Raw genomic sequence first — 144,179 nt, forward strand, 5'->3', positions numbered from 1 at the left:
CTATTGGATTTATGTAACCAGTAATGATTCACTGTGTATCTATTATCTATTGGATTTATGTACCAATAATCATTACTGTGTATCTATTCTCTATTTATGTAACCAATAATCATTACTGTGTATCTATTCTCTGTTTATGTAACCAGTAATCATTCACTGTGTATCTGTTGTCTGTTGGATTTATTTGTCATTCACTGTCTATCTATTTTAGATTGACTTTATAGAGGCTTATGCATAATACTTGATTTTCTACTTCTCTTTCAATTTCCCTTTTCAAATCTTTTTTATATACAGTCTGGTCTGGTTAATCCAATATCTGTTAATCCAACAGTTGCCTTAATACAAGGGTATAAAAGGGTATGATGCATTTTATTAATGGTTAATCAAAAATTTAAATCTCTTTATTGAACAATCTGGCCCACCCAAAGGGTTGATGTCAGCCTAATTAATGAGGTATGCCCAAGTATATCCAGAGATTTTGTACACTGTGATCTGAATGTCAGTTTTATTAATAATTTTTGTTGGATATGTTGTAGATGCTGAAAAGCTTGCACAGGCTTTTACTGATTTTTTAAAAATAGATTTCACAAATGATAACCATGTCAGATGGTCTTGTATATTTCTCAACCATAATCATGTAAATTGACCTTCTATATTTCATCAACCATAACCTTTTATATTTCATTCATTATAACCCTATAAAATGACCTTGTATATTTTTTCAATCAAAACTATGTACAGTGACCTTGTATATGTCATTAAATATTACTATGTAAAATGACCTTGTATATTTCAGTTATTAAAACTATGTAAAATGACCTTGTATATTTCATTAATCATAACCATGTAAAATGACCTTGTGTATTTCTTTAATCAAAACTATGTACAGTGACCTTGTATATGTCATTAAATATTACTATGTAAAATGACCTTGTATATTTCATTAATCATAACCATGTAAAATGACCTTGTATATTTCAATTATTATAACTATGTAAAATGACTGTATATTTCATTAATCATAACCATGTAAAATGATCTTGTACATTTCATTAATTATAACTGTGTTAAATGACCTTGTAAATTGTATTAATCAAAGTTGTAAATGACCTTGTAGATTTCATTAATCATAACCAGGTCAGATGATGTGTATCTTTACACTTGTTCATCCATTTTTGTACATTTAGTGACTGTTTCAGTACTTATGAACATATATGTTAATCTATTCTTAATTATTATGGAATTATTTGATTTTTGCCATAGTATTAGGATGCAAACTTCAGAAACTGTTTTTTTGATATGATTGGGATACACTGAATTTTACTGGCATAAAACATATGGCTTTTTATGGCCCCATGTTAATGATTTGCCCCAAAATTTGATTTTGAGAAATGTTTTTTTTTGTTGTTCCTATACTAAAGATTTGGCTTGACTGCTATTATTTTATATATATATATATATATATATATATATATATATATATATATATATATATATATATATATATATATATATATATGATTGATTTTGTTCAGTCAGAAATACAGTCTGATTTCATTTAAGTGTATATATGACAAAGGGAGATTCAGTCTCTGTGTTTAGTTGGGATTCTAGATGTGTTGAGGATACAAATTTCTCCAAACTTCTCTGACCCTTTCAGCTTTCATTAAATATGAAATATACGCTAAATAAGTGTCTGCATTACATATGAAGTAGGATAATCCATTTTCATTTTTAAAACTAAGAATAGATACCATTTCATAGCATAAAAAGTTATGGCCCTTAGCTCTTTTGACAAGGCTTTCATTAGATGACTGGAGTCATAACCTTGTATATATGCTACAGAAAGGTATCTGTTCTTAGTTTCATTGATTGCAAATGGCTGTAGTGGATAACATTTATTCATTCTTAAATAATATTCTTTTATTATTCCTCGTGTAATTGTAAAATATAATGATTGCTATATATAATCTATAATCAAATATAGTTTCTTATAGAATTTAACTCCGACATGATTTTCATGGCTATTATGGGTAGTTCTAACTTAGAAAATAAATCTTTATTGAGGGAGAAATCATCACAGCTCATTTCCTAAAGATGATAAACTATTATAATTTCTCTTATCTAACAATGACTAAATGACTAATTACAGGTATTTCAGTGGATGGGAAATAACCAAAAAAACATGTCAACATTGATTTCTGCATAGCTAAATTAACAATCTGGCATTAGCATCATGATAGCTGGAACTTTTTCTTCAGTAGACACACTAAATGGCATGGACCACAGTTGTGGGATTTTGAATCTGTTTTTGTTGGACTATTTATTGGTCCTAATGTGTCTTTTACTGCTTATATTTCTTCAGTTTCAATATTTAAACATTTTCATCTATTTGACTGTTCATTCATCCATCAATTATTCATACTTTTGTTTCCAGAGCGTAAATCAAAAACCATTCAGAATATCTCTATGGATCTTAGTATACATAACAGACTAATAGTCCAGATGTGACTATTGCTAATATTAAATGTACATAACAGACTAATAGTCCAGATGTGTCTATTGCTAATATTAAATGTACATAACAGACTAATAGTCCAGATGTGTCTATTGCTAATATTAAATGTACATAACAGACTAATAGTCCAGATGTGTCTATTGCTAATATTAAATGTACATAACAGACTAATAGTCCAGATGTGTCTATTGCTAATATTAAATGTACATAACAGACTAATAGTCCAGATGTAACTATTGCTAATATTAAATGTACATAACAGACTAATAGTCCAGATGTGTCTATTGCTAATATTAAATGTACATAACAGACTAATAGTCCAGATGTGTCTATTGCTAATATTAAATGTACATAACAGACTAATAGTCCAGATGTGTCTATTGCTAATATTAAATGTACATAACAGACTAATAGTCCAGATGTGTCTATTGCTAATATTAAATGTACATAACAGACTAATAGTCCAGATGTAACTATTGCTAATATTAAATGTACATAACAGACTAATAGTCCAGATGTGTCTATTGCTAATATTAAATGTACATAACAGACTAATAGTCCAGATGTTTCTATTGCTAATATTAAATGTACATAACAGACTAATAGTCCAGATGTGTCTATTGCTAATATTAAATTTACATAATAGACTCATGGTGCACTAATTGCTTAGATCATTACAAAATAAATAAAATGATGATGATTATAAAAATGTCAGAATTACCATTATTAATGCGGAATAGATGCAAAATTAGTTACCATGATTTTAATAAAAATTCATTGTAGAAAATTATAATTTGCTCACTTTAAGTTACACTTTTTCCATATAGTTTAAGGTACTCTTTGATACACCATCTCAGTTGTAGAGTAAGTAGCTATCCTCATATATAACACATTCTTGTATATAAAATAGAATTGTTGAGGTCGTGAGGTTATCCCTTTTTTTTAAAACAAGAAAGTTAATAAATACTTGTATTACATAAAAGTCAAAATTGTAACAATCAGAACCACATATTAACTGAGATTGACTGTAATATCTTCAATGCAAAAGTAGATATATCAAGCAATCAACCAGATACTTGAAATTTTTAATGATTTAGATTATCAGTCTTTCTTATCACTAGTTATCATACCTAATATTATACTTTTTTCCTTGTATCAGATATTAAGATATATGTATGATTACTTTTAGTTCTAGTTTAAGTTGTACACATAATTTATTATGTGATTAATAAAATGCATATTGCTAAAAAGAAAATCTAAGATTGTCTACAATATTGTAGTTGATACTGAAACTGCAAACTAAAATAAGATTTTTACTGATGTCCCAATTTATGTTGTCCATGTATAAAACATTGTATCCTAACAATAAATAATACATTTATGTTAATCATAGCATTTTAGCAAGCTCATTGTTTTAGACAATTTGCAAGGAATCTTCATTTGATGAAATGTTTTTGGCTAAAGTGGTACAGGATTATAGATCAAATGTTCACTAAAATTGTACATCATAAATATTTGGAGGTGAACCTATTCACAAAAATTAATAACAATAAATTATTATGATTTTCAGTAATTTGAAAAAGGTTAAATATAGAGAATGTAATCAAAATATCATTCATGTATTTTTAAAAAAATAAATATTGCTAATCCACAGTGAAATGTGTGCAAAGTATGTTAAGTTTATACTTTTTCTTGCTTTATTATAATCCTGTGTGAATTTTCTGATGCAGTATATAACATTTACTAAATACATGTATGCATGCAACTAAGTTGGGTCGAACTGCAACAAAAAAAAAAATATAGACTCTGATCTGCCATCAGATAAAATACCAACAGATCAGGGTCTCTGTTGTTTGATCTACTGATTACTCCTAAAGTATATGGCAATGAGGTCATGTAGGTCATATATTAATTGTTGCTTTAAAATATAATGCTAATATGGTTTAATCAAAGTCTATTCTATCTTGACTATTGAATGCTATGTACATTAACTATCTTCAAAAAGCTTCCAGTGGACTTTTCAATGGGTCAAGTGAAGAGGATGCTTGGTCTAATCATAACAAATGACAGGGTAGTACGAATTTTTCTCAACACCTGCAGCTTTCATTGTTGCATTACAGCATGATATTCAATCTAGTTTGTACTGTGTGCCACGTTTAGGTTCACCTTATCCAAAAAATTTTAATGCCCTTCTGAAAGAATATGGATATATATTTGGATCTAAATAATAAATGAAATAATCCATACAGAATACCTACATGACCTGTACGACTTAAACTTTAACAAACAGTACAGACCCAAGCAACGACATATCCGTTTGCAGTTAGATCATATTATAAGTACATGTATATTTCTATTTCAGATCTAGTAGAAAACCCATATATTTAGAATTTTAATTGATATATGTGTGTGGTTCAGTGCTCATGTAATAACCATGAATTGAATTGATGCTTAGGTTTTAATTATTTTTATACTACTGTTTTAAAGTATGTTATTATGTTTTCCATCTGTCTCTATGCCTTTGATTTCCATCTGTCTCAATGCCTTTGGTTTCCATCTGTCTCTATACCTTGGATTTGCACACACTGTTGATGCCTTTGATTTCCACAAACTAATTTTAGTTCTAGACCACATAGACTGAGAAAATTTTGTGGACAACCTGCACATGGAGTTGATAAAGTTAAACCTTTTGACATTGAGGACAAATGTGCTTAGACCAAGGTTTCAGCAACTGAGAGAAGAGAAATAGTTTACTTTTGAAAGTAGCTGTGTACTTGTAATTCATGTTGCTTGACCTGGCTTTATGGCACTAGGATAATGAAGAAACCTATCAATTTTGCATTCATATGGTTAAAGATCAAGGTTACATTAACAAAAACAAGGGAAATAAATTTAAAGATATGCATTCAATCATAATACATTCACCAAGCCTTGTTGATGGCTGGCTATTTTGTCAACCAAGTAGACTTTTCATGATCAACAACAATGCAAAGATGGAAAAATAGTTTCTTTTTTTAAAGCTTGTATTCTACACAATCTTCCTTCAGCAAACTTCATGGTTAGTCTCTACTTAAACATAAAAGAACTTTCTGCTTGAATGTTCATTTTTAAACACCCTAAGGTATAAGTTTGGTGCTGTCCATATGTCTCTATGTCTTTGGTTTTAACAACAAATTTAGTCATGAACTACAGATCTTAACTGTATGGTTGTCAAAGGTCAGGGTCAAAATCTTTGTATATGGCATTTATATAATGAATTTTGTATGGTACTATTGAAATTGGTGTGTATTTTGATGCACTGCGGTGAATGCCTTCAAATTAAGTTAATATTTATGATGTACCTTATATTTGTCCCCACCCACCTAATTCTTTATGTGTTTGTGTAACTACCAGGGAATCTTTAATCCTTACTAGAATGGAAGAAACCTATTGCTTTCAGGTTAAAAAGGTCAGTGGTCAAGGTCAATGCAGCTGAAAGAAGAAAAATGTTTTTCAAACAAAAACCACTATTTCATCACAATCAACAGTTCCCAAACTCTGTGGATGGTTTGCACATTTAGGATAAGAATCATATTTATTTCATTGCTCAAAGGTCAATAGTCAAGGTCATTTTGGCTAAAAGAAGAAAAACGGTTTTTGCAGACATATTTCAGTTATTGGACAGTTTGTGGATATCTTGAATGTTAGGTAATAATGAATCCTATTGATTTTGAGGCCAGAATCATTATTTATTTTGCTCTAGAACTAACTGCACTATAACTGTTGCAGCCAGTAGTCTCGTGTCTCTACTTAATCAAGATCAGTGTCACTAAGAGTGAACAAAGAAAAACGTTTGGGTTTTTTAAAATACAATTTTAATTCTAGAACATGTACCTTGACCAAAGATTGTCAAGGGCTTGTAAGTAAGGTATGAAAGAAACCTTCATGAATTTAGGTTGGTAAGGTCAAAGAAGTCATCTTGCTCAGAGAAAATTTGGTATTACAGAATAACTTTTGTTTTAGAGTAAATTCCTTGAAGAAACTTGGTGGATGAGACAACTTATAGATTATGTGGTCTAAAGGTCAGAGGTCACTGTCACGACAAGTCTAATAAAATATTGGTTTTTACCCATTTAGTTCAATGCCTCAAGTTTTGACCAAAGGTGAAGGACATTGTGACTTAGTTAATAATCTCTAGGTTTGACCATATCCTGCTTCTGTCTACATTGAGGACTGGAACATTGGGGTGGGTTTATAATGTGTCATTCTTGTTACTTTTTTGTTTTTCCATCCCTCACTTTGTAATATGAGGAATGTAGCTTTTTCTAGGTCCACTTGTTTGTCTGTAATGTGTCCAAAGTCTATTAATAGTTACAATTCCAGAGCCCTCACACCATTCAATGTGTTTCAATAAAATCTGGTACGCAAGCCAAGCAAGTTGCATTGAGGTGATTTTTAATACTTAGAATTCTATATATACAGTATTTTGGACTTGGAGGGATTTATCCCTCTCAAATCTATAGCATGTTGTCTTTTTGTTGTAATTTCTAATAATAAGCACTTCTCTATATTTAGTTATGTTGGCCCTTTGACTTTGATAAAGTGAATCTAAGTAAAGGAACTTGGAATTCTATTCCAAGAGGAAACGGGCATCCTTTGATATTGTTTGACAGTTTATATATTGAATTATTTCATTACACAATGCTTATAAAAAATAACTGCTTAAATATTTTGTCAAGAGACCTTTTCCCACAAAGTCGGTGTATGATTTGGAGTTGTCTATTTTTATCTCTACTGGTAATAGTCCAGAAGAGGTTAAAGGATGGTCTATCATCCGTCCATTAACACCATCTCTTAACTAAATGTATTTGGAGGATAGTCAGGAAACTTTGTGTTGACATTTATTTTATGCTGTAATTGCTTCTTATTAAAATGATGCAGCATGGACTTCTAGTATGGCCAACATAGTGGCCATCTTGAAAATGCTGTTTTGTTAATGCTACTCTTCCTGTGTGGATGGTCATATCAACATTGATATTGCACCAACAAAATTCCTATGATTGCCTACTTGGTCCTAAAAGAAACTGTGCCAATCAGACATCCAAAATAGCCACAATGGCAGTCATCTTAAAAATCTTATTATAGATATTCCGCCTGAATGGAAAGTCATATCGACATGTGGTTTTCACCAGGAGATTTCTTATGATGCCAAGTTGGTCTGATATGAAAATCTTGTTGTCACTATTCAGATATGTAGCATGTCCAACACAGTCGCCATCTTGAATATATTATCTCTACTTCTGCCAAATGGATGTCTACATCAACAAAGTTGAGAAGGATGGATGATATGATACATTCTATTGGAGTCTTTACTTACCAGTAAGCAGGAGATATGTCTCTCTAGATCACTCCTAGGGGGAAGGGGGAAGCAAGTTATTCAACAGACTGTACAAAACTTAAGAAGCAAGCAGTTCATCAGAAAGTTATTGAGACAAATGAGATTTAAATATTTACTATACTTTTTATGTAAGTGTTTAATATTAGACACAAACAAATTTGATTTTTGTATTTTATGGTGATTAGCTTATGAAGAGTTTTTTTCCCCATAAAGTGTGTGGGGGGTGTGTTTTTGAGATGTTTATTTTAAACTCTACTGGTAATAGACCTCAGAAGAGCTCATGTCAATCCATTAGCACAAGTTATTTCTATTTCTTAACTATTTGGAGGATTGCCAACAAAATTTATACATACATTTATCTCATGCTGTAGTTGCTCCTTATTAAAACGATGCTGCTAGTATGGCTTCCACAGTGGCAATCTTGAAAATGTTGTCATTGCTATTCCTTCTGAGTGGATGGTCATATCAACAATTTGCACCACGCAAATTCTTATGACTGTCTACTTGGTCCTAAAAGAAACTGTGGCTATCTGGCATCCAAAATGGACACCATGGCAGCCATCTTGAAAATCTTATTATAGCTACTCTTCCTGAATGGAAAGTTATATTGATATGGGGTTTTCACCAGAAAACTTTTTAGGGAGTCTTGTAGGCCTAATATGAAAATGTTGTTGTCACTGCTCGAACATGAAGTATGGCCACCATAGTGGCCCTCTTAAAAATATTATCTCTGCTCCTCCCAAATGTATAGCTACATTAACATGGGGTTTTGACCAGAAGACTTCTCATGATACCTAGTTGGTCCTCACTGAAAATGGTGTCAGTTGTACATCCAATATGACTGGCATGCCGACTGTTCTGGACACCTTATTGTCACTCATCTCCCTGAATGGATGGTCATGTTGATATAGACTTTTCCCCAAAAGACTTCTAATAATATATATTTAGAACTAAATGGAAATGGTGCCAATCTGATGTCCAGTATATTATCTTGAAAATATTGTCATCACCACTATTCCTGAATGTATGGCTAAAATATAATGAGTTTATCAATTGACTTCTTATGATACCTGGTTCATGATAATTGAAAATAGTGCCATTTGTACATCCAATATGCCTGCCATGATACCTGTCTGGAAAATTTTACTATCACTACTCCTCCTGTTTAGATGGTCATATTGATATGATGTCTTCACCAGAAGACTTCTAGTAATGTCTCCTTGTACCAAAAAGAAAATGGTGCCAATCAGACATCCATTATGTCCACCAGAGAAGCTAATTTGAAATTTTATTGCCACTGAAGAATATCAGAGATGGTTTCAACACTCATCAGTTAAAAGTAAGAAATAGTCTTGGCTTGAACTCCTTGGAAGCCTTTTACAACAGTAGAGTATCAATCCCTTTTATTCAAGAGACTGTTTATTATTGTTATGCTTTTTCAAATCCACTCTTTTAACAATTTAGTTGCAAAAATTGTTACATTTTACTTTTCAAGTGCCTGTAAATTGTGTTCTACTTGATTTTTAATTGTTTGGTACAAATAAAAGCACAACTTTGAGTGTGTGTGTGATTTTGATTTTTAACATAGCTTTTAACAATTTTTCAATCATATCACTACGATGTCTGCAATGTGTCAGTTTATAGTGATGTCTAGCACCCTGTCACATTATCCTTACACGAGGCCAACCAGTTCTAACACTAACCTCTTAATGTTGAGATGAGACAGCTGTTAGTACCATTTTATAAGTCATTGGTATTACTTGGCTGGAGTTCAAACCTGCGACCTCCCACATCCAAAGCAGATGCTCTAACCACTAGGCCACTGGAGTGGTCCACAACTTTTAAGTTTCTTTGCTGATATCCTCATCTAATGATTAACATGGTACTTACAGTTGCTACATCAAAGAGACAAGTATTCTTTGTCACAATATACTAGGTTATTTCAAAACAAATGACACATATTTTATCTTTATCCTTTTCATACCAGATTTACCAGTGAATAAAATCATTTATCATGAGGTGCAGAAGTTCCCTAATTCTCAGAGATGTATGTAGGTAGTTATATTTATAACCTGTTGCAAAAAGTTGTTCCATTTTAGTTTGCCTGGTTGTAAGGTGATGCAACCTTTTGGTTTTGCCCAGCAACTGGCTGTAAGGCTATGTGAGCCTTTGATATAGAACTGCATCTATCTGTAAGCCAACTGAGTTTTGTTATGGCCCTGCATATTGCTGTATGGTCATGCAAGCTTTTGGTATGACCCTACATATAGCTGTGAGCTCTTGGTATTGCCCTGCATCTGTCAGTAAGTTGTGGGAGTTTTTGGTATGGCCCTGCATCTTTCTGTAAGCCATGTGAGCCTTTGATATAGCCCTGCATCTGGCTGTAAGTTCTTGTGAGTTTTAGGCCTGGCCCTGCATCTGGCTGTAAGGTCATTTAAGCTTTAGGCATGGCCTTGCATCTGGCTGTAAGGTCATTTAAGCTTTAGGCATGGCCTTGCATCTGGCTTTTTTTCTTGGAATGCTCAACAGAACATGACACAAAGTAACTAACATAAAGGCCTTTTAAATTTTCACAAATGAAGGAAATCTGTTGTCCAATATGGCATCTGCTGCTCAAAAGAGTGCAACACAGAAATGACTTCTTAAAACAATGGTGTATAACATGCTTCCTTATATAACTCCGGTATAGTCATTAAAGCCATTTTTGTGATGCATACAGCTTTTATGTTATACCATCCTCACTACGTGGCACCCATGTGTAGCATGGTTCTTTATCAGTATAACAGTAGTATGGTCATGAATGCCATTTTTGTGATACATACAACTTTTATGTTAAACCTTCTGCCCTATATGGCACCACTATATAGCATGGTTCCTCATATAACATGGGAATGGATCCCGTTTTTGGGAAACTAGTTTTAATATAAAACCTACCTCAGTGTATGGCAACCTGATTTATACGGCACTGCAGTATTATGCCTCTCCAATAAAGTATTGTGGTAATGAACCGGTGTATAATTTTATTTTCCTTCTGAAGCCATATCTAGTCAAATGAAATGTTTTACTGCAAAAGACATCATATTCTACTAATGTCCCATCTCCCACAATGGTCATCTCCCTAAATAGCCATCTGCATTGATAAGACGAGTTTTGATATTTATTTCACTGAAGCTATACATTTGATCTGACTTTATTGGGAAACTCTGACACATGCAAAGATCATTCATCTCGTGATAGTTTGTTTAAAAAAACTAAGCAAATAAATGTTACTATTTTGTGGCCAACAAGACTAATTATTCTACATTAACACAAGACATAAAAACCTCTCTCTCAGAAATGTTCTCCATTAACAGACACACTTTCATAAGCAGCACTCCAAATGTTATTATTTTCACACAGTAAATATATCCACACATGCATTCTTTCTTTCTAAAGAAGGCATCACAAATACGCAAAAAATACTGGCATTAATCTCCACACAATGACACATGAGCACTTGCATACCTTGTAAAAGATACCAATAGAGAAACTGTATGATTGAAATAACTACCATATATACTTGCTTATAAGTCAAGTCCAACTGCATGCAACACAGAGTCTGATCTGCCACTGCATAAGGCACCAGCAGATTAGGATCTATGTTCTTTGTTTTGCTGATTACTCCTAAAAAAAAAAAATGATCATACTCTGATCTGCCTGCAAATTATGTGATTGCAGACCTGGGTATGTGCAGTACATAGTTTGACTTATAAGCATGTATATACAGTAACAATGAGTATCTACAAATATACCACTATGAAATAAGTGGACTAAATGATGGCCTGGCAGAAATTTTGGATTGTGCTGCTCTCTGTATTGCATCATCATAGGATTTCACAAAGAGATTAACCTTAGGTCCTGTATTCCACACTGTACCAGTTTCATCCACAATAGATGCAGTAATAGTGACTGAGTGAACTCCTAATACAGGAAATGCCAGGAGGAAACTGATACTAAAGTAGTCATTGTGTGGTTCTGCTGTCTGTGTGAGAGAGTTACTTGTTGGATCTGTTACCTGCAATTAAAAGTTACCCTTGTAAGAAAATATGTATCTAAAACTACAGAAATTCCATACAATGTGTTATTGCCTATGAATTCAGTACAGAAAAGATATCCAAGTATGTTATTCAGTTATTATAATGCTTCAGTTGAGTTCAGCAACTGATGTAGAAAGTTTGTCATTTGCATAAATTCTAATACATTTGTAGTATATTAACATTATTGATAACATATTCACCAACAAAACAAGTTTTACGTTCATAAGCAAATCAAGAAAAACTTTATCCTACATGGTGACTGAAGACAGACTGGAAAATATATAACCCTACAACAAATTTTGACCAATGATAGAGAGATGTCTGTGAGGTAAAGGAATTGACAATACAATATGCTTTGGATGGGATGGACAGAGGTAAGATTTTGTCCAGTTCACTAGAAAACCTAGATGATTTGAAAACATTTGATCATCCCTGCCGTTGACCAGAACAGAACTTACCATGTTTCTGGAGGAAGCCATCCAGATATGACGCTGTTGCTGTGGGTTAAGTTGACCAAAACAGGATGACACAACAGTTCATAATCTTGGTGAAAACCCATGGATGGATGTTTAGGTCATATAGGAGAGCTTCAAGTTGATAAATTGTTCTGTGGTAAGCTAAATGAAGGAATTTCCATTATGCCAAATGTATAGGGATGTGGAATTGGTCAAGAATGAAGGCAAATTATCTCTTCTAATGCAGAGTCAGATCAATTGAGCCATCTATATATTGAGCCATCTCCATTTGAAACTTTGGCAGGGATATATATTAACCCAGCTCAGGTCAATAATCAGGCTGATCTTTCTTTTAGATTTTCGTAGAAAGGAAGAGCCACTGCCGCATTGTTGATTAGTGACCAGATCTCCTGCTGCATGGTTTTGGCGTTGTCAGGCTGTGAAGTAACTTACATAACTAGTGGAGAGGTCATGGGTGGAAAATGTGTAGATAAATGAAATCTGAAATCCACTGCTCAACCATGTTGTGGAAATAGAGTGATCCACAAGAATTGAAATGCAGGAGTCTGGCACCTACCAGTAGGCTACCTGCAGGTGGTCATGGTGGCAAGTCAACAGCTAAACTGAGTGGGCTGTGTCTCCTGACACTGGACTTGGAACATGTCTGGTTCTCAGTTTGCCACAGAATATACTGTGTCTCTTTGAAACTGACTGTCTCTCCTTTGGTGATGAGACTGATTGGGTCTATATAGCTGTGGAGGCTAAGCTGCAGTTTGGAGGAGCAGTTCTTGGTCTGCCTGTCTCTTCCTAGCTGCCAACCCCAGAGTACAAAAATAATGACAGCTCATGACAAAAATACTGATTTTCAAAACTTTAATGCATATGTAACTATTCACAACATCTACAACCATCAGTAAAGTAGGACAGTAACTTAATTATTTCATGTCAAAGATGCATGTTTATAGAAGTCTTTTCCACACTTTGTTTTTTCAGTCATTATCAGTTCCAATGTACCATCTTTCATTAATAATCTAAACTCTTTGCAATATTTTTACTGAACACTGTTTTCATTCTAGCACATGAATAATCCTTTGCTGATGTAAACTGTGTCTGGTGGTCATCTGGGCTGCCACCAATGGATCCAACAGATTCAATTCTTGTCACAGTGATTCTAGATCTTGGAGATAAAAACTTCAGACTGTCCCCTGTGCATGCCAGCCAAAAGCTTCCATAATGTCTTGGAATGAAATGTTACATTCTAACATGATGCTCAAAGAAATTGCTTGAATCTCAATGTTTGCTGGGCATATGATCTGCTTCAACCAAGCTGCTAAGGCTTGAGGAGTATATCCTCTCTTCTGGCCTTCACCATAGTTGGGACTCCTGACTTTTCTCCAAGCATTTCAAGTAGTGCTAAAAAGCATAGACTGGGTCTTGCATCACTGCCTCTCTTGTTGTTGTTGTTGTTGTTGTCAGGCTATACAAGGCAGCCAGTATTAATGGTGGAGGAAGAACCCAGGAAAAACCAGGAAAGAATCACCGACCCACGAGAAGCTACCGGCAAGCTTTCTCACATATCCACATTGGCCAAACCCGAGACTCAAACCCACGCAGATAGAGGTGAGATAGCAGTGATCCGTGATGGAGAGCGCTTTAAACCACTCTGCCACTCGGGGCCCCCTGCCTCTCTTGGTATATTAATAAGGAGAGAGAATGGCTATCCACATTCTGATTACTCACAAACTAGTTCTTAGTTAATCTTCGCAGTGAGACAAGTCCAAGAGAAGTGCCTTGAGCAGAACATGATTTTGTTGTCCAGCGGTGTACCATGTCCCTCCTGCAACTGCCTATGTGCATCAAAATTTGGACTCTGGAGCCACATGCGCATCCACCATCAATGAGATCCCACAACTTGTCTTCCTTGGCTCAAGAGACTACCAAGAAGAGTTCTTAGTTAACTTACCTGGTTGTGTCATTGGGACCACAGAACCATTCGATCTGAACTAAAGGTAATTTAGGTCCAATGAATGGTTGAACTCATTCACCGTGCATGCTGATACAAAGGTCATCTGAACACATGCTTTATAACATAGAAGTTTCAGTGACATTCTGGACAAAGGCTAAAACTTACCGTATCTGAGCTGAGCTAAGTTAAAACTCATGAAAGCTCCTGCTTAGAAACAATGTGAGTGATCTAGGCCTATTTGTATCAAAAGATGGCCAACAAGTATGATCTTATATTATCTCAGTCAAAATCATAACATCATGATAAAGACAGCCAGATAAGGGGAACCAATTAGCCATTTGCTGAGGGTAAACGAAAAGGCAGCCAGATAAGGGGAACCAATTAGCCATTTACTGAGGGTAAACGAAAAGGCAGCCAGATAAGGGGAACCAATTAGCCATTTGCTGAGGGTAAACGAAAAGGCAGCCAAGAAAAATCAAATCCACTGCTTTATTTAGCAAACCTAGGAGTTGCAGCAACTTTCTTGTTGAAATCCACTCCTTGTGCTCAGTAATCCATATAATTCACAAATGAGGTAGATAGGGATAAAAATTATGTACCCAGATAGAGGAATTGCTGGGCTGGGATAAGATCTAACTTCTCCAAGTTTACTAAGGCCCAGGTGAGTGAAAATGGGCTAAGGCTGTTTATCTCCTTAAAAGAAATTGAACGTCTTTTAAAAGGATGTCAGCCAGATATGCTGTATACGATGAGGAAAACTGAAATAGGGTGATGATGCAGTCAACTGTTTTCATAATTGTCGGGGTCCTGATCCTGTGGTCAAATGGCAGAGCACAACATTGGTAAACTGTTTTATGGAAGGCAAATCAAAGGAACTTGCAGCTTGCAGGTCTTCCATCGATGGCTTAAAATATTCCAGAGCTGAAATCTGCTATGAGTTCTTAATTTTCCCAACCTCCATGTATTTTTTGCTTTCCAATGTGCTTCCTCACATCATCTCTGCCACCATGCCAAATGCTAACATTTGTGGTAAACTGTGCAAAAAGCATGATATATATCAGTGTTTGATTCTTTAAACCAAGACTCTTAAAAAATTCTAATGAATATTCCAGACACAGCAGTCAACTGTTGGCTTAGCGCTGGTCCTGGTGGCAGATATGTACACATACCTTTTATCAAAACCAGCAGCTAATACATATTTATCTTAAATAGTTAACTGTGTAATATCAACCACTACGTTTGAAAAATTTTAATTCTTTAAAAAATGTTTTTATATTTTGCATTATATTTTTGTTATTTCTATAGATTAAAGCACATAAATCTCATCAAGTCTTGGCAAGTGATTACAATTTTGGGACAAGTGAAAAGGTTGGACAAGTCAGTTTCCTGACACCACTTGTTCTGGACAAGTAGATAAAACAAAATTTGTTCAGCCCTGTGGGTGGAATTAAAGATGAGCTTGATGGACATCAAGCAGTGATGCAGCACAATGCTGATCATGCCACAATCAAAGTAGTAACATTCTGTATACAGCTAACCATCCTGTGTTAAAAAGGGGTGGCTATTTGGAGGAGTTTCATCCCTTTACATGTTACAGAGCTTTTAAAGATGAAATTAGTCTTTTCATCTTTTCCAAAATGGATGGAACTGAGAGGATTTGGAGTTTATTTCCCTAACATAAATGTGATCGGAGAATGTATTCAACAGAGAAAAGAATGTACTCTGTCTTGAAAGCTGTTTATCACTTGACAAACCTATTTATTAAAATCACATTACTGCATCATAAAAAACATACAACACAGTGTGACATAACACCAGCCATATCACTGGGCAATAGCATTAAGAAATACAAAGTCTGTATTGTAATGTGATATATATAAAAAAATCAACCAGAGTCCCTTTGTCAGACAAGAAACTACTGAAATGTTTTGAATATCATATGTCACATGGCATCAGCTGCTTATGGGACATTACTAGACTGACCACATGAATTTCAAATAAACTCGGATAAAATCACATAGGCTCCTCAGTGTCTGTCATATGTAAATTGAGAAAACGAAAAATCTCAGTAACAGCCTACTGAGAACTAACCATTTAGTGTCAAACTTAGTGTTCAACATGAAGTATCATGGCCATATATACCAACATGAAGTATCATGGTCATATATACCAACATGAAGTATCATGGCCATATATACCAACATGAAGTATCATGGTCATATATACCAACATGAAGTATCATGGCCATATATACCAACACATGGCCATATATACCAACATGAAGTATCATGGCCATATATACCAACATGAAGTATCATGGTCATATATACCAACATGAAGTATCATGGTCATATATACCAACACGAAGTATCATGGCCATATATACCAACACGAAGTATCATGGCCATATATACCAACACATGGCCATATATACCAACATGAAGTATCATGGCCATATATACCAACATGAAGTATCATGGCCATATATACCAACATGAAGTATCATGGTCATATATACCAACATGAAGTATCATGGTCATATATACCAACACGAAGTATCATGGCCATATATACCAACATGAAGTATCATGGTCATATATACCAACATGAAGTATCATGGCCATATATACCAACATGAAGTATCATGGCCATATATACCAACATGAAGTATCATGGCCATATATACCAACATGAAGTATCATGGCCATATATACCAACACGAAGTATCATGGCCATATATACCAACATGAAGTATCATGGTCATATATACCAACATGTAATTAAAACATGTACAAATCTCAGTGACAGTTATAATCAGAAAAAAGATACCTATGTCTCACCTATGCTCAGGTAGTGAGACAAAACTTTCTAATCGATACTTTTCTTTTCAAAACATCTTTCAGTTTCGTAGAAGAAACAAAATAGTCAAAGAGCATAATTACAAACACAAACAAATTTGTGGTTTGCCTAATGATTTTAATGCATATTTTGCACCTAAAATTCTATTAAATTGCTGAAATTTATGGAAAAAAATTTCATCTTTATTTTCAATAGAATATTGTGCAAATGAGGATGCGAGATATAAAAATTGACTAACCTTTGTGTCTGGACCTGTGGGATTCTTACTCTGCAGGTTAGAGGTCACTTCCAGTTTGACAACATGGACTTTTCTGAACAGACCTGGACATGAGCCATGCTGGACCACCCCCTCAACTTTAAGTGTTAGATGGGTGTCATATTGGATCGATACAGGGTCTAAACTGGAGTTCTGCTGTGGAGATACTGCCAACTGAAATATAAAAATATGTTATACAAGTGTCACACATTACTGATACTAGGCTGAGACTGGAGTATTGGTGCACAGATAATGCCAACTGGAATATTCCTACATGTAAAGTCTACTGTCAGAAGCTAGTGCTTGTTGAAAAGAGGCTGTGAAAAGAATTTCAGATTTTGATTGCTCATAAATACTTATACTATATGTCTATGTGCTACTGTGATAATATAGAGTTTTAACATAAAATATGTGTTGTTAATTATTAATTTCCTGTGTCATTTCCTAAAAAATTACATTCCAGGCTGATCAAAATGGGACGTTATTTACATACATAAAAAAAATTAAAATAGCTTTCTTTTATCATTCCAAGTAGATAAAACTATGGATGCTTGGTACCAACTTGTGTATTCTGATTTCTAACCTGTAAAATTGTCTTTCTGGTTGGAAAATAATGTTAACAAATTTAATTTTTATCACCCCACTGTTACATGTGATGCATCTGTCCAACCAGTTATGTGATGATCAATGACTTGCAGTGTCATAATCCTTTCAGTACATTAAGTAAAAAGCTGAGCATTGGGGAATAATTTTATACTGTGTCTGAATAAAGAAAACTTAAATACTTTTATATACTCAACATCTGACCAATTAAAAAAATTATAGACAAACCATCTGTGTCCATCTGCTTTGACCATTACCTAAGTAAAATGTTGGGTTCTATTTATACCAAAAACCCAAACAGTTGTACATGAGATTCAGTTTGCACATGGCACACATGCTATGCTGTTGTCAAAGACCATCATGGAACTAATCAGAGTCGTTGCAGTTGATCAGGATGCTTGCTAAGAATGTCCGTAAGAACATGACTGTTATGTGAACCAGTAAGTTACATGATATGTGACAAAATACGAGAATTCTTTAAACAGGTAGCAAAAAGACTTAACATAAATTGTTTATCTTTAATTACAAATATATGATGATCAATAAAATGAAAGAATGCAGAGAGGAAATACCAGTATTTTCTTGGCACTCTCAAGATGGTCATTTATGACTGACATCGAAATCAGCGAAATTTGAACTTAACCACATGCTCAAAATCACTTTAAAAAAGAATTGTCGCTTTTGGTAAACTTAAAACTGAAATTTCTAGTCATATTGTGAATGAATGCATACTGCAACAGCTTTTCCAGCTGGTCTGGAAAAAATTGATTTTTTTGTGTCAATTCTACTCAGTACTCACTTTATCATCTTTACTTTCAAATAGACGAAATAGTCATTCACAAATCTAATAAACTTAAACGTAAAGTCCACTACATGAGTGTACATTATTTGTTTACAAAGTAGTTCCTAATACACTATATTATTTCTGGACACAAGTATTGTGCACATGCATGCAATATAAAGGTGTTCAGTATCATAGAACACTGAATGATTTTGACAATGTAAAGTTAACTGATAAAAAAGGAGTATATAATAATGTTGCTTACAGCACCAACCTGTCAATTGCTGTCTCCCAAATATTTTATGAATTATAAATAGAGAAATAAAATTTTAGGATATCTCTAAGTGCCAGTTCAGGAATTATCTGAAACTCATTTGCCCACAGTGGTCCATATTTGTGAAACCAAGCTATTTATTTGATGAAGTATTCATTTTGCTTGGTTGCATTGCTATCTTTTAGCACAGTTATGAATGAGTTGGTTAATTTAAGGTAGTTTAATTATATTACATACACAATAACATTTATAACAGTGTTTGATTGATTAACTAAAGTGAGTTCACCCGACTTACGACTGGGACTGCTAGATTTTAAGTATGTAGGATTTGCATGACTTTTAACTTTTCTTTTATTCCACTGCCTTTATTTGATTCAAAATATGTAACTAACATGATAATACAAGGGAGGCCAACTTTTAATTCAGTGCAAAAAATACAACAAATGCTTCTGCAAGTCAGTTATCAAAACACAGTTGGCACATGCTTAATTAGGTTCTCAGAGAAATGGTTAAAAAAAACATAATTAACATAATAATATAAATAATAATATAAAGAAGGCTAGCTTTTAATTCAGTGCAACAATACAACATATACTTCTGTAACTCAGATATCAAAATACGGTCAGTACTTAATTAGGATCTCAGAGAAATGGTTGTGGACATAGCTGTTACGGTAGATTGACAAATTTTACACTTAAGTACACATTGCATTTATGATGACTACACTTAAAAGGAACTAAAAGATAGAACTAAAACACAAATTTCACTTAATAAATAATTATTTATTTGGCATTTAAATATTAATGTACTGCCTAATCTAGGCATAAGTGACATTTTCAATGACTGAAATTTCCTTGAATATGGCGTATTAAGAATATTGTTTGGAAAGAAAATGTAACAAATTATACGACTTCTTATTAAATGCTGATAATTTCATAATGTTGATTACAATTTCCAGGTCCTATCTACCATTTTCAGCCATAAAATGAGCTGTATATCAATGTTTCAGTTACCAATTTTGATCGTGATTTTCTTAAAGTTTAACAAATATGGATATATTTTGGGGTATTTTCTGGTAAAATAAATGGGATCCATGCCTGACCCCACGTTATAAGTGGGTTCATGAGTTATCAAGGGAGTGGTGTACATGATAAATGGATACATTTTATATCCATCTTAACCAAACAGATGCTGATTGATGTTACTTATTATACGGATAAATAAAAATAAATCATCAATTAAATACCCGAATTGTCTGAAATGTTACATGAGTTATAAGTTAATGACAGCTATGCACAGACAAGTAATATCTGGAAAGGAAAACTGACAGTTATCTTCCAGCTGTTATTGTATAGATGTTGGGATACTAGACTATTGACCCATAATAAATTTGATGTGAAAATGAAATCATCTCAAATTTGGGGTATTTGTCCCACAGGATTGGCTGAAGAGCATATTGTCAGTCAATATAACATGTCTTATTAAATACAGTTGTAAGGTTTGAAGAGAGTTACTGTACTGATCTGAGAAGAGACCACAGTTCTACTATGAGGGCAATGCTATCCGGCATTGGGACATTTGTCATGTCACAATCTACCTTCTTTATATTATTATTTTGACAATCAGTATCATAGCTATCTGGCATTGGGACATTTGTCATGTCTACTTTCTGTATATTATTATTTTGACAATCAGTATCATAGCTATCTGGCATTGGGACATTTGTCATGTCTACTTTCTGTATATTATTATTTTGACAATCAGTATCATAGCTATCTGGCATTGGGACATTTGTCATGTCACAATCTACCTTCTTTATATTATTATTTTGACAATCAGTATCATAGCTATCTGGCATTGGGACATTTGTCATGTCTACTTTCTGTGTATTATTATTTTGACAATAAGTATCATATTGTATTAGAACAGGATTTAGACAAAGAGTTCTTCAGAGATACTGCCAACTGAAATATTAGTGCTACATGAAATCTATACATGTATATCAGGGCCAGTGTGGCGCCACAGCAATGTTGCCAACTGACATACGGACATTTGTTGTATCAAAATATACTGCATACTAAAATATGGACATAGATGGGGGTATTAGTTTTGATGCTGTGTCTAGAATAAATTTCTACTAAGGAAATGGTGAAACTGGTATATATAAAAAATGTCATCTCAAACAGAATTGTTTACTTTATATGACTTATGTTTCTGTCCATCTTCTTTCAGAAATAGATATATATTTCGACCATCTCTCTCTCTCTGTCTTTCTCTCCATAAGCATATCAGCATGGTAACAATTTTCTGACTTTAATGCACTTCTTTCAGCAACTATATATATATTCAGCCTGTAGTTAGTATTCATATTTTAAATAATGAGGACTGCTCCAGTGGTCTACTGGTTAGAGCATCTACCTCGGATGCGGGAGGTCATGGGTTCAAACCCCGGTCGAGTCACATCAAAGACTTATAAAAATGGTACTAACAGCTGCCTCTCTAGGCACTCGGCATTAAGAGGTTAGTGTTAGGACTGGTTGGCCTGGTGTCAGGATAATGTGACTGGGTGGGACATCATGCTACATGTCTGCAGCACGATGTCCCATTAATAGACATCACTATAAGCTGCCACACTTCAGACATCATAGTGATATGACTGCAGAACTGTTAAAGTTATATTAAAAATCCAAATCACACACACATACAAATAATGAGAATATCTTTATCACTGGCATGTAGTAGACTATTGTATACACATATACAATATAAAAATTTGAATTCAACACAACTTCAATTAGTATATTACAATTGCTTGTGGCTATAGTGAGGGGACAAATCATGATACGTTGTGACACAAAACTAGATTCAAGTTCAACCTGTACACAAATAAAAGTCAAAAACTGAAACTCTAAATATTTTTTAAAATCATCTGAATAAATTTAAATTGAAAAATGCAACCTGCAATCAAACAAAGGTTTTTCATTTTACCCAATGTTGTGGGCCTTCCAATTTTGTAATCTATAAAAAAGATCATAGTGTAAATTATTTTTCCACATTCAACTAATTCCCTTACCAGCTAAATCATCCTTTCTTTTTCACAAAACAAAATAAAAAAAATGGAATTACACAACTTTTCTAAACAAAAATTCAAAGCACTCCGGTGGCAAAAGTGGTTATAGAGTCCACCTCGGACATGAGAGGTCACAGGTTGGAACTCTGGCCAAGTCCTACCAAAGACATAAAAATGGTACTAGCAGCTGCCTTGATTGGCACTCAGCACTAAGAGGTTAGCATTAGATCTGGTCAGCCAGGTGTCAGGATAATGTGACTGGGTGGGACATCATGCTACATGTCTGCAGTAAAACTCTCCCTTTTCATAATTTGGTAGTTCAAGTCCATAACTACCAACCACATTATATGCTAAAACCATAGTACTGTGAGCATGATCGATGATTTTATATATATACACATGTATATTGTGGGGTTAGGATGGGGCATTGATAAAAAAAATGCAAGTCAAGACTGCTGACTGAATTATATACTAAAGTATGCAAGCCAAAATGTGTGATGTGCATTTGTGTTTGGGAGAATAAAAAAATCACCAGTCATATTTATGATTTTTGTTTATTTAAATTAAAAATGTTTTTCCACTTCATAGTACTTGTGCATTTCAGGCTGTCAAATATTGTTTTAAGCATACATTTTCTCTAAACCCATTTTGTCATATAATCAAAAGACCAATTCAAGTACAGGGTCTTGGTAATAAGTGCTCAATGGATAGGCACCGCAAATTCCAAATGTTTTTTTATTGGTTTTTATTATTTTTTAGAAAGTTTTGGTCTTGGTCTTAAAAGTGTTACCTTATTATATACAAAAAAGCATAATAATCAGGAAGAGCTGTATTTTCTTACTGAGTCTTTTGGGGAAATATCATGATGACTTTACTCTGTAAGAATGTTTTACAACACTTTTATAAAAGTACAAGTAAAAGTCAAAAGCTGTATTATCTGTTAGGTCATGATTGCCTTCTATATTCACACCACTTCTAAATACACTAATCAACGCTCCCAGACCCGTTTAATCTGACTTTGCTCTTTGAACACTAATGAGCCCCAAATGTAGGATGTTCTACACTGAGAAAAATTTAAATTAATTTTATGCTAAAAAAGAAAATGACTCACTGTATGCATACTAAGACACTATGAGAAAAGGCAAAAATATTTAGATTTAAAAACGTATTTTTCATCAATAAAGAAACAAACTTAACATGCCTTTACAAAATACAAAGAAAAGAAAATATTCTGAAGATTAACCAAACAGTTTAGAATAATTGTCATGATATTTTTAGTACACATTCAAACTCAATACACATTACACTCTCATGGTTTCCTTCACAAATTTTCAATCAACATTACCTTAAGAGCAGTGGACTGTAGGCTCTGGAAGAAGAAACGAGGAAAACAGTTTGGAACCCGAGTAAGACTTTCTGCTGACTCACTCAAAAACTCTGTATGCTGCACATAAAAAAACAAAATACATTAATATATCTATTAACAAATATCATTATATAGAAATTCTGGATACTGTGCTGTACTGCAACAGACTTTGGTGACAAAAGTTATAAAAACTGTAAAAATATAAAATTTAAAATTTTCAACATCTATTAGCTGCAAAATTATGTTAAAACGTTATTCTAGAATTGGTTGAACAAATGTAAAACAATATATGTTGTAGAAAAACATACTTGAAATTTAATACATCTTATTTCCTTCTTAAAACATTATTTGACAAAAATAGATTCACAAATACTACCACAAAGTGAGATTATTTTTTTAAATCAACATAAGCAAAAATCGTTAGAGTGTCAGATGTTATTCCCAACAACCGTCCACATGCACCCTGACACACATACACAAAATAATAAAATTTTCAAGCTCATTGTACTGTGATTTAGTATTTAATTCAGTCAGAAATTCTGACAGGTGTACCCAAACTACAGTTCTATAATAAAGGAAAGCTGTATTATAAGTCTAGTCACCCTGCAAAAGCTTAATCCCAGACAGTGAAACTCCCTGAAGCTTGATGGAAGATTACCTACTGAATTTCATTTGCCTATGTCAAGCATGGGTTGAAAATAATGCATTAAAAACAAACACCAAAAAAGTAAATTTTAAAAAATCATTAAAATGACACAAAAATATAATCAAGTCATCCACATATGTACAAAAACATAACTACCAAATACCATTTGTCTATATCAAGTAGTTTTTATTAAACCTGCATACAAGTTTCCTGGCTCTAATAGAACAATGGAGATGACAAAAGCAAGATGCAAGTAGTGCAGGCACACAAAATGCATTAATTGGAAATCTAACTCATTCTATCAATATTATTCTATCACCACTATTATAACATTATTATTGTAATATTTATTTTCTTTGAAGCTATTCATGCTCTTGTCTTGTGAATAGACTTTTGCCATGTGTAAATGACCTAATTTCAAGATAGTCAAGTTTAACACAGGCTGAACTTCAACAGATTTGTCCACTAATCAGGTCATTCAGCTGAATATTGTTTAAAAATATTACTAGATGTGTTTTTTTAGCCCATGTCATGTATATTGTGTGTGACTAATGCTTATCTCCAGGTAAAAACCAGTGGCAAAAATAATGCACTATATTTGTAAGACAAGTCCAGCTGCAAACTGCACAGACCCAGATCTGACATTGTACAATGCACCAGCAGATCTGGGTCTGTGCAATTTGTTAGAACTAATCAGTAGAACAAACAACACAGACCATGATCTACCTGCACATTATGCAATGATCAGGGTCTATGCTGCCTGCAAATGAACTCAACTCATACAAATGTATATACAGAAGGACAAACAACTGCTATTCCCCTTGTATGTCTGGAGGAAGAAACATATACTGAACACTAAGAAGAATCATTTGTAACTTTTTTTGGAAGAAAATGATGCTGAGATATTAGTCACCTTGTGGGTTATTTTCTGTACCCCCTCTGTCTGTATGAGTGTGTCTAATGCTTTATGGATAATCTGCAGCTGCTGGGAGAACTTGTCGTCCCTGCCACGGCTTGCATCCCCTGAGTAGAACATCAGTTTATCAGCAAACATTGTTTGCCTACAGATATAAAAAGGTAACAAATTCAATTTAACTATATAATAAATACACAGGACAAATGAATTATGGTCTGCTTTTTTTCTTTGATGCTGCTGGTCAAGTTTTTTTTTAAAAATGGCATGATAGAAAGTCACTGTATTGTACATTAATAATAATCAACTGTATTTAGCCTCAATGGACTGTTAAGCCAAGGGCTTATTTTACACAGGGTTACATGTATTAAAATGTAGAGAGATGATATCATGTGTAGTAAATATTTATAAGATATTTATTATCATAGATTAGTGGCACCTTCATCAAAAAACACATACACTTTACATAATTATGTTTAAAAGCAGAATGGGTTAAAGATAATTTCAAATCATTAGGCCAAATATTCCAGATCAATCAACCACTATATGTGAAAGTCCATTTAAACATTCCATGTGATCAAATAAAATCAAAAAACATCACAAGTGTCTCACCAATATTCCATTATGCCCTTATGGATCATCCTTAATTTATACTCCAATCATAAAGAAAAGTTACTGTTTATAATTTCATATCATAATCTCTGTAATTTTCCATACACCACTATTCCAATATGTAACTATTATTCTCGTGCATCTTTTAATACACATAAATATTTTCTTCTTAAAAATTTGCAAATAGGAGTATAACTGATACTAATAAATCAATATTTTCATATATTATTATTCGCACATGCCCAAACATTATTCTTATAAAGCAGACAAAAAAAATTAAGGACAATACACTACATACATAAAGACTTGAAAATTTTGATATTAGTTGTAAGTAGATCTGCTCTTTCTCCATACAGCTTATGTCCTTTTTTTATATTTGCAATACAATGACCAGTTACTGAATGTGATTGTTACATTATTGACATCTCTTTATCAAATTTATCACTATTGTAATGTTGCAAAATTCAGTTCAATCAAATGCACCAAATTATTAGGTTGTCATGGATACAAAAATGTAACCCATCCTTACCCATCCTGTGCATCCTGAGTGATTGACAAGATGGCCAGCTTCATTAGCTCACAACTCATCTGCAATCTAGGTACTGCTAAGGAATAAATCTTAAACAAGTGATTCATTTTTCTACATTTGATTTTCATTTATTGGTTGAAAAATATTTTTGGAAAAAGAAAAGTTAGTGGCTATGGTATGAAGTCTGATCACTCTGTCATAAAGTTTTTCTAAACATTTCATGCAATAAATGATACTCCAAACTTGGCAATTATACTCAGTATACTATTGCAGGCAGAATAATTAATTGATTGGTCAGAATAATTAGGTTTGGAGTTCATTAATATTTTATTATAAATTGGGTACAGTGCTGACTAAGCAACATATGAATTTTTCTGCATTAAAGTTTTAATAGGAGTAAAATACTTATTTTGTAGAAAACAGAGAATGGAAATTGGATATAATCTATTCATAGAATAAAATTGGATATAATCTATTCACTGAATGGAAACTGCATATAGTCTACTGACTTAATGGAAATTGGATATAATCTACTGACTTAATAGAAACTGGATATAATCTACTGATAGAATGGATATTGGGTATAATCTATTTAAAGAATGGACACTGGATATAATCTACTGATAGAATGGATATTGGGTATAATCTATTTAAAGAATGGACACTGGATATAATCTATTGATAGAACTGAAATTGGATAAAATCTAATGATAGGATGGAAACTGGATATAATCTACTCATCTCAGTTTTTTTACAAACACAAATAAATAAAACAAACAGCTTTATCTTTTGTAACATCAAACAATCAACATGTCAGTCAAATGTATGAAGGATGATTCTTACTACAACATGAAAACACTGCAAGTGAAGGCAAATTGTTAGTATTAGAATTCTTATCCAATCACATTAACATTAGGAAATATGCTCCTCTACCTCTTGAATCCAGATCGACCAGAAAGATGGACACTTTGTCTTTCCAGTCTGCATAGACCCCCCCAAAAAACTCTTACCCATTACCTCCCCTTAAAAATCACAGTGGCTATTCATAAATCAGACATTCACAAGTTTAAAGGATGTTCATATTTGTGTGGAAGAATTTAACAGTAACGATATCAGGCAAATTTTCTCAGAGAAGTATAACTGGCTAAAAAATGGCCATCAAATACAATCCCCATGACATTAATATTAGGAGAATAGGTAATTGGTGGAGAAATGCATGAGAATCCATCCATGGATACTCTTGGAGGGATAAATGGATGGAGTCCACATATGAAGGATAAACAGCTCACCTAACATAAAGGCAGTACAACCAATGGTCATGTAACAAGTGACACCAATTCAAGGTAAAAATAAACAAATGATGGTTGTTTACTCAGAATTTTTTTTAGATGAATCCAGCAAAAGCATAACACCTCATGAAAAGGTTGTACAGACATTGACTAGCTCTAGCGGTCACTTATACCACAGCCACTGAACCGACCAGACTCAATACTTGTCTTTGTGATGCTAGATCTCTGAGATAGATTCACAAGATGGTTTACTGTACACGCCAGCCAACAGCTTCAATAATATTACAGATTGCAACAATGCATTAAAATACAAGGTGTAAAGAGATCACTCTAATCTCATGAGATGAAATTTAATAAGGCATGTGATTGTGATTACCCATATCAGCCCTGATGCCAGCATTTGAGAGGTTATATCATTGTTCCTGAGCTTCACTGGAAGAAGATATTGGTCCCACAGCTTTTCCCCATGCATTTAATGTAGTGCTTGTGAGCATGGACACATCTCGCAGTAGTGCCTCTCTCAACTTATCAACCCGGGGGGAGGGGGAGAGGGACAGATGAACACTTTCTGGAGGCACACTGATGGCAACCTATTCCCTGCTATGAAGCCTGATCATGGCATTAGGACCAAAATACCATCTGATCCAAACTGAAGATATTTTGGGTCCACTGAAAGGATATGCAACTTCCCCACCCTGAATGCTGAAACTTTGGCCATCAGAAAACACTTATTTATGATAGTAGCATCAGTGACATTCTGGCTAAAGGCCTCAGCTTATCTGAGTTGAGCCAATTCCACTTAGCCAAGCTGAGCCAATTCTACTTACTAGCCAATTCTACTTAAATTCACTCTCTTTTGGAAATCAGCTATGTGATCTTGATAATTCCAGCCATGAGCACAGGAGAAAGTGAGACTGCTAAATATTTCTACATACTTTGATGTACAAAATGCTGGGATGGGATGAGATCTTGCTTCTCCCACTTCATTAAAAAACCTAGCTTATAGAGATGGGAAAGGTTGTTCCTGCCCATCACCAAAGAAGAATTTAACATTTGTTTTTGAAATGATGTCATCCAAAGATGCTGCCATCAAGGTTAATGCAATAGACCTGAACTGATTTACAACACAGTTGGTGGTTTTCATGAACAATCAGGGATTGATAGCGAGACTGAATTGGAGTGCATGTAACTGGTATATAGTTTCTTGAAAGAAACAAATGGAATTAACTTGCATGAAGTCTGGTGAATAGGTACATAAAAAATTTGCATTGTTTAGATCAACACTAATTGCAAATTCATCCATTTGAACAGAAAGCATGAGTGACAATGTCATTTCCATTTTGAAGCTCTGAGTAATTATTTACTTGACAAGTCAGCTGAGATCTATTACTTACCTAAGCCAGCTTTGAGCACCTGGAATAGTGTAGAATAAAACTCCTAAGAATTCTGCTTGCAAAAGCTCTCTCTAACACCTACCTGTCCAATAGAAAGCAGATCTCCTGCAAAATATCTACCTTCCCTGGACTGGAAGCATGATGTCCCACCCAGTCACATTATCCTGACATCAGGCTGACAAGTCCTAACACTAACCTCTTAATGCTGAGCGCCAAGCGAGGCAGCTGTTAGTACCATTTTTGTAAGTCTTTGGTATGACTAGGCTGGGGATTGAACTTATGACCTCCCTCATTTGAGGCAGACACTCTAACCACTAGGCCACTGGAGCAGTCCAGGGATGAGTACATCTACTGGACTGCAAAGAAATAGAAGCACACTCTTCCAACAACTCCAAACCATAAACAGCAAAGAATACAGGCAGTGTGAGCAAACAACTGCCAACAACAAGCACCAACAACCCCATGTTGAGGTAAATGGCAAGAAATAAAATAACTACTAATTGCAAAAAAATCCATACAAATATGGATAAAAAATCAAAATACTTGATACCAACATGTGAAAAATACATCGATGAGCAACACTAGAACAACTTTCAAGAAGGGTAGGTACCAATGATGCTGATTTTCTTCAATATCAAGATGCAATACAAGACAACATTGATTATAATGAGTGAATGCTTAAACTGGTAAACACCAGCTTGATGGATAGTCATCTAGTCATTGAGAGGTACATAAAGACAATGCCTCTTCTCTTTCTCTGTATGATAAATATATAGGAAAGACAAGAGGTGACAACACTAGTTTCTTAATATGAATATAATCAGGGAATGTATATGATGGAGAAATATGGCAAATACAAATAAAGGAAAACAACAAGGATACTGATGTACATTTTTTAGAGACTCTGGATCAGCATCAAAAGATGTCTTGTACAAATCAGCAAATCTGGTACTCAGATCTTCATACTCTCTTACACACTTCATCAACTGAAATAGGAACACAATTTTAACTCCTGTCAGACAAGAGGCATGATTATTAATAAAGATAAGTTTGCTAGGAGATATAAATGAATTCAATAAACTTAAAGCCAATTACCTCTTTTTTTAACTTTATTTCTTTTACTGGAAAAACTGCACAAGTTCTCACAAATTATTCAACAATTTAGATGCTAGCTTAACATACTTTATAAGATGGATGAATAAAGGACCTGAAGCAGACCACCTATCTTAAATGAGTGACCACTTACCCTTTTATGCATCAAAACAAGGATTGAACCCAGGACCACAGAGGTACAAAATGAGTGTATTTCCACTCAACAAAGTTCTTTTCTTACTGCATGAGTTCAAAAATACCATGTATTACCTCCCTTTCTGACACTTCCTTTTGCATTAATTGGAAGCATAAAATTCCACTTTGTGAAAGGAACATAATTATCTCCAACAAGTCAATAATCACAATAACATAGCTGTTGTAAAGAGTTATATTCCAACAGAAATGTTATTTTTGAAGTCTTTATCGAAAAGGGCATTTACGAACTCCAAATAAATACAGTACTATTATAACTCTTCATTATAATTATTTTATCTAGTAAACATTAAGATCCTTCTAGAGGGTTTTATTTTCCATTGGTATTAGTTTTTTTAGAAAATGCTAATAATGACCCGAGATCAAGTAGATAACTATAATTTTGATTTCTAGAAATTATTCATTTATGCTTTAAGATCTTAGCAGAATCAATTGCTGTATTGTTTTGCCCAGTAAGTCATTTGGGCTGGAATTTTATTTATTCAAATTATTTGTTCACTGGAAATACAAAGTCCTCTTCAAAAATAATATTCTTGAAAATACAGACTTGAATTTATAGTGAAATTTCAAATAAGGATATATTCTTAAATTGTATTATTGTGATTCAACAAAAGACATTTGGCACATCACCACTATAAAGGCCATCACAGGCGAATCAACACTTTCAGCATTGGATTTATTCTGGATTTCCAATAAAGTTTATTCAGAACTTTAATCATTAAGACTTGAGTCAGTAAGTTTATGATTATTTGGGATTTAATTTGCAATACTGTAAGTTTCTTTTTTTAATAAACATTTTCGTGTATTCTAGGGAGAAAAAAAATAATTTTTAAATTTTACAAAGCTTGTTGCTTCTCACTTTTTTTATTCTAAGATCATGAGTAACATGCACTTCTCTGACAACAATTAAAAGGGGTTATAAGTAGAAGGGTAACACACTTATGAAATTTGTAAAACTTGTCTGCTAATATATCTGCTGGTTTATAAATCAATACTTTTTGACCAGGAAGTCTGGGCTTCCTCTTATACTCCAAATAGACTTATATTGATTATGTCATTCAAATTGCTATATTGCCTGTTATATGATTTTAATATGTAAAAAATATACTTTTTTCTCTCAAAAGAATTAAAAATGATGTGTAAAAAGTAATTATCATTATTCTGGAATAGCATGCATTGATACATTTAATATTCATTAAACTGGAAGTTAATAGTGAAAAAGATGAAGCCAAGGTATTGATCCAACCTCATCTTATACACCAAATCGACTTATATATCGACAAAGGAAAATTTTGTAAAATTAGAGAAACTGACTTGTACTCAGCATTGATTTATAAGCCAGCCAATACAGTAAATATATTCTTAAGGAAGAAACTGCTTCAGATCTTTTTTATAGTGGGTTTGTGGAAATCCATCCCTTTTTAAATAATAAAAACATGTGGTAAACAATAACATTTGGAATCTTAGAAAATAACAAGGTAAAAAATTATTTCCATTAAAATATTTTATTTTATGCTAAGACTTGAATTATTGGATTTACCAAGTAAAATAACTGCAATAGTTCACTTAAGTGAATTACAATAAATAATTTCACTACTGCATTGTGATAACAAGATAACCATGAAATGTGAAGTTATTATTAAATGCTATTTTGGCCAAATGGTAAATATGGCCACCTCCCATTAAATACAAATCTAGTTGAAATCCAGCAAGGTGTGAGGTTTTTTTCTTAATATACTATTTTACTTTGAATTGGGAAGTAGAATTATGTAACTGTTTTTAAAATTTTGTGTGAATAATCACAAAACACAGAACAAAAATAGTAAACTGCAGATGTGCACAGTGGATCCAGTAAGTAATCTGCTACTTCAATCTGTTATACAGTACATCTTACAACCAAGTTGTTTAAGCATAAAACAAAAAGAAAATTTGTTTGCAAGGAGTGAATAATGGATATATTTCATCTCATGGGTCAAAAACTTAAGAAGAAAAAAAGAATCAAACTATGCACATCTCTACCGAAAGGTGCATTTTACCTGACTAACAATTTGTCCACATCGTGTTATCTCCTGACCATTGGTGATGGCAAGTGCTGTGGCTATGGCTGGTGGTGGACATGTCCGAAATGTATTACAAGTGCGAATAAGCTGAGAATGTACCTGCATCGTATCAACTCGTAAATTCACATACTCACACTGGAACTGGAGAGGAAAGTTTGGGGTCGATGCTGCCTAAAATAATAATTGATTTTTTAAAAATATTGTTTACTTTTTAATCCAAATCAAATGCTATAGCTAGTCTCAAAGGAAAATGAAAAGGCGTCCATGATAGCTGCACTTTATAAAGTTAGGCTGACATGTAAAAAACAGCCACTATTATACCTACTACAGCTGTGCATATCAATGATTTTGCATAAAAATCCCCTGCAACAACACACTGATTATTTCAGCAGATACAAAATTTGGGTGAACTTAACTTCAAATATTTTGAAATTGTAACAGCAAATCCTGTCAAACATTTATCATCAAGTAAAATAAATATTAGTTACCTAGCAGTTTCAGAATTGTGACTAAAATCCTATCAAAAGTTATTATTCAGTGAAATAAATATTAGTGAATAAATATTTCAAAACATCATATTAATTATTTTTTCTTAATTTTAGTTTAATTTGTAAACTGTAACAGGAGTGAAAACTTTGAACAATAATAGTATAAGGGGACATAATTCAACTTTAATTTTGTAATATTCTAAAGAAAAAATATATACTGGTTTCACCATTTGGATACTAGAAGATATTACCTAAAAGGTTCGAAGTCTAAGTTTATTTATAATCTTCATTAATTTATAAATTCATAAATTTAATAAATAAAATTTAAAAAAATATTTAACAGGAAATAAAACTGCTTATGTTTATTTCTTCATATATCTTCTACTGTTATTGTTTTTAATAGAGATATATTTGATCCAGTTCATGTATCTTTAACTTGTCCTTTTTCACTGATTTTTATGCATTTAAGACTTTAGCTAGAATATTTCAGAATGATGCAAGCTATAATGTCACCTTCTTTATGTCATTTTTTTATTATAATGTTAATCTCCAAAAACCCAAATATATTCAAATGACATAATAATTTGAATTTAGTCTGAAGAAGCAATAAATTGTAAACTGGTCACAGATTTAATGTGTTAGTTTTACTTTATTTTTAACACAATAGATACTATAAATATAGAGTTCTAGAGACTGCAGTGCCAACTTCTAGGGATAATATTATGGACTCTTCGTATCGTGTACATTAACTTCCAAATGTAAACATACAGTAGCCAATCAAACTCTCAAAAGATCAGACTGATAGAATTCTTGTTATGAATCAACTGTTGTTGTTGTTGTAGGGTTTAACGCCATTTTTCAGGACACGATACACTATACATGGTGGCCAGTATTAATAGGGGAGGAAGAACCCTGGAAAACCCCGGAAAGAAACACTGACCCACGAGAAGCTACTGGCAAGCTTTCTCACATACCCACATTAGCCGAATCCGAGACTCGAACCCACGCAGACAGAGGTGAGATGGCAGTGATCCATAATGGAGAGTGCTTTAGACCACTCAGCAACTCGACGCCCCCTGAATCAACTGTACTTTTGTATCTAATGGGACAAGTTGATGTCAGCTGAACAAATAATATGACTGCAGGAATTATTTTTCCTTTGCTGAATGTTAAATAAATCATTCTGACCCATCCTCAATAAAGTATTGTGGTCAAGAGTACTGTCCTCAATAAAGTATTGTGTGGTCAAGAGTACTGTCCTCAACAGAGTATTGTGTAGTCAAGAGTACTGTTTTCAACAGAGTATTGTAAAGAGTACTGTCCTCAACAGAGTATTGTAAAGAGCACTGTCCTCAAAACAGTTTTGTGTGGTCAAGAGTACTGTCCTTAGCAAAGTATTGTGAAGTAAAGAGTACTGTCCTTAAAAGATTATTGTATAGTTAAGAGTACTGTCCTCAACAGAGTATTGTAGTCAAGAGTACTGTCCTCAACAGAAAATTGTGTAGTCAAGAGTACTGTCCTCAAACGAGCATTAAGTAGTTAAGAGTAATTCAGCATACCATACATACTTGTTAATAAGTTATGTCAAACTGCAAACAACATAGATTCTGATCCAGAAGATCAGGGTCTACTTTGTTCTACTAAATAATCCTAACAAGCTGCACAGACCCAGAAGTGCTACTACATTATGTGACGGCACACCTGAGTCTGTTGGACTTGACTCATAAGCAAGAATATAGTATTCAACAATTTTCATAAGTGTTTATAGTCTAGGTATGAAGACTGCTGAAAGCTTTGTCTGTATTGTTTCAAATTCAGCTTTCAAACATTTTCATTTATGTTCGATAAACAGATTACAATTATTAGTATTATAACAGTATGGTAAGGTCTGCATAAATCTATGTGCAGATAATGCATTGTGGTCAAGCTGAAAAAACAGATAACTGAAAAAGTCTGTATAATTTCATACACACAAAATGCATTGCAGTTAAATAATAAAAAAAACAATATAGACCCATTGTAAATACCAGATCTTCATTAAATATCCATCTATGCTTGAATTTTAAAAATGTAATTAGGCATTTAGTCACTAGGTTACACTTATAAATTCAAAAGATATAAAGGACCAACATTACAGTTGCTATTTCATATAAAATAGCCTGTTGGTTCAAAATTGTATTGGAATGCTAGGAAAAACCCTTCAAGAACATAGAACTCAGTATGAAAACCTATGCACATTGACAGTAAATACAATATAGGAACAGTGTTTCAACATAAAAGGCATCACAAGTCTTCATACTGAGGTGACCTGTCAATCACTGGCTTTACACTCTCTATATTTGGTCTAGGTCTGTTGGCTCTAAGACAACTACTACAGTTGCTATATACCAACAGCTCAGCTAGGTATCTACCCACTGCAGCACTACACACATGCATGTACATACACATCTTGTGAAACTCCTCAAAACCAAAAATTCATTATACCAGAGTCCCTTCAAGACTGAATTTTTGTTTTAGTCCAGAATTTTCGTTCTTTAATATCATCATTTTCTTCCCAGTAAACTGAAACCCCTCAATTGTGAATACTGAAACAAATTTCAATCCTAAATTTCAATTCTATGCTTAAAAACCCGTCATAAAACCAAAATTCAACTGAATCAAGAAAACATATTTTAGCTCCTAAATTCCTGAAGTTGCCAGCTTCCCTATTAATGCTGGAACTGATTGATTACAGTTAGCAAAGTACTGTAGTGGGATGAAATGTGAGACAAAGACCCTGAAATGTCCCAAGGACACATGAGGATAAAGAAATACCTGACACATGTGCCAACAATTATTAGGGTTGACAATAGGCCAATCTGAAGTCTTGGCACCATACAAAAGAATCAGCTATTAAGGCAATTTTTTTTACATTAGTAACTAAATTCTTGTAGGTAAGCCATTTAAGAAAGTTATTGTTGTTGCAGGGTTTAACGCCATTTTCAGCACAAGATAGGCTATACATGGTGGCCAGTATCAATGGTGGAGGAAAAACCCAGGAAAACCCGGGAAAGAACCAATAACCCTTGAGAAGCTACTGGCAAGCTTTCTCACATACTCACATTGTCCTAACCGGAGACTTGAACACACTTTATCTGCTGATTATCTAATTATGATATGTGCTGCTCATTTGTATACATGATCAACAGAACACTTTTTGCTTGATCTATAAATGAAATATCTTGGCTTTATTAATCAGGCAGGTGGCCTCACTGACATAGATTAACAAAGCAGTATTCTAACAGTCAGATTCCCACAAATGGTTTTCATCTGCTTCATTGTCTTGTGGCTAAGATTGATTGCGAGGACAGTGCTAGTGAACTCTGTAAACAAATTACTCTGCTGAATGCTATCCAATGGATTTCAAAAGCCTTGTCTGAGATGATGTCTGGCTCAGTCAAGAAGTGCTTTGAAGTTGCCAACTTCCTGAATAATGCGAGTCAAAGTCCATGAGGATGACTGTCTTTGATTGGTTCATAAATTATGACTAAACATTGAACCTGAGGGCTAATATAATTTTGACAATTATATATTTGTTAAGGGCAATGCCAATAACTGGGACAGTGTTACAGTTTCATGAAAGCAATAAGGCCAGTGATGGAAACGATGAATATAATGATCAGAATATACATTCTGAGCCAACTGGCAGTGATGTGATATGCCCTGAAGTTTTAGATCTCATACAGAGATGAGCATTGTTTGGCTACAGCGCAAGAACTTAAGTCACTAACAGAAGCTGTTAAGATGTATGAACAATAACAGGATCTTGAACTGTGAACATTATGAATTTTACAGAGTATTTAAACATTGTTGAATATCATTCATAACTTCAACAGACTTATGGTAAAAGTTATTTAAAAAAGGGTATTTTAACTCTCTCTTTCTCTGTCTCTCTCTCTCTCTCTCTCTCTCTCTCTCTCTCTCTCTCTCTCTATATATATATATATATATATATATATAAGAAAAATGCACATGAAATATAGTCATGATAAACAGAGGGAACACTTAAAGAAAGCTATGAATGAAGCCCTTTTTAGCTTGAGTACAATTTCTGGCCAGCTGCCTGAAAGAATAATAGTAATACAAATAATAATAATAATAATAATAATAATAATAATAATAATATTTAGCACATGGTCTTTGCATAAAAACCAAGCCTAAAAGATAAACCTGCATTCTGTGGTCACATGTACAGAGGCCAGTTTGGCCTTGTACCATGGGCAGTTGCTATTCACAGGTTTCACTGAGTTTCACTACAACAGCCTTCACTAAAATTGTGTGATTAACATGTATATAACTTTTGTTGATAATTACATGCTTATTAATTACCTTTAGTAATGTCAACCCTTTCTGATAGTGGAGTGAAGCATCCATTATAGTGGATAAAACCTCAAAGCTTTTACACTTCCTTTCCTGTAGACAGCTCTCACCACTACCAATGTCATGCAGACCCATCAGCCAGAAATAAAAATGCTCTGAAGAGACCTAACAGAAGAAGTGATATATATATATATATATATATATATATATATATATATATATATATATATATATATATATATATATATATATATATGAATTTCACAGTCATCTAACATTCACTTACCTGAACCTAAAGAAGTGATACTTAAACATGAATTTCACAGTCATCTAACATTCACTTACCTGAACCTAAAGAAGTGATACTTAAACATGAATTTCACAGTCATCTAACATTCACTTACCTGAACCTAAAGAAGTGATACTTAAACATGAATTTCACAGTCATCTAACATTCACTTACCTGAACCTAAAGAAGTGATACTTAAACATGAATTTCACAGTCATCTAACATTCACTTATCTGAACCTAAAGAAGTGATACTTAAACATGAATTTCAGTCATCTAACATTCACTTATCTCAACCTAAAGAAGTTATACTTAAACATGAATTTCACAGTCATCTAACATTCACTTATCTGAACCTAAAGAAGTGATACTTAAACATGAATTTCACAGTCATCTAACATTCACTTATCTAAACCTAAAGAAGTGATACTTAAACATGAATTTCACAGTCATCTAACATTCACTTATCTAAACCTAAAGAAGTGATACTTAAACATATCAATTTCACAGACACCTAACATTCACTTATAAGAACCTAAAGAAGCACTGACATGATATAACAACTTCACAATTACACTGTATTAAATTCACCATACATAATGAAGTCAAGTTTAACTTCAAACAAACTGACAGATCAGGGTCCATGTTAGTTGTTCTCCTGATTTCTCCTAACAAACTGCATAGACCTGTGCAGTTATAGCTGGACTCTACTTATAAGCAAGTATAGACAATAGGTCATTCTAAAAGACAAAAAACAATGTAAGCTAAACTCTATTTTCAAAATTAAACCCTGAGAACAGACAGCTCATACATAAATATAGTTCGTAGCCTTTAGTTGTATATTGTAGTCACTAGCATTGTCAGCCAGTGCACTGTCATTTTATTGAATGCAGTTTGAAGTGTAGATATAAAAAAAATAAAAAGCTAATAAAAAGCAAAACTTAATTTAATTCTCACAAAAATATTCTGATTCTAAATGCCCTGCTGCAAAACTGAAAGTTTCATCCTGAAACAAAATTACGGAACCTTTTGACAAAGAACATGTTCTGAGTGTTACAAAATTTTGTGTCCTTCAAAAAATGTTGTAAATCAACAAGAATAATCTCCAATAGAAAGAACATATCACAGGAGAATCTTGATCAAACATGACTTTAACCATATCTGACAATGTCTGAAGCTTTTCAACCAACTTACACAAACAATATAGAGAAACTAACCTGAAGCTTTCATCCTAACGTTAAGGAATTCATCAACAGACTGATTTAACATTGCTCATTGGAATGGTGGGTGATGTTAACAGATTGTCCCAGATATGCAGCAGATTGTAATGACCCCCATACCTGCTCAGTGTTGGTTTGTGCGTACAGATGTAAATTGAGTCCTTAACCAACCAACCCCCCAACTCCAATCAGGCTTGTTCTTGATCTAGGACTTTTACCAAGTTCCAAGTTACAGTATGGCCAGAGCAAACATTGTGGATGTTCCATGATTCTTCAGATGAGCTTGAACTTAGTCTTCTACATACATTAAATCTCACTTTCAATGTCCTTTCCATTTCCTAAATATTGTCATGATGGCACTGACTTTCACCCTGTCCTTAACAATGAATGTGATAGACTGGCATGTGACTTATATTTCCAATAAACAAAAATAAGGAATGCTCAGTCAAATGATCAAAGAAGACTTGTTGTCAGTTCAAACATTTTTATTCCATAACAATCAAAATACTCTTCCTAAACACAATAACATCAGAAGATCATTCCTTGTCAGCAGAAAACAGTAAAATGTTTATTAAGAACAATTCTAAAGATACTGCACTAAATGACCTGAAGACAGTCTCAGAAACCATTTTGGTCTGTCATGAGAATATTTTAGAAGCTGTAGCATCGTAGTCATATCTCAAAGTCTGTAGTGATAGACTTTGCTCGGAATTTGGTCCTGCTCAATAGGGCCAGCTCAGGTTGAAAACTAGTGGCCCTCCAGAAAATGCACTAGCCCAAAGGGCCAGCTCAGGTTGAAAACTAGTAGCCCTCCAGAAAATGCACTAGCCCAAAGGGCCAGCTCAGGTTGAAAGCTAGTGGCCCTCCAGAAAATGCACTAGCCCAAAGGGCCAGCTCAGGTTGAAAACTAGTGGCCCTCCAGAAAATGCACTAGCCCAAAGGGCTAGCTCAGGTTGAAAGCTAGTGGCCCTCCAGAAAATGTACTAGCCCAAAGGGCCAGTTAGATGTGATTTTCACTGGTCCACTGGCATGAGGTTTGCTTTTGTTAATGCACCAGACAATTTGTGTGGCCATTCTGTCACATGAAACGATCAAAAGTTGTACAGCACATCATGACTGGCCAACATGTTCAACTGACTGGATCAACAAGATCATGTCTTACTCAACTACCAGAACGACAATAATAATAATAATAATAATGAGGACTTTGTATAGCGCCTAATCTTTAGAAGCTCTAAGCGCTTTACAACATTAGACAACACTTATAAGATAAGAAACATAATAATATTATTACAAAAACAAACAACACGAAATTAGAAAAACATTAGAAAATAAAAAAACATGCTGAGAATATTTCAGGTAGGAAAAATTTTTAGGTCTTTAAGTTTGTTCTTGCAGTCGAAATAAGTGAGTTTTGAGAGCCCTCTTGAATGTGATCACTGTGTCTTTGTGTCTAAAATCAGTGGGCAATTCATTCCACATTGCTGGGCCCTGGTATGCAAAAGAATGCTGTCCATATGACTTTGTTTTCATAGTGGGAATAATGAGTACATGATTGTCAGAAGAGAAGCGCAAGTATCTTGCTGGTGTGTACACATGGGTGAGGTCAGATAGGTATGTTGGACTAGAGTCAGACAGTGAAATGTAGCACAGAGAACAAGTTTTGTGTTTGATTCTGGATCAAATGGATAGCCAGTGTAGGGTACAGAGCAGTGGGGAGGTGTGCTCTGATCGTGGTACTCTAAGTATGATCTAAGCAGCTGTGTTTTGAACTTTTTGAAGTTTCTGGAGTATATATTGAGATGAACCAGACAAAATTAAGTTACAATAGTCCAGTCTTGAAAGTACTAATGAACACACAAGTGTTTTAGTGGCATCAACTGAAAGATATTTGCGAACTGAGCTGATGCGTCTCAGCTCAAGATATGCAGCCTTGCATATGTTCATGACATGTTGGTGCAATGTGAGAGTACTGTCCAGAGTAACACCTAGGTTTCATACTGATTGTGTGAATTTAACGTTGGTGTTGCTGATATTTATTGTTTGAGGTAAAGGATGTGAATGAGAAAGTCTTTTTGTTGTGATCAGAATGGCCTCGGTTTTATCATCATTCATCTGCAACTTGTTACAAGTCATCCATGATTTCACATCAGAAATGCACCTCTCTACACCTTGGTTGGTAGCATCAACTTCAGTTGGGTGGCTAGATTTGTATATTTGGGTGTCATCAGCGTACAATTGGTGAGACACTGGATGATGATCTATGACACTTGATAGCAATTGAGTGTACAGAATGAAAAGAACAGGTCCAAGAACAGACCCCTGTGGAACACCACAACATAGATCAACTGGGCTGGAGTGTATTCCATTTGCAGATACAATTTATGTCCTGTTGACCAAGCAGGACTTGAACCACATTAAGGCTGTATCATGAATGCCAAATACATGCTGGAGACGGTGAAGTAATATATCATGGTCTATTGTGTCAATTGCTGCAGACAAATCAAGGAGGGTGAGGACTGTAATCTTTCCGCTATCCAACACAGAAAGAATGTCATTAACTACTTTTAGAAGAGTTGTTTCATACTGTGGCAAGGGTGATATGCAGATTGTATTGATAAAAAGACTATTTGAATTTAGATGAGATACAAGCTGGGATAGAACAACCTTTTCTAAGAGTTTTGAAATGAATGGGAGATTAGAAACTGGGCGGTAGTTCTTTAAATCGTTATGATCTAGTGTTGGTTTCTTCAGCAGAGGCTTTACAATGGCAGTTTTGAAAAAAGATGGGAATTCCCCAGATGAGATAGAGGTATTAATAACATCAGTTAGTGAAGGCAATACTGGATCTAAGCACTCAAGCAGCAGTGATGTTGGAATTGGATCAAGTTCACATGACTTTGGTGCACTCTTCATCACAATTGTACATACAAAATCCATAGAGACAGGTTCAAATGCTGCTAATGGTTGCCGCTCAAATTCTGTATCCCAACTGTATGGTGACGAGTCAATTGAAATTGTGGTGTCAAGCTTATCTCTAATGGTTTGTACTTTGTCATGGAAGAAATCTGCAAACATGTCCGGAAGGTCGAATGGAGAGAAGGTAGTTGGAAGTGGTATTCATTTGTTCCTTGACATTAGCTTGTTAGTAATTTTGAAGAGCTCTTTGCAGCTGGAACTTTCCATGATCTTAGTAGTGTAGTGGGCTGATTTTGCTGCATGGACTATATTTGTGACATTCTCCTGATTTCTCCTAACAAACTGCATATACCTGTGCAGTTGTAGCTGGACTCTACTTATAAGCAAGTATACGTGTAATGTTCAGTTCAGTTTTTAAAAAATATGGACAGACTCCCATAACTGGTGTTATTTTATAGATTTCTGTGTGGAAATTATTGGAAGACAAAAATGTCTGACAGTGTTCAGATAAAATCTAAATCTCTATAGAAAAACGAAGGTGCAAAGTATAATAAAAGTATTAACTGTCCCACTGGATTTTAAAATCTGCTGGAACATTAAATATAAAAAAAACTCTACTTGCCATGGTCAGAGACTAAATCAATCCCTGGTTTATCTAGCCAATCAGTATCCCTAATGGGGGCAGATCCTTTCACTAGGACACACTCTGGTGGCCTAGTGGTTAGAGCATCCACCTCAGATACAGGAGGTCATGGGTTCGATTCCTGGCCGAGTCATACCAAAGACTTATAAAAATTGTATAACAGCTGCCTTGCTTGGGGCTCAGCATTAAGAGGTTAGTGTTATGACTGTTCGGCCTGGTCTCAAGATAATTGACTGGGTGGGACAGCATGCTACATGTCTACAGCAAGATACCCCAGTGCTAGACATCACTATAAACTGCCACACTGCAGGCATCGTAGTGCGATGACTGAATTTTTTAAAAGGCTATGTTAAAAATCCAGATCACACACACACACACACACTGGTACACAAAGAAGCAGCTATCTTAGACTGTGGCATTTTGATTACAAGTCTGAGGCTCGAACAACTGAGCTACCATGTCAAATTAATCTGTAAATCTGTAAAGCATAATGTACCAACCTTCTGGGCTAGTGTGAGCTACCATGTCAAATAAATCTATAAATCTGTAAAGCATAATGTACCAACCTTTTGGGCTAGTGTGAGCTACCATGTCAAATAAATCTATAAATCTGTAAAGCATAATGTACCAACCTTCTGGGCTAGTGTGAGCTACCATGTCAAATTAATCTATAAATCTGTAAAGCATAATGTACCAACCTTCTGGGCTAGTGTGAGCTACCATGTCAAATAAATCTGTAAATCTGTAAAGCATAATGTACCAACCTTCTGGGCTAGTGTGAGCTACCATGTCAAATAAATCTGTAAATCTGTAAAGCATAATGTACCAACCTTTTGGGCTAGTGTGAGCTACCATGTCAAATTAATCTGTAAATCTGTAAAGCATTATGTACCAACCTTTTGGGCTAGTGAAGAGAATATTTTGGAAGCTATGGCTGACTGTCCATATCTCATGGCTTGTCTGGCCACTTGGTAGCCTCTCCAGGGGTCAGTTTCCTGGACACAAGTCAAAACCAAGTCTTTTACATGGTCAGGTACTGGATTTCCCTCAGCTGCCTGGAACACCAGGGTACACAGAGTTGTCTGCATGAAAAAAATAATTATACTTAATATGTCCTTTTGTACTAAGTTATGAAGAAACGTTTACATCACATTAAGTTCCACTGATGTAAAAATTATTAAAATTGCTTTAAAAACATTACAACCACTAAGTTTAATCTTTATTCTATAATGATTGTGTTTTAAACAAGTAAATTTATTTACAAATTTCTCTATTCCTTGTGTCTGAAATAAGTTAATTGATAAATTTGCCTATTCTTTGGGCAGGATTAAACCCATACTGTACATCAACTCTATCTAGTGTTGCATCCAATGTCTTTACCATCTGTGCAAAAGACCCAACCCTACCAAAACAGGTTGCCGTGATAACTAACAGCTTTATCAGAAACCCTTGAACAACCTTTTGAAAACTGTTTCTATAATTTCTATCAAAATTATATCAAAGTTTTTTTTCAGAGCATTAATATCTGCATCAGGTATTCATTAAAAAGAAACTAGAGGAACACAGAACCAAACAAATGTGTCCACAGAACAAAGATGATCAATCCCCACTGTCTAACCAAACAGTACAAGTATAATTCCGGGACAAAAACTCATTAAGATCTTGATGATAGAACCACATGCACATGCTCTCCTTAAATAAAGTTTGTAGGAGAATCATCAGAAGCCTGTGGGATTGGTTGCACACACAATAATAATCATATACTGCATCACAAATTTCACACTAAAAAAGGATACAAGTCTATAAAAGGTTGAAATATGACCATGGCTATCTCTGCCAGTATGATATAGGGGTAAAGCTCCAAGTCAAACATGATCCTTAATCCTATACAATTTTTAAAATATAAAGTTTTATACCAAATTTTTAAAAATCCACTAAGTCCTTCAAAGTTAAGAGCAAAAATTGAAGAGCAAAGTACAAAGTCAAAAAAGGCCATTACATGTAACTCCAAACAATTTTACCAGAAAACAATCAAAATCAAATATAACCTCGGTCTACTTAAAGTAAAACCTCATCCCAAATGTTTGTTTCAGTGTAAGAAGTCTTTCAAAAGCTAAAGTTACTGCATAGAACAAACATGAAGGGCAAAATTTCAATTCAAAGAGGACCATTACTCCACAAAATTATGCTGGAAAGCAATGAGAATCGAACCTGACTTGGGTCTTCTAAATGTAAAGTCTCATACTTTACAAATTACTGAGCAGAAACAAAATAAGAGAACACAGTTCTAAGTTGAATAGGGGCCATAACTCTCAAAGGACATACCATTTCTCCATGTAATGTGTCGCAATGATGCACCTTATTTTCCCTAGGAGTCTCCCCTTTTCAAATTTTGGTCATCTTTAGCCAATCTGAAGTATAGCTAAATACTAAGCTTACTTAAACAGGCATGAAGCCATCAAGAATAAGTAATAATTAATCCTTATCATTGTAGTTATCTTGTGAAAAGGTCTGACCCTCTGAAGCACCTGTAATTGATCGGCAAATAAACAATGCCTTTTCTGTTAAAGCAGTGTTTAAATTAAATTTACAAAGACACAAATATAAATTATGAAAGGATATAAAGTTTTCACAGGTTCTGATTTAGACAATATTGTCAAATCATGCAGTGCTAATAAAATCCAACACCTGGTGGCCCCTCTAATTTTAATTTGCCTGAGGAAACTTTGTTCGCACTCATGAAATGTGCAAATGTATATTCAAGATGTTGACATACCTGCCATGTCACCATCTAATCAGATCACCATTGTCCTACATGAAATTGAGATCTGATTTTAATTAGATTGAAGCATGCCATGTCTGGCTAAAAATATGATTTTGAATTCAAAAAACCCCTGGCAAGGTCAAGATAGGACCTGGAAATTTTAATCAACACTATGAAATATCAAATTTAAAAATAGGTCATACAATTTTTTTTACATTTTCTTTCCATACAACATTCCTAGTACACCGCAATTAATGATATGTAAGGAAATTTTTATCAATGAAAATATCACTTGTGCCGAGTGGAAACAGTACTTTAATAAATAAATACAAATTAAATAATTTTTTATCAATTGAAATTTGTGTTCTAGTTCTATCTTTTAGTCCCTTTTAAGTGTAATCTTCATAAATGCAATGTGCTCTCTTGAAATTAAACGTAAAATGGGTCAATCTACTGTAACAGCTATGTCCGTAAGCATTTCTCTGAGAAAACTATAAACTATGGATAGGGAACATTTAGATGAAACTATTGAAAACTAATTTACTCTTCAGCCTTATATTGATGTGTGTGGCTTTCAAAACTGTTCCATTGTTTCAATATTATTTTCAAAATTCCTGTTAATACAGGTAAAAAGGAATTAATGCTGGCTTTCCTGTGTTGGCAGACTTTGCATTAAAAAAAAATCACCACACTTTAAAGAATTCAAAAGAACCAAACTTGGCTACCTTATGTCAGCCAATTTCATTTTAAAAATCGCCACACTTAAAAGAATCCAAAGTCAGTTTCTGGGGTTGGCTTGCTTTGTAATAAAATAACTGTAGTATTTAATAACATGTCGGTAAGTTTTAGAAAGGAGTTTATTGCTCGCTACTAGTTGTGTTTATTCATCACCTGGGCTTCTATTTCTCTGCCATATATAATCATAATTGATGTTTGCAGGGCAAATGGTATACACAGAATTTACTTGCTTTAATAATGCTTTTGTAACCCATGCTAGCGGAAAGATTATCATTTGCACTTACAGTGAATGTATTTTAAAATAATGATTTTTATTTGCAAGATACTATCGTATAGTTAACCTGGATACAATAAAATCTTGGTCATTTTGCTCCTTATAACTTATCATGCATGAATGAATGGCAGGTGCCTTCAGGCAATCGGGTGACATTCTCCTCTCTTTTGCGATCTTGTTATCTGACATAAGCAGCCGCTACACATACAGAGTTCATGGATATATTTTTTCTTTAATAAATTTCGCATGATGAAAAAAGAATAAATGATAGGTTAGTTTCTTTCATATTATTTTCAAATATGTGTTTGTTTATCTATTTTACTGTACCGTGCAGTTGGAGGTGGGGGCACAAATTCAACACAAAATTATTTCCTTTCTTATTTGTATGGAATAATGGAGCAAATATGATTGTCGATATTGAATAGTAACGACAAGCTTTCAGTTTACATGTGCACACATTAAGACATCAACTTGAAGAAAAATAAATCAATAAAATTAATTGGTAAGAGCTTCATATTGCAGCAACTAAACACTGACAAAATGCTCAACATTATTCTCTCTCTCATGTGTAATTGAGCATGTATTATATGCAGCAGTGTTACAACCTGAAGCCTAAAATTAAATATATTTGTTATAATATCTCATGTATGTTACTCTTAGAAAAATATATATGTATTCTGTTGAATATTACCTGCTAAGTATTATTGTTTTATAAATCAATATTGATAATTTGACTGGAAGGCTTAAATTGAGAATGTCATTCTGTTGATGCATACATTTTAGCATAAAAATTAAATGTATATAAATATTTTAATTACATTGAGCAAGATCTGACTGTGTTTTCCCTCATACATTAGAAAGTAAGAGTATTTTCTTTTAAAGAATATATATATATATATATATTACATAGTATCTACTTGTTGTTTGAAGAAAAAGAACTTTTTCACTTTTTCAAACTATTGTTTAGTTGGGCCAAATTGTCCTCTGACTTGGGCCAAATTGTCTTTCAAGTTCAGACGAAATGTTTTAATTTTGGCCCAATTTGGGCAGAATTGTCTTTGGGCCAAATTGACTATAATCCAGCATAAATGGTACAACTTTCCCATCCCACACCCAATGTGATCCCACAGCTTCAATCCACTTTTTTTCTGGTAAACAGGGTCTTTCAGAAAAAGAAAGAACCCTTTTGTCCCATCATCACTCTTTTGGTTATATCCATATGCAACACAGTGAACCATATTTGCTGTACAAAAGCACGATCTTAAGATATATCACAGACATTTATGTGGGAATATTAAACACTTGAATGGCTAGGTTGAACAGAAGGGATAAATGAAGGTCATACCCATTTTTGGACATGGAAACTACCGACTGTTTACGGCAGTTGCTGAATAATTTTTTCATATAAAAAAGTGGATTTTTAAGATTAATTAAACATTTGTATTGTGTGAATACATAACAAATGTGTTTTTTTAATGATTATAATAATATCACATGTTTGTACAATATAGGTGGCCAGTGACCTTTAAGCCGTATGTATTATATTTTTGACAAATTTGTGAACAGCGGCAACATTTCTTTGAAGTCAGATTTTACTGTATATATATATATATAGAATGCAAAGCATGATCATTTCAGCTGTCAGAATAGTGTTCATGAAAATGCATTTTTGAAACCGATTTTGGAAGCAACAGCAAAGCCCAACAAAAATAAATTAACTCATGGCTGACAGAATTTTACTTTGTGAAGTACACCAGCATAGCGATGAACACTAATGACACACTTCTTTTAACCCTACTGAATTTATATTTGAACTGTAGCTATCACAATGTTGTGAGACAATATTAACGAGGGAAAATTTTAGGTATGTGGAAACTGGAGTCCAGGCTTGTGGAATTTCAGTCAGAGCTTATGAGTTTATTTAAGTCACCAGCCTAGGACCAGTGCCTAAAAAAAATTCTTTGAACACAGTCACTGATACATCATAATAATAACTTTTATTTAAGTGCACAATAGTATGTGAATTCAAAGTGTACTGACTCGTAAAACTGAGCCAGCAAAATCTGTTTTCATTTTTCAGGAAAGGTGAAAAAAATTATATTTGATGATATCTGAGTATGAGTACCTAAAGTTTGTGTTAATTCATCTTGACAACAGATCAAATCTACAGTCTCTACAGGTATGTCCACCACTCACTTGATAACTCCAACCCTGATAACTTGTGAACCCACTTATAATGTGTGGTCAGGCATGGATCCCATTTCTTTTACCAGAAAATTCAAAATAATTGACCCCTATTTGTTGAACTTGAAGAAAATTGCAATTAAAATTGGCAACTGAAACTCTGATATATCACTCATTTTATGGTCAAAAACAGTAGATAGGACCTGGAAATTTTTTCAAAATTATGAAGTTATCAACTTTTAATAAAAATTCATATAATTTGTTACATTTTCTTTCCAAATGACATTCTTAATACAATATAATTAATGATATACAAGGAAATTTTGATCAATGAAAACGTAGCTTAATCTAAGTGTAGACAGTACTTTAATAAATAAATACCAATTGAATAATTTTATCTCAAGTGTTTTAATTCTATCTTTTAGTTCCTTTTAAGTGTAATCATCATAAATGCAATGTGTATTTAAATGTAAAATGTGTCAATCTACCGTAACATCTGTGTCCACAACCATTTCTCTGAGATCCTAATTAAGTGCTGACCGTGTTTTGATATCTGAGTTACAGAAGTATATGTTGTATTGTTGCACTGAATTAAAAGCTAGCCTTCTTTGAACTATTATGTTAATTACGTTTTTTTAATCAAATAAAGGCAGTAGAATAGAAGAAAAGTTAAAAGTCATGCAAATCCTACATACTTTAAGAACTAGCAGCCCCAGTTGTATGTGGGATGAACTCATTTAAGTTGATCAATCGAACACTGTGCTATGTATATTTAATTAATTGTTTTGTTTGTTAGTTTTAAAAATTTATTCCATTACATGCTACTGTAAAGTTGTCTAGAATAGTGTTCCAAGTTTTTATTTTATTTTTGACATAAAAAACATTATAAAGACATTGTATCTAATGTTTACCTAGTTCCTGACCTTGATTGAGAATCAGTATAGGGTTCTTGTAAACAACTTTTTTATTTTTTTTATTTATTCTTTCCCAGAGTAAAAATCATTGGTTAAGGCCATACTGGGAGTATGTGATGTTAGGCATGTAAAAAGTTTCTATTTTGTTCTAGAAGGGTGATCATGTGACCCTCATATCGGAATCTATTTTGCATCTTAAATTAGTGTATAACTGTTTTCTATAGAGAATTTGGACAATCAGGCTTTAAACCACTGACACTTAAAAGTATTTTGTTGTGACCAGTTTGAGTTGAGTTTTATTTTTCCTTCAAATTATTTGGATTCCAAGAGTTCATTTTTCCCTGGAAATACTTGTGCTCAAAATTAATTGTTGGACAAAGACAGCTATAGAAATTTACACAGAATTCAAACACTGGAATATTATTTTCTGTGATTCAACAAAGAACTGTTGACATATCAGTACGACACTGACCACAGCATACATTATTGCCTTCCATTTTGGATTTCATCCGGATTCGAACTCAGTTTCATTAATATATTTTATTACTAGGACCTCTATTTCTTAATTCTTGGATTATTCTGGATTTGATTTGTAAAGCCGTAAGTTCTTTTTCTCATTTTTACCTTGTTTTTCAAGAGAAATAAATTATTTGTTAAATTTTACAAAACTTGTTGTCTACACTCTTTTCTTGTTGCATTTTGTAAGAGCATAAACGTAACAAAGAAAATTGGGGGGCTAGTCTGGGAGATATGAATTTTGGCTAAAGTATTTCAGAAAACTGTCTTTTGAAATTTAAATTGCCCTAGTTTTTGAAATTTTTTAAATTCCAAGTATTATTTCACATTTTAAAAATCTTTAGTGAAATCAGCAAGCCTTTCTATAATATCATCAAAAGTAGAGAATTATTTTAAATTTTACCTAGGAGTGGTTGGAAATTTTGAAAATGGAAGTACAGCTATAAAGGTTGTTTACAAGAACTGTCAAAAAATTTTAAAAACTCTGAACTCTATTCTAGACAACTTTACAACAGCATCTAATGAAATAAAAAAAATTAAAACTAACAAACAATTAAATTAAATCAAATATAAATTAAATAAAATATGCATAACAACTACTAGAAATGTTATTGCACATGTAATATATTGCTAAATTATCTTAAATTAACTGACTCAATCACAAATGTGATCAAAGAGAGCAAAGCAACCAAGCAAAATGAATACTTTGCAAAATAAAAATATTTGTTTCACAGATACAGACCCGTGTGGGGAAACAAGTTTCAGAGAATTCCTGAATTGGTACTTAGAGATATCCTCAAGAATGATAAGAAGTTTCACTATTACTTGTAATAAAATCACGACATCAATATTGTACTAATTAAACAATACAAAAATTGATTTTCAATGTAGACGATTGTTAAGTATATTTAATTTAATTGTTTGTCTGTAGTTTTATTTCTTTTTTTTATTTCATTACATGTTATTGTAATGTAACATTGTTTGCTGGACTTGACCTTATCCAAAATTAAATTCATTTCTGCTTGACCTGATTGACTTTTTTTTCTTTTTTTTATTTCATTAATGTAAACAACTAGTAATAGCTTCATTATTCTCAATGTGTATAAACTTATTATCAGGATTATTATTCAGGTAAACAAGAAGTAAATATGGTGTTGTAAATAAACAAGGCATTAGATCATTCTAGAAGGTTATTTTCCATTAGGTAATGGCTGTTTTTAGAAAATACTAACTGTGACCTGAGGTCAAACAGAGAACTATATTATCTTGTGACTGTGAGGATTTTACCAGTCATGCTTTAACAGCCAGCGCTTTAAGTTATATTATGTTGTGACCAGTTTGGGCTGAATTTTATTTTCTTCAAATTATTGAATTCAAGTGATTATTTTCTCTGGAAATACAAAAGTGCTCTGACAAAATTGTTGGATAAAAACATTCATTGGAATTTATACTGAATTCAAACCTGGAATAATATTTATGTTATTCAGCAAGAGACTGTTGACACATCAGTACTTCATAGGCTATAACTGACACGTCATCACCTTACATTTTAGATCTTTTCAGGGCTTGAACTGAGTTTCATTCAGGACTTTGTATTACTAGGACTTTTTGTCTTTAATGCTTGGAATATTTTTGGATTTAATTCATAATACCGGAAGTTCTTTTTTCTCATTTTTCACTTTGCATTATAGGGAAATAAATTATTTGTTAAGTTTTACAAAGCTTCTTGTCTTCCCTCTTTTCTACTACTTATTTTAAGAGCAGAAATAGGCTGGTGACACCAGAGTTCCATGAGAGAAGGAGTACTGTACTCCTCATCCTGGAACTCTGTTGAGAGCCCAGACTGAGGCCTTTCTCTTATAAAGCCATATACTGAATTTTATTTCACTCCATGGAGTCCTTTAAAACTTATTGAGCAGAAATAAGAACTGTGACAAGATGGGAAGGGATGGACAAACATAAGCAACATTATAGGCCCTCCCCCCAAAAAAAAAAATTGGCAAGGACACAAATATGTATTAACAAGTGACAAGACAGCAGTATGAAAATGCTGACCACCATGTCAATGATATCTGCCAAGTTTCAATACAGTTGTTGTTGTTGTTGTAGGGTTTAACGCCATTTTGCAGCACATGATAGGCTATACATGGCAGCCAGTATTAATAGTGAAGGAAGAACCCAGGAAAACCCCGGAAAGAACCACCGACCCACGAGAAGCTACTGGCAAGCTTTCTCACATACCCACATTAGCCGAATCCGAGACTCAAACCCACGCAGACAGAGGTCAGATGGCAGTGATCCGTAACGGAGAGCGCTTTAGACCACTCAGCCACTCGGGGCCCCAGTTTCAATACAGTTCATGGAAAATGCATGAGCAGTTGCAAACATCCAAAGATTTCTGGGTAAGACATGAACATATATATATATAAATAATGGAAAAATAAGCCAACAATATATGTACCTGCCATATTCATGGGAAAATATAAATTAGTATGGCTGGGCAGCCAGTAGCCTTTGCATAAGCCAATTCTAGAGACTGGATACCTGGCGTCAGAAGTCCAAAATATGCCTGTTAATTCTGATGTACTTTAAATGATCTCAAACATCTTGCTTTTAAACAATGGTCATCCATGTACTCTTGACTTAGACTATTTGATTAAACAATCACTCTGGTTATTTTATCATGTTACCCTAGCAACCAATGCTCCAGGTCTTAAGAAATTCTCATTATGAAAACAGGCAATAAAGCCATATGAATAAACTTTTTTACACAGGTAATGGCACAAAGTGACTCTAGAGGTGCAGAAAAGCAAAGAATCCCAAGGGAAAGCATTGTACGTGCTGAAACCAAAGATTAAACCTGGGCCACCATGGATGGAAAGAGAGTGTGCTACCAGGCCTATCTAGAATAGGTTTGTAATTTAAAAGCTTACCCCGAACCGTGGTAGATTTTCCTGAGACTGGCTCACTTTGTTCAGCAGGGAAAGAACCTGCGACAGGGCCGAAGTCTGGAGGACCTTACTGTTCTGTGATCCTATCGCTGCTAGACACTCACACAGCAATGAACTGCTCGGCTCTTGAGACAAAAGATAACAAAAGCAATTTTATTTTATTGTAAAGAGAATTTAATATAATAAACTGTGTCCAAAAATTATAGTCAACATTTAATATCAGTGGAATAACATAAACCTGCATAATGTTTGAGTAAAATTCTTCAGAACTGCATCATGTTAATATAAACTCAAAACTTATGAAAGGAGAGACACACCAATAGGTTTGATATATTATGGACCTGAATATAAGAATGAACTCAAGATATTAGCTTAAATTATGGCCTGATATAAAAAAGAAAACTTAAATAATCAAAAGAATTACTGAAGTATATATTATTTACTAAGATATCTTGTTTCAAACTATAGTCATTTTTTACGGATTCTTCATCACTGCTTTAGGGTCTGGTGCTTGCAGTGTAAACTAAGTACCAAAAATCTCTCATATCCAAGCTGAAATATAAACAGTGGAAGTTTATGTTGAACTTTCATGCATTTACCCACACCAACAACCCTGTTGTTACCTTGTGATTGTTCCAGTAGATTTGTGATACAACTGACAAAGCTCTCTCCTGTATCTGGATGTGTTTGAACTAATTTTATAACACAGCTCAAACACAGCTGAAACAAGGGAAAGAAAGAAAAGATAACATAGAAAAATTCTAAATAATTCAGAATCTCAGAATCTGGTAAAGATGAACTAAATAAGCTGTAAAAGAGTGAGAAAAAAAAACCAAGAATGGAGAAATTTGTTATTTGGTCATCTAAGTGAGACAACCTTGAATAAACTTGATACATAACTCTTCATCTTGCACAGTTTTACAATCTTACACTCTGGCCACTCAGGTAGCATAAGTGTTTGGAGTGTCCACCTCATATGCGGGAGGTCGCAGGTTGAAACCCAGGCCAAGTCATACCAAAAATTTATATCAATGTTACTAGCAGCTGCATTGATTGGTGCTCAGCAGTAAAAGGTAAGAGTTAGAACTGGTCAGCCTGGTGCCAGAATAATGTGACTTGGTGGGAATGATGCTACATGTCTGTGACACAATGCCTCAGTGCTATACATCACTACATAACTGCCATACTGTGACTAAAATTGTTAAAGCTACATTAAAAATCTAAATCACACACACATACACAATCTTACACTCTTGGGCAAATTTACTTTGAACTTTAATTTTTATTACATTCAAGAATACTAAGATAACAAATTTAAACTACAAGAGAGGTCATAAACCAAATTATTGGTTCAAAAATCATCTGTGACTTTAACATTTTATCCTAATCTCATCTCAGCAATCCGACTATTGTCCCCAAACTGCACAACCTATCACCACCAGTACAAATCCATTTTCTCTACAATGTAATCAAGTTCAAGTTAATTTTTCCTTTGTTCATTTAAAACAAAGGGAAATAACTCTCTCATGCACAGGTGCTTAAAAACACTAAAACAGCAATAATTAAAGAATGTACTTTGTGCAACAACCTCAATGCTTACACAATCTATTTTCATGCAGTGTAATGTCTTGAAATAACACCAAAAGATATATTTAATTTTTTTTAAATTTTCACAAAAGAGAATTGCAGGAGACTGGTTTAAAAGATAACATGATAAAGACAACAACAAAAAATTGCACAATGGAAAATAGATAGGAGATAAGAAATGGATTATACGTCACCTTGAGGGCTTCTTGTTCACGTGCTGTATTTTCACAGCTGGGCCCAAGTATCGTCTGGGTCTGCAGGGCAATCATAGCATCCTCAACGACGTTTTGGCCACTTAACCACACAGAACCCTCTGTAAAAAAAATAAGCTCAGTGTTCCCAAGAAGAAAAGAATTGCAAAGAACTGTTATTCAGGATGACTCTATTCTGTATCATGGTTCTATTCCCTATCATGACCTTCAAACTGCACTAGAACCACATACTGAGAAAATGTCATTCCTTAACAAGATGCCCAAGTGTGCCTGAGATAACTCACTTGTGTGACACCTGCCCAATAGACAAATGCAAGGACACTTGGATTAGAAATTTGAGTTAGAAGAACGTTTTCTTTTAAAATTTCTTCCAGTGTTGTTGATTGCATATTTTATCAAAACAACTGTTATGAGGTTTTTCTAGTTTTTCTATTTTCATCTATATCTGATAACACGCCATTTGTCCAATACATAATGGTCAGTATGCCAGGATGCTTTGTGTCAAAGTTGGTCAAATTCTGTTCCGCAGTATTTGGAGATAATTATGTGTAAAAAAAAATTAAGGAGGGGGTGGATCGGCATCATCTGTATGAATTTAAAGCTTTATCTGCAAACAATTTCACTGAAGTTTGATCAAAGTATAGTTATCATTTTTTAAAGAAGTCATTTAAAAATAATTTCTACTGTTAACCAGAAAGGCTACATCTGACTATGGATCGACATCATTTGTATTCTGTTGAGTACATTTTTTTAGAAATAAGTCATTTAAAGTAATTTTCTGTTTTTAGTAACGTCATCCGTATTTTTTTTAATGGTAAATTGGCATCAGTGGTATAAAACTGAATGTCTTCCATGTCAGGATGCTTTTGTCAAATCTGATAGTTCTTTACTTTTTATAAGTCACTTAAATGTTTTTTTGTCTACTTAGTAACTGTGCCCATATTTTAATGACATATTTTGTGTCTTTTGTATAAGTAAGAAAGGTCTTCATGCCAATATGCTTTCTATCAAGCTTCATCAAATTCTTTTTAGCTGTTTTAAAGAAGAGATCATAGATTTTTTTTATTTGTAATAATGGTGGCCATATTTGATAACAGACTGACATCATCATGCCAGGATGCTTTCTCTCATGTTTGGTACACATTTCTATTTAATATGTTTAGAAAAGAAGTCGTTTGAAGCTGTTTTCTCTATTTTTTAGATATGGTGGCCAAATTTAAGGGTGAATCAGCATCTGCTATACAAATTTGAAAGCCCTCTATGCCAGGAAGTGTTCTGCCAAATTGGATCAAATTCTGTTAAATGGCTTTTGAGAAGAAGTTGTTTAAAGTTTTTTTTTTGTCTTTTTTAGCAATGGTGGATCATTATTTGTATAAATCTGAAGGGTCTTCACTATGATGCTTTTGGATAAATTTCATCAAATTCTATTGAACAGTTCTGGTGAAGTCACTGAAAAAAAATTCTATCTTCAATACTGGTTTTTCTATTTTTAGTAATAGTGACCATATTTGAAGATAAATTGGCATCATTTAATGGTCTTCCTGCTAGTATACATTCTGTCAAAATTTGACGAAGTTCAGTTCAGCAGTTTTTGAGAAGAAGTAATTTCAGTTGGTGGGGGTGGGGGTACTATTATAGAGGCAGTAGCCATAATTTATGACAGATCAACATCATTTGTTCTCATTGCTGTTCTGGGTTTTTCATCATTTTTCAGCATATAATAGACTACACAGGGCACCCAGAATATCTGGTGGAGGAAGAACCCAGGAAAACTCCAGGAAGAACCAAGAACCTCTGGGAAGCTACTGCCAACCTTTATCACACACCCACATTTTCTAAGACCAAGACTTGAGCCTATGCAGACACAGGTGATATGTGAGTGATCTGTGTAGATGAACACATTTGACCACTCTCCCACCTGGGCCCCTCAGCATCGTTTATACAGATCTGAAAACCTTTCATGCCAAGATGTTCTATGCCACATTTTGGCAAAACTGACTGAGTGGTTTCTGCGAATAAATTTAATATAGCAATTGCTGACGGGCACATGATGCACAACACACAATGCACAAACACAAACAGGGACTCACCACAAGGTCACTTAACCTTAGAGCTAAATGATCAGAAAGTCACGTAACAAGTCTTTGTGATTTATGATCTCTGCTTGGACCATTACATGCAAAAACACCTTATTCAAATATTACTGCTCTATGTACAACATACAACTTTAATAATTTTAAATGGTGTAGAAGATTGCGTGTGATGAAAGTGTGTATAGTATAACATTTCTAACAAAAGCTTATGGTATACCGATGTATAATGCTAAGGTTATTTTAGAGACACCAAGCAGTCTAGAGATACAAACACAAAAATAAACGTATTATAGATTAGGAAGGATAATTTTAAGTTTATAAACAGTAAATATCATTGTAAAACCACTATCCTTGATTCCGGACCATGGATAATTCACTTTAAAGTGGTTTGCTATGAACACATGAAGGCACACATGGTACCTATTTAAACTCCTGAATCAACTCTTCAGCTCTGTTTATTTGCATCATTTCACCTGTGTGGACCTATAAAATGATCACCCTACTAAGAAATGAATGAATGCACTTGACAAAAAAGTTCTCATTCAGTTTTCCTTGAAGCAGAAAAGTAGCAAATTTAACTCTATTTCTCAACAGGAATCTCATTAAAAATCTAAGGAATCCCAGGAGGAAAACTTTTCACAACTTTCTGTTATGTTTTCCACTAAAGGGAACCAAGATCATAGCTCCAGTATCCTATTTTAGAAATATAGATGAGTCCAAAGTACTCCACAGTCTATTAACCAAGGGACCACCCCATCACAAAGGACAGCTGTATCTTAATCAGATCCAGTCCACATAAAACAGTGCCTCACAATCACAACTCTGTGACATCTCTGCCAAATAAGTCAGGTAAGATTGCTGGCAATGACAAAAGTCACTTAGGTCAAAAATTTTACAAGGGAAATTACAAAGATATTTTTGGCAATTCTAAGATGTACCTAGACATACCTTCTGCCATCATTCAAGCCAAATTTATATTGTAAACTTAAAAGGATACCATTCAACATCTCTTTATAAACAGATGAGGAAGGAGGCATGTCTCAAGCAGTGAATTGAAACTCTCCATGTTTACGTGAAATATGAGATCATCTCACCACAATGACATACTAAATCACCTCATCTCATTAGCCAATTGAATTGCTTGTCCAAAGTTGGGGAACGAATTATACCAGCATTCAATTAAAAAAACTCTTCTCTTTTATTTTTTCCCGCTGTAAATTCAAAACACAGAGCAGGACCATGAAAAAGCAAGATATGGCAACCTCATGACAAGCAAAGCCTACAGCAACCACATGACAAGCAAAGCCAGAATAGTCCATGATAAGCAAAGCCTTCAGCAACCACATGACAAGCAAAGCCAGAATAGTCCATGATAAGCAAAGCCTTCAGCAACCACATGACAAGCAAAGCCAGAATAGTCCATGATAAGCAAAGCCTACAGCAACCACATGACAAGCAAAACCAGAATAGTCCATGATAAGCAAAGCCTATAGCAACCACATGACTAGCAAAGCCAGAATAGTCCATGATAAGCAAAGCCTATAGCAATCACATGACAAGCAAAGCCAGAATAGTCCATGATAAGCAAAGCCTACAGCAACCACATGACAAGCAAAGCCAGAACAGTCCACGATAAGCAAAGCCTATAGCAACCACATGACTAGCAAAGCCAGAATAGTCCATGATAAGCAAAGCCTATAGCAACCACATGACAAGCAATGCCAGAGCAGTCCATGATAAGCAAAGCCTACAGCAGCCCCATGAATTTATTTAATGATTTTCTACATGAAAGCTTAGCTTATGAACTCGGTATCTCCAAGACTATATTACTAATTTGCATTATTAAAGTCTTGAAGTGGCACCTGATATGACAAAGTCTGGAATGAATGCAAGAAGATTAATTTGACAATTTTAACACTCAAAAGAACTGAATCATTTGTATCTACTTGTTTACACCATTGTGCTTGTACATAGTCATATCTAGATATATGCATGAGGTGCATTGGATTCCAAAAAAGACTATACAACTGGATGCTTTCTCCAGCAACACTGAATTAATATGACATGACTGTAACTGAAATTAACCCAACACTTACTGCTCTTGCTGTATGCAATGGCCAGATGTGTGTAGAGCTCCAGAGACTTGCTCACAAGAGTGGGGTCACTGTGTTGATAGCACAATGTACAAACTTCTAGCAGACTTGAGTCCACATCTGAAACATGGCAAAGGAATAACATGCTGGACATTGTATCTTCTTAGTCTCACTAAATGAAATAAATAAATGTGGCACATATGTGACAAAACGTTTTTACTAATTAATGATTGAATAAACAAAATTTACTATTAATTTGTTTGTGACCATTTCATAGATATCATAGTTGTTAACAAGAATGCAGTAAATGGCAGATTGTACGCCCACCCTGTGTATAGTAGTCCTCAATGACGATAACTGAAATTTGTGTGCAGAAACCATTTTTCTTCTCTCAGTCACACGGACTTTAACATTTGACCTTTTGATCCTAAATTGATACACTTCACCTTGTATGTCCTCAAGTGTAGGATCCTCAGCAGTTCCGATTCTCTCCACAATTTTAAAGCTCCAAAACTTTTTTCAATCAGTACATCCCTGACAGAAGCTAGGAGTGAAGGAGTCTTTTGGTCATGGTTGTAATATTGGCAATATCGACTACTTGAGAAGAGTGAAGGTCGCTATGACTCATCTGGGTATGTCTGTCACCAAATCAAGCAGATCATTGATCCTGGATGTTTCCTCTTTGTGGGGCAATCAGAGTGATTGCAGTCTGTGCCCCTCCTTTCTTAATTATCTTCATAATCAAAACTGATGGATGGAAGGTGTTCTGCCTCTGTGTGGAAGGCACTGAGAATGAATTCATTTCTAAGAGGTTAATACTAAGACCCTTCTCTTAAAAATGTCTTGTTTCATGCTTTCTCTGTAAGACCCTTCTCTTAAAAATGTCTTGTTTCATGCTTTCTCTGTAAGACCCTTCTCTTAAAAATGTCTTGTTTCATGCTTTCTCTGTAAGACCCTTCTCTTAAAAATGTCTTGTTTCATGCTTTCTCTGACGCATGTTCTGTACTTTTTATGTGTTCGGGAGAATGACACTCACTAAGTTTATACGTGTTAAGAGCTCTACATAGATGGACAAAATGTTGAGGACAGATAAGGTCCGACTTCTCAACAGTGATTATCCACCCTGAACCATGAATGAGAAAAGTAAGGTTGTTCATTTTGTGAACCAAAACACATACTAACCAAATGTTTTTGTAGTGTGTCATCCAGGAGTACCTGCCTTCTCTGTCAAGGTTGTCCTGAACTCGGATTTGTCCTGGTGTAATATCGTCTTCAAGGTACAACTTCAGCATTAATGTCAATGCCTTCATCAAGGCATGAACAATTTTTTTAATGCATCTATCTGGAAGGAAGATACGATGTTAACGTGTTAAGGGTTCCTTCCCTAAATGGATCAAAATTCTGATCAGAGATAATGTCCAACTTCTCTACAATGATTATCACCACACAATGTGGGAAGCAAGATTGTTCATGTTGTGAACAAAAATGCATAAAAAATCCCAATGACATTGTTTGGATCAACCATCATTTTGCGAGAATGGCTGGTCCAAGTCTGTCAAAAAAGGAGTAGCCTTGCACCTCAGGTAGGTTACTCGAAGAGTGTGAGCGACAGTAAATCACTGATGAATGATGGAAGGCGTGAGAAAGAAGAAACTGTTTTCCTCTCTCTCCCCCTCAAACTGCCTTCAAAAATAGGACCATACGACCTTTCGTTGTTGAAAACTGTCATGGCGAATTCTCTGTTGACAATTGTCCCTTCTCATGCAAACTGTGTAACAGGGTCATGCCAAGATACTAGATTGCATTTAAAGATAAACTCTTGTGTCTCCTGCTTTCTCTCCTCCTCAATTCAATGTCCTAACAGAAGGGGCAAACCAAAATGGGAGGGAGCACATAGAAAAACAGTAATGATCATAAGTGGCCTTCCTGACCAGACCAAAATATAAATGCACAAAGTCAAGTCAGGAGGAAGTCAACACAATGTTCCTGATAACACTGACTTGGCATGAAAGACTTGTCTGTGCACCTTATCAACATCTAGATAAGGTATTATGGAGAAAGTATCTCTATACATTAATTCTTTTACCAGTGGGGAGAGAAAGTTGTACACAATTTATTTACCATAAATAAACTCTGGTGTAACTGGGAATGCAAATGCTACAAGAGATGCACAGTAATTTTCACAATCATTAATCGTTGTGGCAAGATTCTGAATGATGAAATGTCACCATCATCATCTACATCTATCAAGGCATGACATTGCAGGTAGAATGGATTGAAGGTGGTGGTTGTCAATTTGATGGAGGAAAAATGTGTGAAGTTACTCTATCACTGCCATGAACTAAATTCCAACCATTCCCCTTGTCAGATCGGTATGTTCTAGCATTTCTGTTTTATCACATTCATCAATGGAAAATAATGTATCAAAGTATCATCACAAAGTATCATTGTGTGTGAGCATGCTTGTGTCATCAATAGTGATAAGATGGATCATCAGTTGAGCATGGCCACTTTGGCTTGATCAGATAGATTCTTAAGCAATGTCATTTTCCTATGAATTTCACTGGAATCATTGGTCTGTTCACTCGTTTGACAGACCTGCCACTCAGACATAACAGACTCCTGACAACTGTTAAGGTAGACAACGGATTTGAAAAGCTGGACTGCTAGGTCAGCAACTGAAACAGCATACCAAAGACCATATATGCCTACCAGTTTTGACCAGTATGCTCAGTACAACTGGCTGGTGCGGCATTGTCAGTACAGTTTTCCCATACTCCTCTGTCCAGTACTTGCAATATTGGTACTGAAGGATGTACTGTACCATATTGATCAAACTGAAAATCTTCACATCCAGCTTGCTTTCTTAATATTTTCTGCTTCAACAAGTAATAGACAAAAAACCCTCATGCTTGCTTGTGAGCCATCATGCCTCATTGGTAGGGCATAGGTTTATTCCCAGTGGGATTACAACAACATTTCTACTCACTGTCATTTTCTTTTATCAGGTACGATTCCAAAGTTAAATTGGAATCACCTGTGCTTTCTACTGTATTCACAGATATTGTATGTTCTGGCCCTGTTTCTGCATCTGAATTGGGGTGGGGGAATTGAGAGGGCATCTTAACATCACCCATTAGACTAATCAATGATTCTATGCATTAATGGATACAGTATGTTCTGGTGCTAATTCTGCATCTGCATATATATATATATATATATATATATATATATATATATATAAAGAGAAAGAGATAGAAAGACATTTTCCATCTTTCCAAGAAGCTGAATACAGAGGTGACAAAGAAAGTTATCCTAATGTGATATGATTAGATAATTTATTAGCTAGAGAAAAGAGGAAATGTTCCCAGTAACAGATTTTTAACTTTTGAAAATCAAACTTGTTCTGGATAATATTTCATCAACTGCTCAGTTTCTAAAATATCCTGCAGGCACAATAATATTTCTACTTAACTATCATTCCTGATTTAATTTTCAATGGTACATACCTTCAGTGATGAAAAAAATCTGAAATGCTACACTTTTGGAAAGAGTTGTGAGGACATGAAGACCTCCAATTTTTAGAACTGCATATGGTGTCGACAGGATGAATCTGCTTAATATCTGAAAGACAGTATAGTTTATAAAGATAGTTGACAGCAAAAGAATCACTTATTTCCATATGTTCATTTTTTTCATAAAGAAAGTGAATGGGAATATTGACCCATATTCTGTTCAAATCCACTGAACAGTAACATAGATATGGCCGATTTATTTTAAAACATCCACATCAATAGTCTGGCCTATGAAAGTGAATATTTTTAACAATCACACAGAACAATAATGTTTACTATAGTAAATAATGATACTGTATTCTGATTGCAGATATGCATGAGGAACAAGTTTACAAGGTGGTTAAATTTATGCGGATATGCATGAGGAACAATTTTACAAGGTGGTTAAATTTATGCAACCACCTTTGAGAACCTATTCCTGTCCACCATGAAAAAATAATGATAAATGATTAATTATGTAAAGTCAGACTTTTACAAAGATACTCCATTATACTGCTAAGACATGTAAAGTTTCACATAAATCCAATTACACCAAAATTTAAATCCAACTTTTCTGACAACTATCCAAACTTTTAGTCACTTTCCACTGACTGTCATCTTGTTTCAAAATCGAAATAGACTAAACAATATTACAAGCATGGGCAGTTACTGCTTTCAGAGGATAAATGCTTACAAATACAACTATCTTTCATTATAACACAGTAGTCTGTGTCCATAATTTATGGTGAGAACTATAACATGTACATAACTGTGATATAAAGAGAATGATGCAATATATCAAATCATGATAAAGAAGGATCTATAAAAAAAAAATTAAATAATGTTGTTCTGAAAGTAATCAAGATTTAATACTAATATTCACTTTAGCTTATTTCAAACCATATTACTGTACAGTGGTACACTTTATACATGAGGTCTGTAGTAGTACACTATTGTATCTGGAGTTGCATTATATGACATGCTTACGAGGGAAAACTGCATGGTAACATCCTGTACATCAAGAAAGTTGTATATTGTGGACAATAAATCAAGAAATTATTCCTAACAAAAATGCTCAAGAACACAAATATACAAACTGTACATTTAGTAAAACTGGTTGACAAATGGTCTATTCTCTTTTAATGCAAATTATTACCATTGTTTATACAATGAGTAACAATCCACAATTCAACATATTTAAAACTCACAGGTGATAAATCTGCAACAAAAACACAATGGGTCAAAGTCATTTTACCTGTAAACAGGGAAAATGCTGATTATAAATAAACCAATCCAATGATAGTCAGATAATTACTAAAATGTTACCCACATTGTACATCAGTGACTGAAATGGATTAATCTCAAGCCTTACATCCACAATAACTTATCATTTCTGATTCATTTGTTACAACTAGCTCTCCCCAAAGTTGGACCACAATGTTTTGAGTTGACAATAATATTTCTACAAACACGTCAGATATGCCTTGGCTGAATTATATCCAAGAACATTTTTAATGGTAATCACGCTAAGTTAATGAGATTTGACTGTAAACGCAAGGAGTAAACCAATTATTTATTTGGTAATAAAAAGAATGTTCCTTTATGTGATATAATAGTTGAGGTACTAAGAGTTTTTTTTAAAAAAATCATCATTCTGAAAATTTGCTTCACAAGCTATTATCATTGTCAAGCTATTTTCATTGTCAAGCCCTAGAAGTGAGATTTCACTGTGTGGAAGTCACAGGCTTTGAATAACCTTGGAGTGACAGCCAGCAACATAAACTTGGTTAATGTAGCAATAAGTACTTGATAATCCATTACAGGTGAGACCATACAAGAAAAACATGCAGCATGCAGTCCACACATTTAATTTTTATACTCAATCAAATGTACAATACACAGCTAACCTTTTACGGTAACATATTACCATTTACATACATGTGTTCATTAATATGGAAACTTTAGTACTGAATGAATATATTTATTCCCACTTCCAAATGTACTGGTCAGAATGGGACTTCAGGTCAGGTATTCTGTATACAGACCAAGCATGGATGAATCTATGTGGTCATATAAACAAATACTTAACCCATATTAGTCAAGCATACAATGTAGGTTATATTGACCTATGGATTTTTAACCAAGATGCATCCAATTATCAGGCTTCATAATTTCATAAAAAGAACATAAACAGCACTTAAACTTTTTAAACAAACTTTCAACAAAGTCACTGAAGTATGAATTATAGGTCACAGAGACCTCTTTTTACAAAAAGGATACTGAACCAATCATGACCCATCAACTCATCAAGTTTGTGTGTGTGATTTGGATTTTTAACATAGCTTTAACAATTTTTTAGTCACATCACAATGATTGCTGTGTGATGGTTTATAGTCATGTCTAGCACAGGGGCATCATGCCACAGACATGTAGCATCATGTCCCACACAGTCACATTATCTTGACACCAGGCCAACCAGTCCTAACATGAACCTCTTAATGCTGAGCACCAAGCGAGGCAGCTACTAGTACCATTACAATAAGTTTTTGGTATGACCCAGCTGGGGTTCAAACCTGTGACCTCCCACATCCAAGGCAGTAAAGAGATAAACACAAAATCTTAAGCCAGTAATATGTCAAATGTAGGTCACAGTGACCTTCGTTTGTGAAAAGCATTTGGTACTAATAGAGATGCATTCAATTGTCAAGTCTGAAGATTCTAGCATGAACAGAGCTTGAGAAATAAACTTAAAAACAAAAGAAATCAAAACAAAGCAAGAAATATAGGTCAGTGACCTACTTTTTACGAAGCTGTAATATTCATCAAAATACATCCCCTTGCCAAGTTCCATGACTCCACATATAATGGTATTTATACAGCATGCAGAAATTCTGAGCTACAAGCAAAACTTGAATAAGAATGTACAATCAATGCACATGTATGAATAATGTCAGCCCACTTCTTGGGTTGCAGGTATGATGAAACCCACTTCAAACTGTTTTATTTGTGTGGATGTCAATACCAACAGGAATAAGATAGGGGTTCTGTGAATGCTCTATAGCTTTCAAACCTTGTCAACAAAATATTAACATGGACAAGTAAATGATAAAAAGATATCCAAGTCTAATTATCCCCATACAAATGGAAATCAACAAAATTACACATTAGCTATCTACCTGCATAAAAGAATATTTCCATAAATGTGGGGCAATTTTTGCCAGTTTTCTGAGCTGCTGCAATGCAACCACCTTAACAGCACGTCGTGGGTCTTTGTGTACAAGATGGTCAAGAAGAAGGGATACTTGATCAGGGATGTCCACCAGGGACTGAGCTGCAAGATGGGTCAAGGTCTGTAATGTCAACATGCTGAAATTCTCTGCAGGATAACTGGACAGCAGGGACATACATACAGCTCTGGCCTGTGAATAAAAGATGTGAGATATGAATTTCATTGGAGGATCAATAAGTTCTAAAAAAAGTAGAATCATGTGAAATAAAACTAGTTTAATTAATGGGGTTTTCTTTTAATTTTAACCCTTTAATTTTTACAACAAAGATGATCCATAAAAGGTATAATTATTTGCTTGTACTAAATATGAATGCAGATCATTATTGAAAATCTACTTCATGCATACCTTTTTTACCTCACATTTTTACCTATATTTATTTTAACAGTTTCTAAAATACATACTAGCTATTTTGAAATAATATTCATTATTCTGAACTTGCTCAAATACTTTCGGCCTTTTCTTCACATCAAAGCCATCAGGTACAGATCTTTCCAATCATATTAAAATAATCCATACCAGCATCCTTTGTTGAGATCTAAATTTAGATGAAGTGTTGATAAATATTGACAACACATTTTATTATCACTTTTCTCTTTGCCAAAAGCTTCAGCTAAACATCGAGCAAATGGCATGAAAAGAGTTGTAATCTCCCACTCCCACTCATATCAGGGCATATTTTATTTGGATCATAAGGTATAAGAATAAAAACGTATTGATCGAATATCTATATCCATGTCATAGGTATCCATTTTCAAACTTGTTTCAATATACACACATGAAAGCAAATTCAGTGAACATACTGCACTAGCGCAAACTGCTTTAGCGCAATTACATCTGATGTAGATTAATTTAACATTGATGATCAAGCCGATATTTAAAGCCCTCCTCAATGTTGGGTCATTTACTTTTTCATACACGATCTCTATCCCTCAAGTATGAAAATTATAAGAAATATGTTATTTTCTTATTCTAAATTAATACTGGACATATTTCATCACATGGTGTAATAACAGTCTATTTTTCTTTGAAGATGAAAGTTTTGGTTAAAAAGCAAATTTGAAGTAAATTATGTTTCTCTGAGAAAACTTACCCAATCACATTATGTTATGCATATTAGCCTGATACCTTGCGAATCCAGCCCTACTAAAGATGAAACACATCTTATCCTGTCTATTTTTAGATAGACAAAGGACAGTAACCCCTGCTCATTACCTCCCCTTGATACAACCAGGTGTCACCAGTTTTTAGCTTTGCTATATGCTGAGACACCTGCAGTGCAACAGCATACAACAACCCAGCCCTTTTTATGTTCCTATATGCTGTCCTTTTGTGTCACAGAGTATAATGTCTTGTAGCAAGACTGCCATATAATGATGTATATGATACATGTGTTATAATGAATTATTACTGTCACTGGAAAGGTGATACCTTCATAATGTGACCTGCTAACACCAGTAAGACTTTCCCTACCTACCTTGGCAGCAGTACCGATATCATGATGCATGTGTCTCAGTACAGGAATCAGCTGGAGCTTCAGCTCCACTGGCGTGGCAATTCCATTGATCATCTCGGAAATCTTGCTACAAATGTTAGCAGCAAATGTTCTGGAAAATGTTAAGAACAACATTATAGGCCAAGTACAATTCATTTTCAAGTTGCTATTAATCTGAAGTGATTTATATTCCAACAAAGTAAGTCACACTACTACATCATCATTTTCACTATATCCAAATTCAACCCTAGTCTACTCATTTATAAATTTGATTCAAACAGCATAGTCATGTTACATCATGTGCTTCTGCTGTTTGTTCTCCTGATTACTTCTAACAAACTGCACAGAACCTGATCTGCTGGCAGATTATGCAATGGCAGATCTAGGTCTATTTCAGCTTGCAGTTGCAGTCCATATATGAGAGAGTAGCTATATTGCAGAAAAACTACAATATTCATGGGGATGAAATTTAATGGTTTGAGAGAAAGTGAAGAAAAATGGGGGGATGGTATTTTGCAGGGTCAAAAAATTTTAATCCCAATAAAACATGGCTGTTTTTGTGATGGATTTAATTTATAATGCACAAAAAAAGTAAATCTAATCCTTTGCAAATATTTCCATATTGCAATATTTATTATAAAATTAGTCATGTTGATCTCAGGTTCTAATGTACAATATTACCAAGGCAACCATCCATTTGTACACAAACATTTTAACTGTACACAAAATTAGTGTTTTCCACAAGATCCACTCTCTCTCTCCCAAAGTGAGAGAGTAATAATATTAGGTTGTCAACTAACTGAAACTAAGAATTAAAAGACAAACTATCTTTTTTCTGCAAATATAACCAGACCTTCCACAAAAGTTTATCTCAGAGAAAGCAACAGACAAGAGACAATTATAAGTGTTGACAAATTTTTTTTCCCTCCAATTACAAAATCTTTCAAAATCTGAGTAATAATACTACTAAATACTTTGACTGTTCCGAGAATTTTCCTGCAGCAAAAACAGCAGCATCAACTTCTACTGCATCATGGGAGTCGAGACTGATGACAATGATGTGATGGACATTTTTCCTTTCAGCAATGATGGATGATATACTTCCCAAGGTTCTATAAAGATTGTATAAGCATTAATAACAATTGTCATAGAAAACAGTTTTTAAAACTACCCATAAACAAACTGCTTACAAAATAAGCAGTATTGGCTCAAGAAACAAAATTTTATTGTTTCGTCTCTTTCATTAAAACAACACAAGCTGTACATTATTGCTGGGTATGATTAAATTAATAGTGTGGGATGTTGTGGGTCATCCATAACATGGATGACCCCACATGATCTGTTTGTGTGTGTGTGTGTCTGTGTCTGTGTCTATGTCTGTGTGTGTCTGTGAGTCAGTATGTGTGTGTCTGTGAGTCAGTCTGTGTGTGTATCTGTGTGTGTCTGTGTGTGTGTGTGTGTGTGTGTGTGTGTGTGTGTGTGTGTGTGTGTGTGTGTGTGTGTGTGAGATAGGGATTTTTAACATAGCTTTTAAAAAAAAATAACATCATGTCCCATCCAGTAAAATTATCCTGACACCAGGCAACCAGTCCTAACACTAACCTCCTAAACCTGAGAGCCTAGTGAGACAGCTGCTGGTGCCATTTTATTATGACATGAAAATGTGTCACAAAATCAAATCAATAACTTCAAAGTTTACTCCAGAAGATTTAACATCTGCATGAAAAGGATGTCAACGGTCAAAGTATTAGCAAAGCAGAGAAATATCTATGCAGAAAATAAATTTACTGCAAAAAAGAAAAGTATTCCCATATACAGGATTCCTGCAATCTTTAAAAAATGTAATTCCATGACTTTTCAAAACTTTTCCAAGAACTTTTTACCAATTTCACAAGTACCTACTGCGTAAATTTACGAACTCTAATATTTACCTAACATATAAATTTAACACAAAAACATATTTTACAGCAGACTTTGGGCATACTTCATCCCATCAGACAGGTCATTCTCTTTTGAGTGCCATGACTACAATGATTTTGAATGGCGGTAATATCACTGGATGTAGTTTGATTGTGAAGTTTTAGGGGAATGTATTCTAAAAAATCCATTATTGAAGATAGTTAAGTTGGTAAAACTCTTGTGCTGGCAAATGAAAATGTGACAGGATAATGCAAAATAACCAAAACTCCATGACTTTTCCAACATTTTGAATGGTTATTAAAATTTCAAAACTTTTCAAGGCCCTTGAAATGCTTTTCTGTAAATTACAAAAAAGGCGAAGTATAGTAAACCCAAAAGTGCACAAATGTGATGAAAGACTGATGGGTAAATGGACAACTTGGTGTGAAGGGTCTGACCCATTCCTGACAGAAAGCTTTCTGAGGATATCTCAACACTATGAGAATGACCCTTCCACAGAGTTATTCATATTAGAAATCAAACACATTTACTACAGCTTTCATTACTACAGCTACAGCTTTCATTTGTTATAGGTTGATATGAAGTGATTTCTCCTCTACACTCCATTTACCAATAACTGTGGTAAAGCACAGCAACAGGTGAGCTCTGCAACTATACATGTTGATTTCCAAACAAACTGTGATCTCCAGTTTGGGCTTCTCCAGAGGAATTCCTGTCATAAGCTGAAGACTGTCTTAACACTGATGTAGAGAGTGTTTTGTATCCATCAAGATTATGACATGGTGATCAACATGACTGGAAAAGGGGTGCCACTGGACCAGAACGGTTATTTGCAAATAGCACATGAAAAGGCAGCCAAAAACAATGAAATCTGCCACCAGACTGAGCATGGCAGGAGATGCAAAAGCACTCTCACTGAAATCCATCAGCACGGAGAAAGCCAAACAAGGTTGAGATTTGTAAAAAGATTCCATCTCAAGGTGGACAAAGTAATATGATGGGGTGAGACCTGACTTCTGCTAGAAACCAATTGAGAGGGAACCATATGGTTTTGATGGATGCCATCTATATATGCACTGTTGATGAGGTCAACCAGGAAAGGGTGATGATGCAGTTAAGAAGAAAGGTGAGTGCAGAGAATTTATAAAGAAAAGTGTCATGAAAATTTTCATCAGTTAGATCTGAGACTGATTGTAAAGCAGGCCCTTTGGAGAGAAAATCTGACTTACCATGAAATTTCTATTTAGAACCTCAGCATGGCTATCTATTTATTTAGTGGCTGAAATCAATGACCAGCTTGGGTTTTCTATTGGCTTTGAGCACTAGGAAAGGCAGAAATGACATCCACAAAATTATGGCTTGTGAATTCCCTCTAATCCCCACTTGTACAGTAGAAGCAGACCTATTCTGCAAAATGTCTGCTCAGATGGCACAGCTGTCACGGATGCGTAAAGCAAAAGTGGAGAGGGACAAATGGTTCATCTGCAGATCAAGATCACTGAACCATGATCATTGGGTCCACAGAGGGGTGGTCCAAATGAGATGAGTAGAAGCGTGCCAGACATTGTGAAGAAAATGTGGAATCATCATGAAAGGTGGGAAGGCAAACGTGAACAAACAATCCCACTTAGGCTAAAAAAATAACTGACCGTACCTTCTGGTCTGGGACTGGAGAAATGTAAACGGGGTACTTGTTGTTTAGTTTGGTGGCAAACAAGTCCCCAAAGGAGTTAGCCAAAGTTGGAACAGGGAGACTACTACAGATTGGTGAAGCGACCATTCCAAGAGGACTATATTTTCTTTCCTTGACAGAATGTCTGCCAAAATATTCTTTTTGCCAGGAATGTGGCCAACACAGAGGGTAATTTTTGCTCATGTTACCAAAGCAAGGAGGTTCCAAACCTTCAGGCATAGAGAAGACATATGTGTGCCTCCTTGTATCCTGAGGAATACCAACACCGACATGTTGTCAGAGGAAATCATCACACTGTGACCTCTTATGTGGTGGACACACTCCTGAAGGGCCAAGAACACTTCCCTTATTCTAAATTGTTGATGTGGAGTGCAGTTTCTTCCTGGGGCCATGAAGCCTGAAGAATCAGTCCTTCTGGCTCTAGATGAGTGCCCCAGCCAGAATCTGACATGTCTGCAAACAGGCTGAAGTCACATGGGTGCAAAGGGATTCCAGCCACAAACTGGTCCCAATTTGTCCCCCAAATCTGATGATGGTGGAAATCTCAAACTAAAAAACATCAGAGCATTTAGCTTCTGGCCTGGCCTGTGTGGTCTCCACATTGATAAAAGAAGAAAACTGGAGAGGACACAAGTCTGCTGTAGAGCTCAATGTTCCCAGCAGAGAGATAAAAAAAATATGAGCTTAAAACATGGTCTTTATTCTCAGCAGCTCCTACCCTATGTTTGTGAAGAAATTCATCCCACTTGACGAAATCTTGAGATGGAATGAGCTCTGGTTTCTCTATGTTTGGCAGAAAGTCCAGCCTGGTCACTATCGTTCAACAGCGAGATAGATCTAGTCTGATGGACTCTAAATGGTCATTGTGGATCAATGAATCACTGAATATCAGAGGATTGAAATACCTAGTGATACCTTAAATGAGTTGTAACTACTCCCATGGACCTGGTAAAAGCTCTGGGTGCAGAGGCTAGGCACACACACAAAAAATTGGAAAACCTCCAAATTCAAGAAAAACTGGAGGTACTTCCTTTGTGGAGTAAAGAGAAGGATGTAAAGGCATGCATCCTGAAGATCAGTGGAGACTGTCCAATTACCAGGTCTTCTGGCATTCCTCCATCTTGAATGACTACCAAAATCTATTTAGACCATTCTGATGGCCTAAGTGGTTAGAACAGCCTTCCCACATGCAGAAGATCATGGGTTCAAACCCTGGCCGAGTCACACAAAGACATATAAAAATGGTACTAACAGCTGCCTTGCATGGTGATCACGAATAAGAGGTCAGTGTTAAAACTGGTCTGCCTGGTGTCAGGATAATGTGACTGGGTGGAACATGATACATTTCTGCAGCATGATGCCCCAGTGATAGATATCACTATAAACTGCCACAATGCAGACATCATAGCAATATGACTGAAAAATTGTTAAAACTACATTAAAAATCCACATCACACATATGAAATATGTTTCGGGAGGAAATGTTAATAATTAAACAGAAATTTATCCATTCAAGGGAACCAGGAAAATCCAGAAGAAGAAGGTTGCAGATGGGTCATTTAACACCCTCTCTACTGTACCCTTATAAAGAAAGAAGTAAACACCTTTACGTAAGTGCACCAGATTTAACTGGTGGAAGAAAATGGGGACCTTACTAGAGGAGAAAGATCCCAAAACCCCAAAGCCAGTAACCATTATTTACAATATAAAGGACACATCCATCAACCTTACACTAAACTAAGCGGCAATAGAAACTGATAGAAGAGGTACACTCTGCACAGCTGTCCACCCTTGTCCTCAGGACAGGGGGAAGGGCCAATAACTTTTTCTGTGCTCTAGTAAGATCCTGGATGTGCCCAGAACAACATCCCTGTGGAGGTGGAGAAGCTCCACTGAAAATGCCATGGACAAGGACAACTTATGCCTGGAATATTTTTCTGCTGCTTCCAATAAATATGAACAGCCACTGGTGACAGAGATTCCTCTTTCAGCAGGCTGAATAAGGCTGCTGAAAAGATGTTGGCATGTCAGGCAGCAGTTACCAGTGATCTAGCCCTTTTACTCTAAGGATGCCAGAGTTTTCACTGAAAGGCAACCCCAGATCCTCATCAAAATGCCCACCTGAGCCTCTTCAACATGCAAAGTGGGTGGTTTAGCTGGACAGGATTGGATATGAACCCCATAGTTGGAAGCAGCTACCGAAAGTCATAATGTAGAGGGAGGGGGGCCAGACGATCCCCTACTTCATCTAGCAAAGTCTTGACCCTCGCTAAACCTTCAAAGAGAGCTCCTTAATGAAAACCGAATGAGGAAGAGATCTGTCGAGAGTTTGTACAAGAAAGTGTTTCAAGACTGAAATGAATTTTTCAAGGCACCAGAACCTGAAGGTTTGGGATACAAGTCACTGGGCAATAGTTTACCACTTATAAAAAGACCAGCTCCCTTCCTACTCTGTCACCTTTACCACCAAGGGAGAGGGGGCAGTGATCCCAAAGGGAGGTAGTATCATATCAACCTGTTCTGTTTCAAATTTGTGCACATCATAACAGAAAAATAAGTCTTTGTCCAGCTCTGTCACCCTGGGAGGTATGACTATGTGGACAAAATGACTGTTTCATGAGAGACTTGTGGGAGGAGGAACCTGAATCAGTAACTGTTTCCTGCAAAGTAGGTGCGCATGGATGACTCTCCAGCTGCCTAGAGCATCTGGCAGAAGAAAGTCTATCCTCCTCCATCTTTTTGATCCAACTTCATAAGATGATGGAGATCCAAGACATGCAGCAACAAGCTCACTACCATGTGGTCCAGATGTCCATGGCTGCATGTAGTGAAAGAGCCAAAATGGAATAATAATAATAATAATAATAGGGATCCCATTTCATAATCTCACATCCGTAAGTCAAATTCCCAGTCACCCAACAAATGTAAACTAGTCAGGGTGACTCAGCCAGATCCCTATCCCATACAGTAGGAGCTCAAATTACTGGCGCCTTGCTCCCAATTCCCAGTGACTAGGCACCTGGCAAAGAATACTCAGATCTGTAAGACAACCCTTTCCCAGATCCGCTAGATATGAGCTCTTAACATAAGACGGTTGTGTTGCTGAGAATAATTCAATTAATACTAGACAGACAATTATGGTTAGGGTGAGAAAATATTGTTAGCTGTCCCCACTAAAAATAAAAATCTCCCTTATACCTGCAATTGCTAACAAATAAATATCCAAAATTTCAAACATTCTTTACGGACAAAATCACTAAATTTTAAATAACCGAATATACTGTAATTTACAAAAAACTGGGTTAATCTGCATCACCTATATTGTTAATAAATTTTAAAAAAGCATATCTTTTCATGTAAATAGATACATGCTACAGGGAAAAAAAAAATTTGCAGCACTCAATATATCTCTCTCGATCTTTTTAGCAGCAATTTCTGCATGCATTTTAAAAACCTGATCTTAAGTGTAATTCAAAGACAGTTTCCCCACTAAAAAGTTTACCTTAGTGTAACAGCCCTTGCTATAGGATCATTACTGTAGTAGACAGACACAATTTTCTTCATGAATTCATCCACACTCAAGATTTTGTCTAAGTGCTTCTCACTCTGCTGTGTCACTCTCAGGATACACCAACGAATAAAGTTGTTTCTAAAAAATAAAAACAGAAAGTAAACATTCCATTTACAATATGCTTGCACAAAAATATGTCTCTTTGTAACAAACACAAAATTAATATATTTATTAAAAACAAACAAAAATTATATATCTTTTCAAAACAAACACAAAATGATATATCAGTTTATAACACAAAAATATGCATTATTGGAAGAGCGATACTGGTGAGTTGCTATGTGCTACCATATACAAAATATGAAATCGCCAACTGTGGTAAGGCTTTATTTAATGCAAAACATGAAATATAGCTTACAGTGACTTGGTTTCAAATGATGACTGTAACACCCCTAATACCAGGCCATTTGACTACAAGAACAAATATGTCTGAGAAAATGACCTTAACACAAACCCTAACTTCATTGTTCAAGTAAGACTGATGAATGGACTTACCATCAATCCACAGGCCAGAATTGCTTTGCAATCCAGCTAAGAAAACCCATAACAATTTAATTTAATTAAATTCGAATCATCCTTAGAGCCGAGCCAAGTCTAAATCCACAAAAAACTGATGTTGTGAAGATAAAATGTCAAAGCAGTTGTGCTCATTGATGAAACTTGGCTATACAATGTAAGCATTTGGCAACAGTTATTCTACGTTTTATTTGGCAAACGAAATACAGTACTCTTTCACAACAATAATGTTCATGAAAGACAAAAGTGTAGATGAGGGCACTTTATACTGAGGTACATCATACATAGTAATACTACTACATAATGTAATGGGGGGCCGTGAGTGGCCAATTGGTCTAAAGTGCTCTCCATTACGGATCACTGTCATCTCACCTCTGTCTGCGTGGGTTCGAGTCTCGGATTCGGCCAATGTGGGTATGTGTGAAAGCTTGCGAGTAGCTTCTTGCGGGTCGGTGGTTCTTTCTCCACCATTAATACTGGCTGCCATGTATAGCATATTGTGTGCTCAATAATAGCGTTAAACCACACAACAACAACAACAACATAATGTAATGAGCTCTATAACCATATATAAAAAGGACAATGTTATATGATTGTTTTATACTGAGGTACATCAAACACAGTAATACTATTTACATAATGTAATGAGATCTACATCATACATAAAAAGGATCATGTTATATGAGGATGACTCATACTGAGGTAGATTATAAACAACAATAATATTAAATAATGTTATGAGACCTATACCCATACATAAAAAGGATCATGTTATATGAGGATGACTCATACTGAGGTAGATTATAAACAACAATAATATTAAATAATGTTATGAGACCTATACCCATACATAAAAAGGATCATGTTATGTGAGAGTGACTCATACTGAGGTACATTATGAACAGTAATACTATTACATAATGTAATGAGACCTATACCCATACATAAAAAGGATCATGTTATATGAGGATGACTCATACTGAGGTAGATTATAAACAACAATAATATTAAATAATGTTATGAGACCTATACCCATACATAAAAAGGATCATGTTATATGAGGATGACTCATACTGAGGTAGATTATAAACAACAATAATATTAAATAATGTTATGAGACCTATACCCATACATAAAAAGGATCATGTTATGTGAGGGTAACTCATACTGAGGTAGATTATAAACAACAATAATATTAAATAATGTTATGAGACCTATACCCATACATAAAAAGGATCATGTTATGTGAGGGTGACTCATACTGAGGTAGATTATAAACAACAATAATATTAAATAATGTTATGAGACCTATACCCATACATAAAAAAGATCATGTTATGTGAGGGTGACTCATACTGAGGTACATTATGAACAGTAATACTATTACATAATGTAATGAGACCTATATCAATACATAAAAAGGATCATGTTATATGAGATTATCTTATACTGAGGTACATTATACATAGTAATACTATTACATAATGTAATGAGATCTATGCCCATACATTAAAAGGATCATATTATATGAGGGTGTCTTATACTGAGGTACATTACACATAGTAATACTAGCATAACCCTGTACTACTTTGGCCAAGTAATACACAGTGCTAATCTGGGCAACCTTGGCAGAAATTTGTTGTTGTTGTTGTTGTTGTTGGGTTTAACGCCATTTTTCAGCACACGATAGTCTATATATGGCGGCCAGTATTAATGGTGGAGGAAGAACCTGGGAAAACCCCAGAAAGAACCACCAACCCACGAGAAGCTGCTGGCATGCTTTCTCACATACCCACATTGGCTGAATCCGAGACTTGAACCGGTGCAGACAGTGGTGAGATGGCAGTGATCCATAACAGAGAACGCTTTAGACCACTTGGCCACTCGGGGCCCCTTGGCAGGAAATAACAGTCCTAATCTGTGCTACTTTTGCCAAGCAATGCAAAGTCCTAATCTGTGCTGTAATGGCTTTGTAATATACAGCCCTAATCTCTGCTGCCTCAGTCAGGTAATTCAGTCCTAATCTGTGCTACCTTGGCCAAGTAATACACAGTGCTAATCTGTATTACCTTGGCCAGGAAATACACAGTCCTAATATGTTCTATATTGGCCAGGTAATACACAGTCCTAATCTGTGCTACACTGGCTAAGTAATGTATAGTCTTAATCTGTGCTACATGGCCAGGTAATACAAAGTCCTAATCTTTTGTTTCAAAGCAGAATCAGTACAGTTGCCATTTTCTCCCAAACAAGCCTCTCTGCCACAGCATATGAATTTTCTGGTTTCATCTCACTTGAGGTAAATGCAGAAATGCAAATTAGTACTTCCATTCCACACACCAAATATTACTCCAATCTCCAAGATCATTCTCTCTCTTTCTTAACCAAAGGAATTTCTCCCTTTTGCAAAAATAGCTGACTCGTGGCTACTCTGGGTACTCAAAAGTCAATTTAAAGTAGCTGTCAACTATATACATGTAAATGGGAAAATATACCACTTTCAACTAAACTTAATTGATGATGACTGTTTCAGTACTAGCAATCAATTACTTTGGCCTAAAGCCAAATTTACAAATGGATAACAATGACTTAAATAAAGAAATGATAAAAAAAAAATACATTAGTGAAGATAGCAGTAATCATTTATTTGATATATAGGAGGCAACATAGCTTCCAACACTCCCTGACAATCCTCTGCCATGCAATTATGTGTCACACTGCTGAGGAATTATGTAATGCTACTTCTTAAGGTGTACTAACTAGGGACAATTGACTGATCATTGCTTAAAAAGGTGTCAATATGTGGAAAAAACCTTTGTAAGTAATATATTTTAATTAGCTAGTCAAGAAAAAGTACAAGCATGCTGCATCATGACAACAATCAGTGGCAGGGTGTCAAAACATGTGACTCTAGGCAAATGATTACTGTGTCAGGGACCCAGGCCCTCAAGTCAAAGAAAATCCCTGAATCAACAAGACATTTCTCCAAGCACACAATATCAAATCATGGAAAGGTTCACAAATTAATTAATTTAACATGTATTTGTAAAATATTGTTCAAAGAAATTAACTAATTTAACATGTATTTGTAAAATATGTTCAAAGCTTGGTTTCTTTATATAAAATATTTCATTTCTAAATATGAACAGAGATATCCTGATTATATATTTGTGCTAAGAAAGCAATCAAGAAATAAACTGAGAAAAATAATTTACCCTCCTCTGAACACATCAGCTAGTCTCAAAAGCGCAGAGTTGATAAGAATAGGAAAAGGATATTTTTCAAACAATCTTGGAAATCTGACGATTGATTCACACTGAACACCTGTCTTCATGGAATGTAGGCCTGAAAGGGAAATTATCAAATTGAACATTCATATTAAAGTATTCAGTTCTGCACATCCTGCTGCTACAGAGACCATGACTCTGTGCAAAAAAAGATGAAAGCCTCAGAGATTATCTTTATGATACAAGATGGAGATGGTTTGGATTCTGTGATTATCGATATGATACAAGAAGGAGATGGTTTGGATTCTGTGATTATCTTTATGATACAAGAAGGAGATGGTTTGGCTTCTGTGATTATCTTTGTGATTCAAGACAGAGATGGTTTGGCTTATGTGGTTATCTTTATGACACAAGATGGAGATGGTTTGACTTCTGTGGTTATCTTTATGATACAAGATGGAGATGGTTTGGCTTCTGTGGTTATCTTTATGACACAAGATGGAGATGGTCTGACTTCTGTGGTTATCTTTATGATACAAGATGGACATGTTGTTGTTGTTGTTGAGTTTAACGCCATTTTTCAGCACACGATAGGCTATATATGGCGGCCAGTATTAATGGTGGAGGAAGAACCCGGGAAAACCCCGGAAAGAACCACTGACCCACGAGAAGCTACTGGCAAGCTCTCACATACCCACATTAGCCAAATCCGAGACTCAAACCCATGCAGACAGAGGTGAGATGGCAGTGATCCGTAACGTAGAGCACTTTAGACCACTTGGTCACTCGGGGCCCCCAAGATGGAGATGGTTTGGCTTCTGTGGTTATCTTTATGAAACAAGATAGAGATGGTTTGGCTTCTGTGATTATCTTTATGATACAAGATGGAGATGGTTTGGCTTCCGTCGTTATCTTCATGAAACAAGATGGAGATGGTGTGGCTTCTGTGATTATCTTTATGGTGATTATCTTTATGACACAAGATTGAGATGATTTGACTTCTATGGTTATCTTTATGATACAAGATGGAGATGGTTTGACTTCTGTGGTTATCTTTATGACACAAGATGGAAAGGCTGTGGCTTCTGTGATTATCTTTATGACACAAGATGGAGATGGTTTGGATTCTGTGATTATCTTTATGACACAAGATGGAGATTGTTTGGCTTTTGTGGTTATTTTTATGATACAAGATGGAGATGGTTTGGCTTCTGTGATTATCTTTATGACACAAGATGGAGAATGTTTGGCTTCTGTTGTTATCATTATGACACAAGATGGAGATGGTTTGGCTTCTGTGATTATCTTTATGACACAAGATGGAGATGGTCTGGCTTTTAACAGCAATTTAAGCACTCAACTTGGTTATATCACACGATGGAAATGAAAACTAAGTGCCTTTCCTTTGGTTAACCAAGACAGCCAAGCCAAGCTGGTATAAGCGGGTATTGAACCCCTGTCCTTGGATTATGAGCCTGATGCTGTACAAACTGATCTACTGTGAGTCCCAAAATCTGTTCATATGACTTACTGGGAAGATTCATATAACTTAGCCGGAAGAAAGTCCAATATCTATACTTTTTAAAGCCACTATGAACAACATTTTTGTTCCAATTTATAGGAGCATTATAAAAACTCTGGTTTTCCACCTTCCAAACAACACGTTCTTTCAGCAAAAAAACAATGAAGAATGACGTATTGCATCACATCAGAATCGATATGTGTTCATTCAAATGCAGTTTCAAAACAAATTATGTTCAAGGTTACTACTGACAAATTTTAAAAAACCCAATCAACAATGATCCTTCTCTGAAGAAAAAAAACTGGAACCTTAACCCCCTTTCCATAATCAAAGAATTTTGATACAAATGAAAATGTCATTTTTTCCCTCAAACCACAATAACTGACAACCACAATGAATTCATGGTATGTACTAAACATTGTTTCACCCACAGAAGAATACCACTCACAAGCAGAGGAAAACTCCACTCTTTTTCTTTGCTGAGAAACAATGGCTCAGACATGCCTAAATCTATCATTAAAAAGTCAGTATATACTCACGATAGTTGTTACTAGATTATTTTTTATGATTTTCATATTGTGTTTGATATATAAGTTTTATTTTTCTGGAGCTAATAATTAGGTCACTGGGAAGGTAAAATGTTATATTCAGATCATCATCCATGTGGCAGACCAGAAAGGTCAAATCAGGTGATTAACAAAATCTGATTTGAACAGACTTTGTTATAACTGAGGAAACTTTTCATTTGTCACCATATAACAAAAATAAAAATAATGAATTTCCACATCTGCATTTAAAATGCTTTCGTAATAAGTGTAGGATTCAAGTTTATTATAAAATCATAACAACTGCCCATACATACAGTAAAACATATATTACTACATTCTATTCACATTATCAAACACTACTGATTTACAATAAATTAAAATTGGGTACCATGAAAAACAGTTTTAAACATACCGTGATACCACGGTATACCACAATTATATTAGGAACCAACAATATTTTCGAGGCAGAGGAATGGAATATTTCTTAATCATATTTCACCTCCTAATTAGCTGGAAAAAATATTTGCTCTCATTCAAAGCAAAATAACACCATAATATATCCTTTATATAACTTGAAGTAACAAAATTATCTTAAGATTAGAGAAAATGAAATAATCTCCAAAAATTAAATGGCAAGTACCTTATAGCAGATGAATCTGATATGAGTTTAACTGAAGTATATGTAAGTTGTCATCTCAAAAGTAAAGTGGGGAGATTAAGCTTACACTAAAGCTGATACCATGTAAACAACTGCTGGCATTACAAGCTTGTTAATAAAACAGAAACTGTTCACAGTGAAGCATAAAGGCTCACAATATTCACACAATGGAAACTCTTAGTTAAAACTCATGGCAAGATGTTTATCTGAGAGAGCCAGTAAACATAAAACACACTGAATCAACAACAAGAAAATATTTAGTGGATTAGAGAAATTGCAGAAAACTGAAAACAGATAACACTGAAAATCTCAGGATAATTCTTTGTCTTACAAATGAATACATATAATTAACACATTAACATATCCTAGTAAATAACAAAGAAAACGAATGACATTTTTAATCCAAAATTTGTCAAAATGTTGGATTTGGTCGGAGTATCTTTCACAACATCCCATTCCAGGGTGTGTGTGTGTGTTTACGAGATTTGGATTTTTAATGTAGTTTTAACAATTTTCTAGTCATATTGCTACAATGTCTGCAGTGTGGCAGTTTATAATGATGTCTAACACTGGGTCATTATGCTGCAGACAAGTAGCATGATGTCCCACCCAGTCATATTATCCTGAAACCAGGTTGACCAGTCCTAGCATTAGCCTATTAATGATTAGCGCCAAGTGAGGCTGCTGTTAGTACCATTATTACAAGTCTTTGATTCAAAACCATGACCTTCTGCATCCAAGGCAGATGCTCTAACCACTTAGGTCACTGGAACAGTTCCAGTATTTCAAATAGGATCCCAATGGCAAGGGATATTCTGTCCCCCACCTTCCAAATTTGAGGGACAAATAATATTTTAGAGGGACAAATGAAAATAACAGTACAATAAAAATGAGACAATCTTGTTTGTTTCCACAGTTTTTTCCATTTTAACTTTGTGGTCTGCACTGTGCTATCATATTTTCCTTGAACACCTGCATTACTACAAAAAAATGTTTTATCAAGTGCTAAAGTAACTCAAACATTAACATGTCTGAATATCTGGTTAACCTGAAATGAGCTCTGGATCTTGCCCTCATTTAACTTAGTGTACACTCATTATCTACCAGCATTTACTTTGATAATTACCTGTTTTCTGAATCACTTTTCTTTCCAAAATAACAAAATCTATTGCAATTACCAACAACATGGATGGACATCAACTAATGAAAAGTTGCAGGCATAATTTTTTAATTTTGGGGGTAGGGGGAGAAACTATTTCTCCAAAGAGACTTAATCTAGACTCTGTGGAAGCAAAACAAATATGACACCAGTGAGAAAGAAGTATGTTCAGTCACATTGGATTGATAATTATCCATGGTTTGAATCAATGAAGCCAAGATCTTTTGCAGTAATTACAAACAATATCCCAAACTGGCACTGGCTGGAAATTCAACAGGTGTGTTTGTCAGTGGAATTGACAAATTCAGGACTGAACTAATCAAGTCTCATCATAGCTCTGGACCTCAAAATGTCTGTGCAGCACAATATCTACATGACATTGGCCAGCATGTGCAAAACTTCCCCAAGTTAGAATCGCTGACACTCTACCAAAAAAAGAACATTTGAAAACCAAATATGAATGATTTGAAGAAAAAAATGACAACTCTCTTTATCACAGCCTACTAAGCTGTGGAAAACATCTGTATGGAAATGCTAAAGAATGGTGTTGAGCTTGGTGGTCATTACAGAAGAGGCTCAGGTCATGAGACTTTGTTCTGTTGTTTGGTCAAGTTTTGAGAGAAGTTTGTGAAAGTTTCATTCCAGTAAATTCCTTTCTATTCTTGTCGATGTAAGTATTACTGATGCAACTGTATGATACAGTGTATTTAACCAGTGAAAACTAAACTGTTTCCCTTCAAGGAAACAAATATTTTACACACAATTTATTTTGATCTTTCTATGAATTAAAATGCATACATCTCATCATGTACAGCCCTGTCTCCATTAAATTTCAAGTATTTATTTTATTAGTTCACATGTTGCTGAAGATTCAAATTACAAAAGTCTGCACATATGGAGATGAGTATGGTTCAATGCCAGATAAACAAATTTGGAAACAAAAGACTTGCCACAATTCATAATAAATTAGGCACAAAATAAAGAAATACAGAAATACATACTATCCTAAATAACAAGGAAGGAAACTGCCAAAACAATGTTATGTACCCCTTCCATGTTAAAGCATCCATACCAACACATATATAACATGCTAATAGGCAAGGCATGACTTAAACCAATCATTTCATTCCCAATTATCTTATCACTGCCATCAATAATTTCAAATCCTGTCTACAATGTTTGATTCTAGCTTCTTAGTGATGATTGTTCACCTAAGGATGCTTAAGCAAGGCAGAGGTTTCCCATATCATTTCTGTAACTACTGAGCCCCTGCCTTCATCATTCCTCCCAGTATGGCCTAGACCTACTATGTAAGATGTATCACATTTTCTTTATGTTTCTGTGCTACTTCTTACTGCCTAAACAATGGCCTTATGCAGCGTGTTCCAAAGTCGACTGACAGGAGAATGATAAGTAAAATTTTCAGGAATATGATTATCTCACACACTAGGCAGCCAATATTGACACTCTTCTACACATTTACAGCTAAGTGGTTACTGATTATACTTACTTTCCTGTCTTTATCCTAATGGAATCAAAATCTGACAGTAGTAAATGGATGCATTTTCATGTTCCCTACTGCTGGTTGGAATGTGATGGAAGCCAGGAGTGCTAAAATCAGATTAGGTTGAAGAATGTTTCCTTACCAGAGCAAATAAAGATATTTAATGCCAAAGAAAGTATTTAGACAGCTTCGTTTTATGCAATATATTTCTCATCCTTTAACCTATTTGGCATTCCCAACTCCCATTGCAATCCAACCAACTGAAATGTATATCAATGGAACTTGAAAAGATGTCCATTTCATTGAGAATTTGAATTTATTCAAATAAAACTTCAGAATAAGTAAAGTCCACCTAAATCAACATAACTTTAATTTATGGAAAAAGACCATTCTAGTCACCTACATGGTAGAACGTCCTCCTCGGACGTGGGAGGTCAGTTTTGAACCCCAGCCGAGTCATACCAAAGACTTATAAAAATGGTACCAGCAGCCACCTTGCTTGGCACTTAGTAATAAGAGGTTAGTGTTAGACCTGGTCAGCCTGGTGTCAGGATAATGTGACTGGGTGGGACATGATGCTTCATTTCTGTGGCATGATGCCCCAGTGCTAGACTTCACTATAAACTGCCACACTGCAAACACTGTAGCAATATGACTTATTTTTTTTACAAGCTACATTAAAATTCCAAATCAAACACATACACATTTGTTGAAAAGCTTCTATGTGTGCTGCCAAGTGTGTGAGATATTCTTGAAAATTTGGTCTCCCATTCCAATGTCAGTGAGCATGTGAAAATGCCACACAATGCTGTTATTTAGGCAGTAAGGTGTAGCACCATAACAAAAATATTATGTGATAAGTCTTACTTTGTACAACTACATTTCTATCAGGCATTTCTGTGCACCTAAGGTTTCTGTCACCAAAAACTGAAGCAAAACGCATACCGAATTTGACAGATTGACAAAAATAAAATTCTGCAATGCTTACCATTTGAAACGAGGCAATTGTCACCAGAATATTCTGTTCAAAATAATATTAATTTTGGATGCACGGGATACCACCCCCATGTTTTCATGACTCACAATATGTTGGCCTATTCTATGCACTGCTTTGAAAAGATGTAATGTTTATCCATCGAGCTATAGAAAATTCATACATTACTTTGGGCTGTTTCTGTCAGCAGTTCAGTCGAGTAATTAGGTCAGGTTTATAGCTAGTTTTACAAATTCAATGTAACAATGCCAATAAATGGCAAGAGATATTAAGCAAACTAAACCGATCTTGTAACAAAATTAGTAACGTTGAATATTTCAGAAAAAATAAGCTATTATGTGGAAGAGAAACAATGAATAGGGCGCAATATGTTTACAACATCTTTTTTGTGGAGAAAATTACTAAAGAATTCGGAAACAGACTATGTGCCAGGGAATTTCTTGAGAATCACATTCTAGTGGCAAATTGACATATTGGGTAGCAGATAATTTTGTATGTGTGGGACAACTTCTTGCAAAATTGGAAACCTGGATTAAAATGCAGTATTGTTTTAAGGTAAACATTTCCATCTTTTAAATAATATAATTATTTGTATGATTCTAAAAGATACATAGTAAATAAGATTTTCTGGGTTACAGGTTCAAGAAGGTCATGAAGTGGGTCTTCATGTCTTCATGTTGACATTTAGAAATCACATTTTCATGTGCATTTCAAGTTGAAATGTGGGATATTTTTGTACACTTTATGAATATCACTTTTCTTAATTAAAGTATGATCGTTCTTTCTTGATACAACATGGATTTTTGACCCAAAATAGCATGTGATCCAATGTTTACAGAAATGACAAATTGTTGCACAGAATTACCTGATGTGCAGAACTGGCCGACATGTAGTCCTACAATGTAAGACACATCACCCAATATTTTTGTTCTGGGGGAGTGATGGGTCTTACTGCCTAACTAACGGCACTACGTAGCGTGTTTTGATATCAACTAACAGTGTAAGGAAAGTCAAGTCTTACTGCCTAATTAATGGTGCTGTGTAGCGTGTTTTGATGTCAACTAAGAGTGTAACGAAAGTCAAATTTTCAGGAATATCACACACAACTGGCAACCAATAACGCTTTTCTACAAAGTAAAGTTATAATGTATTTGTCAGACTTTACATACCCTGATGTCTTTTCTCTAATAAATTCAAATTCTTACAAAAGAAATGGACCTGCTTTCAAGTTTCATTGGCCTACATTTCCATTGGATGGAAGCGATGAAAGCCGAGAATGCCGAAATCAGGTTAAGTTGAAATATTATTCTTTAACGAAATGAATAAAAATATATTATGCCTATTGGAACTGTAAGCAACATTTTTTTTTGTTCAAGAAACATATCCCCCACATGAACCTACTTAAACATACTTTGGCATACCTCAATTACTGTCGCATTGGAACAAATTCAAATGTATGTCAACGGAACATGAAAATGTATCCATTTGTTATTGTCATATTTTCATTCCGCCAGGATAAAGACAGCACAATAAGTATAGTAATTACACATAAATTAATGGAAGAGTATCGATATAGGCTGCCAAGTGTGTGAGATATTCCTGAAACTCTGACTTCTCATTCCGATGTCAGCCGACATGGGAACATGCTATACAAGGCCGTTATTTGGGTAGTAAGACATAGCACTAAAACAAAAACAACATCTGCTATGTCTTACATTGTAGGACTAGCAGACATGGTGTGTGTGTGTGTGTGTGTGTCTGTGTGTCTGATATATATTTTTAACGTAGCTTTAAAAATTTTCCAGTCATATCGCTATGATGTCTGCAGTGTGGCAGTTTAAAGTGATGTCTAGCACTGGGGCATCATGCCGCAGACTAGTACTACATGTAAGACCTCAACGCTGAAATTTATGTTGTGGGCGTCAAGGTCTTACAGCCTAACTAACGGCGCTGTGTAGCATGTTTTGATGTTGACTAACATCATTACTAAAGTAAAATTTTCAGGAATATTTTACACAACTGACAACTAAAATAATGACACTTTCTGAAAAGTAAAGTCATAATGTTTTAGTCAGACTTTACTTACTCTGATGTCTTTTCTCTAATAAATTCAAATTCTCACAAAAGAAATGGACTTGTTTTCAAGTTTCATGGGCCTACATTTCAATTGGCTGGAACGGTATGAAAGCCGGGAATGCTGAAATCGGGTTAAGTCGAAATATTATTCTTTAACAAAATGAATAAAAATATATTATGCCTATTGGAACTGTAAGCAACAGTGCGTTTCGTTCAATAAACATCCCCAACATGAACCTACTTAACTTACTTCAGCATACCTCAACTACTGTTGCATTGGAACAAATTCAAAGGTATGTCAACGGAACTTTAAAATGCGTCCACTTGCAAGTATCATATTTTCATTCCACCAGGATAAAGACAGCACAGTAAGTATATTAATTACACATAAACTAGTGGAAGAGTGTCGATATAGGCTGCCAAGCGTGTGAGATGTTCCTAAAACTTTGATTACTCATTCCGATGTCGTTGACATCGGAACACGCTATACAAGGCCGTTATTTGGATAGTAAGACATAGCACCTAAACAAAATAAACATGTGCTATGTCTTACATGTAGGACTAGTCTTACATGTAGGACTATATGTCAAGTATGACTGTGTCAATGAATTATAGACTTTTAATTTCTAGCGAACGTTTCAGCAGTACATGCCGCAATGCTAGATGTAGTTACCTCTGTCAAGATCAGAAAGTGCTGAATTAGCATCCTGCTCTTGTTCGAATGTGGCATTGTCGTTTCTATTTAGGCCTTTTCCAGCATTTCCAAGGTTTCGCGAAGCCGACAAGGAGGCTGCCATCTTGGAAACTAATGAACGTCCCGCACTGAATGTGAAGTTTAAACCAATCACAATTGCAGCTAAAGTCATTCAGTCACATGGCATCAAAATGGCGGATGATCCAAAAAGTCTACTTGGGTTGTTGAATGGCATTGCTAAAAGAACATATTACAACGAAACGGGGATTACTAACGAATTTCTGAAGAGTGAACTTTATCCTGATATGCAAGAGGAAGACTTTGAAAGGCTTATCACAAAATTCACTGCCCTGATGAAGGTGTTGTAACGTCTAGCTCTCTATAGACACACCCCTTATAGTATTATTATTATTATTATTATCTGATACTCCAAACCCTCTTAACAGAGTATTGTCGGGTATACGGTCAAAAGCATAGGTAGTGAATATCTAGTTTTTTTCTTCTGTTTTGTTGGAGGGGGCGAGTGTAAATTAACTAGCTGACCGAAAGAGGAAGATGCAAGTCTTAGTTTCAGTTAGAACTGCAGTGGAAGTGATTTAAACTATTAAGTTGGGATTTATGTAAGGATATTCTAAGAAGAAGAATTAGTACATGATCAGATAAATGAAAAATGAACAACTTAAATGGATACTAAGTATGATAATTATGGATTGGATAATTGCAGACCAGACGTGAAATGTGCAGGTCCTGATCAATGTACCAGCTCAGGAGGTAAACTGTTAAAGATTCTATACATTCTAGGGAAGAAAGTATGTTCATGAAAGTCTGTTTGGGAGTAGTGAATATTGTACATATACTTATTTGTTTTTTATACTAATATTGATTTTGGAAGAAAAATATGTTTTTACTACTTTGTTTCTAGCTTTATAGGAGATACTGAGAGAACCTAAGTTTCACTAGCACAGAAGTTATACTGCTGTCATTAAAAATGTATCATTTTTTTTTTAATTATAACCTCAAGCATTGAGGTATGTTAACCAGTACCGGTCAGATTTTTTGAACTTGTCCAGTTCAGTGTAAACAATTCCAATCAGCAGTTTTAAATAGTGAAAAATGCAATCATATTATATGCATTCATATTATCATCAAATAGTTTTAATCTTACTGCTGTTGTAATTGTGCAGAGATATTTAGATTAGAAGGAGACAAGGTCCAAAGCCAGGGGGACTGATTGTACTGAGCATTATTCAGAAGAGTTGCTGTCAAAGACAAGTCTTTGAACTCTTCCCATCAGAATGCAATGGATGACCATTTAGTGTAGTGTGGATAGTAGTTTTTTGTGGTCAGATTTGTTAAAGACCTTCTAAAGTCCATTACAATGATGTCATTTTGACTTCTCAAGTTTTGAGTATCATGAAGTTCTTGACTGAATTGAATTAGCTGAGTTTGCTTCTGTATCCAAACTTGTTTTTGTGCAGTATGTTATATTTGTCAAGATAAGTTATCATGTTTGCTACTAGAATGTGTTTCAGGATTTTGCAGGATGTACAATTAGTGAAATTGATTTTAGTGAAATTGATTTAACCCTGAAAGTGCTAGTCGCGACAATAGTCATGTAGATGTTCAAGGTCTCATAGTGCTTGTTGCGACTTAAGTCGTTTTCCAGGTAGGCAACAATGTACGCGTCCTATTACTTCAACTTGCCATGACTGCTTGTAAAACTATATTTGATTGGTTTGTAAAGGCCAGGAACAAGCATTCTATTGTACTTTACTGAACACTGAGCAAAGAAGTTTTACAAATACTTGCTTCTGAGCACGTGGTACCTGAAAAAAATTAAAATGGCTGACACTGAATACGATGGTGATTTCTATCAACAAATACTGAATTCTGATAGTGATGACGACAATGATTTTGAAGGATTTGAGGAGGATGAAATCATTGGAGCCGACGAAGTGTTGATGGAAATACCCATGAGTGATTTTGAGCCAGGAATCGACGTGGAACTGGAGTCAGATGTACATGCTGGCTGGACGAGAAAAGATGGCATGCCTGTCAACCCCCCATTCACTGGTACTTCAAAATTAAATGTTGAAATGGCAAATAGTGAACCTATCGACTACTTAAGACTTTTTTTTTATGACAAGTTATTGCATTTGATAGTAGATCAAGCAAATCATTATGCAGATCAGAGAGTTCATGAGCCAGACTTGAAGGAGAACAGTCACTTGAAAAAATGGCAGCCTGTCACACCTGAGCAGGTAAAACTCTTTTTCTCATTGATTATAGCAATGGGTTTGGTACATAAATCTGATCTCGAGTCATACTGGGCTACTGATGATGTGATATCAACCCCATACTTAAGCAAAAAAATGAGTAGGGATAGATTTCTAGCTATTTTAAGCAATTTACACCTGGCAGACGAGAATAATCAAGGTGACACTTTACACAAGATCCACCCAATGATTGAAAAACTGAAGCATTTGCTGAGGTTTATTCACCAGATATGAACCTCAGTTTTGATGAAGCTACCTGCCCTTGGAAAGGTCGTCTGAAATTTCAAGTTCATAACCCTGCCAAACCTAACAAGTTTGGCATAAAGCTGTTCCAGGTGTGCGAGGCAAGCAGTGGATATTGTATTGGCTACCACATTTATGCTGGTAAAACAGGTGGAGACCTTGACAATTATTGTGAAGGACTAGAACTAAACACTGATGAGCCGAGTTAAACAACAAAAATTGTGATTGGTTTGCTTTGCAAGTCTAGTCTTTTGAATAAAGGACACAGAGTATATATGGATAACTATTATTCATCACCTGAACTTTTTAACGAACTTGAGTTGCTAAATATCTCTGCATTTGGAACCTTGCGAACAAATAGAGTAGGTGTTGCAGAGGCAATGAAGGTTAAAAAAACTAAACCAGGGTGAGTGTATTTTTCGCAGAAAGGACAATTTGTTACTAGTGAAATATCATGACAAACGAGATGTAAATATGATCTTGAGTTTTCATGAAGCTAAGGTAGCAGTGATCAATAAAACAAATTTTGCTACAAACACACCTGTGATGAAACCCACATGTATTATGGATTATGTGAAAAACATGGGAGGAGTAGATTTAAGTGACCAATTTAACCAGTACAATCCTGTAGTAAGGAAATCCAAGAAATGGTGGAGAAAACTATTTTTTCATCTACTGAATGTATGTATTGTAAATGCCTATCAGTTGTACCTGAAATTCTCACCTGTGCAAAAGAAACTAAGTCACCATGATTTTCGTGTCTCAATAGTGAAGTCATTGGTTCTGGAAGCAGGAGATGCGTCAGAACCTACTAGGAGAGGACGAAAATTTGCTGGTGAGCAACCTGAACGCCTCATTGGGAGGCATTTCCCTGAATTTATTCCAGCTACACCTGGAGCTAAATGAGCACACCCTGCACGTGATTGTGTTGCTTGTAATAAGAGAAGAAATGACTGTGAGGGATTCAAAAGAAAGCAAACATCTTTCAGATGTGAGACATACAAAGTGGCACTTTGTGTACCAGATTGTTTCAGGTTATTCCACACTCGTGTAAATTACCAACAGAGTGAATGATGAGCTAGAATAATACCTAAATGGGTAATAAACACAATGGGTGACTCTTTAAGTGCACAAGCTGACATGAAATATATCAGAATAAACAAGTGAAAAATTTTCATGAACATTTACTACTGACTGGGTGTCTAAATTTACCTCTGACATTCATAGATTGCATGTTTACAAAACTGTTACCTTTTCTTTACCTGTGATTTTCACAGTTTAGATATAACATTGTGACAGACATAACGTACATGTACATGGTTGAACTACAAAAGAATATAACATTTCTTAGATATACTGGAGCTTTTTCATTAAAAAACAAACAAAAATACTGATGAAATACAGTCAAAACTTGTAATTTTACCTGTATTTGCACCTGTACATGCAAATATGTTGAATTTGCGCATGTACCTTGATGCTAATCTTAAAGTTTATACATCCACCATCATTTTTCATATAGGGTTTGTGTATCTATTGTGTATATTTATTGAAATGCATGCAGTTTAAAAACTGTGCAGTTTTCTTCCTTTTTTTTCTCAAACAATTCAGTACTGAGGGATCTTGTGCTACAAAACAATATAGCACTTTAAGGGTTAATTTTCTGGTTTGGAGAATCCCTTGACATTTTGCATTGGTACAGTCCTAACTATAATACAGGCCTCTTTCTTTTTATTGTTTTTATGTCCACTTTTAATGAGGGCTCCAAGATCCTGATTATAAAGTGTCCTTGCATTTTACTTGGAAAATTCTTTATCAGAAATAATCAGAATATAGTCTTTAGCTATCTTAACTGTGCTGGGAAATGAATAGTGCTTCATAGCTCTCTGTTAGTACTTCCTTCACATCCTTTCAAAGGATTGTCTTGGACACCTTATCTTTCAAGACTATGCATCCAGTGCACCATCAACAGTTAAATATGGGTTGTCAGTTTTCTCAGATTTTGAATCTTACAAATGTACTTTTTTCATTACGTTATAAAATAGAGCCTATGTTGACAAAAAAGTAATCAAATGAACATAATAAAAACCTCATCGTATTTACTGTATTTACCATAGATTTTTGGATATCATATTTCTTGGGATGCCATAAATTAATTTCTAAAGTATTTTTTGTCCACTGTATAGTCTGGGATAGATCTGGGGGTTTTCAAGACATAAGTTGTGGGACACCTTTTAGATCATTTGAAAATTACTTGTCAGAATATGCACTCAATCTTAAAACTTCTCTTAAAAATATGAAACTGTGTACTTGAGATAAAACTCTTTAATCCACTACAACATTACTTCATCAGCCCAACCCTTCACCTGTACATGTATGATCCATCCATTTGGTGCATGATGATTTTTAAGCTCCCTCATGCCATGAAAAATTGTCATTGGAGGCAACATATCTCCTGCTGCAGAAACTGCAAGCACTGAAGTTAGATTTTTATCTACATCAGTCATGCAGATTATCACATTTTTAATCCCCATCTTAACATCAGGAATGAGATAAAAGTACACTGGACTTTCAGTCATATTGTCGTCAAAATCAACTTCTCTTCTTGCTTTCACGAATTCACTGAATGATTTTATTTTCTCCTCCAAATCTTCTGGGAGACACTGGGTCATCGATGTACGTGCATGAAACACTTGACTGTTGCTTTAAAAACAGTTTCATTGTTTCAGTTTATGTCCAGATTTCACTGTCATCTCACCTCTGTCTGCGTAGGTTCAAGTCTCAGGCTCGGCTAACATGGGTATGTGGAAAAGCTTGCCAGTAGCTTCTCATGGATCAGTGGTTCTTCCCGGAGTTTTCACGGGGTTTCCCTCCACCAGTTATACTGGCCACCATGTATAGCCTATTTTGTGCTGAAAAATGGCATTAAACCCTACAACAACAACAATGGTTTCACTGAATGATTTTATTTTCTCCTCCAAATCTTCTGGGAGGTACTGGGTCATTGATGTACATGCAAGAAGCACTTGACTGTGTTGCTTTAACAACTGTTCCATTGTTTCAGTTATGTCCAAAACTCCTGTGAATACTAGTAAAATGGAACCAAAATTGGCTTCCCTATGTCAGCCAACTTTTTATATATACTAGTGTATGTAAAAAAGCAAAATTGGCATGCTTAAAAGAATCCAAAGTCAGCTTGATTGGATCAGCTTGCTTTTTAATAAAATGACCTTTGTATTTGATATCCTGATGGTATGTTCAAACAATGTGTTTATTGCTCACTACCAGTTACATTTATTCACCACTCAGGATTCTGTTCGTTTGCCATCTGTAATCATTATTGATACAAACAGGATTTATGTCAGTAAGATAAATAGTATACATAGCATTACCTTGCTTTAACAACAGTTTTTGTAAAAGATGCTAGTGAAATGATTTTTTTTATAGTTAACCTGAATATAATACAATCTTTGTTATTTTGCACCTTACAGTGTGTCATACTTAGGCGCAGTCAGTTGATATTGCTCTTGCCCTCTCTCTCTCTCTCATTTGCAGTTGTGTTGGATACAGTTTTTAGTCTATTAACATATTCAGACCTCTGAGTACAACCCAAACATGATTTGTTGCTCTGTATTCACATCAATGAACAAGGTGTCATGCGTTATGTGACATAAGTGATACACGCTACAGTATGGATATATACACTACATATACAGAGTTCATGGATATATTTTCGTCTTTAATACATTGCTCATGATGAAAAAAAGAGGAATAAATGATAAAAATGCAAGGTTAGTTTTTTTAAATCTTATTATCAGATAAGTGTTTTCTTTATCTATTTTATTGTAACATGCAGAAGAGTGGGGCACAAATTCAACTCAAATTATTTCAAAACATTTCCTAAGTCTGGGACATATGAAAGTTTCACCATAAGTTCTGAGAGAGGAACAAAATTATTTATTTTATTGTGTTCCAGGAAATATGGTAAATATGATAGTGTTTGATGATAAAGGTCAAATTTAAATGAAACTAGCAGATTTTTAAAGTCATTAGGATTTATCACAATAAAGATTTTTTGATTTTCTTTGAAATTAATGTCTTTCCACCCACTGATGGGTTCCCTCTTTTCTTAATAGGGGCCCAGGTGGCAGAGTGGTCTAAGGTGCTAGCCTTTACAGATCACTCATGCCTCACCTCTGTCCACGTTGGTGTGAGTTTAGATTTGACCAGTGTGGGTATGTGAGAAAGCTTGTCACTAGTTTCCTGTGGGTTTATGGTTCTTTCAGGGTTCCTCCTACTATATCACTGCAACACACCATTTTCTATCCTGGACCTCCCATTTCTGAGTATCGAATGACCATTACTGTCAGTGTCAAAGAGATCTCTACAGATCACACTTTACTGAGCGTGGTTCCTTTGCCATTACACCCATCGCTAACAACTCTAATGATTGCTTTTATTAGTGTTAAAACATGTTTAGCATCAGAATTCCCTATTTATATGTTGTGTTATCTCCCTTTCCCCAAAGGAGATATTTTACCATACAGTATTTAGCTAAAAGAGCATTAGTTTTAAATGATTTTATAGTCAGTGGTGATGTAAGAATGAGTATTTGTATATTTTAAAAAATACTTGTTTTTATGTGATCACTGTTACCTACAAAATGTATGAAGATTTAATCTTTTCACTATGTATTGTTTCCCCCTGCACCATTGCGGCTAAGTAAATAATCTAAGGTGTCTGGTGATTTACTGTCCAGTTTTGGGTATTATCCCTTTGCCAACCAGCTTAGTGGACACATCTCAAGAGTCTAACAAAATAGTTCAAACATTTGGCTCAAATATGTTTTCTTCTAATGACTTGCTGAAGTTATGGAAAATTCTTCCTAAAAATGTGTTAATGTGTTTTTTCAAAACGTAGTATTGATCATGCTAATTGGAGTACTTCCGTTGTCAAATCTTCAGTTTTGGAGGTGTGAAACTTGTGCTTGTTGCCAAGCTCATCAATTTCGGAGATCAGTAAATCTTGTATACAGCATGCAGGGTCTCTGTTGTTTGTTCTAATGATTACTTCAACAAACTGCACAGACCCAAAGCTGCCTGTGCATTACATGTTGGCAGATCTGGATCTGTGTGGTTTGTAATTGGACTCATCTTATAAGCAAGTATATACAGTAGTATTTTAGCGACTACACTTTGCTTATATACAAACCTAAACTTTAAAAATGGATTTCATAAGTGTACTTTGACAAAGGACAAGAAAATGAAGCAATAAGATAAATTTAGTTAATTCAGCAGCTTACTCTTCAGTCTATATTTAAAAGACAAGAAAATTTGCACAAGATGATTTTCTACTAAATTTATTTTTTAAAAATTAAAAGCTGTCTTCATAATCCTTGCAAATTGTTAGATATTATTTCAGTTATTTTATTTCTTTATTATATACAGAGTATGGTGTCTGCCGACATGGATTTAAACCAATCAGAAGCCTTTCTAACTGCTCAGATGAACAAAAAGGAACATGGCATCACAGAAGAACAAGCAGCAGTTTTTAGAAAATTCTGGAAATCTCACAAAAATAAAATTCATGAGTCAATTGTCAGTCATACCACATGGAATAACACACTGAAGCAAGTGTCCTGGCGAATAGACCTTAAATCTCAAGCTCGTCATATAGATCAAATTAACACACCTACTGCAATAATGGAACTTCAAGTAGGAAAGATTGGTGATGATACAGAAAAGGTTTGTATGTGTGTGTGCATGTTTTCATGTATGCACAGTTTGAATATTTTAGTTTGAGTGTCACTAGCACCATGCTTTTTTGTCTTGGATTTTTACTTCTGCCTGTCTGTAAAACTATCTTCTCCTAAATTGCTGTGGAGAAATTGACTAAACTTGGTAGTTTTCATGCCCCTGTGGTAGACATGTGAAATATATATATTGTAATAAACTGCATTTAGGGAGTGAAATATACATGTTTGTATATGATAAACACTTCATACAAGCCACCCAATTTGGTCTTGATTTTTTTTTTAAATCAGTGCATTATCAGTGAATTGCTCAAATGAGTTGACATTAATATTTTCTATGATCCTCTGTTTTGTTTACTTTGTTGATAATTTCTTAGCTGGTATAATCAACATGTTTTTTGTTAGCAAAAATAGGGATTATTAATGCCGGCATCTGGCATCCTTAATAATTTGATGACCATTTCTAGTTAACCATTTAAGACTGTATGATACATACCAAGTATGTTTATAACCCCTGTTTTTTAATTTGTATACATCATTGCATTCGCATTTGGTTTTCTTTTCTTTATTTCTTTGGTACATACACATGTTGACTGCCCTGTCATGCGGTTTACCTCGGTAATGTTGTAAGAGTGCATAACACAGTTTCCAAACCATTGTTATGAGTGACAGCATAACACGGTATGTGCTGCAAAATACAAAACTGATTTACTATTTTTTCCTTGTGGCAATACATTCGCAATGTAGTATCATGTAAAATATCGAGTTGGTAATTTCTACATATAATCATTACGAAAATTGACTAAATATACACATGCAATACTAGTTCATGCTTGTTTGAATATTCCAACAAAAATTGTGGGTTTTGTGGGCTCCGTTGGTTGTGGATTTGGTTAGAACTGTGGGTTTTGTCAGGAGTATATAAGGCTTTGTGGGAGATTAGTCAGCTAGCAGCAATCATATCACATATCCACTTCTCCCCTCCTTAGTCAGCTGATAAGAAGCATACTCATCTCCAGTAGTATTATCAGGACCTAGCTCAGTCGTTACAATATATATGTTTTTTCTGGCCATTGGAAGTATTCCAGTGGTCAGTGTACCAAAATTTCAATCACAGTGACGCTTTCTTTTTTCCCTATTTTTGTTGACTAAGTCTAAATTTTTGCCTATTAGCAGGAAGACATAATATATCTAAAAGATTGTGGGTTATAATCCTTAATTGCTGTCGTGCAAATTATTCTCTCTTATTTTCTCCTTCTCTTCCTCTCTGAAACATAAAGATTGGTCCTATTTGTACAGCATAAAGTTTCTGCTAAAAATCAGGCTCACACATTTTAAAACCAACATATGTAGAATTATTTGCTGCTTTTATTCATTTTTTAAACATTTTGATTTCAGGATTCCTCTGAAGTTGTAAGATTTGAGATGGATGAAACAAAGTTATCAAGTGTTCTACAAAGTATGAAGGAAATAGAGGATGAAATCAACAAGCACTGTCAACAATAGATGACATTACATGTACTTGCAGATTTTTCTGCAAGTTTAAAAATTTTCATTTGTGGAATTTCAGCTAGGATAACATTCAGGGTTCCCACATTACCAGGAAATCAGGAAAAAGTTGTGAGAAATGATAATTTTTTCCCCGACTGTAAAAAGTCCTTGAATTTTGCCAATATTGATGAAAGTCGGGGAAAACCCAGGAATTTTCAGACACCAATTGATGCCCGAAACAATCACATAATTGAGTTGTAACTAAACTGATCTTGAGTTAAATTTATTGAGTTTTAACCAGAATATTCAGAGGTTGCAGTATGGATCATTTGGTTGCTTGCAATAAACATATATGGTGAGTCAGTACAAGCGCCCAGTGGATTAGATTCATCTAGTAGACTTTTACTTTCAAAGTCAGCTCAATATCCATATCTTTCCCTACATGGATGGTATGAAAACCAGTCTAGCATCACAAGAGGCCAACATAGTGGTGGCAAAGCGTAGCTGCTTACTGGATGGAATAGCAAACTTTAAACATTGTTACATCAAGTGATGCATGCATATGAAAATTACTTATTTTCTCAGAGTATTCAAATCATTTTGTCTTTAATCTGCTGAAAGACAAGCTAAAACTACGTCGTTGATGAAACGTGACCAGTTACTTGCGATTTGCATTGCTATTCACTTAAGTACACAAATCTAACAACCCACATTTTCAAATGTTGTAGAGAAAGAAAAAAATTAAATGAAAGTCATATACTGGACTGGTTGTAATAAAAAATACAAAAACGAAAGAACACAAAATTCTCCATATTTATATATTCTGAGAACAACTTCTGGAGTTTTGTTGTATCACGTGACTACCACTTTGACATGTGCTCTCCACTTGATAAATCAGACTGGCTGAATTATTGGTTTTTACAAAAAGTATCTGACATTCATTTAATATAATTGAATTTCTGTACAAAAACATTATAAAGGAGTTTGTTGTTGATATCACATGACTATTAGACTTCCGATGTCATTTGCGATTTGTGAAGTCATGTGACTAGTAATGCAAATGGCGAGTACTGGGTCAGGTTTCATATATGCTGTAGTTTTGTCTTATCTGTCAGCGGATTAACAACATAACAATTATAATACTTGTCATTTCTGAGAAATTAAATCATTTTCCTATAGATTTCTTGCAGGTATAAGTTGACATAAGTTTAAATTTTCTAAGCCTGCTGGTAAGCAACTACCATATGAGACTATTGCATGGTAGTGACAAATTCCAAATTTTCTATGTGCAGTTGCAATGACCCCCACCCCAACCTAAATGGCCAAATATGAAAAATGATTTGTGAATATTTGGAGGAAACTCAGATTAGAAAATGGACTGCTATTCATCTTAAGCCAAAGTTTTAGTCTAAACTGTTGAATCTCAGCTGAAATGAGAAATTGTCATCCCTTGTATTATATATTAAAAAAGACGATACGAGCCTCTGTATCAATACAGGTTTGAGGACTGGTTTAACAAATTACAAGAAGAGAAGTTGATTTTACAGAAAATTCAGTCCTTGTTTATACAACAGTATATAATTTTGAAGGTCTTTTTTCAAAATTTAAATCAACCCTTTTGAAAATGTTTTTAAAAAGATGGATTTTTAACCAGAGCGTCTTAAGGAGATTAGTTTGTTTGAAAAATCTTGTTTGGGATTTTATTGGCACTGATAATTTCAGGGTTAAACTCTTTTTGTTACAAGACAAGATTCTAATTATTTGCATTTATTGTTTTTTATATATACTGGAATAAGAAATGTTACTTTCTATGAGATGCATATATATATATATATATATATATTGCTATTGAATTCTTTAGAATTAAAGGTTTGAAAGGAAACAAAACATAATTTATGTTCATTATGTTGTTCCCACTTAGCAGTATAATGCAGCAAAATAAAGTTACAATGTTTATTTTGTACATTGAAAAGACTTTACATGCCAACTTATAGGAATATAATCAAACTTGTTTTGTGTGATACATTTTGTGGTTTTGTACATGATCACCTTTTCTGACTTTGATGTTTTCAGATAGTCTTGAAAGAGAAACATCTTTAGATTTAGAAAATGCATGTTTTATAATCTAAAATGTTCTTTAATTCCATTCAGTAATGGTCATATATGAACCTTGAAAAAAATTAATTTCATCTTGGAAATGATCTGAAAATTTAGCTTTAGAAAATCGTAGGAACCATGTGACATTATTGCTGAATTTTCTTCAGCAAATATTTAGACCATTTTATCAAACTTACGCTTTAATTACATCATACACACCAAATCCATTAGTTTAAACTAAACTCAGACATGTTGTATATGTATGTGTATATTTGTTTAAACAAACATTTATTGTTATGAAACGAAATATATAAGATATCATTATGATTGAATAAAAAAAATATAAAACATAAACATCTTCAAAGCCTATATCATGTGCTAAGTAGAGAAGTTGCCTTCACCTAAAATTTAAATTTATGCATTTTGATGACTTCTGCCATAGCTTCTTTTTAAAGTAGAGATGAATATAATATAGCTTCAGTTTGTGTGTTTGTGTTATGAAAGTCTGATGTCTTACCACCCTGAAACTTATCAGCCTCAGTTTTTATTAATTTATACAAATGTTCAGACGTTAAAATGTATAATCCCATTATGTCTTTAAATCAAGACCATTATTACATACTTTTTAGTCAGATTATCCTTCTAGATTTAATACTAAATGTTATCAGTAAGCAACTAATTGATTTTTAAAATCAGATAGAAAATGTGATTCATGAAGGGTCTGTAGAAATTACAAGCTACCTCGCTATTTGAGCATTCTACAACATAAACTATTAATCGTCTCTACTTGAGAATAAAATAAATAGCGGTCCATGGGCTTTTTTTCTTTCCTTGTTTTACTTCGATAGTAGGTGATTTTGGTCATGATTTTGCAAAGTGCGAAAGTGAATTGCTGGACAAATTTTCTAATTTTATTTTTTTTATAAATATATTTGTCTGATTATAAGTATCAAAACTGTCTGCTCTTGCTTGCTCTACAGCATAAACCATTAATAGAGGTCCATGGATTCTGTTTCTTATCCTGGTTTAAATTGTACAAGTATAAAAATGAATCGCTGGGTAAATTTTCTAATTTTAATTTTGTATTATATATTTGTCTCATTTTGAGTATCAAAACAAGAGAGTCGCTGTCTTCTCTTGTGTTTTCATCACCTTACCTAACAAATGAACAAGGCCCATTAACTGGATAAAAATCTGAAATGTCTGACAAATTACAAAATCATATATTTACCCATGCATTGGCTACAAAGAATAGAATCTAGTTTCCCAGTTTAGAACCAGTAGCCCTGAGAAGGTATTTAAATAGAAACTATTACCATTAAGAGTTTTTGTTTGTCTTGTTTAAAGTCACTGTCAGATTTCTTTGTGACATATTTTTATAGTTATGCTTTGAGAGAAAAAATGTAGAAATATCAATGTTGTCATATAGGAATCCTCTTGTATTCCTGAATGCAACTTGTCATAGTTCCTGCTGAGGTCATTTGGGTTTCAGGGACATGCATTCTGTTGAAACCTGCTGATCTGATCTCAGACATGGCTGTCACAATGAATATACTGAAAATCTTGTCACTGATTCTCCTGAATGGATGGTTATATCGTCATGTGATTTTCACCAAAGTCTATTAATGGTGCCTAGTTTGTCTTAAATGATAATGGTGCCAATCTTAATCAAGTGTGTCTTCCACAGTGGCAATTGGGAACAATTTCATAAGAATAGCAGATGGTTTCAGTGCTCAGAGGCTAAAAAGAAGAAATGGTCTTCTCTTGAATTCCTGGATAAGAATTTGAACAGAAGAGCATCAGCTCCTTTTAGGGACTCTTGCTTTTCCAAGGTCATCCATGTGCATTAATGTGAAATATAAACGGGTATGGGTCCATTTTGTTAATGGGGAGCCATGGAAATTCAGTTGATGGGACCATGGGTTTGATACCCTTCCAGGTCATCCAGAATGAGCTGCCTCAGTGTGCCCTTGAGAAAGATGATTCTCTCACAATTCCTCCAGATCATACGATCAATAATGTATTAAAAGTGGCATTTAACCAATCCTCATATTTAACGCATGTTAATAAGTTACAAATCATTTGGAAATGCATGTTAATAGTTTGGAATATGCAGTCATGACAAAAATCATACTTTCTGGCATACATTTCTTTACAAACTGAGAAATTATTAATTAAATGACAAATTATGCATCTGCATACATGTACTCCTTTTTGTCATTATGTCAGCCCAAAATAAATTGCATCTTCCGTGCCTCAGAGGTGATGTTAACCTAAAAATTAGGTTACAATAACAGTCAACAAACACTATATTACAACTCGGCTGGCTATGACTAGCCTTAAATGTTTTCATTGCCTTGGTTTGACATGTCCTCATTTTCCTGGACATGTCCTCCTCTTAGGTCCTTAAATGTCTGTTTGCATGGGTTTCTTAAAAATGTAAAGCTGTCAAGGATTTTTCCTTATTCTTTTTCAAATTTTTTTAGATATGTTTAAATAAGATCCTGTAATAGTGATATAAATCTGTCTTGCATTTCAAAGGTTTTTGATATGCATATGGAATGTTGAATGCCCACTGTTACTTTTATATGCTCGTGATGGAATAATGTGATATATATATTGTTATGTATATCTGATTTAATTCACTTTTATTTTAATTTAACTGTTTGTCAGTTTTAAATTTTTTATTCAATTATATGCTATTATAATGTAAATTTATTCACTGGAGATGATATTTTTTCAGAAAATTGGTTGACCTGAATCTTTCTTTTCATAAATACCAGGTGTTGGCCTGGATGCTGACCTTGATTCAAAATTAGTAAACAAGTTCTATTTTTATTTTAAAATGATTGGTTGTTGTCAAGGTCATGATGGGGCTTTGGGTTTAAGATGTAAACAACTTTTTATTCTTTTATTTCTTTAAGAAAATTATTGGTCTAATCAAGGCCATATTCTGTGTACGTGATATAAACATGATTCCCCCCCCTTTCTGATTTTGCAACTTTGGGGAATTTTGAAACTGCGTCTTATAATACAGTATAGCCTTTGTTTTAGAGACAGGTTTGGGGCTTTTTACACTGACGTCAAGTTAGTTTGTTGTAGCCAGATTTTGAGCACTAATTTTCTTCAGATCAGTTGGATTTCAAAAGGATTAATTCTTTTTTCTCTGGAAATATTTTGAGGTGTGCTCACACAGAGATTTTGGAAAGATATTGCTTACAAATTTAATTTGGATTTCCAACACCGGAGTGCCGTTATTTGTATTCCTACGAGGAACTGTAGATAAGCACAGTACTGACCACAGCATACATCATTGTCATCCATCTTGGATTTTCCATCAGGATTCAAATTTGAAATTATTAGAACATTTGTTACAAGGACTTTTGCAAAATAATTTGTGGATTATTCTTAGATTATTTTTGGGATTTGATTCTTGAAACCCTAAGTTCTTCTCCTTTTTTCCATTTTACAGAATGAAACATTTTGTGCACATATTTCAATTTTGTTCTGACAAAACCATGCAAAGGGTCAAGATTTGGGGGATGAAGGACAAAGCATTGTGGGGAAACCCACAAGCCAATTTTCAGTGTGCAACACTGCACTGATATGGTCGACGAAGACTGGAGGGATTGGACAAAACCTCAGAAGGCAGGGCTGAATCAGGTCAAGTGTTGTGAGAGCGTCCAAAATTTCAAAAAGGACCTGACTTCCCTCAAAAGGGCACAAAGCAAAAGTCTGTGTGTCTATTTCCTCAGAGTGTCATAATACCCAATAAACATGTTCAAGAATAAAATGATGGTCAAATAATAAAGTGACTGCACATTTGTATGTATGTTTTTTAGCCAGGTGTGTTGTGTCCGCCCCCTACCCATGTCCAACCTAGGATGCACCACTTACACATGCTGTAGAAAGGGTAGTGAACTGAGGCCCAGAACAAGAGTGTTGCTCAGGGACCTTTTTACCTTTTTGCAGGGGGGGAGGGGCAAAACTTGATAGGCTTGTTAATTTTCATATATAGGCTACAGCAATTTTACAGCATATGCAAATGGGGGGGGGGGTAAATCCCCAAATGGCGTCCCTGGTGTTACTAGATTACTAGTGTACAGTGGAAGTCCCTGAACTACAAGTGATCAGCTGGAGTTGGGATGGGCAGCGGCTTGCTTTTTATATTATATGAAATGTAGGGGTGATATTTTCATTGAAAAAAATGCGATTAAATCTTAAAATCTTATTTCAACATAGTGGATTGGTATATCATCAATCATCAGCTTATTATAAGAGAACATCAATTGTTTCAGTTAATACATTCATTAGTATATTGCTATATTGCATGTGATAACTCACCATAATCACTTTATTGGCAAGAAACAAGCAGAGCAATACAATTGTCAAAGTTAATATTAGTAATCGAGTTTTTGAGGAGTTATTTTTTTATTTTAATAATTTAATTTTAAATACATGTGTACAATTTAATCATCACAAGTCAGTTGATCTACTGAGATTAATATACAAAGAGTTCTAATGAGAATCAACATGCTAAAGTACTATGTTCCCCGTTATTGTGCTCATCATAGTTTATTAATATGTGGGTCCCGTCTTCAGGGGCCAAGAAACATTGTTATGTTGTATTGATACTAGTTTGTATCAAGTGTATCAGCCGAAACATGATCACTGCTCAAGAAAGACTACTCTTGCGAGCAAGAGTTTAGACGTACGAAGTTATAATTCGCTTATTTTCTACCATAACCACGCTATTCTCAAAGCAAATATGAAGACAAGTAAATATTATTAACTGTTCGATTTCTTATAAAACTCTACCAGCACTCGTCGTTGTTATATTCCTGTGATAGGCGAGGTAGCTCAGTTTGCGTGCTGGACTTGTACGCAGGATTACTGGATTCGATTCCCGGTCGGGTCTGCTACTTCATATCATTTGCCAAGACGCCCTACTTTCACTGCCCTAACTTCACAAATTCTGGTGTTTTACTCATCAGTGATGCCACCTAGGTTTAGTACAACCAAACTAACATAGTATGTGCGTCTTTGACACATGCCATTTGTTGTGGAGGGCACTTGTTTTGTTTCATTCTCTTTCTGCAAATTAAAAATAAATATTAACCAACGAAAATCTAAACTATTTCCGTTCAAATTGTGAAAAGGTTTGAATTTTTTAAAAATGTATGTTAAGCTCGTGCTTATAAATATATGGAATTTGTATTAAGACATGTTTTATTTGATATTGCCATTACTTTAAGGTCCTGCGAGTCTTTATTTATCATTACACTGTATTTCGTATTAACGAACCCGGAGTAACCAGAGAAAAACAATCGTGTACAAGTGGTCAATGAGCTGTGCAAATAAAGATGCTCGTAAACGAACCCAGGCCCAGATAGTACTATAAGTGATAATGACACTATTCAGTATAGATGATGGTGACTCACGTTTCAATTAATCATGATGGTTTTGGTTTATTTAAGACGTATCCTCCAGGAAACGAAGAATTCTCAAGTTCATAATCGAGTCTAAATTATGACCCTTGTACAAAAGAAACTGTCGACACACAAAATTCTGGCCCTCGCAGTCATGAAACTATCTTCTCTAGCCAAAGTTCAGATATGATAACTCTGAAGATAGGGTTATCATATCGAAACCATGGCTAGCGAAGATGTAATGTAACTGTTCGCACACAACGTTCTAGTATTCGCAGTCCCCAATCTGATTAAAATCAGACCTTCACTGTCCTACGTGAAGACAGCGGAGATCCGACCAAGTGATAGTCTATTGCATCCTGTGATTTATAGTGTGAGATCGCATTTCCACCTGTCCTTGTTTTCTATTCATCTGTATCTCTCCTATCCTACCAATTCCTTCCGACTTCCCTCCTAACTCCTTCTCCAATTTCTCCTCCTCGACTCCTTTTGCTCTTCCTCCTTGACTCTGCTCTCCGACTAGCCTTCGATTCCCAATCGACTTCTCCTCTAGTCTCTATTCCGTCTCTCTCCTAGAGACTCGGGACTAAACCACACCGGAAGTCTGTCCCCTAAAAGCTTCATTTACGAAGCTTTGTCTTTCCTTGCTACTTTTTCCCGCTAATTCACGAGTGGCTTCCCGGAGTTATTGCTACAACTTTTCAGCGCGATGTTTTACAATGACTGGGGTTTGTAGTCTAAAGTACACAGTTAAATTCGGGTTGAAATGGTGACCACACCCTCTCTCAATTCCGATTGGATATCGATTCCACCCTGTTATATTCAACTTAGACAATGCTCCGGCCGTCTGTCAACGTGGTGAGATTTACGACGCCAATAAGGGCCCTTTGTTCTTGAACAAAGCTTTCAACGTCCACATGTGATTTTTGACACCCAACAAGCTGGGCTCTCGTAACAAATACGAATAGGACCACAAGAGCCGTGGGGTCTAACATATATACATGGCTTCTAACCAATTCCTTTGTTCTTGACTTACGTAATCGCGGGCAGGCAGTGTGACATGGACACTCATTCGGTTTTGACTTGAATTCACTACATGAAAACTCACTAACACTTTACTCCGTGACGTTTGTCTCTAGTAACTGGCTAATTATTTCGGGCAAATCAATATTTATATTGCACTGAATTCCAATAATCAGACAAGTAAACACAAAAATCTAAGAATTTCTTAAAACGGGTCGCTATATCCAAATGCGCACACTCCAATTTATTTCATTATCTATGACAAAAGTTACGAAAGACTTAAATATTTAGCGTCATAGGCATCTGTTAAGTTTTCGTGCTCATAAAGTTCCATGACTATGGGACCTAAAGTAAGATTGGCTGATGTCAAATCCAATTTTTGATTGAGTCTAGGTCTGAATGAAGATGGGGGTGTATGTTTTTCTTTAAATTCACGCCTCAAATGAACACTGTTTATGGTATTAAATTTGTCTGCGGGTGATTTGCATCATTCATAGAACAACCTTGTAGGTCACAAACTTCAGTGTCTCATTGAAACTATATATAAGCGTAAATTTTAAATGATATTGCATTGTCCTGTATATGGGGAAATATTTTTTTCAACGTAAACAATAAGTTTTATATAATTGGAAAATCCAGAAATTAAAGAAAAAGAAATGCAATTAGTTACACGCATTCGCTCTTTGCAGGAGATTGTTTTACTTGTCATACTCTTCTCGTAATCTGATCGTAATTATCTGGAATTACGATTTTTTTTCCAAGACACAATTTTAAATCCTTTTTTCATTCAGTACGTGCCTGTTTTCTCCCGCGAGAATAACAAACTCTGGTAACTTACTAGCGGAACACTCTTAAAAGAAATATGCAGAGACGGTTCATGGCAGAAATTAATTGCTTGAATATCCAAGGCTTTATTGTAAGTGTTTTACATGTCTCCACCTCGCAACAACTTCGAAAAAAATGCTAGTAAGATTATGTACGTGAAGATTGATGGTTTCACATACTGTTTCACTCCGTTATATTATAAATAGTTTTCTAAGGCATGACTTAAAAAATAAGACTTTGTCGAGTTTTACTTTAAGTGCTTTTTAAAAGCACGTACTTGTCTCAGAAATTGGCCTCTACTTTATGAAATGACCCCGAAGTAATGGAGGGAGAAAAAAACGCAACTCATACAGCCTTGCAATTTTTTTTTTAACCTGGACTTGATCCAAGAACAATGAGCCATGACTTATATGTCCAAAACAATGTTAATTTTTAAAATAATACGTGAAAACATATTTACTAAACATTCTATTATATTTCTTGTTAATTTATGTGAGGAAAAAAATTACGTCTCCCACCCCATATTGAACAGTGCTGTAAATTTACGGCATCAAAATATTAATAGCGTCTAAAATAAATTATCCAGGATTATTTTTGACGCATAATGACTGAAAAGATAAACTTTTTTTTTTTCCACTAGATCTAGGTACTACCTTCCCTACATTCGTGATATCAGCCGTGTTAAGAATCCTTGCTATCTTTTTTGAAATTCACAACTCTTCTACACGAGTCGTTTTATTCAACGCATATGTAAGTACAATACTGCCGCATTCATGACATTTATCCACTGATATTCTGGGATTCTTGTTAGACCAACAAGTAGATCTCCACCTTTTTTCTTATATTTCTTGTAGCTACCAAGAACATAACAGGGGGCGGGCAAGCGGAGATAGTAGTCTTGTTTGATTAATCCGAATTTCCGATGACCCTTGCCACCCCAGTTTTTGATATTTGGACATTTATGTTGGGGTGTAGGGTCAGAGTCCATTCCCTATCGAAAAGTTTAAATTCGCCGACACCATTTGGTGTGGGCATGGGATAGCCGGTTACTAGCCGGCTCAGCAAACTTGAACGATCTTTCATCAAAATATACCTGCATAAAATCTATAGGAATATGATTTATTTTCTAAGAAATTGCCATCATAGCATTCGTTATGTCTTTAATCCGCTGACAGGCGAGACGAAAGTACATCGTTGCTGAAATTTGACCTGGATCTGTTTATTAGCATTCCGAGTCACATGACTATACAACTCTTGCAACCGATATGTTAATAACAACAGAAGTCATATAGTCACGTGATATCAACTGTACACCATTTCTAGTGTTGCTGTGGAGAAACAAATTGAACATATAAATGAAAGTCACGTAATTTGTATAGAAACATGAAAAAACATAAACTTCTCAGAATATTTAGTCTGAAAACAACGACGGTACTTCTTGAAAATGGTTTTCTCCACCCTGCTGCTATACCGACAGGTTTCTGGTCGTTGTTCTCAGAATAAATATGTTGTGAATTAAGAGTGCATTATATTCATTTACAAACATTAAGTGACTTATATATCATATGTCCAAATTCTATATACAACAACTTTGGAATTTATATATCGATCTAACAAGGCCGCGTATCGAATCATATTAGCCACCCCTACCAATGGCGTCACTAGGGTTGGTGTCACCCGGTGCGGTTACTCATGGTGTCACCCCCATGGACCTCCTTCCTGCATAAAAATTCAAAAAATTTATAGACAGTCATTTTGATGTCACCCCTCTGAGATGGTGTCACCCGGTGCGGACCGCACCCCCCTAGCGACGCCACTGACCCCTGCTATGCAGTAATTTGTCAATTAGTCAAAATTTCAATGTAGAGCACATGTCGAGAAGAACAACGGGGAGGGGGGTATGTTTGAAATATATTCGGTTCAATATCTGTATGAATAAACAATATATTATCTCAAATGTTTGCACATAAACGAAAAGTTGATTGCTTAGAAATATAAATTGGGCAATAAATATTAATGGCGATGGAATCAATCACTGAGTGTACTGTAATGAAAAACAAAATATTGTTATAATCAAACATGTAACACTTTCTTGGAATCTGGAAAAAACAGAAAAACTATTCCTGTTTTAAACATTTCCAGTGTGTAACAGTACTAACAATTTAATGATTTGAGGAAAAATATATGGTATGGTCTAACTGCAACAAAAATGGCAAATTAAAAATACTAGTACCAGAATTATTAATTAGCCTGAGCTTAGAAGATACAACGGTTTCTTTGTATTGAGTGTATTTTTAAAGCAAGATTAAATAAAGCATGAAAAGTAGGTCACTGCGATTCGTGTAGACGCCGGAAGAAACCGTCATTCAAAGATATTCATGTTTCAGCTTTTCTTGAAATAAATTAAAGAGGTAATGGAAGCACACCTTTTAGCGAATATTGATAACATAGATGATAAAAACGTTTTTTACGTTTTTTATTTTACCTCGAAAAACGCGTTTTTTACGTTTTTTATTTATTTGCGTCTTTTATATTTGGTACTTCCATTTTTTTTATCATCGGCCATACAGGCGGTCCTCTGTCATACTCTAGATCACTGCTATAGATAACAAATATCGATCAATAATGAATCTATAATGCTAGCCTACGATACTTTACGTAAACATGCTACAACATAGTGCTGATATCTGGTAGTGTAGGCCAGGCGTGGTCAGATCAGTCAGATGGTGATAACGACATTGAGTGAAAAAAAAAATTCAATGTTATCTGGACTACGGTTTAAAACTTTTTACATTTTTTCATATTTTTATCACTGAAACTTTAAAACTGGTATGTAGCGTGTAAATAAGTAAAATATTGATTTTTGTGTTGCCTAAAAACTACTGGAACGTTTTGTTTTCGTTTTTTATTTATTGAGAAAAAAAATGCGTTTTTTTACGTTTTTTATTTTAATTTTAACGTTTTTAACATCTAATTGATAAATCGAGCGACTTAATTCTGATGGCTGAAGTATATTCGGTCTAACATTCGCTCATATTTACAATTCGATCTAAATAGGTCAACATTATTGAATCAGAACTCAGATACCATATTTTGCAGGATACACAACATTTTGCATGATAATGTCAAATGCGAGCCCAGATACCACATTTTGCATGACAGACACAACATTTTGCATGACATGTCAAATAAAAGCTGGTATATATGTTACATCAATCCAGTATAGGTCTGCAGCACACGTTTATTTTCTGGTGCACTTGTACACGTTAGGTCCCAGCAGGTATATTGAAATGTATGAGCTACATGGAGTTCAGACTGAGATATTCACATACGCGTGGATTAAGTGAAACCTACATAATGCCTGCTTCTCGAAGCTCCAATACAGATAATTTGAAATGTAAAACCTTTTTGGTTTATTTTGTTCTTTTTATTTGTTGTTTTATTTTTTTATTTTTATTTTTTTTTTACCTTTTTCTTTTCGCTTTAAAAAAATAGTAATTGCTTCACCCTGAATAGGCTGATTTGGTTTGGTGTGGTGTTTTTAAGGCACGGCAACATTTCGTAGGATCTAAAGTGTCAGGGCGAGGTCAATGAGTGCCTTTCATATGCCAAGTACTCCCCAGTAGTCGATCAAGGATGATCCAATGGCGAAAATCTAATCCTAACCCTCCTGGTGACGATTCCAACGCATTAACCACTGTGTCACCGAGGTTCTCTCAATAGGATGAACTGTAAACACTGAAACTTGTTAAAGGGATGGTAGTTGGTTCATTAAACATTTCTATGCTATGTCCCAGTGTAGGTTTCAAGACACGTCCCTGCTTTAGAACACGCTCCAATGTCTCAAGTGTCAAGCAAATATCTGCTAAGCTCCATTTTCACATGCAGCTCGATACGATGAAAGCTCTTGAGTGTTTTCATAACATTCCTTGAAATAAAATTCAAATTTAATGCTTGGCAATTATTATTATTATTATTATTATTATTATTATTAATCTTTGGAAGTGAATATGTTAACGATAATTTTGTTAGTGTACTTGTCATATTTTTAACTCAAATATTTTAACCAGAATGTTGTAAAGTCTGACATCTTAAATTATTAGTATTTTTTTAATTAAAAATTTATAAACGCCTAATAACTTTATAAAACTCGTGATATGTATACTAATTGACAGTAGGTTCTGATAGACATAATTTTTTTCCTCACACATTTAACAATTAAATAATTAATGTAAAATGGTCTATATTGTCTTTAAAATAATAAGATACTTTACATCTAGAAATGGAACGTTCTCCATAATTGATGACTTATATTATCTTTATTAGGTTGATATGGCATTAATTTCCCAAGCAGTTTAATTCCACGTCATTTTAGTGCGGTTATTTCGAGGGTTTTAAAAATAAAATTCACGTATTTGAAAATAAAGAATGTTAAAAAAAGATAGTGTTACATTTGTCAAGTGTGACGAAACATTCTGTATATTACATTCCTTGTGTCAATTTGTTAATAACAAATAAAACTGCTGTCTACTGATTATATTCTTTCTTATATTTGTATATTTTTAACGTCAAAATCTGAACTCTATTTCAGATCCTAGGATAATTATATCCCCCAAAAAATAAATAGAGAACGGTGAGCAAAAAATGGCTGACGTAAATGTAACCTGCATCCCAACCCTACTGCATGATGGTGATAAGTTACAATCAAAACAACGCATAACTCTTCTAAAAATAGTGCTAGTGAAATAATTGGTCAACATGTACATCTGATGACGATAAACATAATATGTACTACGTTGCACATCGATCCAGCAAAACCAAAATGCAAGAGAATCTGCGTTCAAAAAAGTACATAGCCTCTAGGTATATGTCAAACAGTGCAGTAACTCTTACAAAAAATAACGGAAGCACGACATTTTACCAAATATGTATATCTTTAGAGGATAATGATGACATGTACCACGTTTCACGGCGATTCGTTAAAAAATGCAACACGTATTGTTTTCACTAAATTATGTCTTGTACTGCATTCTGATGCAGGACATAAGGACGATAACTCTAACAAAAATGACGATAACAGGGACATTCGTTGATGTTATGCATCTTCAGACGATTACCATAACATATGCAGTTTCTTGGCGATCCAATGAAAAGTGTGTGTATGTGTGGGTGTGGGTGGGTGGGGGGTAACAGTTGTATTCACAAGATTCACTTATACGCTACATCATGTCCCAGATTAAAAACAGCAATAATTTTGATATAAATGGCAGGAACACATATTCTAACAAAAATCACAGGAATATAGCGATTTATCGATATACCCATCTTCAAATGATGATCATAACCTTTCTCAAGTTTCTTGGCGAGCCATTGAATTGTGGAAGACCAGTTGCATTCAGAACACTGTCATCCGTTGCATTCAACAGCAAGTCAAAAAGGGCAATAACTCATATATAGACTGTTCTAACAACGATTTGACGAAATGCGCATCTTCAGGTGATGACCATAATATCTATCAGTTTGAATGGCAACCCATCAAAAATGGCTGCACTACATACGCTAGACCGCGTCATTCACTGGATCAAGCTATAAGACAGGGAGAATAAATATAAAAGAGATTTACGGTGTTTGTCTATATGCGCATCATCAGTTAATGGTCAAAATACATAGCACGTTTTATGACAATCCATCAAAAACTGCGAGATTAACTGCACTGCGTCATCACAAGCCACAGGCGACAATCCGCTACACTTCTTTATCATCGTTACGCGCCAGTCCTTATATTTCTTGTGACTAAGCGTACCCCTGCTTAACGAATTGTAGCGAGCGTGAATTACATTTTCTCGCCAATGTGACCGAACGTGGTCTTTGTTGCTGTCTGCATAACGCAATCAACGTTTCTGCACAGAAGTCTGACGTTTTATCAATAAAGTACGATGAAATCTCTGACAACACGAAATCACATTAATGGTACTATAAATGGACACAAGGAGTGCAAGTGTGACCCCAACCATCCGCTCGATTCGACTTTTCTCACACGTCTTTTACCGCTTCAAAATAGCAGGAAGACTGAAATACTACATATATCCATTCAAAAGACAGTAACGTACCAAACGCATAACTCTCGGACGACCATCCCATGAATCCAATCGGGCGAATTAACCTTTATTTTCACCATTACGGTCACAAAACCCTTTCTTGCAAATCCATCAGACGGAAGTGGCCCATTTTACCACGGGCTGAATAACATCATGAAAGTAATTTCACAAGATAAAATGTTTAACGTGGTTTTTATTTCAGATTATATCATATGGTTATTTTAAATAAATTTCCAGAACAGAAATATGTACTTAAAGTTCGGATAATAGAAATAACGGTTGATGACGTCATCACATTTCACATATTAAAGCCTAGACGAATGCTGGCCCCGGTAGATCTGAAAATGGGTTTGATCGACTTTCTAGAAGTTGCCACCTTGTAAGATCATCTGTAGTTGTTTTGTTTTTTTGTTTTTTTACTGAGGTTTTTTTCACAACAGAAAATAAAAGTGAAAAAGAAAATATGATACTTGTAAAAGAGATGTACTATTTATGATGGTGATTTTGATTGAGAGAGAAAGAAAAAACAGTAGAAAAGGAGAAAAGCTGATACTTTAAACCACTGATTAACCATTGATGATGATGGTGTGTGTGTGTGTGTGTGCGTGTGTGTGAAGACAGACAGACAGACAGATGAGGCAGGTGACACAAAATACTAAAATTATCAGGATGAATGTATATACAATGCGAGGACATTCTGAACGCTATCAGCAACTGTATGTATGTATGTAATCTATGTATGTACCGTTACGGTGGCCTAGTGGTTTGAGCATCCGCCTCGGGAGGTCGTGGGTTCGATCCCCGGCTGAGTCGTATCAAAGACTCACAAAAATGGTAATAACAGCTGCCTTGCTTGGCGCTCAGCATTAATAGGTTAGGGTTAAGACTGATCGGCCTGGTGTCAGGATAATGTGACTGGGTGAGACATCATGCTACATGTCTGCGGCATGATGACCCAGTGCTAGACATCACTATAAACTGCCACACTGCAGACATCGTAGCGATATGACTGAAAAATTGTTAAAGCTATGTTAAAAAACCAAAATCACACACACACACACACACGCACAAATTTCCCTAGTATTAAAAGATAACACTGATTCTGCGCCATGTTCGGAACGATTATTAGACCCTAACGCATATTTACTGCAGGGTAAAAACTGTTATACTGGGCTACTTCCGTCTGATGGATTTTGCTAGAAAGGGCTTGTGATCGGATTTTGACACTCTTCCTTGAGAACGAAAGTCTTACGGTTTTACCCAAATCCTTACCATGGCACGAACAAAAGAGGCTGCCAGAAAGTCCACAGGATTCTAAAATAGGAACTAAGGAATGCACTTTTGACGACCAGAAAATGATGAGTTAAGAAGAATCATATGGATCACAAGTAATACAATATTAATACAAAAATATTATAGGACAAATGAACAGTAAAAACCACTCACAAGATGCATGGGACCCACGAGGAAAAATGGAGGCCAACAAAGCAAATAAAGAGGTAAAGGAACTAGAAAAATATTTCACGGCATAAAGAAAAGGGACACAGGAACTTCATATGTCAGGAATACCAAGAGAAAGGGTACCAGGTATAACAGCAGTAATGCTTGCAATAAAAAGTAACAAAAAAAAAACAAAACAATACTTGCGACGGATATACTCAATCAATCCAAAGGGGTATAAAGGTTACATTGTACGCCCTAGAGGAACCCAGCCCGTTTTATATCTTGCAGGGGAAACGGTTACAGTCAAAGAGCCCACACCTATTCTACGGAGAATAAAGAAACAAACGGGAGAATTACACCTTTCTGACATACCACTCGAGATACCTCTAGAAGCATCGGTCGAAAAGTTTGAGTCAAAATTGAATATCAAGGTGATTTCATCAAGATTAGCAACAATTCCCCTGACCTCAATATACAATGGAACAAGAGTTTTTGAAATAGAAAAGAGCAAAACTAATAGAAGTGAAAAGAGCGTTATTTCTGCACGGATGTCTGACTAAATCGTGGTATAAGGGATGCATTTATCATAGAAAATGCAACAGATGCAAGCAGACCGGACATACTTCACATAAATGCCCTAAAAGCCAAGAGATCCCTTCAGAGATCAGAGAAGAGAATAATGAACCAGAATATTGAGAACTAAACACCACCACCAACAATAACAACAACCCGGAAAAAAGCAACGAGATGAAGAAATACAAACCCCAGAGCAACATCAGAGAGAACAGCAACCACAAATTAGACAGGAACAGAAAAACCAACAACAACAAGATAAACAGGAACAGGAACAATAAAAACAACAGCAAAAGGAAATCAACCAGAAACAAACAAAAGGGCAAGAAAATTCTCAAAAGGAAAAAAAGAACCAGAAAGAACAGGTACCAAAAACAACAACAACAAAAGAGACCGCAACAACGGGAAAATTACAAATAGAATCAACAACATTTAACAAGGCAGAAAATAATCAGAAACAAACAACAAAAAGAAACCCACCAGTAACAACCGAAACAACAACAACAGCAAAACAAATAGCAACAAAGAAAAGAGAAACAAGACAAATAGCAATTAACCAGAAACAAACAGTAGTACAAGAGAATAAACCACAAGGGCAACAAAATCAGGAAAAACAAGTACTCAAGACAACAACAACAACGACAACAGGGATAAAACCAACAGAACTATCACCAAAGGAATTAGAAGAAAAAGACAGAATCAGAAGGAGGGGAAAAAAAGACGGAAGACAGAAGACGAAATGAGGATGGCTGAAAATTCCTACTAGAAAATGATGAATGTTTGAATGTTGTTTTTTTAGAAAAAAGGAACAACAACAACAACTAATAAAATATAGCACAACATTTAAATTTAGGGCAGGAGGGACTCCCGTTAACTGGTCTGCAAAGATCAAACAGGAGAGATCACCATCCAGAAAAAGGGTTTGTGACCATAATGATGAAAATAAACGTTAATTCGCCGGATTGGATTCAAGCAATGGTCGTCCGAGAGTTATGCGTTGGTACGTTACTGTCTTTTGAATGGGTATTTGAAGTTTTTCAGTCTTGCGATTTTGTAGTACCCCTTCATAAACAACAACGACGTGTGAAAAAAAAATCGAATCGAGTGGATGGTTGGGATCACACTTGCACTCCTTGTATCCATTTATAGTACCGATAAGGTGATTTCGTGTTGTCAGAGATTTCATAGTACTTTATTGATAAAACGTCAGACTTCTGTGGTTTCTGTTCCAAACACATTTACTTACCGATCGATAAAGCGTGCGCATTCATTAATTTGTATGAGATTGTTACATTGTGTTGTTGACTACATATTTATGTTTTTGTGTACTCATGAATCATACTTAAAAAGTTCCGATTTTTTTTCAAAACCAATCACTTGTATTTAGGCAGTGTGGGATTGCGGACTGCATCCAAGATTTACTTACCTCCGAAACTGAAGAGCTTGACAACGTGCTAAACTAAAGTGCTCCAGGAAAGCGCGGGGTAATTTATATTTTGGGCAACCAAACTGTTGATACATTTTTGTACGAAGAATTTTACTTGGTTAAATTACAATCAAAACATATATTAGATTGACCTTATCTAGTCATGAAAATGGACAAAGTAGTGGGGCCAAGTATATGGAACAGACGTGTCCTTATAGTTGGTCGGCGTAGGGATAATACCAAAATTGGATGGTAAATCGCCAAATAGTAGGGGCGCATACTCAGTGTCGCAGGCCCGGACCTAGGGCAAGGCGAACAAGGCAACCGTCTTGGGTCCTGCGCTTTCAGGAAATCAACTCCGCAATGCAATGTTTTTGCTTGGGGACTCGCTCATCACTTTCTGTCTTGTGTCCCGCACATTCTAGGGCCGGGCCTGCAGCGTCGATGGTGCAGATTAATGGGAAAATGTCAAAACGTACCCAGACCGAAACGTTCACAAGTCAAAACGTAATTAAACCATGACCCACACTCGCTTAAAATAATGACAGTGACTGAACTGATGAGCAATGGAAATCGGGAGACGCAACGGAACTATTTTATCTTTTGATCTAGCTCAAACGCACATTAAGAAATACATGATTAGGTTAAGAAATATCATTTTAATACATTTATGTTGTATTTTCATGTGGATAAAATTCTGCCAACTGACCTGAACCATGTTTGGTGACTGCCTCATGAGTTTTAACCAGTACTCAAATGCGCACATGTTTCATACAATAATTAGCGTTAGTTTTGAAAACTAATTCCATTTTCTATTTCACAGTAGAAACTGATATGTATACATCTCAGACCAGTCGGACGCTCGGGTCCCCTACTCTTAGTGAAATAGTTGGAGATCTTCATGAGCTTAACAGCAAAGTAACAATGTCGGTATTCGAAAATAACGTCATTTATTCGCTAGCCTAGACGGAATAAAAGCCTAGTCTGATGTAGTTGTAGTAAAACGATATAATAGAAGGAAGGAACATTAATTTACTTATCTCTTTCATTAAAAAGAGATTACCTTTGCAATTCAGAGAAGCACAGATCCTTAGACTACGTGCCTTGATAATTTTTTAAAATCAACAGCATTAACCGTCTTAAGATTGTCGCAGAAAGGAAAACTATTCCGTAAATAAAAGCAAAATATTTTTTTTTTAAACTTTGTATCAGGGAGAGGCGGTATATTTAACGTAGCTTCAGCAGGTTTCATCACATCGCTACGATGTCTGCAGTGTGGCAGTTGAGAGTCATGTCTAGCACTGGAGCATCAAGCCGCAGACATGTAGCATCATGAGTAGTGAAGTGGGGCACTTTAGCCTCAATGGGAATTAGCATTAAAAACACCCCTGGCTCACTTTAGCCTCAATGGGAAATTTAACATTACGAAAACACCTTTGTCACTTTAGCCTCAAGGGGAATTTAACATGGGAAAATTTTTGGGTCTGTTGAGCCTCAAGGGGAATTTAACATGAGAAAAAATTTTGGGCTTGTTTAGCCTCAAGGGGAATTGAACATGGAAAATAATCTTGGGTCTGTTGAGCCTCAAGGGGAATTGAACATAGGGGATAAATCGTGGGACTGTCTAGGGACAAGGGGAATTGAACAGGGAATTTTTTTTAAAAATAAAAAAAAAATGGGGTAGGCAATTGAAAGTCTATCTCTTTTCGAGAGATGTGGGTGGCCCTGAAAAGGGCCTTTGGGTTTCTTCTTCTTCTTCTAACTCCTCCACTTCTTCCACCATCCCCTTATCTTTCCTAAAATTCCTTTCTTCTTCTCCTTCGTCTCTGGCATCCAGTCAGGATGGCCTAGCGCTCTGAATTTCTCCTGTATTCGTATCCAGTTATGGTTGAGTTTGTCTTAGTTTTCTGTTCTCTTTCTATTTTCTTCTTCTTTTCTTTCCTTAGACCACTTTTCTTTGATGTTCTTGACCTCTTCGGTCAGCACTTTCCTCATTACTTCTTCCGCTTTCTTAAGCTTGTCTAAGCCCCACTTCACAAAAGACCAATCTGTCCATTCTACAATGTCTTCTAATAAACACCTTACACTCGTCCAATAAACTATGGCTTCTTTCAACTTGCCCACTTTCACATACGGTGGGTTAATGAAACCTCTGATTCTCTTCTCCTCATCCTCTATCATTTCTTTCACAATATCGATGGCTAAGTGGAGGCTGGTTACTTGTCTTGAGACGAAGTCTTCTGTCAGTGCATGCCTCCATTCCTGTTCAAGCCTTTCTGCTACATTCAATCCATCCACCATCCAGTACCAACTTCCCATAAGGTTGTTATACAAAGCTGAAGCTGCTGGCATCTTCTTCTTTGCTTATTCCGTGGAATGGGCTCCAATGGCAAACACTGTTAGTTTTATAGTTAAAGCGCGGACGTGAAGGAAAACATCCCCTACTTTTCTCATTTCATATTATCTACTATCCACATACGTGAAGCAGCAATAAACTAACCCCAAATCTACTATCCACACACGCAAAGCATTAAAATGAAATCCTAATCTACTATCACATAAACCAACTTAAGCTCTTACATAACCCAATAATCTACTATCCACACAAACGTACGTGATCGCTTACAAACAAACACACACACACACACACACACAAATAAAAAAGAGTCAGTGTTTATATTCACACTACTCTACATACACACACATTGGCAAATCGATTACTATTTCTTTTCTAAAGGTTTGGGTAGCCCTGAAAAGGGCTGTTTGTTTTTAACTCCATGGCACCTGGTTCATGATGGCACCTTCCAGGCCTGGCACCACACACACATCTTCTTCCCCAGTCTCTTTTCACTCTTTTTTGGGGGAGAGCAGAGGCGGGATAAGTGGCTTCAGAATCCCAATTTTCTGTCTCTGGGATTCTGAAATTTCCTCTCTCCTTTTCCTCCTCTTCTTTTTTTCTTCTTTCCTCCTCCTCTTTCATCTTTCCCTCTTCGACAATAGCCTCCGCGGCCAGTTCATTTAGTATGCGCCTGGCATATTCCAGGTGCATCTGGAGTTCTAGAAGCTTTACAGTTCTGGTATTCATTGTCTTGTTAACGAATGAACAGGGTAGCTAGACTGCCCAGCGATTTTCACTTTATACTAAAAGCGCATACGTGAAGGAAAACATCCCCTAAAACAAACTTGATCTTCCCTAGATCATGACCAAACAACGCACCGACCTAAAAGAAACACTCACTCACTTTTTTATACTACCCATTACTAATTTAAAAATTTTCATTAATCACTTCAATATACTATCCACATACGCAAAGCAATCAAACCCCAAATCTACTCTCCCCACACGTCAAACAGCAAAAAAAACATGATCATGATCTACTATCCACACAAACGTACGTGAGCACTTACAAACACACAATCATATACACAAACACATACACTCACACTATAAAAAATAGTCAGTGTTTATATTCACACTACTCTATATACACATATTGGCAAATCAATTGTTATTTCTTTTCTAGAGTATTGGGTAGCCCTGAAAAGGGCTGGGGTTTTTTTTGTTTGCTATGGCAATCTTTTAGTTTCTAAGAATGCGATGTCCTCTGACGATAGACTTTCTGACGATAGGTCTGCTTCTTCGGAAAGAGAAGAAGAACTCTTTGGTGTCGATACGACAATCGACAAAGCCTCTGTCAGGTTCAGGTTGCTGCTGCTGTTGCTGCTCTCTCTGCTGTTTCTGAAGTCTGTACTTCTCTGTCCATTCTTCTTTCTCCCTGTTCACTTCTTCTCTGAAGAGCTCTTCTATCAGGTCTTCAGTGACTTTTAGCATTCTCACATTCTCTGTCTCTTCTGGCTTCGGTATCAGACTGTGTCTGACCCTATGCAAATTCACGTAGGCTTCGTTTAGCTTAGCTAGTTTGGAGCACATCTTCGTAGGAGGATGAGTCGACAATGGATGGTTAGACTGGAGGCTACCCCGGCTTTAAAGTCAAAGCGCGGACGTGAAGGAAAACATCACTACACTGTTTTCGAGCCGGAACGTTCAATGAGTGCCATGAGAGGGATAGTAAGAAGTCAAAGAGCATGAATCAAAATTCTTATAGCCAAACAAAAGACAAAGGTATTTTTTTCAAAACACAACATTTTTTATTCAAAATCACTTAATACTAACAAACAACTATAACATTTTTAATAATAATAATTCAACAATATAACATCAAACATTTTTTTCTAATTACAAACATTTTTTTCAATTATCACTCTACTTTAAACAGGGTTGACAACGTTGTGAATAAAATTGTGATTTCCACTGTTGGAAGTCATTAGGCCATTGATGGACACTACGTTTCCTAGCTTGAGACAAAAGATAAGCATAATGGTCACAAAACCATCGATCTACTTTCACATCGTTTCTAGAAGAAGAACGAGGATCAAAATGAGTCACTAAATGTTCTAAGGAATAACCCAGGCTGCGATGATGCAGAAAATACACACAATATTGTCCACACACCAAGGAATCTGTGCCTTGTAATTTCACATTTTCGAATCGGGTGGTCTGAGCATTTCTTCTCATAAAGTCAATGATATCGTCTTCCAAAGGAAGCAATCCATACGAATCGAAATATTCCACACATCCTTCTTGAGGAAAGTAGACGGCTACCCAGTGGGTTCCTGGGAAATGACTGTCGTCCGTGTTGATCACATAAGCTAGATGGTCTTGAGGTTTGCGATGAGGGAGTTCATCTTTAGCACAGACGACAGGATTCCAAGAAGCCGTGTACGAGCTGTGGTTCAAAAGGTAATAAAGTTCCCAGGTATCCATTGATTTGTGTGGTTTTCTTCTTCACAGGTAATGATAAGTGATCAATTCGATCCTGACTTTTTGCTTGAAAATGTCTGACAAGTAAAAGGCGTTTAGATCCGACTTCTTACTCTGGTCCAAGAGAGGTTCGATGCGACGGCACTCCAGAGACGTTAATGGAGGAGAAGAATGTTTATCCAAGCCTTTATACCACTCGTTCAACACGAATTCTATCTCGATGTGATCCCAACCTTTGTCCAGATATTCGTCCAATTTTTCTTCTTGACTTAACATCAGACATTTGTCGTGTTGAATTTGACTGGGATGATCGTTGTGACATCGATAGCACTCTTCCTTGATCAATTCTTTCATTATATCTGCCAGGACTGTAGCAAAACAGGAAACTAAATGGGCTTCTTGTTCTGGCCATCTTGACTTCATCATGATAACTTCTTCGTCTTAGGATTCTTCTTCTTCTTCTTCCACGGTCTCCTCACATTCCATCTTCAAAGTTTCTCCACTAGGTAAAGAGGGATAACAGTCTTCCATGGCTTCTAATAATCTAGAATGACTTCTCTCAAACTGTTGATTTCTATGGTATTGTCAAATTCTGCATACAGGAGGACGTTCACTGTGTGATCTGGAGGTGGATTTGCAAACTGAAGTTCCACACGAATCTGACCCGATTTTATAGGGTGGAAATGTCCCTCGTCGCTGCCTTGCTCTGGAGTGAAATCAAAACCCCACAAAGCATAGCCTCCAGCATAATCGTCGTACGAAATACCGTGACTGGTGTTGGTTCCTAACTGTCCCGTGGCTTCGTACAGGGACAAGTACGATCTCAAATAATTCTTCGCGACACCAAAGTTAGGCTCAAAGGGTCGGGTACACAAGGTCTTGCCGTCGCGACTGACTTCGATCTTGGACACATTGTAATGTTGAAACTCAAAAGGATTTTGATCGTGGGTTCCGTTGAAGGCTGAATTCCTGACGATACCAACAATCAAACGCTTGGGTAACTGTCCAGCGGGAATGGTAAACGTTTTCACTTCTACGCGTCGTATCGGATACTTGGCGGTCGTTCTGCTCAACGTCTGACTGACGTCGTTTCCCACTTTAGGTAACACGTCCACACGACGCACGTAAAGTCGGGCTTCTTGAATGATAGTTTTGTATTCATTGGCATGGGCCATCAAATGGAAAGCGGCACTGCTACGATTCAGTCTCAGGTGGATATCCACCCCGTTCAGCAAATACTTTTCTTGTAACCACATGTCCAAATGCAAACAATCCATCAGTTCTAAACTTCGCCCTTGCAGAATTTTCCTACGACGGTCGTTAAACCCCACATTGTGAGGATTGTCATCTTCTGTCAGGACTGTGTAGCTAAACGTGCCTACACCTGCCGTGTCAGGTTTCCATACCACGCAAGCATCCAGATGAGTATTCTTGGCTTATTTTCCGTACGTCAAGAGATTTTCTAGGTAGGCACGATATGAGTAAGTATCCATGCTGCTGCTGACCAGTTTGTTATTCAAGTACAAGTCCACTTCGCTGAACAAGGAATGCATGAAATTGTTGACAGGAGCTACTCTAGCATCTCCTCCTGGATTGGTGTTGTCCGTTTTGATCACTTTCACTTTCAAGTACAGGCAACTGCTATTCAGATCGATGTAATCTTCGGGCTGTCCTTTGATTTCAAACTCGATGGGAGCGGAATCCGTCAAAGAGGAGACGGGATGAAATTCCACCCACTGGGATTCTTGCATCGTCATCATGGTGGCGGGCATGGCAAACAGATCCAGTTCCGACTTGGAACAAGCGCAAGACTCTCGGTGCATCATTTTTCTCTGTGTCTCAATAATCGAAAACGTCTAAGTCTCGGACGGTTCTTCTTTTCTTTGCCTTTATAGCTTTAGAAGTGTGAAGTCTGGTGAAAGGGTGTTTTCTTCGTCGTCTCTTTCTGCCTTGTCCTTGCTGAATGCCTGACTCGGTAGCGTGCAGGGCATTTATAGGTGTTTCTCGTCGGCCCAAAAGGTCTTTGCCCGTTTGCAGCAAGACATTTTTGCCTGCCCTCATGAAGGCTTCTTTAGGGTTTTGTTTGTCGATGATGACATTTTGGAGAAATTCTTTGCCTTGCATCTTTCAAGGCGTGCAATCCGCGTGTCACCATCGGTTTCTACACCGGGGCCACCGAACGAAAGGCCGATTTCAGCATATCTCCTAAACCGTGTCCTCGCTGTCGAGCAACCCCTCGGTACACTGGATACATGACTTACGAGTCGTGAGAGAACCGTTTTCGAAAATGGAGTTTCACCGTGACTTTTCCTTTGGTGAATGGAATATTTTGTCCCAGACCTCCTTTTATAGCAATGTTGACCGTGTCCAAATACGACTTGCTGACAGGCAAATAGTGAGGATGTACAAATTCGCGGTGAACGTGATAAGTGTTTCCACCTTCCTCGTCAGCGTTCGTGGCAGAATCCACTTTGAAAGGAATGACACGTGGAAACGGCACAGAGGTGTGTCCCACCACGTTGTACTCCACCACATCGGAGTACACAAACATCAAATTCAGTCCTTGGTTCAGTTCTACCGGGGCACGAAATAAGTAAAACGTTCCTTTGAGCACTTCTCCGTTCATGTCTTCCAATTTATAGACGGCAGGATCACGGCCATGCACTCGTCCAGTGACACGAAACAATTCGGTCGTCCAGTTAGGTAAGTAACCTTTGTCGAAAGTGCGTTTGGTTTTGCCAATGCGCACCCAATTTCCTACGGCCAACACTCCACTTTTCTTGGGGACAGCCCTCGTCGGGGACGTACCAAAGAGGCGCTCAAAAACACCAACACTTCGTTCTCGGGAGTCACTTCTTGCGGGGCACGTCCGATGCTTCGATGGTAAGATTGGTTGTACGCTTGCACCAGGTGCGGTAAGATGTCGATGTACTTCAGAGTGTGGTGATGCGTAAAATATTTCCACATACGTTCTTTCAAAGTGCGTTGAAAACGTTCCACGATGCTGGCTTTGGTTTCGGGATTCTCGGTGGTAAAAAAATGAATGTCACGTTTCTTTAATTCTTTTTGGAAAGCTTGGTTCAGAAATTCGGTGCCTTTGTCCGTTTGCCATCGAAGAGGGTCACGACCGCTTTGTTTCAACACTCGTTGCAGGGCTCTCACTAACTCGCTGCTCGATTTGGAAGTCAAGGGTACGACCCAGGCAAATTTGGAAAAGACGTCGATGACACAAAACAAATATTTGTAGCCGCGATTGTAGCTGGCCAAATGAGAGACATCGGCTAAATCGGCTTGCCATTGATGATCGATGCCTTCCACTAGGGTGCGACTTCTGGAAAACTTGCATCGAATGGGTTTGTGTAAAGTGTAAGTAGCTTGTTCTTGTAACCATCGTTGCACTTGAGGTAAACGGAGACTTTTCAGTCGCGTTTTGGCAGCACGATACAATTTTTGAACTCCTGCGTAACCTGCAGGATGCGAGGGATCGTAGTAAATGCTGGCTAACACTTTTTCCATTTTGTGTTTGTGTGTTAATAAGGCACCCACTCTTGGAAGATGCTACTCTTTTTCTCTTGGGGTACTTTCTTGGATTGCAATGCTTTGCGTGTGCGACCGGCAATAGGTGTCGAAGAGGAGGATGTCAGAACAGGGGATATCGGTTCTTGTTTCACTTCTGTCTTCACTTCTGTCTTCACTTTCTTTTTCTCTTGTGATGAAGAAGGGGTGGTCATCATCTTTTTAATCGATCCAATTCTGGAGGTAGGTGGTGTTGTTAACTTGCGTACTTTTTCTGGTGGAGTTTGAAACCCTTCTTCTTCTTCTTCTCCTTTTTCTGTCTTGGTGACTGGTAGTGGTGGTACTGGTGATGGTGCTGGACTTTTCATCAAGGTCTTAAAATCTTTCAGAGTGGGAAGAGCTGTTTCATCTAAAGCTTTCTGGTGAAAGAGTTGCAGTCGTTGCAAGAGTTGACCGTACTTTTGCGATTTTTCTGTTTCGGACAAATCTTGGCGATCCATCAAGGACTGCAATTCGTGTTGTAACTGGGACATCTCGCTCAGATGGGGATTAGGAGGTAAATGCGGGGTGCGTTGTTCTTGCCAACGATGGTATTCCATCCATCGTTTGTAAGGCACTAAAGTTAGTTTTCGTCCTTCCATGGGGTTCTCAGGGGTCGATTCTGAGATCTTGGGACTTCAGAGGGCCTTTTTATCTTGCTCCCACCAGTCCTCCCAACATGGTTCCCAAGACTCCTTTCAGCAATGGACCTAACAAGAGGGGTAAAATGCCTCCACGTTGGACCAACATCTTCTTCTTTTGACGAAGGGGGATTTTCTTTTGAACCATTTGGCAAAGAACGTGACGATGTTTGCCTAAGCATTGTTTCTGGTATTTGGACAAAGGGATCGTGCCTTTCAAGACGTTCAAACAACATTCGCACACGGTATCGATGACCTCTTTGGAGGCTGATTGAATGAGTGTTTTTCGTAGGGGTGGAGAAGCTTTGGACAGGACAGATAACCCCATGTTTGACTAAACGAGGAGACAGTCCTTTCCTTTTCTTTCCTTGGGGTTGTTTAGAAGAGGGATGTTTTCTGGAGGGTGACATCTTTGAGTCTTCAACACCAAAAACACTGATACCCCTACTTAGTCACAGGCCTTTTTTATACTGGAACGCGACGCCACTGGTTGTCTTTACGGCGTATCAACTTCAGGATAGGCATGACACGTCGTGCAGGGGTACATAATGGACTAAATCGAGCCAGTTCTTGCTTGGACAAATCCAGTAAACTTTGTAACATGCCCGATCTTTCTTGAACTTTGATTTTGGGAGAAGGTACTTTGTGAGCAGCGGCCACTGCCACTAAATTGGAGGGTCCTGCCACTGGGGAAGTTCTTGGGGTTATCAACGGAGAAGCTCTTGGTGTAATCAACGTTTCCAAGTACTCTTCAGTTCTTGGTGACATCAACGGGGAAGTGAATGAACCTGAGGCTACCGGAGACGCGGTCACCGCCTTTGAAGGTCGTGGTTTGCGAGTGTAAGGTTGCGTCCTAGCTGAAGTGCCTCTCTTGCTACTAGTTTTCTTCTGTGGACTTTTCTTTTTCTGGGGACTTTTTCTCTGTTTCTTTTTCTGGGGGCTTTTCTTTTTCCGGGGTGGTGACTGGTAAGAGGAGGGTCCCGCCACTGGAGAAGTTCTTGGAGACACGGGTCTCCTTGGGGACTTGGCCTTGGCACCGTGGCTCTTTTTCTTCTTCTTGGAGCTTCTTTTGACTTTTTTCTTGGGGAGAAGTTTGGGAGCATTAGGATCCCATCTTAAGAGAGAGCGAATGATGACCCCTCCAAGAGTACCGCTCCCTCCAGGTTTCAAAATGATTTGTTTTTTGGTTTGAGTGTCGATGCGAGGATCGGCCAGTTGGGTCAAAGCGACTTTGTTTCGATCAAAAAAGCGTTTGGTTTGATGAGGAATCTGAATGATCCCTTGGAGTAATTGACGTGCCGTCACCGTGAACCATCGTAAGACTTCTTTGAGACTAGATTCTAAGACACGAGCTCGTGTTTGTGGAGTTTTTTCTCGACTGATGCCATAAAAGGCACGAATCAATTTGACGGGAAGATGCGACTGAAGGGACGTCATGTTCAAAATGTGTGTGAGACAGACGAAAAGTGTCTGTGGTTTTTATAGATTTTTTTTGTGGAATGAAGTTAAGTCGAGGACGGAGACGTGTACAGGACAGGCCCTCCGTCTTGGCACCAGTGGTGAAACAAGTGGGTACGAAATCGCAAATTATCGGGGGTCGTAGGTTTCAAAGCGACAAGTAAATAGGCGTGTGGAGTTTGAGTGGCATCGTCGTACGCCTGAGTCAGCCAAGGTGTCCCTAACTGTTTGGCTAAGACTTGCACTTGCGATTTATCTCGAGGGCTTTTAAACAAGACCACGTAATGCGCATTGAGACTGATGGTGCGATGGGCTTTACTTTGTTGAAACAAATTTTGAGTAATGTAAACGACACTGGCATTACGATGATGCCCTCTGCGCGTGAACCAGTTTAATTTCTTCTTTGTCTTCTCCTAACATGTCGTCAAAAATGACCAAATGGGTTTGACGGGAGTCAGAGACGATGCCGTCGTCTTCTTTAGGAATGCCTTCCACAAACACGATGGAATCGCCTTGACTTTCTCGCTAGAGGCTGTACGCCGTTTGCCACTCTTTGTAACACCACACGATGCGTTGAGGTGGACGATCGATCAAATGATGTTTATGTTCGATCAAGCGTTTGACGAATTCGGTTTTGCCTGAACCGCTAGGTCCAGCAATGAGCATATTAAAGGGATGGCGAAGATACAAAGCCTCCCAACTGGCACGATCTAAGTGTTCGTCGATGACTTTGACAGTGGAGGAAGAGGGAGCAGAGACAGCAGAGGTAGCCATAGTGTTAGGAATGTCACTTGTGACACGAAAACAGACAAGACGAGAGCTTATATACTTTTTTCAGGACACGTTTATTGAATGTTTCAAATATGAACAACACGAAAGACAAAAATACATAAAAGCCAAATAGTTATGTACAGGAATAAAAAACACGTGGAATAGAAACAAGTGTCTGTACAACATGTTTTGGGTAATGTTCTGACCAGTTCTATAGGGGGTAAGGTCACACAAGTGTCCTCCCGAAAGGGTCTTTCAGGCATGTCCACGACAGTCCTGTCCTGGTTGACGGGTTCTTCTGGCACCGTCACTAACACTGGTTGAAAAATGACTTTTTTCCTTGAACAACTCTCGTGCATACTGGGCCACTTCTTGGGTCCAAGCCTCAAAATCCCATTCTTTCCAGGCACGGACATCTGTCCAGTGGGGGTCTAAGTCACAAGCTACACACACATCGTCATACACGTCTTGGGTAGCTAAAAGTTGACGAATCTTTTTTTCCCGTAGAGGTCGAGAAGTATCCAAATGAAAACGCAAGGCTTTGAGCAAAAGGAGTCTTTCGTGACCATTTAAGGCCATTTGGGTGGTAAGTACTTATCGTAAAGAGTCCACAAGGAATCGGCTGGTAAACGAAATCCTAGAAAACAAGTCACTAAGACACACACCACTTGTCGACCCAAATTGAATGGATACAGTTCTTCTAATAATCGACGGTAATGATCCACGGTTTGAATATGGTCACTGAGTTCCTTCCACGGAATCTGTTCAATTACATGTGACATAAGTCGTGGCATGGCAGCCTGTTTTTATAGTCTCTTTGTTTCGGAAACAATTCACGTACTTTCTAGCCAGAGATCTTCGTTCTCCAGTGGGGAATCTAAATCTTTCATACTGTAACCGAAACGTCAGAATTTGTTTAGAAGTTTCCTCTTCCGCTAAGTAGATTCCACGTAAGATATGTTGGTAATCCTTTAACTTGTCTTCCTCAATGCGTTGCACTAGGTGAATCTCGAAGTAACCAAAATGATGAACACGTGGATCATCGGGGTCCTGGAAGTATTGAACAAGGTCTGACCACTGAAACAATTTCTGACGAATCAGTTCTCTTATACCATTCAGGTACCAGTGGTTAAAGATCTGGTGACGTAACGGATGCAACTGTTCTTTACGTTTGACTTGTATTTTGACCAGCTCTCGGTAAATGCGTCCTCTCAACTCCACAGGCAAAGCACGAATGTTCTCTAGCAAAGTATCCATGAATAGGTCATACTAAATCCTCTTTCTAACACAAGAAATGTACCGTTTGCAGAGACATGGTTTTACTTCAGTGCCAAATTTAAATCGTTTAGTCACTAATTTACACATTACAATTCGTTCAGAAGTTTCCTCTTTCACTAAGTTGACATTGTGTAAAAGATGTCGGTAATTCGTTAACTCTTCCTCTGGAATTCGATGCAGTAAGTTTACATTGTAGTAGATAGAATCATCAATAGCAAACCAGTCCTTTTAGAACCAGGGGGTTGTTGATCAATGTCTGTCCAATGGAACACTTTCAACTGAATCAGTCCTTTTATACCATTCAGGTACCAGTGATTTAACATCTGGTGACGTAACGGATGCAATTGTTCTTTACGTTTCACTTGTATTTTGACCAGCTCTCGGTAAATCCTTTCTCTCAACTCCACAGGCAAAGTGCGAATGTTCCCTTGTAAAGTATCCATAAACAGATTATGGTAAGTTACTTCAATGTCTCGGTCCCACTAAGGGTAAGTAATGACAATTCGGTGACCATCGAGCATGTTCTACGTAGGCCGAATCTTGTGGTTCCCAGTGGTGAAGTGACACACCACAACTGAAGCACTTGACTTTATCTCCTTCGCCCAAGTAGAACAATCCGGCTCTGGCTAATTCTTCGGGGGTCGGTCCTCTCAGATACTTAGGCCATTTTCCTTTGAACGATTGAAGACGATTTTCAAAGTCGCAGTATTCCGACAAACGTACAGGGAACGAATATTCGTCTTTCACAGGTTCGTTTCGATGAGGGTTGGGTGACATGGACAGGAGTTTGCTCAGGGCTGGATGACTTCCGTAGGGGGGTAAACGTGAAGGTAAACATCCACCTTTAAAACGAAACCCAGTAAAGTGTCCAAGAGGACGAGCGGCATCGCTTTCGCATCCCTCAGGTTTGACACGCACAGCATCACTTTCCATGATAGGGGTAGTGAGAACAAAGTTCCCATGATGCTTTACGGCATCACTAAGGTCACAGCGTACAGCATCGTTCCCATCGCAAGGCTCACAATCGCATTCCACTTCAGAAGCCCCAAACTTGAATTGTGCCTTTCTAAACTTGTTTTGTGTTTCTCTGAAAGTATTCATCTTGTTCACTTGGTCTTGGTAGTCACAATGAACTATCGATCTTGCCTAGGGTTCCTTTTTATATACAGACCAATACCGGCGTGTCCATACGGCAAGGTGAAATGATTGGGAAGTCGCACTCGCTTCTGGTACACAATTTGATAGACTTTTTCCAAGGGTCGATTGACGATGTGGTGAGTGGGTAAACGTACAGTCTTGTTGGGCTGATAGGTGGTCACTTTAAAGTGTTCATCCTCTCCAGATTGCAAGGATTCTTTCAATACCCCAAAGTTGACCACACGACTGGTACGATAATTCAGAGTCAATCCTTTCACTTTACACTTCTCCTTGTGGGTCCCGGTATTCGTAGCCGTAATTTTTTGGACCGCCACTGACGAAACTTAGAATATTGTCGTCGGGATGCTCGTCTGTACAGGCTCCTAAACGGTCTCCTTCGATGTCAGGGTGCTGTTGACTAGGGTGATGGATGTAAATGCAACTGTCCGTGTCAAAGTACAGGACGCGTTCCCCAAACAGTTCTAAAGCTTCGTACAATTTTAAGCGAGCATGAGCTGTCACGTAAGTCGCAATGATGACATTTCCAAAAGGGTCGTCTTGTACAAAGTCCAGATCTTCTTCGTAATTGACCAAGATCAAATCCTCGCGAACGACGTCCACGTGTTTCATGAATTTGGTTTTGTCGTGAATCATCTGAAAGTAGCGGGAAGGTTCTGTCAAATACTCCGTCTTGGGTAAACACGGACGTTGTGCCATTTTGCCCCACAAGCAATTTAACATCACTTTGGCAAACGATCGCCTGCCTTCGTTTTTCTCGATGTGATCTAAAGTAATGCCTTCTTGTGCCCAGTATTTCTCTTTGAATGTCTTTTGGTCTTCGGGAGTGTGACACCAGGAAGGATAGCCACTGGCTTCTTGTTTCAGTTTCAAAAAGGCATCCACGTAGTCGGCGAAAATGCCTTTCTGCGTGGGGTCACCCTTGTGTTATTGTTGTGTCTTGGGAAAGTGACAAATTTCGTACACTTCTAACAGTTGATATCCCATGTCTAGAACTTTGAACAATTCTACGCTGACCCAGGTTCCCGTCAAAGCCCGTTCTTCCTGGGTGTGCTGACAAGGCTGATCTTGGTTGCACGTTTCGGCACAAGTACGGCACAAAGGAAACATCAGTTTGCCTTGGCAATGGTGAGGTAAGACGGGATGGTACAAGTCCTTGGGAGGCAAAACTTTGCACTTGATCAAGCCTTCGTATTGTCGAATGTTTTTCAGGTCGATGTGTTCCGTGAACAATTGTGGGTGCCCTGCAGGAAAGCGACAATATTTGCATACGTAGGGATACAGCGAACACACGTCCAAGTATTTGATTTCTTCTCCTTTCTCTTCGTCGGCTTGGTACAGCAAACAGGTGGCATTGGTCCTTCCTCCGTACAAACTATCCCTTGGGTTCAGGGGGTCCATGAACTAGTAACTTTCCACGAGGCGTTTAAATTCGGGATCAGTTTTCAAACGGTGATCGTATTCGTGTTCCCACATTTCCACCATTTGGTATCCTTCCTGTTCTAACTTTAGGCGTCGCTGACAAGTGTCCTGGTACAAGTCTTCCATTGTTCGTTGTAAAAACTGATTTTTAGTGCCACGGTCAGGGTAACAGACGGGACATCCGTGAAATAAGCAACCGTTAAACTCGTACACGATCTTGGGGTTTTCTAAGTCCCAGCCATCGACCGAATGCGTTCGAATGGTCTTTTCGCCCCCTCCGTTGCGGGCATGCTGAATCCATTTGTCTTCCTTGTCGCACAAGTAATGTAACCAGCGTAGGGCTTTGACCGAGTATTGACGTTTGACATAGTTGGTTGTTTGAGGACTGATGACAGCTACGGTGTTTTCAGGCATGAATCGTTGCCGGTACACTAAGGAACACGCTTTGGCAATGGTGCAAGCTTCTTTCAAAGGATCGACCCCTCAGTTTTCCATGAACAGTTCTCGAAATGTTCCACAGCAACGTCGTAAAATGTCCACGTCGGAACGACAATACTTTAACATTTCTTCCTGAAAGTCGAAAGGGTCCGAGGCGTGAGCCTGGTACCAAGCGTAGAAAGCTTCTCGTTGTTCGGTACGCATGTTGTCAGGGTCGTAATAGTGAGCCTCAGCTCAGGTAAATGGGGTAGAACGGCGTGTTGATTGGCTTCCGTATTGAAAACGTGTGGAAAGTATCCTTTAGCCATTTCTGTCATTCCAAATGTTTTAGGCATTCGGCTCAAAGGCATGGCCAAGTAACTCATCGAATCTTTAAACTGTACTTGTCCCACTTGCATGAAAATGATTTTGGCTCTGTTCAAAGTGACTTTAGGACGCTCGGTGCCTTGTTCCGTATAGTATCTCAAAAGAAACTGTCCATCGTATCCGGAGAAATTGTGAGCCATCACTGTGGCATGACGATGACAATCTCCGTAACGTTCGATGTCCTCTTGGCTCCACGTCTTGTCGATGGGGTCTAAGACCCATTGTGCAAAATCGGCTAGCGTGTTCGGTCCCCGAAAGATTTTTTCACGCCCTCCGGGAATCTTACTGCAGTGAGGGCAATGACTGAAGATAGGTTCCTGAATGTACTTCTCTTACTCTCGATGAGCCACGCAGTGATTAGGAATGTGAATACCGGTCTCTTGCATGCATTCGAAATCGAAAAAGATGAAATTGCCTTTCTTCTTGTGTCCATCCTCTTTCTCTGGTTGGGATTGGTATTTTTGCACGTAGCATTGGTGTTCCAAGTCCACGATGTGGTGACAAATGTGACATTTTTTCTTTCCTGAACATACGTGTGCCTTGGCATTATTGGTACGTAGGCCTTGTCCACACGTAGAGCACAATCTCAGCAGTTGACAAGCACATTTCTGCTGTGAACCTTGAGTCTTCAAATGTTCTTGGTAACAGGCAGGGCTGACAAACGTGCGCAGACAAGCAGAACAATGCACTGGTTCTTGCCCTTCGTTCAGACAGGGTGGAGAGGCCAAACATCCTGAGCATTTCGATCCACAATGTTTGTGTTGTTCTCGATTGTTATAGACATAGTCACATTTCTCACAGTAATAAACATATCCCAGGAATCCGGTGATACTGGTAATGGTATCGAAATGGTCATCGTGATAATAGACATGAATGTATTTTCCATCCTTAAAGTCTTTCCCTCGAAACAACAGAGGCCCACGCATTTCTTGAGGGTGCACTTTCAAGGTGTAGCGTGGAGCTAGGACATCTTACAATGTTTGCATTTCAGGAAAGCCACAGGGTGTGACTTTGGACTGGCCGGCTTGTTGCAAAGGAGTTCTGCTTCACTTCGTTGTTTGGCTCGGTCCGATTGTCGAATAGTTTTCCAGGCTCTTTTCCATTCTGCCGTGTCATTCTTGTTAGCATAGGTTCGTCCCACCACGATAGCCCTGGCTAAACACATCTGGTCTTGAGGGTTGTTAATTCGGACGAGACTCTTTTTGGTGCTGCGAAGGTCGTTCACCAATAAGATCTTTCTGCGGCCAGTCCCTTGAGGAGGAGAGACGTGGGTCATGTCCAATGTGGCTTTTCCATCGGTGATGTCAATCTGGTCATTGGATTGTTGCACGTGTTGAATCTTGTCCATGACTTTGGAAGCGGTCAATTCTGCAGGGCTGCTAAACTCGATCCAAACAGGGGATTTCAAACCGTCGTGTTGTATGGAAAGTCTCAAGCGATCGTCTTCTTTGGGTTGACATTGTCGCTTGAGTGTGGTGAGTAAAGAATCCCACACCCCGGTGATGAACCCTTCTGCTTTCTCTAACGGTACTTCGGCCTTGAAATCTTTAATCTTCACCGTGTATTTGTAAGCCGTGGTTCTAAATTTTCTAGAGGAGCGCTTTTCTGTCTCTCGAATGGAATAGTACTTTTCAGGGTTAACTAAGGGTGGTGAACTTTGTTTAGAGGGTTTGGATTCTGGTTCACTCATGTCCTCTTCAAAGTCACTGGCATGAATTTGTGCCAAGACTTCAGCTCTGGTACGAGGCGATAGATCACGTTTCTGCCTCTTACTTTCTTCTTTCTTCTCAAATGAATTGGATCGTTTCATCTTGAGTGAAAAACGTCAAATGACTAAAATTTAAACAGCATGGACTAATTTATAGTCATGGCAGACCAGCGTATATAAAAGGGTGTGTGCCTCGTCCTTTCACTATTCATTTCACTCTCTAACCGAGCACAACGATGGAAGAAACTAGCCAAATCGAACGTTTCATCAGAGCTTTGCGAGGGGTCATTAGAAAATTTTCTTCAAACCAGCCGACGGACTACTCTCCTTCTTTTCGAGATAAAAGTGAAGATACTTGCTATATCTGTCAGAAGAAAGGGCATTGGTCTTCAGAGTGTCCAGACCGTCAAAAAAGAAAAACAGGGGTTAAAAGAGACAAAAGTCAAGATACCTGTTATTATTGGCAAGAAAAAGGACATTGGTCTCCAGATTGCCCAAAAAAGAAACAAGAGGAGTCAGAAGAAGAGAGGGATTCTTCAGAGGAAGAAGAAGAAGAGGAAGATAGCAGACAGGTGAAGAAAAAGAAACAGGAGAAGAAAAGAAGGGAAGAAAGTGAGGAGGAAGAGGAGGAAAAGACTGTGACGGTGAAGAAATTTAAAAAACAGAGAGACTAAACAGTGAGACAGAAGAAGTGAATGTACTTTTTAAAGTGCTCTGTTGTGAATTGTGAATTGGATTGTAACTATTTATAAAAGAATAAATTAGGTATAAATAGGTAAGTGTCTTTGAGTTTTGATTTTAAATAAGAAGCTACACTCACGCACTCATATACACGTACTATAGGGGTAAAATGTTTTTTTTTTGTTTTTATTTGAGTTATTGGCAATTGAAAGTCTATCTCTTTTCGAGAGAAGTGGGTGGCCCTGAAAAGGGCCTTTGGTTTTTGGTGTAGGGGTGAGTTTAAGCAATCAACTTTAACTGCCTTAAGCCTTTGCCACGGCCGAGGCCTACTTCTGATGATGATGATTTGGTTGAAATCACTAAGGGTGGTACGGTAGGCTTAGACACAGGGTTGGCGTGTTTAGCTCGGAAAGGTCGTATTCTCTTCGGTCGTGATAAAGAAGTCTGATACATTTGTTTCAGACTTCTTAACTCCGCTAAAATGTCTAACAGTATCGTGACCGTTTGATTTTCACCCTCTTGTTTCTTTGCTGCTGCTTCTTCTTCTTCTTGTTTTTTTTCTTACCTCTTCTTGCTGTTGTTCCTGTAAAAGAAAAGCTTGTTCCGCTTCCTTTTGTCGTTGTATAAATTTCTCCAATTCTTCTTTCTGTCTCTGTCTAAAATTCTCCACGTGTGGTAATGAAGGTGACGAATGTTCCGGAACAAATTCTTGCGAGGTAAGAAAATCCACAAAATCCCAATTCAACTCTTCTGAAAGTAAGTCAGGGTTCCCTTGTGTAGTTTCCACTGCTGGTGTACCCCAATTGATCGTTTTCTGAGTTTCCGTCATATTGAATAACTGTCACATGGATTGACAGCGCACAGGCGCTAGCGAATCTATATAGACCACGTGACGTCACAGACTGTTCTCTTCGGATTGGATGCGAGCTGACTGACTTTTGTAACGCGTGTTTGGATTGGTCAATGAACTCAATCCGTTTCAATCCTTCCTCTACCTATAAATAAGCGCAGTTCACTGCATTGATTTACCTGTTCTCGTCGCCTCAGCATGTGGACTGACGTTGAATCTTCCACCCTTGTGTCAACAATGATGTTCAGGACGGACATACCGATGTATGTCCGATCCGAATGGACAGTTGTCCATAGGACCGCCAGCAACCTATGGATACGTAGGATTTACGTGGAGAGGCAAGGATGCCTCAAAAGAGTCCTGATTTACGGTCCTCCAGTGAGACGAAGCCTAAGGACAAGAAGAAGTCACAGATGCCCTTTATGTTAAGGGCATATATAAACCCAAAGGCCCTTTTCAGGGCCACCCACATCTCTCGAAAAGAGATAGACTTTCAATTGCCTTCCCCATTTTTTTTTATTTTAAAAAAATCCCCTGTTCAATTCCCCTTGTCCCTAGACAGTCCCACGATTTATTCCCTATGTTCAATTCCCCTTGAGGCTCAACAGACCCAAGATTATTTTCCATGTTCAATTCCCCTTGAGGCTAAAGAAGCCCAAAAATTTTTCCCATGTTAAATTCCCCTTGAGGCTCAACAGACCCAAAAATTTTTCCCATGTTAAATTCCCCTTGAGGCTAAAGTGACCCAGGTGTTTTCGTAATGTTAAATTTCCCATTGAGGCTAAAGTGAGCCAGGGGTGTTTTTAATGCTAATTCCCATTGAGGCTAAAGTGCCCCACTTCACTACTATCATGTCCCACCTAGTCACATTGTCCTGACACCAGGCCGACCAGTCCTAACACTATCTCTTAATGCTGGTCGCCAAGTGAAACAGCTGCTAGTATTTTTACCTTTGGTGTGACTTGACCATGGCTCAAACCCGCAAGCTTCCGCATCCGAGGTGGACGCTTTAACTAATTATAGCTCAGGAGCAGTAAAAAAATAAACATAACAATAATTTGGATCCTATGATGAAGTTTTATCAGTGGGATTAGATGATCTGCTTGACGTCATAGACTTCTATTCATATCAAAAATGTAAAGAGAATTCCCCTATGGTAAGGTCAAATGTTAGACAGAATATGAAAATTGAAAATGAAATATGCGTATTACTTTCAGACCTTCGTACATTTGGAATTGCAAAATTTAACATTAACCTTAAATTAGTTATTTTTAAAGGACTAAAACAAAAGTGCACATTTAAAAAAAAAATCCCAGTTTATATAGTCTTTTAGATGGTTTGTGGATAACACCAAAGCTGAAGGAAAGAAAAAAGAAAGCAGAGCTAAATCTATATCAGTTTGTGGCGCTTCAAGGAATTTCGATTTCTTGATGCAGAACTCATGAGCAGACACATTTAATGTTGTAACATTTTTACTCTTGTCGTAAATTTCAACGAACAATTCTCTCTCTCTCTCTCTCTCTCTCTCTCTCTCTCTCTCTCTCTCTCTCTCTTAATTTTATGTTCACCATTGGTTATTTTTAAAGATGGCCTGGCCCTGAAAATGAAAAATAAAAAACGACAGAAATGGCTGTGGGTACGTCTAACTGGTCTTGTACTTTCAATATATGTGCTTTTGAAAACTTTTCTAAAGGCAAATCATGCATAAAAGATATAAACTTTTTAAGTCGTTCTCGCAAGATTTCATAGCTAAACATATTATAGGTATGATGGTAAGAAATTCAAAATTTGTTATTAATAGGAAATGTATTCATTTTAACAGCATATTTTAAGTCATTGTAAAGCATGCTCGGTTGCAGATCTGATTTTCACCTTAAATTAAAGCACAATTTTGTAATTATTTTAACTGTACAACAGATTTTTTTAAAGAATGTTTTTTGGCGCATTATCATCATCCTTCTCTCTCTCTCTCTCTCTCTCTCTCTCTCTCTCTCTCTCTCTCTTGTAATTACATCCTAAGGAGGAAAGAGATATTCGAGTATCCTGATAATATAAGACACCTCAGAAATAAAAACACATTAGTCAAGTCCCATACGTGTCTGAATTCTCAATAGCGATATTGAATTGACAATGAGCACGGTTCTGAAACACTGACTAAATGAAATAGAGATCCTAACATTTTTAATAGTCATGCCATAATTTTTCGGAGAATCCTATAAAATAGGAGGATAATGATAATCGGTTGAGCTAGTTTGATGTTGTAGGGCACAGCAACACAAGAAGGCTATTTTTTATTTAGTCAGTTGGAATAAAGAACACACCACGGTGGCTTACCTAGGCTGATCTGATGGTAGGACTCGAACCACTACCCTTTTGGGCACAAGTCTGTTCATGGAAATGACTCGGATACGATACAGTAAATGGAATAAAACATGTTCAAATAACAAAGAGACCAAAATAATATGCTGGGTATAAACAAACGTTGAAGTAAAAAATGGTTCCATTGTAAATCTAAACAAAATGAAACAAATATTAATTTCATGGCAATGCATGTATTTCAATCGAAACACGCTCGGATTTTTCCGTCAATGTCTGGGAAAAAGCTTGAAAGCTAGAAAGTAGCAACCATTGCATATACATGTACCATGTTCAAGAAATGACCTCATTTGTACATCACATGACATCACAGAAAAGCCACGAGATGTTCTTACTGACACATATCTAGATCAATTACACCGCATTCAGATTTGCATTAGGTATTCAGACATGTTTTTAATCTATCGAGATAACCTACTTTCTTTTTACCTCACATAATCCGTAACAGATAATGAATACATACATACATACATACATACATACATACATAGCAGTATTCGTCCTACCGTATGTATTCAATCACAGCATCAGTTTTATAGTTATCGCCAAAAAATAGTCATGTTATTTTATTTTACTTTAATTCAAAAAACTCACTGCAGTGTTTTTCTTTATTTTTTGTTTAACAATAGAACTGCATTATTTTTAATCTGGTATATTGAAGTTTCGATACACTACAAAATATTTTCGGAAACTGTTAAACTTTAATTTAATTTTGTTTAAATTTCGCTCTAGAGTGTTTTCGAAATAGTTTCAAAATAATCAGACGTATTCTGAAAGGGAGTGTATTGAAACTGCTTTACAACTGGTGGACGGATTATTTCAGTCCAAAATATGTAGAGTAGAGCTTGATTAGCATAGATATTAAGTTGGACCCTATGCGTGATCTTTTCACTTACGACTCTCCATGAGGATTTATTTACCTGTACATTTATACCTGAATTGCCTGGGATACATTTAATAAATAGATATTAGTTTGTTACAGTGACATGTTAATATGCACTTGTTTATTATAAATACAGCTTCAAACGAGCTGAAGAGGAATCCGTTTTAAGATACATACATACATACATACATACATACATACATACATACATCCTTGTGCCCATAATATGACAACTCGAATTTTTAATGAAGACTGTTCCTTGGTGTGCATGGCATTCGCTCTGGATTCGACGTATATAACAAAGTCCATGATCATATGGTCAAGTACGAGCAAACTTCAGAAGATCCTGTCTTTCAAAACTGATCACCTTGACAGTCATTACGGGATTGTGGGCTACCTTCAAGTTCTAATTGACCTCTGAAACTGAAGATTTTTGTTTGACAACTTACAATAACTAATTACCTCAGAAACCGCACAGTTTGACAACAGAAGTACTCAAATGAACATGGGCAAGTTTACGTTTTGCAAAACCACATTTATACCAAGAATGTTGTATAATGAAAATTACATTCAAGAAATACATCGGTATGACCCAAGCAACTCATCACCAGAAGGAAAGTAAACGCTATATGTAGAACTATTTTGATGGGATCTTAATATGCACGTGTATGCCGAGCCGTGTGTATGGGTCGCCTGATAGCAGACAGGCTTTGCTTTGCGGCAATGGTACAGCATGCAGTTACCATATATACACTATGTGCAGTATCCGCCGCCACATTAACAATGCATTATGTTTGTCACACATTAGCAGTGCATAATGTTTGTCGGGTGGGGTTTTGACGCAAATAGCATACTCGGTGAAAGATTTAGCCAATAAGGATGATGTGGATTCGAACCCATGCAAGGGTGATCTATTTCACGCAGGGCCAGATTAAGGTTACGAGAGACCTGAGACTAATAGGGAAGGGCCGAAGTATGTATTGCGTATCGGAGAGGGGGGCCTACAGAATATGAGGGCCTAGAGCAATAGTTTTAGTAGCCTATGGGTTATTCCTGCCGTGGTTTTACCCATTGCCTTATGGAAATATTGAGTTTCAAGAACTATTAGATTCACAAAAGAAAATATTTGGTTCTCGTAGATCGATGGGGGTGAGGTGGGGGTGGGGACAATAATTTACATGTAACTGATGAATTTAGCTTCACTTAATCTCTGTCGGATGAGGACGCCAATTCAGCAGACTATCCTTCGACTAAACTACCATACAAAAGCATTGGCTTGAGAAATACAGTGGCGGCGCGGGGGATGTAGGTGAAAGGGTATTTGCACCCTGGCACTAAGCAAACTTTGGAGGGGGAAGTGAAATTTTCATATATTTCACATTCACGAAAATGCAGTGGTTTCTAAAAGTATTTGGACGGCGGCATAGATTAAGTTTGTGGGGATAGCCTTACTACCAATCAAATGCTGAAAGAAAAATCACTTGGGTAAGAAATTTAAAATTATTAAGGTTGATCTCGGCGACCCACTCAAAACAGCATAGCGACCCAGTTTTGGGTCCCGTGGGTTACGAATGATCTAGCGTAACAGGGACAATTCTTCAAAAAACAAGTATCTTGAATGGTATGGTTGAGGGGTAAAGAAGGTTTGCAACTGACATAAAACCTGTTCACTTTAACAAGGTATGGGAACCTCTAAAGAATATTGATCCATGGTGCCTGGAATTCTCGCACTGTCACTGACCAGCGGCTTATTTCCACCCCACCCCCACCACCACCCCCAGCGCCGGCCTTAGCAAACTCAAGGTCCGATTTAGATCATTTTGGCCGGTCCCCCTGAATTTACGCGCTGGGGCCCCTGTGAGCACTGCATTTGGAAATAAACTTTTAAGCAAGTTTAATATGATACTGAACTTATTTTTTTTCCATCGCTTTAAAAGTACTTTCTCTATATATATAAATTTTAAAAAATTACTAACGCGCGGGGTACCTGATTTGGGCCAAAAATCAATCCAATCAGCCTAAGGCCGGCCCTTCCGGCCCCATGAATCTTTGACAGTCTGAGGTATCCCTCGGGTGTCGTACATGCCCCCCAACCCCAACCCCACTCCGAAAATCTCTAGGTATATCGGTTGGTATGTGTGACCTGATGAAACTTCATAAATGTACTGTACTGTATGTGAATTGAACACTGATATTAAAGTGTATAACTTCGTCCGTCCATACACAAATATTGAATTTCTGAATGAAATCAACATCTGGGTTATTACTTGTTATTAAAGGTGATTAATAAAGGATAACCTATATCATGAGATTACAGCCGTATATTATGATCTATGAAACAATTTAAACAAAAACAAAAACAAAACAGACGGCCAGATAGACGGACAAGCTTGCATGACTGGTAATAACTGCAAGTTTCCTTTACTTTCAGAAATTAGCAATTTTTGAAAGTAAACGGATTCATATGTTCATAGTGCAAATGTTTGTACAATTAGATACGCGAAAGGGTTAGAATCAATGTTATTTAATTTGTAATGGTTGGTGTACTTTCAAGGTAGGTAGTACATCCATATTAATATATAGTAATTAGGCCATAAGCTGGTAGTGATTACAGTTACAAACGTACGCAATCGTGTTGGCATGTACGGTTATTTATTTGTATCGTGTGTTTACAGGATACAAATATATTGAAATAGGCTGTTCAAACACATTGGTATATATTGCACCTCATTTTTAACCCCATATCCAAGGTTCGCATTCAGCAATCGGTCGTCGACATGCACACTTCTATAATACCGCGTCCAAGGTTCGCTTTCAACTATCAGCTGTTAACATATTGTGTATCACTCAAAGGTGAATGACATTTTCTCGAAGATATCAAAGTTCATAATGAGAATATATGAAAAGTTACATACATGCGTAATGAACATTAGATGTGCTTTGCCATGAAGATAAAGGAGCCGCTTTCCTTGTTATTATACTTTCTTTCTTCCTCCAACACTTAAATTCCTATGTAATAGTAGTAGCTGCAGCAGTACTAGTAGTAATAGTAGTAATTTCATATAATATTTTTTTCAAAATTTGTTTTTTTGACATGATGCTTTCATGAGTTTTATTTATATTTTATTATCAAGCATTGTCATCATGTGACCAAACTAGTCTTAGATACTTTGTATGGTCATCTACAACTTTGTCCTTCTGCATCTATTATATCGCTGCGCTCGCTGGAAGCAGAATATGTATTGCATACTTGTCATGAGAGCACCGTCACCATCGTTGTTGTTGATATAAAAAAGTTAACATGTGTGTGTTAATTTGGAAGTTGTACACTTTACTTGCTGTGTATAGCAAACGCCTATTTGTGAGCCGTGTTCATCCACGGCTGCAGTCGCTCAATGCGTCGTCAGATTATGGTCAATGCTGATTGTTACAAAATGATTACGATTAAATATCTTAGTCCCTGATCAGTCGGTATTATTGGTACTCTCGTTTAAAACCGTTAAAAAATTTAACAAAGATTTTGATTATTTTCGACGACATTTTTCTGTTGTATCATCAACTATCCTTGGAATAATAAGAACCAAACCCATTGAAAATGACTCATCCCCACTTTTGATCAACCACAATTGCTTGTGTCGTTGCTTAATACACTGTGTACATGCACATTCTCTATATAACACTGTAATACAAGAGTGTGTTTGTTGCGCTCTATTCAGATTTCAGTACTGATGACGGCGGGGTCAACAATAGGCTGACTTAATAACGTAAACACTGTTTGACAGAGTCTAATAAATCTTTGCATCTGTCTTGGGGGATTTGTTTCATGTTTGTCACAGTGCATTAAGAGACATCACGGCCAGTTGGTGGTGGTGGGGAAGAGATTTTTCAAAGACAACAATAGCAACAAATCCTTTTCTAAGAAACTGAAAAGTACAAACAATAATTAAACATAACAGAAGCAAAAGGAGCATACATATAAATAAATAGTGAAATTTTAAGGAAAATGGTTGAAAAAATGGGAAAGAAAATAAATGAAGAAGACTTATATGTGTATGTATGTATGTATGTATGTATGTATGCATGCATCTGAAAGTTGTAGATCAATGTCATATGTTGTAATTTACACTGTTACATCATCGATTAGCAGGTATTTCCAATAGTTAGCTTGCAGAATGAATTGAAAGATGATTACTTTACATCAAATAGTATCAGATACTTCACTGGCTTTTTATCATTTAAATTGAGACTACCCATTTTATGTTTTTAAGTGCAAGTTTGATAAAAATTCAAACAATTATATTTTGAAAAGACGACAGAAAATGCTCAGGAAATTAGAAAATATCAAAGAAAGGCTTGATAAATAACACATGTACAGGTTGCTTTAATATCGAGGTACTTGTACCATTAACTACGATTATTTGTGCAGTCTTTTGACATTTATCATTACACTTAATTTTACCTGAGTATTTGCTTTTTTGCAAAAATTTCTCGTAGGAAATATGCGCTAAGCAAAATTATTCACAATCAACCCGGAGACAACGCGTGCTATCACAACCACTTCAGCGAAAAGTTTGAATGATTAAACTTTTTCATGTGGCTTGCCATGTCATCTTCAGAATTTCATTTTATAATTGTATATGTTTTATATACCTTGCATTTGACCATTTGAAATGCTTTCTATATTGATCCGGATCAGAGTGATCCAAATAGGCATATGAAATAAAATGGCCATTATGAAGATTATCTTCACCAAGATCTTCAGATTTTGTGCAATTTAACCATGTTCAAAAGGATACGAATATGTGGAACACTAAGTATTTATTTTAACGTCGTATTTGATTCTAGAATTTGTTTTAATGCATATTATAGCATATTGTATTTTGCTTCCGTTTCAAAAGTTCATCATTTTGGTATCTATGTTGGGGGTATTTATTCGTGTATTCATTGTATATATCTCTGTTTTCATTCGCCGTTTGTTTCATGGTCGACAGTATTGTGTATTTTGATACGGCTTGCAATAGTTGCTTGTCCTGTTAAACTCTGTGTTTTTTATTTTTCTGACCATGGGCACGTTTCGAAATACCTCTTGTAATTGAAGCAATTATATTTTAATCATGTTTAAATACCTGTAACTAAATTGCATATCATCTTGCAGCTTTTATTTTATCACTATTAAATGATAATGAGTTAACTTTTCATATATATATTTGTAAAATAAATCGGTCCATTCGGCTTAAGGCCGGCTCTGCAATCCATTCACAAAGACTGGTAACTGTAGATGTTGGGTAACTCTAGTTTTGTGTGGAAGCAGATTTAGTAACAGACAGATGGACGAACAACATCATAACATAATAGTTTCGGTCTTATCTCGTTCGTATTAAAAGGTCACAGCTGAGCATTAAAATAAAGAACAAAAAGACTCTCAGTAATAATATTCAATCTGTTAATTGTTCCCCTCTGTTACTGGCTTCATTGGCCGTTAACACTAAATAAAACAAGATAACCAAAACAAACAGTTCTAACGTGTAAAAACTTCCGCGAATGCAGAAAATAGCCACCAGAGTTAATATTTGGTGCCATTGGTCGGGTCGTTAAGAATGCGTAACGTTTAAGGTTTGAAAAATCCACAAACAGCGTCAGATTTAAGAGATACATTATAATTATCAGCATCGTAACTTGTGATATACACTGTACGGTTGTTGATTGGCGTAAATGTAATATCTGAGTTGTTTTCAAATATTCAACGTCAGTAATTTCTTCATTCCCGCTATTCTTTCCTCTTTCATTTTTTTTCCAGGTACCTTTTAAGTTTGTAAAATTCATGAGCAAATCAAAACGATTCTTATTTATTTCTTATAATTTATGTCGAGGAAAAATATTGTTTTCGTGTTCACCGGATATATTCGGTTACCCTACGGGAAATCTATTCTCTACACCGATGTTAATATTCTATCTATTATTTCGCTCGTCAAATTGATTTGTTAGTTCATAGGTAAACCAGGGTTTATATATAGAGTGTGTCAGGGATTGATTAAGATATATGCAACAAGCTGACAACAAACAGTGCAAAACTAGTTTCTACCTAGCCTAAG

General features: G+C 36.1%; 2 protein-coding genes and 1 long non-coding RNA gene across 4 annotated transcripts; 1 reads left to right on the forward strand and 2 right to left on the reverse strand.

Annotated features, from left to right (window-relative positions):
- Positions 1–10,898: 10,898 nt before the first annotated feature.
- Positions 10,899–87,114, reverse strand: LOC149805235 (integrator complex subunit 7-like). Its single transcript, XM_089948704.1, has 20 exons — positions 86,990–87,114; positions 77,844–77,973; positions 74,044–74,190; positions 67,903–68,040; positions 66,911–67,040; positions 65,323–65,565; positions 62,102–62,216; positions 58,596–58,712; positions 54,389–54,507; positions 53,231–53,327; positions 52,590–52,732; positions 43,163–43,348; positions 37,206–37,361; positions 32,326–32,520; positions 29,867–29,970; positions 26,302–26,367; positions 25,161–25,308; positions 23,581–23,679; positions 17,490–17,681; positions 10,899–11,949 (listed from the first exon to the last, which is right to left on the reverse strand). Exons 1-20 carry the CDS (start codon positions 87,111–87,113, stop codon positions 11,689–11,691), a joined length of 2,910 nt encoding a protein of 969 aa, XP_089804830.1. The 5' UTR covers position 87,114; the 3' UTR covers positions 10,899–11,688.
- A 69-nt stretch (positions 87,115–87,183) lies between these two features.
- LOC149805236 (COMM domain-containing protein 1-like) lies at positions 87,184–102,698 on the forward strand. Of its 2 annotated transcripts, none has more exons than XM_089948720.1 (3): positions 87,184–87,369; positions 94,974–95,270; positions 96,677–102,698. In XM_089948720.1, the coding sequence occupies exons 1-3, from the start codon at positions 87,202–87,204 to the stop codon at positions 96,782–96,784; spliced, it is 573 nt and encodes a 190-aa protein (XP_089804846.1). In that variant the 5' UTR covers positions 87,184–87,201; the 3' UTR covers positions 96,785–102,698. The 2 variants fall into 2 exon arrangements, with proteins under 2 accessions (XP_089804846.1, XP_089804836.1); XM_089948710.1 differs by lacking the exon at positions 87,184–87,369 and adding an exon at positions 87,388–89,271.
- Positions 102,699–107,248: 4,550 nt separating this feature from the next.
- Positions 107,249–112,363, reverse strand: LOC149805237 (uncharacterized). Its single transcript, XR_016418392.1, has 2 exons — positions 112,254–112,363; positions 107,249–110,071 (listed from the first exon to the last, which is right to left on the reverse strand). It is a non-coding gene; the product is annotated as an uncharacterized LOC149805237 (long non-coding RNA).
- Positions 112,364–144,179: the final 31,816 nt, after the last annotated feature.

This window comes from Sinohyriopsis cumingii, chromosome 2 (assembly GCF_028554795.1).
Source record: "Sinohyriopsis cumingii isolate HCF-2022 chromosome 2, ASM2855479v2, whole genome shotgun sequence".
Taxonomy (NCBI): domain Eukaryota; kingdom Metazoa; phylum Mollusca; class Bivalvia; order Unionida; family Unionidae; genus Sinohyriopsis; species Sinohyriopsis cumingii.

Coding starts and splice junctions, on each gene's coding strand:
- LOC149805236 (XM_089948710.1), top strand. CDS start 88,852: ATGGCTGACACTGAATACGATGGTGATTTCTATCAACAAATACTGAAT. Junction 89,272..94,973: donor AGCCTGTCACACCTGAGCAG/GTAAAACTCTTT, acceptor TATTATATACAG/AGTATGGTGTCTGCCGACAT. Junction 95,271..96,676: donor TTGGTGATGATACAGAAAAG/GTTTGTATGTGT, acceptor TTTTGATTTCAG/GATTCCTCTGAAGTTGTAAG.
- LOC149805235 (XM_089948704.1), bottom strand. CDS start 87,113: ATGGCAGCCTCCTTGTCGGCTTCGCGAAACCTTGGAAATGCTGGAAAA. Junction 74,191..77,843: donor GCTGATGTGTTCAGAGGAGG/GTAAATTATTTT, acceptor TTTATTTTTTAG/AAACAACTTTATTCGTTGGT. Junction 58,713..62,101: donor GATTTTTTTCATCACTGAAG/GTATGTACCATT, acceptor GCCATGTTTCAG/ATGTGGACTCAAGTCTGCTA.